Source organism: Mesoplodon mirus (genome assembly GCF_964341445.2).
Source record: "Mesoplodon mirus genome assembly, chromosome: 14".
Taxonomy (NCBI): domain Eukaryota; kingdom Metazoa; phylum Chordata; class Mammalia; order Artiodactyla; family Ziphiidae; genus Mesoplodon; species Mesoplodon mirus.
In genome coordinates this window covers 15321234-15424263 of record NC_138990.1, presented here as the reverse complement: position 1 = coordinate 15424263, position 103030 = coordinate 15321234, and the positions used below count along the sequence as shown (strand labels likewise).

Here is a 103030-nt window from a genome sequence, read left to right as displayed (position 1 = left end):
GCCCAAATCAATGCCAGGCATGAGGTCGGGGCTCAACGGGTATTTGTTGAGTGTGAGTCTGAGGGCCAAGACCCTCCAAAGAGCGTGCACACAGACACACGGACATTCACACACAGTCAGGGACAGATCCATTCGCAAAGCAAAACGTAGGCCTGTAGCGTCTCAACTTTAAAAAGAACTTAAGTGCTAGGACGACCAGGTCTGGAATCGAATCTTGACACCGCCCCCTTCTGTCCGTGTGCCTTTGGCAAGTGGCCCTTTCCCCCGGGGCCTTGGTGTCCTCATCTGTAAAATGGACACCATCGTGCCCAGATGAGGATTCAGCGATTTACTGAATTTACCAAGGCTCAGTGTGGGGAGGCAAACCGCTGCCGGCGGCAACTAGGGCAGGTGCGGGAGCGCGCCTGCGAGGCCGCCTGCAACCTCCCGGGGGCGCGCACGTGGTGCGCACGTGGAGGAGCTGCGCATGCGTCCCGGAGGCTGGGCGGGCAGGAAGCGGCGGTGCCGGAAGCTGTTTCTGGAGGTCAGTGGGCTGCTGAGGTCGACCTTGAGGCGCGGGGAGGACCCCGCAGTTCAGGAGGTAGGGACCCGCGCCTGTCCCCGGCTGGCCCGCCGGTCCCGCGTCCTCCACCCCCACCATCCTGGAGGCCTGTGCCCGTTCCCTTTCCCCGCTAGCCGGCCCTGTCCCCTGCCCCCCTCCCGGGCCTCCTGAGCCCTGCCCTGCCTGCCCTTCATGACGAGGGCTCCCTGTGCCAGCCTCCTCCCGCAACTCAGGGAGTAGGCTGCCCAGCTCCGTTTTACAGATGAGGAAACTGAGGCTGAAGATCCTCGAGAGGCGCATGGTGGCCACACAGTAACTTCCCCCTTAGGACTCTGGTCGGTCCCAAGCCCCGTGCTGGTCAGCTGTCCTCCCGTCTTGTACTTTCATGGATTTCTTTGTTCCACGTGTGCATTTGCGTTTGACTCTGATCTGAGCACAGGGATGGCCCCGATGAAGACAGGCCAGGCCCTCCTCTCCCCGGGTGGCACAGTCACCAAGGCATGGTTCGCTTTGTTGGAGTGGAGATTTCTTCAAGCTAGTTTGGAATTGGTTTGTGTTTGGTTTTTTTTTTTTTCGGTACGCGGGCGTCTCACTGTTGCGGCCTCTCCCGTTGCGGAGCACAGGCTCCGGCCGCACAGGCTCAGCGGCCATGGCTCACGGGCCCAGCCGCTCCGAGGCATGTGGGATCTTCCCAGACCGGGGCACGAACCTGTGTCCCCTGCATCGGCAGGCGGACTCTCAACCACTGCGCCACCAGGGAAGCCCCCTGGTTTGTGTTTTGATTGATTTGGTGGTTTGTTTTGTTGTTTGCGCGTTTGTGTTTCATGTTCCCCAGGGCACAAAGGGTCGCTGTCGTTTTTCTCTCCAGAGAGGCTGTCTGTTCCCGCCCCTGCCCAGTCTGATGGATGTGTGGCTTATGATACTGGAGACTGTTTGGCTTTTCTTTGTGGATAAAACTCATCTCGTTTCAAATTGTGAGCTGAGTCCTTGCTGACCAGAGCCTCTGCCCTCACTAACATTCCTGAGCTATTAAATATTTGTTTAAAGGGACAGACATAAAGCAGGGTGTTAGGAATAAGGCATCTTGAAGAAATGGTCTTCATAAAAGCACAATAGTTGTACTATTCTGAGTGAATCTTGGATCTTAATGTATCCAGGCTCAAAGCACTATGGAGTCCGTAATTATTTGGCCTGGTGGCCACACTTTAAGACAGATGGCTTTATTTTTCTTGTAGCCTGGAAAGTAGAAGAACAAAAAAGGGAGGTGATGTGTTGAAATCAGATGTGAGACCGTGATGAAGAATGGGAGAGGCTGGGGACGGAGGCTGAACATTAAAAGCTTTGGACTTGGGTTTGCAGGACTTGGGGTCCTGCAGTGGGGTACGTTTGACAGACGGAAACCCCAGTCCCTGGGCTGCACTGGGGAGGTGGGAACATGGCCGGACCAGGGAGCCGTGCTCTAAGATGGTCTCCTTAATGTGGAAAGAATTGAGTGAGATTGAGGAGGAACAGGCCTTGGATGCTTGGGTGTTGCGGGCTTGCGGGGGAGACAGCGGAAGGAGAAGTAACGTTTAGACAATAAGTGTGTCTCCCCATTTGACTGGAGCAGAGCCTTGACATCATCGCTTTTGTCCCCTCCTGTGTTCCCGTCTCGACACCTAGCACACAGCGCTCGGAGCCTGTCAGACTAACCAGAATTATCGTTTTTAATTGCTTCTAGGATGCATCTTTGCTCACATTTTTTTTTTTTTTTTACGGTACGCGGGCCTCTCACTGCTGTGGCTGGCCTCTCCTGTTGCGGAGCACAGGCTCCCGACGCACAGGCTCAGCGGCCATGGCTCACGGGCCCAGCCGCTCCGCGGCATGTGGGATCCTCCCGGACGGGGGCACGAACCCGCGTCCCCTGCATCGGCAGGCGGACTCTCAACCACTGCGCCACCAGGGAAGCCCTTTGCTCACACTTTAACAGCTCGGTGTTGGGCTGGGTCCCACAGTGGATGGTGTCTTCCTTCGTGCTGTCGTTTGTTCATTCGGCAGCTTTTTGTCTTTCTTAGTTGCACCGAAAGTCACAGTGCTCTTAAAATCTTAGCTCTGATGAATTGCAGGTTTCAGAGTTGGAGACTCAGGCAGAAAAGATGACCTGTTAGCAGCCTGTGTTCTTCTACTGTGGTTCATTTCTTCTTCTTTGAAAATGCTAATGTTTTCAAGGAACTCAAGGGAGGGGGGTTGGTAAAAGCCAAGAACAACAGGTACACGTAAGAAAAATGTATTACTTTGTGGGTTGGAGAGGGAAGAAACAGCTGGTGGATGTGTCTTCTTTGCAGGGAAAATTGGACTGCTGTATAACCACTAACAGAGCAGTACCTTTGAGGGGCACGTGCTTTACGGCAGCCGGCCTTAGCTGCCCGCTGAGCAGGCAGCCCTAGCCCATAAGCCTGCTCATGACCAGCCAATCTGAACACACCTTTTGGGACAGTGGAGCCCAGGCTCCATCATCCACTGCAGTCTTGGTGACCCCCGGTCTGCCTCTTGGTAGACACCTCCCACTGCTGCAAGTTCAAGGGCAGAGGCCCTATCTTCCCCTTCCTTGGTATCCCAAGGCTCAGCACAAGGCCTGACACATCAGAGATGCTAAATTGGGTTTTGCTGAGCAGAACTGTACTGGACAAGTTGGGGCAAGTTGTCTTGCTGGTGCCTAGGTCAGTCATCATCTCGTAGGAATCATGTTCTGGGTCAAGGTTCCGTTCACGGCCCTCAATCCTCCCTGCAACTGCTTCGTGAGTTACTGGTTTTGTGAGCTAACCTGGACACTGTCTTTCTCTCCAGCCCCCATCTCTCTTATTTCTAACTCTTGGCTTTCAGAATGAGCTTTTGGGACTTAGTCCTCTTAAAAATTAGAACCTGTTTCTATGTCAGCTCCCTTGGTGACATTGCTCCCAGGGACCCTGACTGGTTAAGCTGCAACATAGCAGGATCCCAGCTGGTGCAGCAGGTTGTCTGTGCTGGGTTTGGTGTTTAAACAGGTGAGCAGGTCTCAGCCTGGGGAGAGCTACAGAGGTGAGAATCTCCTAGAAACACAGTCTGAAGTTCGCCTTCTGCTTTGTCTCCAGAGAAGACATGAGCTGGACCCTGGGGACCTCAGGATCTGCCAGGCTTGAGGCCTGCTTCCCATCCCTGCCGTGGCTGACCTTATATGCTCCTTCTAGAATGAGATGCTTTGAGCATGCAAAATGTCTTTTCTCAGCCTGCATCAAGATAGTCTGCGGGTGGTTTGTACAGAATCGGAGACTTTTAGGAGAGTTATTCTCTCTCTTCTTTGCCTGAGAATGTAGCCACTGCCGGTGCCACCCCCGGTTTGCCAGTTTTATTCTTTTAATCTTTGAAGGTGACTCTGGGGATGTTTTTGTGGTAAAAGTCTAATGATCTTCGAGGCTTCCATTTGATTTGTGAGAAGTACTGGTTGTTACTGTAAGATTTTTGCAAAATTTGAAGTTATTAAAAACAAACAAAAACTAGTTTTCAACTATTCCCATAAAAATTGTTTCAGGCAAGAATCATCAATGGATGCTAAAACTAGGAAATGAAAGTATGATGAGAAACAGGATGTTTGCATAGTCGCAAAGCATCTTCCGATAAGATGTTAATTAGTTACAAAGGGAAAATTGTAATATTATGGTGGAGAAACCTGGCAGATACCACCTTCGCCAAGTGATGAAAGTTAGCAACGTCAGTAATGGGACAAATTGACAGCTGTGCCTTCGAATATGAGGCTCTGAGGACTCAGCATCACATCTGTGTGTTCCTGCCCAAAACATATAACCTGAACCCAGTTGTGAGGAAACATCACACAAACCCAAGTGTACAGAATCTACCAAGTAACTAGCCAATACTCTTCAACAGTGTCAAGATCACATATTTACACACACACACACACACACACGTGCACATACATATTAGAGAGAGGTAATGATAAAGCAAGTATAATGAAATGTTAACATTTGAGAAATTTGGATGAAGGGCATGTGGAATTCTTTGTGTTATTTTTGTAATGTTTTGTAAGTCTGAAATTATTTCAAAATAAAAAACAGAGAAGAGGGCTTCCCTGGTGACGCAGTGGTTGAGAGTCCGCTTGCCAGTGCAGGGCACACGGGTTTGTGCCCCGGTCCGGGAAGATCCCACATGCCGTGGAGCGGCTGGGCCCATGAGCCATGGCCGCTGAGCCTGCGCGTCCGGAGCCTGTGCTCCGCAAGGGGAGAGGCCACAACAGTGAGAGGCCCACGTACCACAAAAAAAAAAAAAACAAAAACAGAAAAACAGAGAAGACTGGTTTTCACAGTTCTTTCCAAAAAGAATTATAGATGTGGGAACTATAGATGTATCATAGATAAAATATGCTATATGTTTTTGGCAGGGAGAGCTTGACAAATCTAAATGTTTTTCATACTGTGGGAGCATCAAAGTTTTGTGTATCCTGGTAGATATCCGACATAAAAGTGTTTATGTCCTTCAAAAGCATGTACAAGAATATTCATAGCAACTTTATTATTCATAATACCTTGAAATAAGAAACAACCTAATCGTCTATCAAAAGGAGAGTGGGTAAAGAAGTTGTGATGGGGACTTCCCTGATGATCCAGTGGGTAAGACTCTGCACTCCCAATGCAGGGGGGCGCAGGTTTGATCCCTGGTTGGGGAACTAGATCCCGCATGCATGCCGCAACTAACAGTCTGCATGCCGCAACTAAGAAGCCCACATGCCACAACGAAGATCCCATGTGCTGCAGCTAAGACCCTGTGCAGCCAAGATAAATAATAAATAAATAAATAAATATTAAAAAGGAAGTTGTGATGTATTTATATGGAGTGCTATACAATAATGAAAATGAATGAACAGCTAGCTGCAACATGCAACAACATGGATGAATCTCAGTGTTAATGAACATTGATGTTGAGCGAAATATAATCAGACCCAGAAGAGTACAAAATGTATGATTCTGTGTATCTAAAGTTCCAAAACAGGCAAAATAGTTGATGGTGATAGAGGCAACGTATTGTTATCTTTGGGGTTATTGACTGAAGGAGGTATGAGAGATCCTTCTAGGGTGTGAGAAATGTTCAATATTTTGATCTGGGTGGTAGTTACCTATATGTATATAAGTTCATCAAGCTCGTTAAGATGTGTGCACCTTATCTAAGTTATACACCAATAACAATTTAAATGTATCTTGTGTGGATTATAGATCCACATATGAATTGTAAATAACAGAAATTCTAAAAGTTGACCTATGAGGCTATGTTTGTGACTTTGAGATAGAGGAAAATTTCTTAAGCAGGATGCAGAATGTGCTAATTATAGAAGACACTGTTGATAAATTAGTCTACATTAAACTTACAAAGTTCTTTTAAACACACCATTAAGAGAGTGAAAAGACGAGCCATCTAGTGGGAGAAAATATCTGCAGCACATAAAACCGACAGAGGGCTCGCCTTGAGAATATATGAAGAATGCCTCCAGATGAAGAAATTTTGAAAAGGACAACTCAATAGGGAAATGGACAAGAGGCACTTTATAAAAGAAGATATCCAGGAGGACAATGCAGTAGGAAGATTGGCTCCATCTCATTCTAATTGGGGAAGTACAAATTGAACGATGCCACGAGAAACTAGTACACACCCCCCAGGATGGTAAACATTGAAAAGACTGACGTCAAGGGTAGCATGAGGGGAACTGATAAATGGCTGACAGGAGGGTACAGTCATCCTACCACTTGGAAATCGTTTGGCCTCTGCCACCACAAATGGACATAACTATCTCGTGACGCACCTAGGTGCGTTCCCAACAGAAATGCATGTGACTGGGTGTGTGGGTGTGTGGCTGTGTGTGTACAAAAGGCAAGTATAACAATGTTCATGGAAGCATTATTCATAAGTCCAAAACTGGAAACAACAAAGATATCCATCAATAGTAGAAGCGTTGAGCCTGTATTCATACAACAGAACACTACAGAGCCATGTAAACGGACATGCACAAACATCACACTGAACAAAAGAAGCCAGACACAAAAGAATCCATACTGTGCGATTCATTTACGCATTATTCAAGAAACAGGCGAAACGAATCTATGGAAGTCCTACCTTTTGAGCAGAGGGTAGGGGTCCTGACTGGGAAGCAGTGTGAGGAGGACCCTGGGATGCTGGTATATGCTATTTTTTGGACTTAGGTCATGGTTGCCTGGGTGTGTTCACTTGGTGAAAATTCATCAAGCTGTATTCTTACCCTGGTTCCCTTTTCTGCATGTATATTGTCCTTTAAAGTTGATTAATCTGATTTGTACCTGTATAGTGATGTTTGGTATATTGCATGTCACAGTGGGCTGAACTGTGTCTCCCCCGCAGATTCTTGCATTGAAGCCCTTACCCTCAATGTGATGGTATTTGGAGATGGGGCCTTGGGAGGTAATTAGGGTTAGCTTAGGCCATGAGGGTGGGGCCCATGCTGGGATTAACATCCTTAGAAGAGGAAGAGACCAGAGGGCACACACAGGCTCGCTTTCTACCCGCTCCCATCCTGTGAGTGCACAAAAGAAAGATCGAGAGAGATGGCAGCCTCCCGTGAGGCACGAGAAAAGGCCTCAGAATATAACCTACCAGCCAGCACCTGGATCTGGGACTTCCAGCCTTCAGAGCTGTGAGAAATAAATCTGTGGTTTAAGCACCCCCCAGCCTATGGTATTTTGTTAAGGCAGCACAAGCCGACATATGAGTGTACAATAGCATCGACTAGTTTTCTGAGCTTCCTTCTGGGATGGGCCCTGGGCTAGGCGCTGGGGTATGGAGATAAGACTCCGTCAGTGCACTCAGGTGACGCAGGAAGAGCTGGGACTCCCCAGTGTGGTGATGAGGGTGCAGGGGAGGGGCTGAGAGACCGTGCTGCTTCCTCACTCAGCAAGGACAGCCACCCCTCTAGCCCGCCTCCCCATGCTCCCGCCCTGCGCCCTGCGCTCCATCTGAGCCCTGAACTGCTGAGCTGTCACGGACCAGAGCGTGCTGCTTGTCATGATCTTGAAATTGGAACAGCAAAAGCCATCGACTCTGGACTGGAACAAAGGCTGTGCTGTTTTTCCTAAACGTAGTGGGCTCCGCATTGTTAGGAAGACACAGAAAGCACTTGTGCTCAGAAAAGAAACCGATTTAAAAAGGAGAAAGAACATAGCCTCTCCTCCCACCCCCTCACCCCTCCCACCCCCGTTGCACGCAGCTTTTTCTGCATGGATTTGGTCTCATTATATCAGCGGTTTCTGATTCTTTTTATATTTTATCATCTCCGTGGACTTCTGCTCACCAAAGCATTTGCTTGGTTTAGGCAAATGTTCTAGACTCAGCTTTGCACTAAGAACCTCAAATAAAAGTGTTTTTAAAAAGAGTAGCTGTAATCGCCCCCAAAATTCCCAGAAGGCATTATCATTCACATAGAATATTTCTGGAAGATTTTAGTGATACTTTTTATTCTTTGGTTTTCTTTTCCTTCTTGCTTCTTGATCAGCATCTACGATGTGAACAGCTTTGACCATGTTTTCCAGCTTCCTGTTTCTGAAGTCCTCTGCCCTCAGAATCTTCAACTTCATCGACAGCGGTGACCTTTAGTTTTACTCTCCTTGTACTGACTTTCTTTTTAAAAAAAGTTTTATTGAGATAAAGTTCACATACCACACAACTCACCCATTTAAAGAGTATAGTCATAGAGCTGTGCAACCATCGCCAAAGTCAATCTTAGAAGTTTTCGTCACCCCAGAAGAAACCCAGCATCCCTGAGCTCTCACCCCAACTTCCCTCCTCTCTCTCAGCCTTAAGCAACTATGAATCTGCTTTGTGTCTCTATGACTTGCCTATTCTGGACACTTCATATAAATGGAACCCACAATATGTGCTCGTATGAGTCTGGCTTCTTTGCTTGGTATAATGTTTTTGAGGTTCATCCATGTCATAGCGTGTCTCTACTTCATTCCTTTTTATGGCTAACAATATCCATGATATGGATATTTTGTGTATCCACTCAATGACTGATGGGCACTTTGGTTGCTTCCACTTTTTGGCTGTTGTGAATAATGCTGCTGTGGACATTCGTGTGCGAGATGTTGTGTGGACAAATGGTTTCATTTCTCTCGTGTACATACCTAGGGATGCTTTTGTTGGGTCATATGGTACCTCTGCATTTAATCATTTGAGGAACTTGCAGGCTCTTTTCCAAAGCCCTTTTCCGTGTATTATCAGTAAGCAAAGGGAATATTTTATTGCTCTTTGACTTCTGCAGAATTCTGAAATTTTATTCCTGACCACCTTTGCAGTTTGTCTGTTAAAATGCTTCCATGAAAAAGCTGGAGGTGTCATCAGCATGCTTAGACCCTCGCCCCACATACGTCTCATCCTCTGCGAGCACTCCCGGGGGAATCTGGGTCTTAGTCCCCAGTTTTCTCAGGAATGGAGACATTTTCCACCAGATGCATTGTTATTTATGGACCAAAGAGCGTTTCAGATATTCTGGCTATAAGAGCAAAATTTTTTTTTTTTTTTTTGCTGGTGTTTACCTGTCCTCTCACATATTAAACCATTGAGAGTTCAGATAGAAGATTGCTCACAATTTTTGTTTGCCTGAGCACATGTCTGGGTTGCCTACTGTGATCATGCTGATGTCATGGCCATATTGGCAGTAAAATGATATCCAAATAAAGAACATGGGAAAGACCTGGGACTTTCAGTATCATCCTTTCTGATACACATAAAGAATTTTCAGCATTTTTAGAGGCCTCTACTACCAGCCTCCACCTTCCACAGAGCTCAAATGCACATAATAATGTGCTGCCAAATGCACATAATAATGGGCTAAATTGTGATCCCCTAAAATCCATATGTTGAAGTCCTAACCCCCAGCACCTCACAATGTGACTGTATTTGGAGATAAGGTCTTTAAAGAGGTCATTAAGGTTAAATGAGGTCATTGAGAGTGGGCCCTAATCCAACATGACTGGGGTCCTTAGAAGAAGAGGAGCTTAGGACACAGGCATACAGAGGAGAAACCATGTGGATGACACAGGGAGGAGAGAGCCATGTGCAAGCCAAGGAGACAGGTTCAGAAGAAACCAACCCTGCTGACACCTTGATCTTTGACATCTAGCCTCACAGAATTGTGAAATAAATGTCTGTTGTTTGAGCCCCCCAGGCTGTGCTACTTGTTACAGCAGCCCAAGCTGACTAATATATGCACCTTGATGCTCCTTCACCCTGACACCCTGCCTGCTCTCCTGTCCTGCAGTCCTGATGGACAACTGCTCTCCTATCTCCCAGACCGTATCCTCTGCTTGGCTCATCCTGAAGCCTCCATTCTGGCTCCCTTTCCACTGGGCCCCACCCTCGTCCTTCTTGTTTCCCCAGGGCCAAAGGGGCCTGCTAGGTAGAAGGCACACCATGGCCCAAGTATCACCCCACAGCAGGAGGAAGAAATGCCACCGGGGGCTCCTGTCAAGACTTGAACCCCCGCTGCTCCCACTTCTCCTTTACAAGGGGAAGTTCAGTGATTTCTTAGCACTTGCCAGGGTCCCCATTGAATTCAGAACTGGGAGGGCCAACAGTGGACACCTTATATACAGAGATGGCTTAGATTATCCCAGAAGCATTTTCATTTCATTTAACAGAAATTGTATGTTGTGTTTTCCTCCAGATGATTTCTAATGTGGAAATAATTTTATATGTTGAAAAGTCTCAATATTTGCTAAGTGGAAGCTGGTGTTATTTCTTAAGTTAGGTTTATGGAGGTATAACTTACATCCAGTAAAATTTACCCTTTCTAGATGTGCAGGTCCGTGAGCTTTGACAATGGTATGTAGTTTTTGAGGAACCACCACCACATTCAAGATAGAGAATATCTTCATCACCTTCTAAAGATGCCTCATGTGTGTACCTTTGCCCAGCAATGGCTTCTGAGCAGAGGAGGTTACACGATTGAGTTGATGCTTAGGAAGGTTGAATCAGAAGCAATTTTCAAGAAGGACTGGAAGGAAGAGTGATTATTTTTTAAGGCAGAAAAACTAGAAAAAAATCCCATTGGCAAGTGGGAGAATGGGCAGTCCTGGGCAACACCTCCTGAAGGCCCCAAGGAGGGCAGGATGTCAGAACCAGGACAGGATGATTTTTAGTGCCATCCTTATCTCACTGGTCCCCTAAAGGCTTCTGATGCTGCCCTCCAGTGCTTAGATGGGCACAAATTTAGAACATTTTATTATTTAAACAATTTTGCAAAAAATTACAACCATAACTCCTTCACTTCATATGGTTATTTCATATTTCTGTAATTTTTTTATAAGTTTATTTTCTTTTCATTTATGTTTAGCTGCGTTGGGTCTTCGTTGCTGCATGCTGGCTTTCTCTAGTTGCAGCAAGTGGGGTCTACTCTTCTTTGCGGTGTGCGGGCTTCTCATTGCAGTGGCTTCTCTTGTTGCAGAGCACGGGATCTAGGCTCACAGGCTTCAGTAGTTGTGGCACGTGGGCTCAGTAGTTGTGGTTCGTGGGCCCTAGAGTGCAGGCTCAGTAGTTGTGGCGCACGGACTTAGTTGCTCTGTGGCATGTGGGATCTTCCCGGACCAGGGCTTGAACCCATGTCCCCTGCATTGGCAGGGGGATTCTTAACCACGGTGCCACCAGAGAAGTTCTGTTTTTTTTCTTTTTAATTCATGATTTCTACCAAGTTGTGTTGACCTCTACTTACCTGACGTTATTTTGCATACACTTTTCCCCCGTGTATAATTTATATATTTATTTATCTTTTATTGTGGTAAAATATACATAAGACTTACCATTTTAACCATTTTAAAGTGTATAACACAGTGGCATTTGGTACATTCACGGTGTTGTGCGTTAGCGCTGTCTAGTTCTAGAGCATTTTCATTATCCAAAGAGGAAAGCTTACACAGTAAGCAGTCACTCCTCAGTCCTCCTCCCCTCCCCCCACCTCCCACAGCACCTGGCAACCACTAGTCTACTTTCTGTCTCTGTGGATTTGCCTACTCTGGGCATTTCATATATAGAGAATCATATATATGATTCTTTTGTGTCTGTCTTCTTTCACTTAGCATAACGTTTTTGAGGTTTATCCATTGTTATAGCATGTATCAGTGCTTCATTCCTTGTTGTGGCTCAATAATATTCCATTGTGTGGATATACCACCTTTTGTTCATCCATTCAGTAGTAGATAGGCATTTGCATTATTTCCACCTTTTGGCTATGTGAAGAGTGCTACTGGGAACATTCATGTGCAAGGATTTGTCTGAGAACCTATTTTCACTTCTTTTGGGTATATACTTAGGAGTGGAATTCCTGCGTCATTTGGTAATTCATATGGTAATTGTATTGTAACTAACTGAGGAACTGCCAACCTGTCTTCCACAGTGGCTGTACCATTTTATGTTCACAGCAGCAATGTATGAGGGTTCCAATTTCTCCAGTCCTCACCAACACTAGTTATTTTTTGTTTTTGTTTTTGACGATAGACATCCTGGTGGGTGTGAAGTAGCATTTCATTGTGGTTTTGATTCACACTTCCCTAATAAAGTGACTGTTAACATTGAGCATCTTCTCATGTGCTGGTTGGCCCTTTGTGTATCCTCTTTTGAAAATGCCTATTCAAGTCTTCTGCTTATTTTTTAATTGGATTTTTTTACCTTTTTGTTGCTAAGTTGTAAGAGTTCTTCATATATTCTGGATCCTAGACTCTAATCAAATAAATGATTTGCAAATATTTTGTCACATTCTGTAGGTTGTCCTTTTATTTTCTTGCAATATTCTTTGAAGTGCAAAATTAAAAATTTTTTTGTGTGTGTGTGGTACGCGGGCCTCTCACTGCTGTGGCCTCTCCTGTTGCGGAGCACAGGCTCCGGACGCGCAGGCTCAGCGGCCATGGCTCACGGGCCTAGCCGCTCTGCGGCATGTGGGACCTTCCCAGACCGGGGCAAGAACCCGTATCCCCTGCATCGGCAGGCTGACTCTCAACCACTGCGCCACCAGGGAAGCCCCAAATTTTTAATTTTTTTTTTTTTTCGGTACGCGGGCCTCTCACTGTTGTGGCCTCTCCCGTTGCGGAGCACAGCCTCCGTGGCCATGGCTCACGGGCCCAGCCGCTCCGCGGCATGTGGGATCTTCCCGGAGCGGGACATGAACCCGTGTTCCCTGCATCGGCAGGCAGACTCTCAACCACTGCGCCACCAGGGAAGCCCCAAAATTTTAGATTTTGATGAAATCCTATTTATGTATTTTTTCTTTTGTTGCCTGTGCTGTTGGTATCATATCTTAAGAAACCATTGCCAAATCTGAAGCCATGAAGCCTTACCCCTGTGTTTTCCTCTGAGTCATATGGCTTTAGTGCTTCTGTTTAGGTTTCTCATCTTTTTTTTTTTTTTTTTGCGGTACGCGGGCCTCTCACTGTTGTGGCCTCTCCCGTTGTGGAGCACAGGCTCCGGACGCGCAGGCTCAGCGGCCATGGCTCACGGGCCCAGCCGCTCCGCGGCATGTGGGATCTTCCTGGACCGGGGCACGAACCCGTGTCCCCTGCATCGGCAGGCGGACTCTCAACCACTGCGCCACCAGGGAAGCCCTCTCATCTATTTTGAATTAATTACTGTGTATAGTGTCTGGTGAGACAAGGGTCCAGTGTCATTCTTTTGCATGTGAATGTCCAGTTGCCTAGCACCATTTGTTGAAAAGACTCTTCTTTCTCCATTGAATGTTCTTGGCATCTTTATTGAAAATCAGTTGACCATAGATGTATGTGTTTATTTCCAGAACTCAGTTCTACTCCTTTGGTGTGTGTGTGTGTATATATATATATATATATATATGTATGTATAGTCGAAGAGTTTGTTTTACTTCTATGTATTTGTGAAATTTCTTCTGTCATTTATTTCTAGTTTCTATTGTGATAGGGAAAGATACTTTGTATGAATTCAGTATTTTAAAATTTATTGAGACTTGTTTTCTGGCCTAACAGATAAATTATCCTGAAGAAATTCTACGTGTATTTGCAAAGAATGCACATTGTGCTGTTGCAGGGTGAAGGGTTCTGTGTCTGTCTGGTTATGTTTAGTTGGTTTATAGTGTTGCTCAAGTCCTCTGTTTTCTTTTGATCTTCCATGTAATTTCATTGTTGAAAGTAGGATATGGAAGCCTTCAGCTATTATTTTATAATTATTTCTCCCTTCAGCTCTGTCATTTTGCAGCACATAGTTTGGAGCTCTGCTTTTAGGCGCATATATGTTTATAATTGTTATATATTCTTGATGACTGACCCTTATATCAATGTATAATGGCTTGCTTTGTCTCATAGTAATTTTTGACTTAACATCTATTTTTTCTGATGCTAATATAGCTACTCCAGGTCTCTTTGGGTTTCTATTTACATGGAGTTATCTTTTCCATCCTTTCACTTTCAATCTATTTGTATCTTTAGATGTAAAGTGAAACTCTTGTAGATGGCATATAGTTGGATCATGTTTTTTTAGTCCATTTTGCCAGTATCTGCCTTTTGATTTGAGAATTTACTCCACTTATGTTTAAACTAATTACTGATAAGGAAGAATTTCTGCCATTTTACTATTTGTTTCTTATATATCTTACATCTTTTTTTGTTTCTCAGTTCATCCATTACCGCCTTCTTTTGTGTTTAACTGATTTTTTTTTGTAGTGTGTGATTTTGGTTCCCTCCTCATTTCCTTTTCTATATATTTTGAAGTTATTTTGTTAGTAGTGACACTGGAGATTATAATTTATATCTTAAATTTATTACAGACTTGTTTGAATTAATACCAACCTAGCTTCATTCAATAGTATACAAAAACTGCTCCTATACAACTCCATCCTTCCTCTTTATGTTTTTATTGGCACAAATTACATCTTTAAACATTGTGTGTTCATTAACATATATGTATGACATTTCTTTTTCCTTTTTTTTTTTTTTTTTTTGCGGTACACGGGCCTCTCACTGTTGTGGCCTCTCCCGTTGTGGAGCACAGGCTCCGGACGCACAGGCTCAGCGGCCATGGCTCACGGGCCCAGCCGCTCCGCGGCACGTGGGATCCTCCCGGACCGGGGCATGAACCCGTGTCCCCTGCATCGGCAGGCGGACTCTCAACCACTGCGCCACCAGGGAAGCCCTCTTTTTTCTTTTTTAAATGTTTTTCTTTTTTTACAATTGTATTAAGATATAATTGACATATACCATTTTATAAGTCTAAAGTGTACAGCATAATGATTTGACTTAATATACATCATGAAATGATTACCACAATAGGTTTGTATAATATTGTTTTATGCAGTATTTCATACAGGTTTAAAAAATGTTGATGTCTTTACACTTGCCCATCATGTCCTTGAAATGAGAGGTCAGAACAAGCCTCCTTCACCTCAGCAACTTGATCTTTGTGGTACATGTGCTGAGTCCTTGGGGTGGAGCTGGAGGGGGAGTTCCTTCCTGGGCACCCAGGGGCCCAGGACCCCCTCTAGAGCACTTAGCTCTCTTCTGGAGGCTCGCCTCACCTGACAGGTGGTTCCTTCCAGGATAAAACGCCCAGTGGTGTGCCGATGGCCAGGCCCGAGAAGTCTGTGCTAGTCCATCCTTGGAGAGAAGGTAGGTGTCGCTCCCCTGGGCAGGTAGAGCCTTTCTGAGGTTTGGGGCCACAAAGGAGTGGAAAACGCACAGTTGAGGGACTCCCCTTGCATGCTGCCCACAGCAATCCCAAGCCACCCCTCTCCTCAGCCAGTGTGGCGCCGTGGTTGGCATGGTGGCGGGCAGGTGGGGACACTGCAGGACTCTGTCCCGTCCACAGGGGTTCAGGCAGCCGCTGCCAGACCCATCCTCTTGCCCAACCTGAAGGGCGGCGGCCTCGACCACCCCCTGGACCAGGGGCTCCTGCACCCCACGCAGCGCCTTTGCAGCCCCTCCTCTGCTCTAGCTCCCAAGTCGTCGAAGAAGCCCAAGATGCAGGCCGATGGAGACATGTTCCCCAGTGACTGGAGCCCGCCGGCCATGGAGTTCCTGAAGCGGAGGGCCCTGCTGGCTGACAGCAGGGCCCCAGCCCAGAGGCAGGCAGGCACGGCAGGGCCTCGGGGCCTGAGAAGACTGGCCCACCAGCTGCCCGAAGAGTCAGAGCAGGAGCCCCAGGACCCAGACCCCGTGGGGGGTCTGGCCTCACTGGAGGATCCGTTCTGGAGCACGGCAGGCACCAGCCCAAAGGCTGCAGCGCCATGGGTGGACGCCCGCACCTCGGTAAGCCAGGAACTGCCCCTTGGCCTCCTCTCCTTGCCGCCCCTCTTCATCCACCTCTCCTTAGTCACCCCCAAGCCACCCCTTTTTGGCCATCCTCCTCAGCCACACCCCAACTGCCCTCCGGCCACCTCGCCTTGACTGTCCCTCCTTGGCCACACACACCCCGCCACCTCTCCCCAGCCCCTGGGCCCTCGTGCCTGGGAGCTTGGGCCCCCAGGGCTGGGCTGCATCTCTCCCTTTATTTCTGCTCCTAACTCCTGCTAATGAAGATGCCTGGGGTGGTGCCGTATTTGATGATGCCCCTGAGTGGGTCCCATCAAGGCTTTTGCAGCTGTGCTTGGGATCATGGGTCTGGGCGAGGTCAGGCACAAAGCCTCAGGCTAACTGTGGTCCAGCGACCTGGGATTCCTAAGTGGAAACTTCAGTGATGAACTTTAAGCCGGGAATAAACTGTGGTTGCTGGGGAAGACTGTGGGGACATTTGAGTGTCCATAGATCCGGGAAATTTATTCTGAGAATAGGATTTATTTATTTGTAATAGCTCAAGATTGCCAATAACCAAAATGCCAATCACCAGGGAACTAATAAATTATGTTCTAATCATAAATCAGAATACCATGGAAGTGGTTTTTTTAAAAAAAAAAACCTCTCTCTTTAGTATTGATATGGAATGACCCTGAAGACACAGTGTTAACTGAAAATCAGTGAAGTGCAGAATAGGGGGTGTAGCGTGCTACCACCTGTGTTGAAGGAGAGAGTCTATGATGTGTTACTGTTTACTTGTCTGTGCGTAGGGTATCTCAGCACAGCCAGGAGTAAACACCTGTGGTCACCTGTGGGGAGGGACCTGGACGGCTGGGGATGGAAGTGAGCGAGTGAATGTATTGCCTGTTCAGAAAAGTAAACCAAATAAGTTAAAGGGCTTAACGTAGCTTCAGTTTTATTCGTTTTCCCTCTGTCTTTGTCTTTCTCTCTCTTGCCCATTCCCATGTGGCTTCTCCAGCTTGCCTCTGGGGGCTCCGGGTGCTACTTCAACAGCTTGGATTACTTACTGCAGGAGAAGAGGTGAGTGGGGAGGGTCCATCGTGGGGGGTCTTCATTTCTGTGGGGTTGGCCGTAATTTCATGGGTTTGTCCTCAGAGACTCAGAGCAAATTCCTCTCAGGATAAAGCAGCCTACCCCCGCCATCGGCATGCCTCCTGAGTGCCCTGTGTGCCCTGGTGAATAACGAGTGTGCAGAACAGTAGCGGGTCAAAGGGCAGCATCTCTGAGGCAGAGAGCCCCGGACCCTCACCACGCACAGAGCCCTCGTTCTGGTTCTGTCTCCACCTCGGTGCTGTTCTGCCCAGTTCATGCCAGTTTAGGGCTTGCTCAGCTTCCACTGAGCGAACCGGAAGAAGCACACTGCTTTGATACCGAGGCACACAGCCTGACCATCGACTCGACGGTGACGGAGGTGGAGTGGGAGGGGTGGGGGGTAAGGTGCCAGCTTTTCCTGCGCCCTGCCCCGCACCGCCACCTGAGCACGCTTTGCTCGTTATTCCACAGCACTTGGTCTAGTTCACCTGCCCTCCCCCCAGGATTACGGTGAGCATGTCTCACGTGGAAGTTGGTTTCTAAAGGCAAAAGTCACATCCCATCAGAACTGTAAATCCCTTAAGGAGGCGGAGGTGGGGATGGAAACCAACCCCGGTGCTCTTTCTTTACTGGAAAGCAGGTGCCATGGTTGGCTTGCACTGAGGGCCCATTTAGTGGTGAAGACACTAGAATCCTGCTCCTCCAGTGCCCGCGAGGACTGGGGCGGCTGGGATGCAGTGGACTTCACCCCTGGGCTTGCGCTTTGATGCATGGGAGCCCGTTGCCCACAGGCTTATTCTTCTGTGTTCTCATCCCTTCTCCAGTGTTTTTTTTGTTTTTGTTTTTGTTTTTGTTTTGTGGTACGCGGGCCTCTCACTGTCGTGGCCTCTCCCGTTACGGAGCACAGGCTCCGTACGCGCAGGCTCAGCGGCCATGGCTCACGGGCCCAGCCGCTCTGCGGCATGTGGGATCTTCCCGGACCAGGGCACGACCCGTGTCCCCTGCGTCGGCAGGCGGACTCTCAACCACTGCGCCACCAGGGAAGCTCTCCAGTGTTGTTTTTGCTCAGTGTGTGCGCACTCACTTTGCGGAAGTTAAGAGACGGTGCTGTGGTCTGATGCTTGGGTTCTTGTCGAAATGACATCTCACTGGTCTCTGTTTTTCCCAATTCCCAGCGCGTGTTCTTGCCTGCAAGAGGGGGTTAAAGACACGTGTGGGATGAATGATTGTTTTCTCTCCTGTGTCTATTCCTGACCCCACCCCAGAGTCATCTTCCTCCTCTGGGCTCTTAACAGCCCATGACTTCTGTTGTTTAACTCCTTTACCTGAGTATATTGTTTCCTAACCAGAGGGTAAGTTAGGGAAGGGGCCGTGTCTGTATGTTTGCACGGTATCCAGCTGTAAATATATTAGATACTCAGAAGTGTCAGCAGGAAAGTGAACACGCGTGGGGAACTACCCGCTCCTCAGTGCCTGGCATGGGAAGATTCCTGCTCTGCGCTGCGCCCTGTGCCAGGCACCGTATATACAGATGTGGTGGTGAGCCCCACTGACCTGGAATTGAACGCAATGATTCTAGTATTTCCCGTGCTGTAAAGCTGCTACGGAGGGGCCTGGAATAGTGGCATCTAACTTAGCCTGGGAGTCAGGACAGGCTCCCCAGGGGCATCCTTGTCCTTGGACCTTGGAGGATAAGAGGTGGGAGGGCAGCAGGAGTGACCACACATGTAAAGGCAGGAAAGACAGACCGTGCCTCTCCTGGCTGGCTAGGACTGGAGTTCTCGGTGCCAGAGTGCGGGGAGTAGACGGAGCAGGAGGTGCAGCCGAGATGGGAACGGAGCCTCGTGAACACAGGGTCGAGTCGCGGGTGAACTTTAAGCAGGTCCTGATGTGTTCTGCCACGTGTTTAAGAGAGGGCACTCAGGCTGCGTTACGGAGAATGGATGGGAAACGTGAGGGGGGAGTAGGGTGAATGGTGATGAGACGGCCTCGGGGAGCTCCCGTGGGACCTGCTGCCCTGGGTGGCCGGGGCCTGTGTAGGGAAGAGGAATTGAGAATTGGGTGCACAATGTCGGGAGGGCCGGCCACGTTTGGCTGCAAATCATCCATCTAGTGGCTGGCTCAAAGGATCTGAACCCAAGACAGGCTGGGCTGGAGGCGAAGCCTTTGAGAACCGAGGACCAGTGGGCAAAGCCAGGGTGAGCACCCGGAGGGCAGGGTGAGTGCCGGGGGGCTCCCAGGGGCTCCCTCAACAGCCGGAGGGAACAAGGACTCAGAAGGCCAAGCGGGGACTGGTGCCCCCTTGGGGTTTGCGTGTGGTCAGGGCAGGAGGTGAGGGAGCTGGGCTCCAGCAGGATGATGGTCGGCACACAGGGCCTCTGGTGGGGCCGATTGAAAAGGGAAGTGAGGCGCTCAGGCGTGGAGGGAGAAAACGGACTCGGGCTGGGCAGGTGCAGTAGGGAAGGAGCAGGCCCTGGGGGGCTGCCACTTGGGGCTAGAGAGGCAGGCCTGGGGGAGCCATGGGCACAGGGGCTGCTCCTGGTCAGTGTGGCTGGACCCGGGAGGAGCAGAAGGGCTAGGCCCTGTCCCTGGTGTGTTAAAAAGAGAGCAAATGCCAGAACAAAGTGCACAAATAAAGGTGCGTTTGAAGTTGTGTAGCGTAAATTGTCTTCTTTCAGGCAGCACAGCTGATGCAGTGCAGTCCCTCCCCCGCCCCAGGAATCTAAGTCTGAGAGCTGTGTGCAGGGAGACAGGGCTCCGGGCTCCCTGGTCCCCGTGCCTAGGCCTTGCTGTGCCCAGGGAGGCCCCTGCGGCCCAGTGACGGGGCCGGATGAGCAGGCACTGCACTGACCCTGTTGTCACCTCTCACCTTCTGGCAGGGAACAGGCCCTGGAGCAAGAGCGAGAGAGGCTGCTTCTGCAGGACTGTCTTGACCTCAACTCCTTGGATCCTGATGAAGATGAAGTGCCGCTCACACCAGAGCACAGGTGTGGGGAGTGGACACAGGTTTGGGGAGTGGGCACAGTTGGGAGGGGAGCCGTGTGCCCACTCAGGGCCAAGTCCCCGCACCCGCCTCTCCAGGCAGAGGGTTTAAGTGCTCACCTGCCCTTGGTTTTGGATGGTTTCAACCGCAATTTGTGTGCTGTTGATGAGTTCTCAAGCTGCGTCCTTCTCTTCATCCCACATCTGTTCATTGATTCGAGAAGCATTTATTCACCTACTGTGTGTCAGGGTCTAGTGTGGGCCTTTGAAGACACAGAGGTATGAAATACGGCCCGCTCTTCCCCTGTTGTCTGCCCAAACGTGTGGAACCAGGTCTCAAACTGCAGTCTGAATGAACACTGACTTTAAACGGGAAAATACAGCCACGTGACATTTTCTGTCTTCCCCTGTGTGGGGAAGGAAGGCGGCTTCTGTCAGAGCTGTCGTCTGGGCCGGAGTCTGCTGGCCCATTGGCTGGAGGGAGGGCTGGAGTCATCTGTACCATGGAGTCTCGGAGATACCTGAGGACCACAGTTGAATTCATCTTCAGGGTACCCTGTTATCCATTCATCCATTTGTCCATCCGTCTGTCCATCCGTCTGTCCACCCATCCGTTAAACATCTGTTACCTGCCAACTTTGTGCTAGGCTCTGTGCAGACTCTGGGGATACAGCAGGAAGAGAACCAGACAGAGGTCTCTGCCCCCGTGTTGCTCGCCGTCAGGGCGGGGAGACCACCAATGCACACGGTGAATGAAGGGAGCTGTGTGACAAGTGCTCATGAGAAAGGAGAGAGTGGGGAGGGGGCGTCAGCAGTGCCGGGAGGGCTGGAAGATTCGGAGGAGGGGTCAGGGAAGGCCTCTGTGAGTGGCTGGCTTTTCAGCAGAGCCCTGAAGATGGTGAGAGGCGGCCCTGGGAGGGCCTTGTGGCTGCCGCTCCTCTGAACTGGGTAGAGGGTAGACTCGGGGTGGGGGGGGTCGTGGCGCTGTGGTAGTAATCCCGGAGAAGTCAGGGCCGGATGGTGAGGAGGAGGCAAACTCGGGGTACGTTTTCAGGGTAGAACCGACAGGGTTTGCTGACGAGCTGGAGGGAGGCTCTGGGAGAAAGAGAGGAATCAGAGGGACCCCGGGGATTTTGGCCTGAGCAGCCAGAAGGTCGGAGTTGTCTTTATTTAATGGAGGAGGGCTGAGTGACGCACGCTGGGGGGCGGCAGGCATGGGCACAAGAGTTCACTTGGGGGACCCCCGGGGTGAGACCAAGACAAGGACCCCCTTGTCTAGAGAGGCCAGCTTGGGAATCACCATGTATAGGTGACATTTAGAGCTGCAAAACCAGATGAGATCAGCCGGGAGCCATAGAGAGAAGAGCAGGGGCCAGAGGGCACAACGTAGAGGTCACGGTGACGTTGACAGGAGCAGCCCTGGGGGGTGACGGGGGGCGAGCCTGCCTGGAATAGATTCAGAGAACGAGAGGAGACGGCAAAAGAGAAGACTGGGCAGCAGCCGAGGGGGAAAGTGGAGCCGGGACGGATCTGTCTGTCTGTCTGTCTGCCTGCCTTTCCTTTCTCCCCTCCCTCCCTCAGGCCCCACGTGCCCCTGTGTGACTGAGGGCAGGCTGGTCCACACGCCCTGGATTGCCTGCCTGTCCGGGCTTTGCTTTTTCTATGCGTCCGGGTGACGTTATTGAGGTCCCAGCCGTGACGGTCTGGTTTGGGTGCTCGTGCTGAGTCAGCATTCTGCATCCCCTCACTGAGGGGCGTGAGCGATGACACAGACACCTGGGGGCCCCCGCTCTCAGGACCCCCAAATGGTTCCCACCGTCACTGATGCCCAGAGAGGATCCCAAGCAACACCTTGGCTGCCCGTGTGCTTTTTTTCTCAAGTCTTTCTGCTGATTGTCTTTGGACTTTCTGTAAAGCCTGTGAATAGTAAATATTTCAGGCCTTGAGGACCATACTCTCGGCGGCTACGTGGCTCTGCTGTCGTGGCGGGAAAGCACCCGTCAACCATGTCAGCCATCCGTAACCGGTGAGCCTGCTTGTGTTGCACTGAGACCTCGTTTACAGAAGCAGGCGGGCGAGAGGAGGCCACAGCCTGTGTGCAGTTGCTGGCCCCTGGCCCGGATTAGGGGACGCCTGTCTCCTAACTGGTCCCCGTTTCCACACGCTGCCCGGGGGCAGGGAAAGGGTGCCTCGTGGTCTCACGATGGCTCCCTGCAGAGCATGAGGACTGAATGGAATCAGTGGGTTTGGGCCAAAGGCCTTGGTGGCATCATGAGTGATGAAGCAGTTTTCTATGTCGGGGGCCGTGGATTCGCTTTCCAGGTTCCCCGCTCACTGGATGGATAGCCTTGGAAGTAAACATTTTGAGACATCTCTGTAGCCAGAATAATCTTTCTAGCTCTTTGCCTTTCTCCTGAGTACATCCAGGATTCTGGAAGTCGTGGCCTGGATGTTTTGAAAATTCCCCACAGAAAGGGAGTTACCTGGGCATACGGTGTTCCAGGCTATGAAATTGCTGATAATTTTCTGGGCACGTGACATTTTCAAGTAGTACTTTGAGAAAGGCTTTTTTGACAGCAGCCACTGAGGTGGTTGTTTTGATGTGGGATCATTTTGATGGGACAGTTCAGTTCTCTGCTTCAAAGAAAATTACTCACTGATGTATAAAGCCAGCAGCCTCTTCCATCCCTGAATGGGGCCCGGGGGTGGGATGGGGGGTGCCAAGCAGGGGTGTGGGTCCGGAAGGGGTGAGGCCAAGGCTGGCGGCTGGCTACCATATGGCAGGCAGGTCGCCTGTGACCAGGAGTCACGTGACCACCACAATTACGCGTCACAGAAAGGCCCCCAATCATCCTGAGCAGATCATCCGCTCCTGCTCCAAGGATTGCTTGCGTCTTGAATAGACAGTGTCCTATATTCTCTGTTCCTTAAAGTTAAAAGACCTTATGTGTGTGCTGGGGCAGGGGAGGGGAGGATATTTATACCACAGCATCATCCTTTATCCTCGGTTCTGGGCTGCACAGGAAATCCTCAATTAGATGCAAGAGAGTCATCTCAGAGTTCTGAATAATTACACATACATTATATTTAATATCACAAAAGGCCCTTTGAACGATAGTTTGGGGGACAGGAGCTGAGACCTTTTTACAGATGAGCCGAGTTCTTACAAACTTCTAATAATTTGTACCTTTCTTCAAATTATAAAAACAACATAGGGAACCGTAGATAGCCAGAAACTCAAAGAGCAAAGAAATGAACAGAACAGAAAATTGTTTCACCATTTGTGTGGTGGTTTGCCAAGGCTACTTCCAAAGGCTGCGGGATCAGAATCTCCCCAGTTTTCCGACGTCATTCCCATTCATTGTGCCATTTCATCCTTAGAATGACCCTCCTTACCTTGGGTCACTTGGCCAGAGAGTGACAGGTTTCCTCTGGCCAGCTGATGGGCCACCAGCTCTGCACCTCCACTTCCAGTGCCGGCCACGTGGTCCCAGATCCTCACGGGAGTCCCTGGCAGTGTCCCCTCCCAGCTCAGTGCCTCAGGGCCTAGCTGAGAACCTGGGTATGGGCCTTCCTCTGGTGAGGGGAGGGGGTGCAGCGCCTGTGGCTCGTTTTATTTTGTTATTTTTATTGTTAAGTGTATGTTATGTTACTGCAAAATCAAGCCGAACACAGTTGCGTGAAATAAACGGGAAATGTCACTTCTTCCTTCCCCTCCCCCATCCTGTTCCCTAGGGACAACCCCAGACCTTGGTTGGGCGCATCAGATGTGTGGGGGGGTGTTGTCTGTGTCTAAGAACGTGCGTGTGCATGTCTGTGTGTTGACGTGCACGTGCGCACGCGTGCACACACGCACCTCCTATTCTGCAACTTGCTATTTTCACCCACTGCGTACTGTGCCCAGGGGATCATTCCATCCTGCGTGGTGCAGAGATCTGCCTCATTCTTAGGAATCCTCTTCACCGCCTCTCTTAGACGCGTGCCTATAGAGTCGGAATGTATCCCCTCTCTGGATGTGCGGCCCATCTCTGATCCACTAAATGAGACTCGCAGGGCAGCGTGGGCCTGGGTGTCTGCATTTAGCAGGTTCCCTGGAGAGTCCTCCTGCTCACAGGAGCTTGAGGATGCTGCTCAGAGGAAGAGTCCAAGCAGTCCAAGCAGGGGAGAGTCCTCCCCTCGAGGCACCGTGTGGCAGCTCTGAGGCTGGTCCCCTTGCTGGAAGGCATTGCCATGATCCCTTTACACTTTTCCTGGCCGTGCAAGGGCAACTCACGCCTGACTCATCCTTCAGCGCCTGGCACTCGCAGTCGTGGGCACTCAGTGAAAGTTTGAACGCAGCCCATGGGTGGGGCAGGATTTGGGACCAGGATTCTGGCTCCTGGACCAAGGCCCTGAGGGAGGGGTTGGGGTTTGACCCAGAGTGGGAGGGGGAAGGGCTCCTCAGTCTGCATCTCTCAGGCTCCCCCTCCGTCAGCAGGTGGCGCCGTGTCCCTGGGCTGGTCCCCACCAGGCGGGGGCTGCAGGGCGGGGCCAGCCATCTGGTCCTCCCTGGCCTCCCTCCAGGCTGCAGACCAGGTGTGCCTGCTGACGCCCGGCTCTCCTGCCCCTTGCTTTGCCAGGAAGCTGGTGGAGAGGTTCTCCGTGTCACTGCGGGTCATCCCAGCAGTACATCCAGGCGAGACTGTGTTTCTACCCCGGCATCACCCTCTGCCCTGCATCCTGGACTGTTCACACCTGAAGCCACGGAGCTGCCTGGAAGAGCTGTTCCTCAGGTAAACATCGGCGTGGCATTACTAGGCCCCTCTCTCAGGGAACCCAGTGGCAAGGACCACCCCAGATGAGGCAATCCAAAGCTGTGTTTTGCCAATTTGGATATGTCTGTCCGCTTTTAGGGAAACAGATGAAATAGCACACGTCAACTTATAATACTTCATTTACCAATTTAGATCCACACACTTGAAAAAATCTTACATTACAGCAGATATTAGGCATCTGTTCTGTAATTGTGTCGCCTCTTCCTCCCCCATGCCCCAGTTTCATGGAACAGCTCCGGTCACACCCATCATACATGCCTTTGGGGTTATGTCTCCATCAACACTGGAGCCACTTTCCCGGCCATCCAGCAGTTCTCCAGAGCCTGTCATGGCCACTTCCTCCTCCTCCTTGGGTCTGTGTGTGATGCTGACCCTGAAAAGTTTGTCCCCAGCCCCAGGTACACTCTGTATAATGTTAGGACAGCCACCCTGGTCCTCCTCTCATTAGAAGGTGTTCATGATCATTATCACATAACCCCTGACTATGTTGATTTTTTAGGGGGTTTTTGAAAACCTTACCACAATACCACGCAACGCTTGCAACTGTGAGTTCACATGTCTACGAATAAGAGAGAGAGAAAGCGCACAGGATACAGTGCAGCGGCCCTCCAGGGGGCTGGTGCCCTGTTGGGCCTTGGCGGCTGAGGGGATGGAGGAGAGGCCACCAGCCCCCACCAACCCCTGCCTCAGCCTGTAAGGCACGTGGAGGTTGGGGCCACATTAGCACTTGAATGCAGGAATCTTGTTCTCTTTTCCAGCTAGTCCATCTTATTTTATAATAGAAAGATAACAATGTTTTGATGTGTTTCCTATAAAACTCTTTATCATGGGAAGTTTCAAACATACATAAGAATAGAGTGTACCTCCATGTACCCACCACTCAACATCAGTTACCAACTCAAAGCCAATCTTGGTTCATCTGTACCCCTGCCCACTAACGTTGTCCCCTCGGGATTATTTTTAAGCAAATCCCAGACACATACAATTTAATTCTGTAAGTACTTCAGTCTGTGTCTCTAAAAGACTCTCTCTTTAGGCACAACTTCAATACATTATTACACCTAAAAAATATAGGAATTTCTTAATAGCATTAATATCAGTCAGCATTCAGATTTCCTTGATTGTCTTTTAAGTGTTCTTTAATATGTTGTTGAAATCAGAATCCAAGGCCCAAATGCTGCAGTGAGACAAAGAAATGTTAGTGGTGAAACTATATCCCATGGCATTGATGCCCCAACATGTTTAACCATTTTCCTCATTAGAAAAATGAGAAACAACATACAGGTTTTTCCAACTTTTCCCCCCACTGTAAACAATGTGGTAGAGAGTATCCTTATACAGAAATATTTTGTCTGCAGTTCTGGAATAGATCCCTGGATATGACGTGAGGTGATTGGGTCTGAGGGTGTGCATATTGCTCAAAGTTCCCATTGCCAAATCGAAAATATTTCTAATAAAGAGATGATGAAAAGGGGGGCGGAAAGGAATGGAGAGAAAGAAGAAAGATAGTGGAGCTGGAGGAAGGGGAGGGACAGAGCATGGCTGGGCCGGGGAGGAGACACGAGGGGAAAGGCAGGCGGCTTCCTGAGCTGCTTCTCCTCGGGCTTTGTGCCAACAGCAGATTTTCTGTCCCAGGCTGGATGGCCGGCAGGAAGTGTTTGACAGATGAGATGGCCCGTGGCGCGGTGGCCTGGGATCCGAGCGGCCATGCCAACTGGGGCCAGGTGGCCAGCCAGCTTCCCTGGAGCGGGGGATCCAGACCCTGCGCCCTCGGGTTTGCTCACGAAGCAGAGCAGAGATGGGGCTGCAGGCCTGGCTCGCGGGGCTTCCTGGAGGGGTGCCCGCGCCCTGCCCGCGGCCAGGTCAGGGGGCGCCTGCCATGCACTGGGGAAGGGCCACTTCCTGAAGGTCACCCTTTAGCCTGGGGAGGGGGGGGCGGTCATCCTTTATTTCCTGTTTGTGCCAAGGACTTCAAGCCCAGACACAAGAATGAGTGTTACTTGCTAGCCGTTCAATAATCATCCCGTTGTGTGCAGCCGGAAGCACGAAGATGGAGGAAGAAGAAAATGTTACTTGATCTCTCAGAGAACAGTATGGTTCAGTTTCTCACCGGAGAAAAAGTGAACACTTTGTGAGCTTGCAGGTGACTTGTATTCTCCTCATTAGACTCCTCTGTATTTTCCACACTTTCTGTGATAAACACGTATCGTTTTTATCATTAGAGGTTTGGGGGGAAAAGTGAAGGAGATTTAAAAACATCACTTCTTGAAGTAGATTTGCTTCTTCCTGCTGTTCGGTGAAGAGGGATATTGCCTTTCTTTCCACTGCACCAAGTGGGAAATCTTGGCACACGTTAAGCCAGCAGTTTGTCTCAGATTGCGGAGCGAGGGAGGGCGCCGGGCCTGGTCCTCCCGGCTCGGACCTACACAGGTTTACATGCAAGAAATCTCCTCCCAGAACCCACAGCTGTGGGACTGGAGGTGGCCCGGACCATCCTCTCTTCGTTTGTCACCCGGCTGGACGTGTGACCTCAGGTCGGTTCCCTCGGACCAAAGTCACATGCTGTGACAGACGCTGGTACCAGGGCCTGAACCTTTTCCTCCTCCTCTAATCACCCCCCGCAGCCCCGAGTGGAAAAGCTGTAGGACCTGCGCCCACAGGCAGCTCCAAGGCAGGAGCTGGTGCCATGGGGGTGGGGGGGGCCGTGAAGATTGCTCACTGAAGTACCCTGGGCGCCCCCTGGGCCCCCGCAGTGTGTGCGAGAGCGTCAGGACCCATGTCTGTCCTCTGGGTGCACCGGCCGCTCTCCCCGTGAGGTGTTTGCAGTGTGTTCTCGGGGTACCTGCTACGCCGGCGGGGACCTCCCTCCGCGATGGCTTCAGTGGGCAGGGAAGGGGGTGAGTCGGAGCTTCACGGTGTGAATGATGTACATGCACCGGATCTCGCCGAGGCCCAGGCCCCAGCTCCTGTTTTGCCAGGGGGAGGCCCGGGTGAAATAAATCCAGCAGTTACAGAGTGTGGACGGGGCTGAGCCGCCCAACTGGCTGCGCCTGCCCCCAAAATCCAGAGCCAGCAGAAGTGGCCAGCCGGGTTGTTGCTGGGATCCCTGGGCTGCTAACCAGCGTGGCGTTCACTGATGTTTAAACAAAGGAAGGAAAACGAAGAGGAGCAGGGATGAGCGCTTGGACCGCTATCTGTTGCTGTTCTTTTCCCTGGCATTTCACTTAAGCTAACATTTGAGTAGCCTGGCAAAGGCGCGGAAACTGATGCTGTATAAATAACGGCACTCGTTGTTTATCCCTCCGCTGTCACTTGGGATTCCCGAGGCATTTAGAGACTTCGCCCTCTGGGATGGCTGCCCATAAAATAGACGAGAGATGGGGGCTGGAGAGGTCCTGACGTGGGCCTTATCAGGAACCCACAGTCCAAGCAGAAGGTCGGAGCTCCGCCAGGAGCCCAACCTGCTGACCCAGGCTGGGGCCTTTGTTCTGTGTGATTCTCCTTTTGGGCCGATCCCCCTGCCCCCCGCAACCTTCCTTCCTTCTGCTCCCATGGCCCCGTGTCCTTGCCGCGGTGGCTGGGGATTAGCGCATTCTGACTGTGGCCGATCCTTGTCCGGGTGCCCCCCAGGATCCTCAAGGTTGGCAGCTGGGGCTTCGCGCTCAGCTGGGCCTGCCTGGCATCTGCTGCCCAGCAGGAGGCTCTGCCCCTCCCCTTCTTGCTCCACGGCATTCTGACATTCTCAAGATAACTTCTGACCTTGGCCTTGGCTTTGCCACAAGCACAGGCACCCACCTGGGCCCGGGGTCAGCATTCTTGGCTTGTGGACACGCCGTGGATTTGTGTAAATCTGACAACAGTTGATTCCGTAACCCACGGTGTTTGAGTTTGCAGCGCACACACCTGCCACCCGCTTCCCTTCTCTTCCGGGCCTCCCCACGTGCTGCTGTGCAGTCTCTCCTCCTGCCTCAGATCAGGGCAGTGTCTGCACGCCAGGCCCATCCCCACCCTTCCCCCAAGTGGGAGGTTACTTCTGCTGCCGGCCTAGTCTTCCACTGAGTGGTGACGGGACTCGTGGTGCAGCCGAGGCAAGGCAGCAGCACCTGCCCTCACGCCGAGCACGCACGGAGGAGATGGCTCGCATCTCATCTAGCTGTCGGCACAGAATTCCTTGAAAGCCACTCGCTTCGAGGCACAGCCGGACCGTGCCCTTTCAGCGTATCTCCAGCTCCTGGTCTTACAGCCTAAGCCTAGCTCAGCAGCAGTGAACTCTGAGGCAAACTGATCATTTCTCTGGCAGAAACTGCACTGCAGAGTGGTGTAGCAGAAGGGAGACATTGTCACCCAAGGGGTATCTCTCCCTGTTGAGCAGCAGTCGGCAATGTGTTTATCTGAGCCTACAGGGGCTTGTACAATCAATTCCCCTACTGAGAAGCTGGCGGGTGCCCCCCGAGCAGAATGCCAGAGCCAGAGTCTCCTAGAGTCCCTGGAGCGCCAGCCTCCTTACCACATGGCCCCTGGCCAGGTCCTGCCAATTTGTGAGGCCCTCCAGACACGGTGTGCTTGGGTATTGTCTGTGTTCGGGGTGCTGTGCTTGAACCACGCGTGCATCGCGGGGGTCAGTCCATGAAAGTATCCGTGTGACTGAGCACGGGGATCAGAGTGGTGTGTGCCAGCAGCCCTGGGGTGCACACGTGTTTGTATGTACAAATAAAGGACTGTTTTAGAATGGCCAGCTTCACAAGCACCGGAACAAAGCTGCTTTCTCCTCTGAACCTAAATGATTTGAAAAAAAAAGACATATACAATTTGTAAATTGCCTGGATATACTCAAGCAGACAGCAGCTTGGCTCCGAGGAGAATCTTTGTTTTGGAGCATTCTGTTCCTGGCAGATTAAAATATGATGTCCTTTTTAAAAAGGAGAGGAGGAGGTTGGGCCGACCAAGGAAATTTCTCTCTAGAGCCACGACTTTAAATGCTGTCTGAAATGTTCTTTGCCTGGATTTGGCCATTAAAAAAGAAGAACAAACATGAAGTTACTTTTTCATTTTCTGGAATCCTTATTAATTGCCTTTAGGACATTATCTAGAAAGAGAGCAAAGAGGCATTCACCAAACACGGGCGGAGTAGGAATCCTACCCCACACCCAGCCTCCACGGGACGCCCAGGCGTACAAGAGGGTGATGAAGTCCAGCCAGCACCTCTGAAACGAAGCACCTTCCACCAGAGGCCCTAAAACCACACAAAATCCATCAGCTCCTCGTTGTACAGGGACCTGGGATCCTGTGGGTCCAGAGGATCTATCGGGGCAACAGTGTACTCAAAGCAGGGCTCCTCTCCACGCCAGCAGCGCCTGGAGGGAGGGAAAGGCCCCATCGGATCCAGTCGGGAATGGAATCGCAGGTTAGGGCCCCAGGAGCATGGAGAGTCTGAGCGCCCTTCCCCCTTGGCCCTGGGACCGTCGCTGCTCACGTTGTTTCCAAAGAATCCCACGTGGCACCCTTGGTTGTTACTTCCTTCCCCAAACTTCCCTGTCTTGGGCCCCTTTCTGTTACTTTCCCATCTTCTCAGGTGTCCCCTTTGTTTCGGAAAAACACAAGACGGGGCAGACACGCTCTGTGTAACCAGACCCCGGATGCTGGCTCCACGTGGGCCCCACGGGTAATTCTGTCCGCCCGCTGCAGCCCGGAGCCCTCAGCTAAAAGGTGCGACTTCCAGGCCCTCTCCTCACTGCAACGCAGGTCCTTTTCGCAACCCTGGTAAATACCTCAGTTTCCTCCCACCCCCGTCAAATGGGAAGGACAAACTGTATTCCTCAGTCGTGTGTTTAAAACACTGTGAAGGAAGTGCCCTGGCAGTCCAGTGGTTGGGACTTAGTACTTTCACTGCCGTGGCCCGGGTTCGATCCCTGGTCGGGGAACTAAGATCCTGCATGCCGCACGGCGTGACCAAAGAAAAACCAAAACCAAACAAACAAAAAAACCCACTGTGACATGTATTCGTGGACAGCAGATGATTCTGATGGTGCCACGGGTTGTTTTACCTTCCAGCAGGTGCTTGCACCAGGGCTCCACCAGGAGTTTTGTCCAGAGCAGTGACTGACGCGCTTCCAGCATCCCGGTGAAGCGGAAATCTGAACCATCCCCCCGAACCCAGCCTCGCCGAGACAGGCGTGTTGAGAAGGCTCCCTCCCTGACCTCGCCCCTGTGTCCCTTCGCTCCCACAGCTCCCCGCCGGCCCAGCAGCTCTCCTTCCTGCGCAGCGGCCTCCTGAGCAGCCTCTACCTGGCCTCTGGCCACTGCCCCGTGCCCCTGCTCCGGTGGCTGTTCCAGGTGAGGACCGCGGCCTGCCGCCAGGTGGCGGGAGCGTGCCGGCACAACAGCCTGGGCAGGGCTGCTGACAGGAGGGGCTGGGCACCCACCCTCTTCTGGCCTTGGGTGCTGCTGGGTTTGTGTCAGCTGAGGCTGGAGGAGGGAGGGAGGCTTGTGATGACTGAGACAGGGAGGTGCAGGGACCGGCCGTTGTCTCACAGGGTGTTTCTTTGCCCCCAGAGGCCCTCTGTGTGATTCCGGCTGGGCCACTCAGCAGGTGCTCACACCTGCTTGCATTGTGTCCAGGCTCATCTCCAAGTCACAGGTCCTGGCCCTTGTCCCATGGGCAGCAGGAGCACAGCCCTGCAGCAGCCTTGCAGGTGTGAGGGCCCTGGTGAATTTTGAGCTGGGGTGCTCGGGTGTTTGCCTCCCGCTGTGGAGTTGTAGGTCGGCTGGAAAAGCCTAGAACAGCTGCTCTGTCTTCCCCTCCCTTCCGTTCTGGTTGCTGCCAGGGGGACATGCATTCTGCCCGGGGCTCAGAACCTTTGCACTGAGAAAGACGGTGAGAAGCCAGCAGGAAAGCCCGGGAACCAGCTGCTGGGATCTGAATGCAGGGCACGGGGATGCAGCCTTGGCCCCCACCCAGGACCTTCCCTTGCCCGGGGACCGGCAGGTCCCAAGTTCCAGCTGGTCCCGTTCCTGCCAGTTGGAGCCTGGACCCCAGCCGTAAATTAGAGCCACCATGCGGGGTGGATTGTTCTCAGAGCTCCTCGGCCTCGGCAGACTGGCTGCCTTCCAGAAAGAGCCCTCTGGCTATCTCTTCTTCCCTGCGGGCTCCTTCCCATCCGCCCTTCCCTGCCCCTCCCCCAGGCCCAGGCCACACCGGGAACAGAGCGGCCATTATTCTCTGTCCCCAGTCAGTGCAGGCTTCTCTCTCCTTGCACAGTTCACGACAGACGCAAAGTCGGGCATCGGAGGCACAAAGAGCCGGTCTGAGATGTCGCCCACAGAGGGTCCTTGTGTGACCCTGACACGGCGTGGAGGCGTGAGCGAGCCCCGCCTTGCCTCTCCCCCACCTCTGTCACCTTGTGGGGGGTGGTCCCCGAGAGCAGAGGACCGAGCCCTGCTCCTCCACATACTACTGTGTGACTTGGGGAGTTATTTAACATCAGCTCCGTGCCTCAGTTTCCACTCTGTAAACTGGGGCCGGTAGTCCTACGCGAAGGCTGAATGAGGACATCCTGTGACCTGCCTTGTCCTTACAGTCCCCCGAGGTTCTGCCCAGGGTCTGGGCATCATCTGGAAGCAATGAAGTTAGCACAGAGGTCAGGTTCTCTCCATCTTCAGCAAGGAGAAACAGAGCAGCTCCTGCCCACGGCCAAAGTCAGATCAGTGAAAGGGGTGCACTTGGCCTCGGGGGCCTCTTCCGGGGGAGACCCTGCCCGGCATCTTTGTCTCCGGAGGGGAAGGAGGACCAGGAGCAGCTGCTGTCTGCCACTCACGTGATCACACTGCAGGCTTTAGGATGGGCTCTGACGTTTCACTTGCGAGGTTTTGGTTTTCTTGTCACTTGGAACTTATTTTCCCACAGCAACAGTAGCATTGGTTCCTCTGCAGACCTTGGTTCAGGACAGGCTACCTGCTGAGCTCTAGGGACAGAAAGGTTCTGGAAATGGCGTCCCAGGTAGATGCGTAGAACGTGGCCATGGGGCTCCGCGTACTTCAGAGCCGCCCGCTGTTAGTGAGAGACACAAATCCACGGGGGCTGCCTGAAGCTGCTGGGGTGGGGGGGTGCTCCGATGAAGGTGCAGTGGCAGTTCGTGGGATCCAAGGGCAGGGATACAGCTGGGCCTCAGGACGAGCTGGACCCGGGTTGGACAAGGGTCGGGATCCTAGGACAGGCTTTCGGCTTCTCTCTGTACCCCAGGCTCCATGGTTAAGTAAATTCCCAGGAAAGAGAGTCTGATTGGCCTAAGAGGGTTCAGTGACCACCCCCAATCAAAGGCAGCTAGGGGAGCAGGCTCACAGGGCTGCTGGGGTCCCACGTGCATACCCGGGGTTGATTCTGAGAGCTAGGCGGTGGGGGAGTTGGGCAGACCGCTCCAACCCTGCTCTTCAACTGTCCCTTTGGAAAGGCCATCCTGTGTCCCCATGGGGACTAGTTCCTGCTGCCCGCCACCCTCCGTGAAGCCAGGGGCTTCAGTGGGGTGAACAGTGGGCGCTGGGTGAGTAGGCTTCAGCCTTAGTGCTCATGAACTGTGTGAGCTCGTCACGGGAGCCCTAGTGTATGCTTCCCAGGTGAGCCTTGTTGGGGAGGGTGGACAAAAGCAGGAAGCTTATGCTGTCAGTGAATTTATATTCCTGTTGGGGAACGATCACGTGTTCAACTATGAAAAAGTTAGGAAAGGAAGAGGGAGGCAGGGTTCTCGTGTCTTAGGTCAGATCCTTGGGAAGCAGGAAGCCGCCCCTGTGAGGGAGGGAGCGCAGCAGGGCCGGGGCGGAAGGAGAAGCTGAGTAGCAAAGCAAACGCGTGACAGGCCACGGCCAGTCCTGGGGGGCTCTGGAGCTGGGATTACCCTTTAGAGTTGTCCCATTTGAGGCAAGGGCTCCTGGCCTTTGGACCCGAGCATCGGCTAGTTATCAGACGAAGGCTGCACTTGGAGAGGGGGGTGTGACCTTGAGTGAGGGACTCCCTCTGTCCTAGGTCCATGCCCAGAGCAGCACTCAGCTCAGGGCCCTCAGCCAGCAGCAGTGCCCAGCCCATGGGGGTGGGAGCCTCGGTCCTGAACCGAGCGCCCACTGCAGCGGGCTCTTCTCAGCACTCTCCGGAGGGAGGATGGTGTGCTGCACGGCGTGGCCTGGCCTCGCCTGTGTGTCCCCAGACTGGATGGCGCTGGTGGGGAGGGTGCATGTCTCCATGTCACACTCTGTTCACATTCCAAATCCCCAGCTGTGGCCGCAGACTCAAGGAGTGTTCGAATAAGAATCCCAGTGAGTTTGAGTCAGGTGGGTGCCCTGCCCACCCTCCCCCCACCAGCTTGTTGAGGATCCGCACTCAGTACCAAGGACCTCCCAGAGCCAGCGGTCTCCCGAGGCTCAGATGTTCGGAGTTAAGGCACTGACCTGGAAGTGATGTGAGGGTCTAGAAGAGGGGCCGCACTTTACCTTGTACAGCTGACGGTAGTCAGTGCTTCTGAGCTCTTTCTCTTCCCTACACCGGTTCCTGCCCTGGAGGGGCGTGGCTGTGACCACAGGGAGTGAGGGGCAGAAGGACCAAGACTCCCACACACGGAGGTGGACACAGCAGGAGATTTCAAGTCACATAGACCTGGGATCGAATCCCGGCTTTCCTGCTTCGTTGCTCTGTGACCCTGGGGAAGTTGCTTGACCTCTCTGAGCTTGGTTTCCTCATCTGTCAAGTAGCAATAATGACAATGTCCTTCTGTGTGGATTTGTGAGGATTAAATGGGATTTATTTAATATGGCGTAATAAAGGTTTCTGCTGTTACTCCATAGGAATGACCCAGCTAACCTGTTGTTTTTTTCCTCCTAGCTGCTGACATGGCCTCCAGAAACTTCTTTGGGAGCCTTTGGTCTCCTGTGGGACCTCAGCATGGATGGGCTCTTCCGTCAGTCTGGTCAGTACCTCGGGTGCGGGGCGGCAGCTTGCATGCTGGGCACCCAAGCTCAAGAGCCTACATAGTATTCAGCCCCAGCCCAGTGTGTGGGAGAGGTGCTAGTGGGGACGTTGCATCACCGGGACACGGAGACATCAGGCCATCTTTGGCTCTGGCTCCTGCATTAGTAAAAAGCTGAGCCAACAGGCTCCCCAGCACCTTATCTGGCCTCAGATCCATGTCACCGGGGCCAAGTCCAGGCTGACTTCACAGACTTAGGATCCCGGAACAGTCTGGAAGGTGGGTTCTCTGGATTTACGAGGATAGCTTGCCTCCAGCTTCTTCCTGAGAGCCCCAGTTTGCTTGGGTGGGTTCCAGGAACATCTGCATCAAATCAGGGAAGCTCTTTGGGTTGGACTCACCAAGGGGGAGGGCCCTGAAGCTGTGCCCCTACCCGCAGCCCTCCTCAGCTCCTAGGGCATCAGTGGAGCCCCTAAGTTTGGACTGGGCTGGAGTGAGAGCCTTGAGTCTGTACCTTGGTCCTGACATATAAGGGATACACTTAAGTTATTTTTATTTGTTTTTTTAGTTTATTTATTCATTTTTGGCTGCATTGGGTCTTCGTTGCTGCGCACGGGCTTTCTCTAGTTGCGGTGAGCGGGGGCTACTCTTTGTCGTGGTGCGCGGGCTTCTCATTGCGGTGGCTTCTCTTGTTGCGGAGCACGGGCTCTAGGCGCGTGGGCTTCAGTAGTTGTGGCATGTGGGCTCAGTAGTTGTGGCTCTCGGGCTCTAGAGTGCAGGCTCAGTAGTTGTGGCGCACGGGCTTAGTTGCTCCACGGCATGTGGGATCTTCCCAGACCAGAGCTCGAACCCATGTCCCCTGCATTGGCAGGCGGATTCTTAACCACTGCACCACCAGGGAAGTACCTGAGTCACTTTTATCCTTTCAGATGTTCAGAGTTCCACAGAAGCAATTAGTTTCCCCTTTTGTGGCTGCACCCTTCCCGGGCTGTCATCATTTGGTACCTGAACCTAGACACTTTGGCACCAAAAAATATCATGTAACCAATTGAAAGCTGCTTAGGGCAGACAGTGAGAGGGATCCACAGGTTTCCAGACCGCGCCCTTGCCCCCCAGCTGCAGTCTGCCCACCTCCTGCTAAAACACTGAAGCACGTAGCTCTGAAGGCCAAGGTTATAGACCCATGATGCACCATGAACCCCACCACCACCACCGGCAACCAGCCCTTTAAATTTCTGCTTTTGTGCCTCCCCTCCTTCAGGCGTTGGCTGAGCTGGGGGCCATCTGTCACATTAGAGCATTCCAGACTCCTCCAGCTCCCCCCTCCCCCGCCCCTGCCCCTACGCCTGGGACCCTCTAACTGAGGTCCTCTGAATAGCACCAGTCTCGGCCTCCTCTCCCTTTGCATAACCTCTGCCCCTGCAGCCTGGGCTGCCCTTTCGCGCCCCTGTGGTCGCCTCTGCGACAGGCCTGCCCTTTGGGGAATAGAGGCCTCCCTTGTCCCACTCTTCTCCTGCGCGAGGTGGTCTGTGTCTCCTCCCGCAGAGGCAGAGGGGACGTCCCACTCTTCTTTGCTTCTTGCCCCATTGTCCCTGATTCGCCCTCCACTGGGAGGGGGTGGAGCCGGGAACGGGCCCTTGAGTTCAGCTCTGGTAGCTCATTCCACTGCAGAGCCGTTCTCCCGGCATTAAGGTTGGGGGCGGGGGAGGATGTCTCTTTCCCTCCCGTTGGAATAGAGACTGGGCCACAGAATGCCGTGCCCAAGGTCAGGATCTTGATTGGTTTGGGCAAAGGCAAAGGCCTGGTTCGCAAAAGAAGGGAAAGCAGGGACTATTTGTACCCCCGTGTTCACAGCAGCATTACTCACAACAGCCAAATGGCGGAAGGGACCCAAATCCCAATCGTCCACTGACGCCTGAATGGATAAGCAAAATATGGTCTATACATGCAGTGGAGTATTATTCAGCCTTAAAAAGAAAGGAAATTCTGGGACTTCCCTGGTAGTCCAGTGGTTAAGACTTCGCCTTCCAATGCAGGGGGTGTGGGTTCCATCCCTGGTCAGGGAGCCAGGATCCCACATGCTTGGCAGACAAAAAACCAAAACATAAAACAGAAGCAACATTGTAACAAAATCAATGAAACATTTAAAAATGGTCCACATCCAAAAAAGGAAGGAAATTCTGTCACAGGCTACATCGTGGATGGACCTTGAGGACATTATGCTAAGTGAAATAAGCCAGCCACAAAAGGACAAATACTGTAGGATTTCTCTTATATGAAGTACCTAGAGTAGTCAAATTCATAGAGGCAGAAAGTAGAATGGTGGTTGCCAGGGGCTAGGGGAGGGGGAATGGGAGGTTAGTTGTTCATGGGTACAGAGTTTCAGTTTGGGATGATGAAAAAGTTCTGGAAATGGGTAGTGGTGATGGTGAACAATGTGAATGTACTTAACACTGCTCAACTGTACACTTAAAAATGGTTAAGGGCTTCCCTGGTGGCGCAGTGGTTGGGAGTCTGCCTGCCGATGCAGGGGACACGGGTTCGTGCCCCGGTCCGGGAAGATCCCACATGCCATGGAGCGGCTGGGCCCATGAGCCATGGCCGCTGAGCCTGCGCGTCCGGAGCCTGTGCTCCGCAACGGGAGAGGCCACAGCAGTGAGAGGCCCGTGTACCGCAAAAAAAAAAAAAAACCCACAAAAATGGTTAAGATGAAAAAAAATGGTTAAGATGGCAACTTTTACGTTATGTGTTTTTTACATAATTTTTAAAAAGTAAAGGCCAAGTCCAGAGTCAAGAGCCAGGTGCCAGGAGAGAATCTACCAAAAGCTGGAACTGGAAATCAACTGCCAGTTCAGGGAGCATTTGTATGGTTAAATTAGATCCAGGATTGATGCAAAAGGAAGTCATGTTTCTCAGATCTGTCAACGCCTTGAGGTGCTCTGAGTGTCCTTGTCCTCTGTGGGGCACTGCCCTCTGGGGCAGAACTGTGGGGCTTTGGCTCTGTGACTGGTACGTGAGTTTTCAAGTTGCCTGGCCTTTCTCTTTTGTAAAATGGGGGAGACTTGCAGGTGTGTAAATTTCCACCTTTTTCTGGAATATGTAGCTGACCAGAAGTTCTTCCCAGATTATCCCGGGAAAGGTCTTACACAATCGCCTTCATCACAGCATGCTTCCTGAGTCAGGGGAGAACCCGGGTGGGTCCGGGTCTCTGGCAGGGCCTGGGATCCAGGCTTCCGAGTTGACCGTCATGGGTGTGCTCCGGGCGACTGGGGCTAAGGGCTGAGAGCCCAGCGATCGCTGGAGGATTGGAGTAAGGTGGGAATTGTTTTCCTGGTTTAAGAAGATGGTTCCTGCCCTCAGGGGGCTGATAGGTGGGAGGGGATTAAGTGTCCAATTACAATAGGAGATAGAGAGGAAGCAGAGGCAGAAGTGTGGGAAACTACTTCTAGTTAGATGGCGGAGGCAGGAATCAGGAAGTGCTTTGTAGAAGAGGGAGCGGTTGATTCATCTCTCAAAAGGCGTGTAGGGCAGGGATTGCAAACTCGGTTGCAGTGGGGACCTAGTGAGATCAGTGACTAGAGAGCTTCTGGCCTGTCTAAAGAGGCTGGCTGGTTCCGTGTTGCCAGATCTGTCCATTTTCAAGAGATGCTGTGTTTTAGTTGGGATGTACTTGGACTCTAAGTAACAGATGTCCAATTAAGAACAGTTTATCATCTCACATGATAGGAAATCCAGAAGCAGGTTGTTCCATGGTATGTTCAACAGATTTGCATCACCAGGGCTCTGGCTTAGCTTGTGTCTCCCTTCCCACTACTTCCCCTGAAGGCTGCAAAATGGCTTCTGTAGCTCCAAGCATCATTATGTTCTCACAAGACAGCAGTGTTCAAGGCAGAAAGGATAAGGGTGAGGGATAAGAGATCATTGCTTCTTATATTTTTTCTCTCTTTTTATGAGGACATTCTTTCCATTTTGTTTCATTAGACAGAACTGGATCACAGGCTCTAGAAGACCCCTTCTAACTGCCGGTACCCTTTGAACACCGTGGCTTTGTCTAAAGAATTTTCAGCCTCATGAATCCTATACCTCCAGGGTAGAATCCAGGAGACTCTTTTTTTCCAGCCTCCTTTCAAATACTTGAATTTTTAGTTTTGGAATTTCCATTTAGTCCTTTATTGTTTTTTTTATAGTTTCTGTTTCTCTATTGGGATTTCTTATTTGTTCATTCAATATGAGCATATTTTCATTTACCATCTTGAGCACAGTCATAATAGCTGCTTTAAATCTTTGTAATTCTAACATCTGGAGCATCTAATTCACTACATGGAAAATTAAGTATGAAAGGGAACATTTATTGAGAATGAGTCAAGAAATCATACCAAGTAAATACCAGGGCTCTTTGTCCTAGATCTCTTTAGGATATTTTCCAGAACCGTTCATGTAGAATTGCCTGCTGATTGCAGCCTGGCTTCCCTACCTAACCTAGAACACTCGCAGAGCCGTGCAAGTGAGGTGTCCTGGAGCTTAAGCTTCATGAGCTTTAAGGTCAATTGGTTTTTGACATATAATAAAACTGTTTTCTGCTCAAACAGCCAGAGCCTGTTTCTGTTGCTGTGGCTGTCCACCATGGGATGATGTGGTTCCTCCACTGGGGTGGACCCACTTGCCCTAAGCAGACACCAGGACGAAACCAGCGTTCCCTTCCTGGGGGAGTATGGCTCTTGGATAGGCAGCCAGCAGGATCTGTTGTAGCCAGAATACGGATGTTTATGTGAAATCTCCTGTTGGTAACTAATTCTGTTAAAAAACAAAACCCAAAAAAACCCCACTGTGAACCCATCTGCAGACTATTTGACTGTAGATAGAATACAGCTCTACTGGTTTGCAGCCCTGGGCATAGCCCTGGCTGTGGAGAGATTCGGGGGAAGCCAGGAGCAGCGAGAGTGGGACTTCCTTTAAGGGACCGAGTAGGAGATAAGACTGGACGTTTCGGGCCAGATCTTGGAGGACAGTGGGGGCCATTACAGGTGTAGTGAAGCTTCATTAATATTTGGCAAGACCAGGACAGATGGTTGTTGTCGTCGTTGTTATTTAGATATAATTCATGTACCATATAATTCACCCTTTTAAAGTGTATGATTCAGTATGATTCACAGAGCTGTTCAGCCATCACCACTATCTAATTCTGGAACATTTTCATCACCCCCCCCCAAAAGAAACCTCAGACCTCAGCAGTCACTGCCCACTCCCCACTCCTCCCAGCCCCCTGGTAATCTCTAATCTACCTTCTGTCTCAGTGGACTTGCTTATTCTGGACATTTCATGTAAATGACATGGGACAATATGTGACCTTTTGTGCCTGCTTCTTTTACTTAGCATAACGTTTTCAAGGTTCATGCATGTCGTAGCATTCCTTTTTACGGCCGAATAATATTGCATTTTATGGCTCTACCACATTATATCCATTCATCAGTTGATGGGCACTTGGGTCGTTTCCACTTTTTGGCCCTTGTGAGTAACACTGCTGTGAACATTCGCACACAAGTGCTCATGGGGACATATGTTTTTAGTTCTCACTGGTATATGCTTAGGAGTGGAATTGCTGGGTAATACGGTGGCTCTATGTTTAACCTTTTGAAGGACTGCCAGACTATTTCCTGAAGTGGCTGCGTCATGTTACATTCCCACCAGCCATGTCTGAGGGTTCCAATTTCTCCACATCCTTGCCAACATCTGTTATCGTCCATCTCTTGATAATAGTCACACTAGTGGGTGTGAAGTGATATCTCCTTGTGGGTTTGGGTTTGCATTTCTCTAATGACTAAGCATGTTGAGCACCTGTTCCTGTACTTGTTGGCCATTTGTATATCTTCTTTGAGGAAGTATCTATTCAAATGCTTTGCTCATTTTTTGATTGGATTGTTTGTATTTTTTTGCTGAGTTGCAGTTCTTTATATACTCTGGATATTAGACCCTTACCAGATGTGTGAGTTGCAAATGTTTTCTCCCATTTTGTGGGTTATCTTTCCATTCTTTTGACGGTGGCCTTTGATGCACAGAAGTTTTTAATTTTGATAAAGTCTAATTTAGCTGTTTTTTTCTATTGTTGCCTATACATTGATGTCAAGCAAGACACCACTGCCTAGTCCAAGGTCATGAAGATGTTCCCTTATGGGTTTTTTTTTTAGTTTATTTATTTATTTATTTTTGGCTGCGTTGGGCCTTTTTTGCTGCGCGTGGGCTTTCTCTAGTGGCGGCGAGCGGGGGCTCCTCTTCGTTGCAGTGCGCATGCTTCTCATTGCGGTGGCTTCTCTTGCTGCGGAACACGGGCTCTAGGCGTGCGGGCTTCAGTAGTTGTGGCTCACGGGCTCTAGGGTGCAGGCTCAGTAGTTGTGGCGCACGGGCTTAGTTGCTCCGTGGCATGTGGGGTCTTCCTGGACCAGGGCTTAAACCCATGTCCCCTGCATTGGCAGGTGGATTCTTAACCACTGCACCACCAGGGAAGTCCCTCCCTTACGTTTTATTCTGAGAATTCTATAGTTTTAACGTTTCCATTTAGGTCTTTGATCCATTTTGAGTTGATTTTTGTATATGGTGCGAGATAGGGGTACTGCTTCAGTCTTTTGCATGTGGATATCCACTTGTCCCAGGACCATTTGTTGAAAGACTGTTCTTTGCCGCAGTGAGTTATCTTGGCACCCTTGTTGAAAATCAGTTGACCATGGATGTACGAGTTTATTTCTGGACTCTCAGTTCTATTCCATTGATATATATGTGCGTGTGCGTGTGTGTGTGTGTGTGTGTGTATACACACACATATTTGTCCTTATGCCAGTACTGCAAATTCTTGATTATGGTAGCTTGTAGTAAGTTTTGAAATTGGGAAGTGTGAGTTCTCCAACTTCGCTCTTTTCAAAATTGTTTTGGCTATCCTGGGTCTCTTGTATTTCCATATTAATTTTAGGATTGGCTTATTAGTCTCTGCAGAAATGACAGCTGGGCTTTCGATAGTGATTGTGTTGAATCTGTAAGTGACTGAGTGTTACTGTCATCTTAATAATACTGAGTCTTCTTAATCCATGAGCAGGAGATATTTGTCCATTTATTTAGATCTTCTTTCATTTCTTTCAAGAATGTTTTGTAGTTTTCAGTGTACAAGTCTTACCCTTCTTTTGTTAAATTTATTCCTAATTATTTTATTCTTTTTGATACTATCGTAAGAGGAATTCTTTTCTTCGTTTTCTTTTCAGATCATTCCTTGCTAGTGTGTAGGCATACAACAGATTTTTGTGAATTGACCTTGTATCCTGCAACCTTGCTGAACTCGTTTATTAGCTCTAATAGTTTTTGTTTTGTTTTTTTTTTATGGCAGAGTTTGGTTCTGAAAGCAAACATATTCTTGTGCAACTAATTGCTTGCGAGAAATGACCTCATGTTTCTCTAACAAACATGTTTTGGCTGTGCTAGTGTTGGACTGGCCAGTAATCATACTGACTAGGCAGCTGTGCCTGGAGAAGAGCAGCTCTGTCAATGAGATCGAAACACTTTGGAAGAGAAGTAAAACAGGTGGAGCTCCTTTCCCGCTAGTTTCCAAGACAATGTTGTTCCTTCTGACCCACTCATTCCATGCCCTGCCAGCTTCTATGATAGTTGTGTGGGAAGGGGGGAATATAACGAAATAAGAGACCCTGGCCAGTACATTCTTTGGATGTTTTTTAAGTGGGCGAGAAATTTAGCTCTCAGAACAAATTCGTTTTGTTTTCATGAGCTGTGTCTTTGGACACTTTGTCCTTCCTCACTTGGTCACCATGCTTTTCCCTTTGTCCCCAGAGCCAGAGCTCCAGGGTCGTAGTTTCTCTTGGGCGAGCCCCGTTTTGCGGGTGGCTTTCCTTTCTGTCATTGCTTGCTTGCATCCTCTCTCCTCCCCCTTCTCAACCTTCCTTCCTTCCTCCTTCCCAGATAATATCTATAAGGTAGCTTCTTGTAAAAAGAATAACACAAACCAAAAGACGACCAATAAGCTCACTAGCCAATGGAACCCGGTTTTATTTTTTCAAAAGTGCCCTACGTAGCAAGTGCTGAAAATTCAAATACAAGAGAAAGGTGCAAAGTGAAAAGCGAACGCCTCCCTCCCTTCCCTCTCCCCAAGTGCTCAATAGTAACAGTTTCTCGTGATGATTTCCAGGAACAGAATTAATGCACAATCCACATAATATATGTTTTGATATTTACAGGTTGTATTTACACCACCTTTCTTCCGTCATTTCTGTATTCATCTGAAATTGCCTCCAGTGGAGAGTTTCTAAGAGTTTCCCAGCTCTCTCCCTGGGTGTCAGGAGAGGCCACAGCCCACATAGCACAAGTTGGACAGGGTTTTCTCCAGAGTCGGGGGTCCTGGAGGTAGATGAGCCCCCAGGGTGTGAAAAGAAAACATTAACATTTACATTTTAACTCATCTTTAAAAAAAAAACAGTTTTGTTGAGGCATAATCGACATACATTAACCTATACACATTTAACGTGTACAGCTTATACACAAAACACAGGTATATACCCATAAAACTGTCACCACAATCAAAAAATAATATCCGTTGTCCCCTGCCCTCCAAGTTTTCTTGTGCCTCTTTGTAATTAATTCATCTCTCTCCCCTTTTGTCTCTAAGAAACCACCGATCTACTTTTTGTCACTCTAGATTAGTTTGCATTTTCTGTAATTTTATATAAATGGAACCATGCAGTAGGTACTCTTTTTTGGGGGGGGGATCTGGCTTCTTTCAGTTACTTTGAAATTCACACGTGCTATTGTGTGTATCAATAGTTTATCCCTTTCAATAGCCGGGTGGTATTCTGTTGCGGGGCAGTACCACAGTTTGTTCATCCAGTCACCTCTTGGTGGACATTTCGGTTGTTTTCAGTTTGGGGGCTATTAAAATAAAGCTGCTATAAACATTGTTATGCAAGTCTTCGTGGGGAGGTCCCTTAGGGTAAACATCTACAAGTGGATAGGCTGGGTCATACGATAAATGCGTGTTTAAGTTGTTAAGACATTGCCAAACTATTTTTCTCTAAGTGGTCATACCATCTCCACCAGCAGTGAGGAGGAGTTCCATTTGCTCCACATCTTCCCTACCACTTGGTATAGTCAGTCTTTTTAAGAAGTATGTAGCGGTAGCTCATTGTGTTTTAATTTGCATTTCCCTAAAACCTGATGATCTTTGCATAGGCTTATTTGCCATCTGTATATCTTTATTTTTTATAAATTTATTGTATTTATTTATTTTTGGCTGCACTGGGTCTTTGTTGCTGCGCGTGGGCTTTAGTTGCAGCTAGTGGGGGCTACTTTTTGTTGCGGTGCATGGGCTTCTCATTGCAGTGGCTTCTCTTGCTGCGGAGCACGGGCTCTAGGCGCGTGGGCTTCAGTAGCTGTGGCTCGCAGGCTCTAGAGCGCAGGCTCAGCAGTTGTGGTGCACAGGCTCAGTTGCTCCGCGGCACGTGGGATCCTCCCGGACCAGGGCTCGAACCAGTGTCCCATGCATCAGCAGGTGGATTCTTAACCACTGCGCCAGCAGGGAAGCCCCATATAGTTTGTGCTTTTAACATCATATTTAAGAAATATTTGTGAAATGTGTGTTACTGAGATCTTTTCCTATCTTCTTCTAAAAGTTTTATAATTTGGTTTTATAATTTATAATTAAAATAAGTTTTATAACTTATAATTTGCCTTTCATTTAGGTCAGTGATCCATTTCCAGTTAATTATGTTTATGGTGTAATTTAAGGTTAATTTTTTTACATATGGCTATCCAATTGTTCCAACACCATTTGCTGAAAAGATTATCCTTTCTGAATTGAATTACCTTGGCACCTTTATCAGAAGTCAGTTGATAATGTGTGTGTGGGTCTGTTTCTGAACGCTATTCTGTTTCATTGATTTTTATGTCTTGATTACTGTAGCTTTATAAGTGTTGAAATCAGATCGTTTGAATTCTTCAACTTTGCTCTTTTTCGAAATTGTTTTGGTTCTTCTAGGTCCTTTGCATTCTCATATAAATTTTAGAATGAGCTTGTCATTTTCTATAAAACAAAACAAAACAAAATACCGCTGCAGTCTTTATTGGGATTGCACTGAATCTATTGACCAATTTGGGGGAAATTGACAGTATTAAGTCCTCCAATCCATGAACATGGGATATCCTCCCATTTATTTGAACCTTCTTTAGTTTCTTTCAACATTTCAGTATACAAGTCTTGCAATTCTTCTGCTAAATTTGTTCCTAAATATTGTATTTTTGATGCTATTGTAAATGGAATTGTTTTCTTAATTTCATTTTCAAATTATTCATTTCTAGTGTACTGATAGACACTTGATTTTTGCAGATTGGCCTTGTATCCTACAATCTTAATAAACTTGTACTTTGCTGATAATTTTTATCAGGAATGTATATTGGATTTTGAGATGATTATATGGTTTTTCTTCTTTAGTCTCTTAATATGGGGAATTACACTGACTGATTTTTGAATGTTTATTCCTTCATCCTTGCATTCTGGAATAAATCCTATTTGGTCATGATATATTAATTTTTTATGTATTGTTGGATTCAACTTGGTAAATTTTTGCTGAGAACTCTTACATTTATGTGCATGAAAGATATTTGTCTGTACTTTTCTCTTTCTGGTTCTGGTATCAGAGTAATGCTGGTTTCATAGAATATGTTAAGAAGTATTCCCTCCTCCTCAATTTTCTGGAAGAGTTTGTGTAGAACTGGTATTATTTCTTCCTTAAATGTTTGGTAAAATTAGCCAGTGAAGCCATCTGAGCTTTGTTTCATTGTGGGAAGATTTTAAACTACAAATCTGATTTTTAAAAATATATATATGGTTATTTATGATATCTGTTTCTTCTTAAGTAAGCTTTGTTTGTTTGTGTCCATTCATCTTAACTGTCAAATTTATTGATATAGACTTTTTCATAATATTCTCTTATTATCCTTTTTTAAAATGTATTTATTTATATTTTATTTTTGGCTGCATTAGGTGCGTGGGCTTCAGTAGTCGTGGCTTGTAGGGCTCTAGAGCACAGGCTCAGTAGTTGTGGCACGTGGGCTTAGTTGCTCCGAGACATGTGGGATCTTCCCCGACCAGGGCTTGAACCCATGTCCCCTGCACTGGCAGATGGATTCTTAACCACTGAGCCACCAGGGAAGTCCTTATTATCCTTTTAATGTCTGTTGAATCAATGATGGTCTCTTTCTCACTCTGATATTGGTAATTTGCGTTTCTCTCTACTTCCTGATCAGTCAGGTCACAGGTTTATCAACTTTATTGATCTTCTCAAAGAACTAGCTTTTGGTTTCATTTATTTTCCTTACAGTTTTTTGTTTCTGTTTCACTGATTTCTGCTCTTACCTTTATTTCCTTTCTTCTGCTTGTTTTGGGTTTGATTTGCTTCCCTCCCCACTGCCCCCCCCCCAGTTTCTTAAGGTGGAAACTTAGATCACTGTAGCTCATCTTAAGTTCTCTTTTTAATATGTTATATCACATACATAACATATTAGTATCACTGTGCAATTACATAGCTTATAAATGTGTATTTGTTGGAGGTATAACTTAAAAAATTTTAATGACAGATACGTACCATCAAAAAAGTTTGAAGACCAGCAGACCTAAATGAGAAGGAAATCCAAAAAAGAGGGGATATATGTATATATAGAGCTGAATCACTTTGCTGTACAGTATAAACTAACACAATATTGTAAAGCAACTATACTCCAGTTAAAAAAAAAAAAAAAGTTTGGAAACCAGCAAAAGCATTTTTTGATTGGAGCTCTGGGCAGACTCATTATTGGAAATTTTGAGCAGCGACATATCATGGGAACACAGGGATGCATGATTGGTGATGGCGTGTAGGATGGGGTGGATGGAGTGGAGTCAGGGTGTCCGACAGTCACTCCCTTGGCAAAACCCTGCAGCAGCGTTGGAGTGGCATCAGGACACAGGTGGAATTGGGCAGTCAGATGCCCAGTTCTCACCTGAGGAGCCAGCACTGAGCACCAACGGTTGTTTTCAGTTAGCAGCAATTATGTATGTGAAACACCTGGTGTACAGGGGATACTCAAAATGATAGCTGTTATCAAAACAAAAATGTACTTCTTTATAAATCGGAGATCATTAGAGAAACTGAAGGAACTAAGCAGCGCAAATGTTCTAAATACTGTCTGTACCTCTTCTTAATTTTTGTAGTTCTGTTTTGGCCATTTATCTCTCAGCCTTTTCTCAGCTGGTTGGTTTTTGTTTTTCTTTTTGTTTCCTCGCATGGTTTTCAAGCAGTCAAAACCCCCTTAGTTCTATAAGATCCGGTTGACGCTTTCTACTCTTCGCAGTCTTACGAGGAGTTGTCCTCCCTTCACCTGATCTGTCTCCCATGGAGGGCGGGGCAGTCTCCAGCTGGAGTGGCAGAAAGCAATCCATCCAGAGCCCCTGGAGCCTCCCGGACTGGAGGCCCAGCCTGTGGACAGTGGCCTCTCAGGGCTCCACATGGCCTTGTTATTCGTGGATCACACGTGGGCAAGGAGCACTTACGTGCCAGGCCCGGGGCCCACTCTGTGCCCATGTGTGGGTGCCCTTCACTTCTGAACTTCACAGGGCAGGTGCCTGTATCCCCAGGCCCCGAGAGTCAGGCCGGGATCCAGGTCTGCCACCCCAGCACCCTGGTGCTGCAAGAGTGTTGTGTAGACCCACATGGGCAGGAAGACACATTGAGGACCACCCGGGGGAGATCCCCACCCGGCACCAGCTCCCTCGGAACTGTGAACTATCGTTGGCTCAGCACGGCCCCTCCAGAGCCCTCAACTGGAACACGACAATAACAGTAATTCAGCTTCATAATTGATCCTCACTTTTGAAACATGTTATTGTCTGTGGTGATGATAAAAGTAGTTTCATTAAGAATAGTAGCTAACATTTCTAGAGGGCTCGTGCCAGGCACCCAGGGCTTTGCCAGTCTCATTGTCACCACAACCATCCAACAAGTAGATACTATTATTTTCCCATTTTACAGATAATTAGGGGGCTGGAAAGCCTGAGCTTCATACTCTCTGTATGGAGTGCACAGTTTCCTGTGTGGTCAGCCTGACCCCCCAGTCCAGCTCATTTTACCTTTTTCTCTGTCTTGCTCTCTGTGCTCCGGCCTCACTGACCTTCTTTTCCCCACCCCCGATCTGTCCTCCTGCTGCAGGACCTTTGCATGTGCCGGTTTCTCCACCCAGGATCTCCCTTCCCTCCTCCCAGCAGCTCCCTGGCTTTTGCCTTCTTCACTCCACCTCTTCCTTGGGCTCACACGGCCTCTCTAGCATTGCCTCCCGAGGCAGGTCTGCACTGCCCCCCTCTCCCACCCCCCATCCAGCCCCGCCTTCCTCTACTCCCACTATCCCTTTCCCACTCTTTGTGGCTCTGGTTATAGCTGATGTGTGGATTCTTTGATTCATATTGTCTCTCCCGATGGGCTGTGAGCCCCAGAGCTCAGGGACCATGTCTTTGCTGGTTTTTGTTTTAGCCTTCACTTGCGTTCCTGGCAGCTCCATGAGCCGAGTGTACACAGTAGGACGTGGACTATATCCGTTGAATGAGTGGCCACGTCTCCGGGACCGTGTGTGTTGCCCACAGCAGACGTCAGCATCTCTCCCCACCAGGCCCTCTGAAACCCCGCGGTCAGTCAGCTGGGGAGCTGCCTGTCTGCTCCTCCAAGGTCAGGACACGGGGTCCGCGGGCCCCGTGGGGACCAGCATGCGTGCTTTACCCCAGCTCAGCGGGCATCTCCCTGCTCCCTGGACCTTTGACTCTGACCCACCACCTGTACAGCCGGGTCACAGGGTGCCACTCCATGAGCTGCTGGGCTCAGGTAGCTTTGCTTTCCCAGAACACACGTAGAATAGTACTGGCACAGGATTTTTTTCAACTCCCAGGTGGTTGTGACGTGCGGCCAGGCTGAGAAAGGCTAGGAGCAAGGCTGGGAGCAAGGCGGGGAGCCCTGGGAGTGATGCGGAACTGGGGCTGCCTTCCTTTCATTCCTCCCTCTCCCCCGCCCGCATTATCAGCCAGAGCAAGTGAGGATGGGCCCCAGGGTTCCGCTCTGGTGTGAGGGCCACGGCTTTCCTTAGCTCAGTGGTTTCCGAACTTGGCTGGTATTAGAATCACTTGGGAATTCTTAAAAATTCCAGAACCCAAGCCACACCCACCCTAATTAAACCACAGTCACTGGGGGTGGGACACAGGTGGCAGCGATTTTTGAAGCTGCTCCCTAAGTGATTCCAAACTGTGCAGACAAGTCTGAGAACCACTGCATTAGGTTCTTAGCTGGGCCCCTGATCCAGAACATACAGCAGATACCACCTTCCCTTAGACTGTCTGCTGCCCAAGGTGCTGTGTGTGGAAGACTTTTCTTCTGTTGTTGTTTTTTGGATTTTTTTTTTTTTTGGCTGCATTGCGTCCTCATTGCTGTGCAAGGGCTTTCTCTAGTTGTGGTGAGCGGGGGCTACTGTTCGTTGTGGTGCGCGAGCTTCTCATTGCGGTGGCTTCTCTTGTTGCAGAGCACGGGCTCTAGGCGCGCGGGCTCAGCAGTTGTGGCACACGGGCTTCAGTAGTTGTGGCTCGCGGGCTCTAGAGTGCAGGCTCAGTAGTTGTGGCGCACGGGCTTAGTTGCTCCACGGCATGTGGGATCTTCCCGGACCAGGGCTCGAACCCGTGTCCCCTGCATTGGCAGGAGGATTCTTAACCACTGCGCCACCAGGGAAGTCCCTAGTGTCTTCTGTTTCATTTTATTCCGGAGGTCAGGACCATTCCCAAAACTGCAGGTTCAGAAATCCAAAGTGAGAGAGAACCGGTGGGCCATGCATTCAGGGACGTTACTGGGAGGTCTTTGGTTGAGTCTGAATCAGTCTCAAATTCTTGCTTTTGAAACTTGAGAGGGTAGTTTGCTGCTGCCTTCCTGAGTCACACTGAAGAGGCCTTGCATCCTTAAAAACAAATCAAGAATGTGTACTAAAGTAGCAAAGTGAGGAAGTAGCTGCCTGGAGGTGAGACATAATAACTGGGCCTCTAGCAGCTACCCTGGGCTGCCAGGTGGTCTTGAGAAGGAGAGGCACCTGCTGAGAACGGTGGAGCAGCAGCGTCACCCAGGGTCCCCCAGATCAGTCAGGTCCCCACTGTGTGGCGCCCACTCCAGGCTTCTTTTTCATCAGAGAGAAATAAAACTCTAGCTTATTAAGCCCAGGTGGGTTTTTTGTTTTGTTTTGGGGCTTTTTGTTATTTGCAGCTGAATCTAATTCTAGCAGATACCATAGGTTCAGTGGTTTGGCTCAGTGCAGGTCTGTCCTACACGCAGGGCCTGGAATGCTCAACGGTGTTAGGTGACACAGGGCAGTGGTGTGAGTTACAGAGGGCAGGGGAGAGGAGAGGTGGCCTGGGGACGGCATCACCTGCCCTGTACACACCCTCAGCTCGTGGATCAGCAGACCAGGGGCTGACAGAGCCTGTGTGTGTGTGTGTGTGAGTGTGTGTGTGAATGGGTGGTGTGTGCACGCGTCTGTGTAGTGGGGCGTGTCGGTACTTGTGTGGGGATGTGTGTGAGTAGCGTGGTGTGTGGTGAGGGAGGTGTGTGGAGGGGTGGGTGCCCGCTGCATTACATACAGCGAGGTAGGCAGGGAGGCTCTAGGGCCCCGTGGGGAGGGCCTGAGCTCCGGGGGAATGGCAAGAAAAGGGAAAACAAGGGGCCAGCAGGGCGGGTTGCCCAGCAGAGAAGGAACAAGAAGGAGATTAGGAAGAAAGCCGGCAGCGCAGGTCTGGAGGGGGGAGTCGGGGCGTGAGAGGCCAGAGCAGCAGCGAGTGGGTCTGGGTCAGGGCGCATCAGGGTCCCGCCGCCAGGGCGGTGCTCTGTGGGGAAGCCGTGAGGGGCTCTGTCCCGTGCTCACGCTGTAGTTGGGGCAGTGAAATGTGTGTGTTCTTGAAATGCGGGCTGGGTAGGATTTTGTGTTTCTACCCCACACTCGGATCATCCCTCTGATAACGTCTCCTAGCCCCGCAGAGGGGTGGGTCTGTGGGCTGGGCGCCGGGCCCCTCCCCTCCCAGGCCTCTCTGGCCCAGGCCCCGTCCCCTCCTGCCATCCCCCACCCCTGGGCCTGGCACCAGCTCCAACACGCCGGGCTCCTGGCTGGACCCAGGTCTCTGCAGGGCTCTTCCGCCTGCCCTTAGCATCGCCCTGCGTCACCCTGACCCCTTTCCCTACCCGCCACTTACACACCCGGGCACGGTATGTTTATTTTTCGTGAGCATTGTCTGTTTCCCCACGAAACCTTCAGCTCCATGACACCAGAACTTTAATCGCCTGCTGTTCACTTGCTGTTTGTTGACTGAATAACAATTTTAAATGACGGGGGCTAGAGCTGATTGACTAAAGCCCGTGATGTAGAACAAGTTTCAATTTAAACACAAGAGTGCCGAGGGGAGTTAAGTAATCAGAGTTGGGAGGATAAGAAACCATACGATTTTAAGCCTCCCCTAAATGTTATGAGCCCCACCCACACTCGGGTGTGTGATGGGTCGGTAGCTTGCGTTCCTTTGGGAACCAGCACCCCCGTTACAGCTGACGGGGACTCCGCCTGCTGTGGCGCTGAAGGGTCTCAGATGGTGTTAGAGAATCAGGACCCAGTCAGATGGCGCCTGCAACACCCAGAACGCTCCTTAGCAACTCGATTTGGGGGCGGGGAGGGGGAGGACAAGGACAGGTGTCTGAAGACTCCGCTCCCCTAAGGCCCAGGATGGGACCTGGTGGGTATGACAAAGGGGTGAGCAGGCCCAGGCAGGGGGGCTGGCACGGCCGGCGCTGAGGAGGGTTCTCAGGATGTGCGTGGTTTTCCCATTCAGTGGAAATGGTGCCAGGAGAGTGGGTTACGTGAAGTAAATCTGCTTGGGAGTCGCAGATGGAAAAGTCACTTTTATCTCAGACCTGATGCCTTTCTTCCCCTGACTTCCCCCGAAGCCTCAGTTCCATCCCAGGAGAGCTTTCAGACTCAGAGTTAATAAACAGAGCCCAGATGCGCGGGGCCGTTGGCGCTGGCATTGGACACGGCCCAGGGCCCTGGTGCTCCCCCGGGGGATCCCCTCAGATGACCGTGCTGTGGGCGTAAAGGAGCTGAGTTCGCGAGACTTTTCTTCTGTGTCAGCTCTCCAGAAAACCCTCCTTCGGGGCAAACCGTGCTCGGGAAAAGCTGAGCGCACGGCCTACTTACGGGCAGCGTTAATTACGGGCTCTCGGGTGCCTGTCCTCACTTAACCAACTTCCCGGGCTGTCTGTCGGATGGGGACTGATTGACCCCGAGGTGACCCAGGCCCCTTTCTGTGACCGCTCCTGACACCTCAGCCCGGGTGGAGCGGGCGTGTGGAGTAATCGCCGGGGAGGCGCGGGGAGAGGGGCCGAGGCCAGGCTGGGCCTCTGGCCGGCGGGGTCCGCACTGCTGCTGTCACGGGGCTTCAGGGGCACCTGCGGGGGCCGCCGCGGGGGGCCGGGTCCAAGGCTGCGGGCAGGATGTCGCCGCCCAGCTGGGCCTCTGGAGGCCTTGCCCTCCGGTGATTCTCTTACCACACCATCTTCCCCTCCTGGCAAGGTCACCGGCCACCCACACCGTCCCCCATGGCTCAGGCTCAGGGAGACTGTCCTCTCTCATTGTGTTTTGCAGCCTTCATTCTTCCCAGCTTGTTTGTGTAGCGGGCAAGGGGTAGCATTACCTTTCTCGGACTTGTTAAGCTGCCCAAGAGGAAAAAACTAAACAAACAAGAAGGTTTTTCCTCCTCCCAGAGTCTCATTACTACTTGGGTGAGCCTCGACCCGTATACGTTTCCAGAGGGAGACACTTGATGCCAACCGGCCCAAGGCTCGTCCCTGGACGGGACTCAGACCCTCCGCCGGCCGTTCCACTGTCTGCTGGCTCTGCAGCTGCACGGGACCGTTGCCGAGACATCTCAGCTCGTTTAGGACGCCCTGTTTCTTGCCTTGGGTCGCTGGATGTGCCATGCTCTTTCATGCTCTTTGTCATTTCTGTCCCTTTGCCGGGCGTGTGCTTCCCACCTGCCATTCCACCTCCCCCAGCCCCCAGTTAACTTCCTCTCCCCTGAGTAGGCTCCACACCTTTCACCGGCTTAGATTTTTGCAGGAACACACTCTCTTATATTTGTTTATCTGCCTGGCTCCTCTCCCTCCTAGACTTGAGCTCCCTGAGGTCAGGGGTTCTACTGGGTCACCTTTCTGTCTTTGGTGACATGGTGGGGTCCATCGAGAGGGGCCCATAGGTGGGAAGGTTCAAGCCTGAGCTGCTCACGCGCTCCTGGCCCAGCTTCCACACTCTTGATTCCCACAACTCACCTGCTGCCAGATCCCTCATCTGCGTTCTCAGCGCTGCCAGCTTGTGACTTTTTTTCCAGTTTCCCTCTTAGTCATGGACTGCTTGGTCAGGTTTGTGTAGGATGCTCTCTGTTCATGGGTTCATTCATTCATCATTCATTCATCACCCATCCATCCATCCATCCATCCATCCATCCACACACTGGCCACTCCTCTAGGCTCTGGGTGTGCAGGGATGAACAGCACAGACCTAGTCCCTGTCCTTGTGGAATTTACATTCTAATGGGGAAAGACAAACAAGAAGCAATCAAATCAGGACATAAGATGATGTAGAGCGGTGAGAGGGTGGAGATGTGGGCGCTGCGATGTGGACGCCGCAGTGCAGAAGAGCGTGTGGAGTGGGATGCAGAGGTGCAGCCGTCTCTGGGAAATACGCTCCACCGCATTGCCTGTTATTTCTCTATTCTCCCGGTTCAGAAAATATCTTTAAATAGCCTGACAGGAGAAAAGGCCCTCAGTCTGTAAGGTTTTTCTCCTTTGTTGATGTGGTCAGATTATCGTTCATGTCTTGTTAAGAGAGAATGTCCTCGAAGCTCGAGCTTGCTGAGAAGATGCGTTCCCGGGCTGCAAGGAGGGCCCCTGGCAGGGACGGTGGACCTGGGAGTGCCCAGACTTTGCCACCAAGGCGCTGCTGAGTCCGCAGTAGGTGCAGAGCTGGCCTCAGCCCTTGGTGGCAGAGAGCCCAGGGCCCCGGAGCCTGGTGTCTCCAGAGTCTTGCTGTCTCCAGGCCTCTGGTTCAGGACTTGGCATCTGGCTCAGCTCGGGGCAGCTCAGTGCCCCAACGGCTGCCTGGTGGAGATGGTCAGTGTGCCGTCCTCCCCGGTCCCTTGCATGTCAAGGTGGCCATAGCTTGAAGACGGGAGAATGAATGTCCAGGTTCCCAAAGTGCCAGCAAGTATCTGAAACCACTGGTGGCTTTACCGCTCCGGATAACACCCGTGCTGCCCGAGGATGGGGCTACCAGCCCCGCTTGTGGGCACAGTGCGGCCTGTCCTGCTGTGCCCGCCCTAACCCCCCGCCCTTCCTTGGCCTGACAGATGCGGACACGAGCTTGTGGTGCCCCTCGCTGCAAGAGGTCACGGCCGCGTTCCACAGCCTGGGTACCCACAGCCCTGCTTTGCAGCCCCCGGGGCCCCTCCAGCACGATGGGAGGTGAGTACCTCCCCCACCTCGGGGTCCTTCCTCATGCGGTCCACAGCCACTGAACGCAGTTCAAACCCATCTAATCGTGTACATTAAATATGTGTAGTGCCAATTACACCTCAGGAAAAATGTAAAAAGCAAAACAAAACAAAATATTACCCCACAAATAGACTCTTATAAACATATGTCCATGCTAGGAAACACTAAAGTATTTCCTTTTCTGTAAATGTAATACGCCTGGCCGTTCATTGTACAAAGCTCCATTTTCATTATTGTTGGTGGTATCCAGCCTTGGCTCAATAAGCATTTTACAAGTTAGAGAAAGGAAAGATTTCCTCTGGTGATTATTTTAAATTATGTACTTTCTTTTTTCTTTTTTTTTTTTTTTGGCCATGCTGTGCAGCTTGTGGGATCTCAGTTCCCCGACCAGGGATTGAACCCGGGCCACAGCAGTGAAAGCCCGGAATCCTAACCACTAGGCCACCAGGGAACTCCCAAATTATGTGCTTTTTTTTTTTTTTTTTTTTTTTTGCGGTATGCAGGCCTCTCACTGTTGTGGCCTCTCCCATTGTGGAGCACAGGCTCCGGACGCGCAGGCCCAGCGGCCATGGCTCACGGGCCCAGCCGCTCCGCGGCATGTGGGATCCTCCCAGACCGGGGCACGAACCTGTGTCCCCTGAATCGGCAGGCAGACTCTCAACCACTGCACCACCAGGGAAGCCCCTATGTGCATTTTTTGAGGTTAAAAAAAAGAAGTTACCAAGCTCAGGCTCTAGCCCCAATGGTGAAGCACAGAGTCTGAGGGAATCACAGCACACAGGTACCCCTGAGTATAGTTTCGCACCACGAATGAACGGCGTGTGACACAGCCTCGAGGCGACGGGAAGACCCAGGCACGGCTGAGTCTTGCTGCCCTGACTGGCATTTGTTCCCGCCCCTTCCTGACTCAGCGCTCGCCGCCCCTCCTCTCCTGAGACGTGTCCCAGTCTCTCTGGTCTGTCTCCAAGCCCCTCCTGGCACATAACCTACTACCAGCTCATGGCCAGCAAGGCACAATTTTACATGTCATTTCCACAGTGCTCCACTTTGTGTCGTGGGTGCCCCCTTTGTGCCCTGGGCAGCGATGCTAATTTGTCCCCACCCTCTAGGGACAGAGCCGTACGATACATAGACGACTCGTGTTGGGTGGATGGGTTGTACAGGTGTCAGTTTTGGCACATCCAAACTCTCTGTTGAGAGTTCTTTGAGCAGCTGGTTTGAGAACCCCAGACAGGCTGCGCCGTGGGAGCCCCCTCCCTCCTGCCGACAAGCCCTCAGGGCACCGTGGTGGGCGGATGTTTCTTTAGGGGAACACCAAAGCTTTCTTAAGAACCTGTTCCACCACTGTGTTTGGTAATTGTCTGCCAAACCAAACCAGACCAAACCACACTTGCTGGGCTGTAAATACTCTGCCCATGTGCCAGCCTGCCGTGGGCGACGGGGAGCGAGAGATGAAGCTTCGCCCGCTGGCCTGCTGCTCACCCCCTGCTGTGCGGCCCGGTTCCTAACAGGTCTCGGACCTCTACCAGCCCGGGGGTTGGGGACCCCTGCTCTAGGCTATTCAGGGAACACCAAGAACATTCTGGTATCTCTTCCACCAAGGGTGTGGCGTCCTTCCCGATTCCATGGGCCACAGGAGAATCTTCAGGGCAGGCAGTCTTCTCTCTATCATCCTCCTCGGAGGCTCATCCCGTGTCAGTCGGTTCCACGTCGGGTGCTTCTCTGTTGACGTCTAGGGATGTCACCATCTAAGGCTCCGCTGGCCGAACAGATGCCCTGGGGCTCCTCGGGGGTACCCACAAGCCTTGCAGTGGCCAAGACTGGAAATGAGGGCACACGTGGGCGCACGGCTTGGCTTGGCTGCCTGGCTCGTTGTCGTGAGAAAGACAGGTCTTTCACCAATCGTTCCTAATCTCAGATTTCCTTAAAACTCATCACCGTCTCATTGAACACTTCAAGATTTCCTTCCAGAAGGAAACAGCCCTGCTGCTGCTGGACCATGCACATCGTCTGATGTCTGCCTTGTTGCAAAGAGAGTAGCCCTCTGCCCAGTGATAAGGCTGGGGAGGGAGAAGTCAGGAGGATATTTGGGAAAGAAAGGCCAACAGAGGAGGGACCAGAACGTGAACACCGGATAGGAAGCAGGCCAGAGCCTCGGCATCCTCAGAGGGGGCTCGTGCCACTCGGCTGTTCAGACACTCTTCGTCAGGTACCCCCGGTCTCACTTGGGAAGAGAGGGGGCAGTGGCTGGTCTTCCAAGGCTGCTCCCTGATTACAAAGCCCAGGTGAAGAGCCCTGGTCAGACCACAAGGCTGGCCGCTAAAGACCAGCAGCCTGCTGCTGTTGCCTGGTGCCAGAAGCCTTCATCCATTTGGTTTTCCAAGAGGGCAGCCTGATGCAGAGGCCAAAGGGGTAAATAAATGACAGCTAATCCACTGAAAGGGGGCGTTTGGTAATGGGCTGCCTCGGGGCAGAGTAATTCGATCCAGGTAAAGTTTGCCCCTCCCTCCCTTTCCATTAGCTCAGCATCTGTTCCTCTTCATTGCGTTGACCTCCGTCACGCAGAGCCCAGATGACGGGTCTGGTCTGGTTTGGCGGTGCAGGCCTGAGGCGAGCACCCTGCCTGCAGCCCCCGTGGCGGGCTCTCGGTTATGGTGGCGGCCGTGCTTGTAGCTTCCCTTACAGTCTTCCCTCAGAGCAGGTGCAGAGAGTCACTTTATTATGCTTTTCCAACAGCACTAGGGGAAAACAAATAGAGAAGCTGGCGTACCTCTCTTAAGAGTGTGGAACAATGTCATTGCAGCCCAAACTCCAGCTCCTGGCTGCTGGCCAAGGGCCGAGAGCCCTAACTCCGCCAAGCCTGTGTTGAGGCTGGGAGGCAGGGGTGGGGTGAAGCTGCTTTGCAGGTGGAGTCTGGTGGTGGGACCCTCAACGTGCCCTTCACCTGCTGAGTCCTCTGGGAGAGGAGTGGGCTTATTAGGCTATGAATTCCTCTTCTCCGAGCTGGAGGCCTGGGGATGAGCTGATGCCACGTCCCAGGACAGCAGTCACGATGCCGACGTCCCAGTCGAGCCTCAGAAAGGCAGGCCGGGCACAAGGACCCCGATTTGTTTCCTGCTGTTCCCAGCAGAGGCGGCACAGGGGAGGCTGTTCCCCTGTCCACTTGGGAAGGCTGACCTTCCTCCCCAGCGAGGAGAGGCCTCGCGTCATAGCCACACTTCCCCTGCCCAGCTCGGAGAAGACGCGTCCCCAGCGCACGTTTTCTACACTCCTCCTCCCGCTAGCAGCCCCAAGCTGTCTGAAAGCCCACTCCTCTTGGGCAGAGTCACAGAGTCGGCTCTGAGGCTGCCCCCACCCTTCGGGAGATCTGAAAACATTCCCACCCACGCTTGCATGGCCCCGTGCGTGCTCACGGGCTCGTACAAGGCAGAACTCCCCTGCACACGCTGACGCAGGCCCAGCGTGTGCCCAGATGCGTGAGCGCCAGCCTCACCCGTTCGTACTCTGGCCCTAATAAATGCTAAAACCTGGAAGAATGTCTGATCCCAGTCCTGTCCCGCACCCCCTCCTGACTTTGGTTTGTTGACACCAATTTCCCGGGTGCCTAGAGATGGGTTTCTTTTTTTCCCCTCTGAGAAGCAGCACCAAGAAGTAAAGAAGAGCGGAGCCTTGGGGAACTGTGGCCGGGGCGGCTCCACAGGAGGCTATTTTTGACAGTGTTGTCTTCATCATCGGTGTCGTCACTTATAGAGAGTCCGCTGTTATCAGGAACTCCAAGCCAGTTAGTGAGAGTGGAGGAGTGGAAGAGACAGCAAAGGGAGCCTTGTCATAAAGTCACCTTACTTACTTGAAACCAACAACATACACTTGCCCAAAGAAAGAGCGTCATTTAGTGAGGGTGCCCCTGATCAGTGTCTCCTCCAGGGAGCATGTGCCTGGGAGGCTTGTGCAGAGGGTGGTGTGGCTCTGCTGTCGGCTAGTGCCTCTCTCCCTCTGGGACTCTCGCCACCCTGAGTGTGACTCTGGTCTTTAAAGAGGGTGTTTTCAATACGACCCTGGCCTCTAACTTCATCCAGGCTGTTTCCTCTCTAGGGGAAAACTGGCCATGCCGGGCTTGTCCGTGGACAGCATGGTAGTGGGACATCTTTGGAGGGGTTCTCGAGGACCACTTATACTCTAATTTCACCTTACTTGCAGGTGCTTTGGAGTCTAACCTGATGTAAACTACAAAATAGTGTCCTTTTCGGTGCATGAGCAGACTCACCATAACTGTGTGGACAAAGAGTGCTTTTAAGGAAGACTTTTGGGGGGCAGTGGAGAATGATTTTCTGGTTTCCAAGTCCCAGAAAACTAAAGCTGGAGGCCTTCCTGGAGCGGCAGCGTTGGGGAGCCAACCCCCAAGAAGCCCCAGTGACCGCCCCCCACCTCCTGGCATTCATCCCCTTGTGCAGCTCTCTGTCACCCCAAGTCAGGCTGGCCCGTGTGGCCTGGAGAAATCAGCAGAAGTGATGTCACCTCCAAGGTTAGGTTATGAAAGGCTGCAACCTCCGTCTCAGGCAGGTATCTCCTCTCACGTCACTCGCTTCAGGGGAAGCTGAGGCAAGTTGCAGAGCCCTGTGGAGAGGCCTGCACGGCGAGGACTGAGGCCAGTGACCCCTGAGTGAGCTGGGAAGCAGCTCCTCCCGCCCAGTCAAGCCTAAGCTGACAGCAGTGCCCCCACCAACGTCTTGGAGGCAGCCTCCCAAGAGAGCCAGAGCCAGACACGCCCCCCCCTTCCCCGCCCCTCCACGCTGCTCCTGGATTCTTGACCCTCAGAAACTGCACAGAATGATACATATCTGCTGTTTTTTAAGCCTCTACATTTGGGGGTCATTTGTTAACGCAGCAGTGGGTGGCCAGCACACACGGGGCATCAGGGTCCCAGGCTGAATGGATCATCCACAGGCTCTCTGTTCTTCTCCAGCAAGTGCGGCCTCCCTCTCTGCCTCACTTCTCCCCTTGCGCCCATCTCCTCCTGTTTCCTTTCCTTTGTTTTTGTCTTACCTTAGCGAGCTTAAAAGTGAGGCTAGCCTGAGCCAGAGTGAGCAGCAGGACACCCCCCAGGACACGGCCTTGGACAGCAGCCTGAGCTACATCTGTAAGGTGAGCCCCACCCATCCCTCTGCTCGCAGTCCAGACCTATTCAGCACCTAGTTCAGTGAATACCGCTGAGCATCACCGCAGGCACTGTGCCGACGGCCAGGAGGGATGCCACAGGAGCCCGTGCTCTCCACGCCTGCGCCCTCCACACCTGCGCCTGCCCCTGACGACCCCAGGGGCCTCGACTCCAGACCTCCCCATTTTTCTCAGTTCCTTCCCAGCGGGGCCCTGGGCTCACAGTGCCAGGGAGGCGCCCCTGCCCTAGTGCTCCCTCTGCTCTCCAGTTCCTGACGCTGTGCGTGCAGGCCCAGCCAGGGGCCTACGCCGATGGGAGCCTCTTGGGCCTGATTGAGCTGCTGTGCCGAGCCGGCTTGGACGTGGGGCTTCGCCTGCTGCCCAAGACTGACCTCCAGCAGCTCCTGCTTCTGCTGCTGGACAGCATCCAGGAGTGGCCGGGGAAGGTACGGCAGACCCCTGGGCCCAAGCCCGAGCCCCCAGCCTCACCGCGAATGCTCCCTTCACGGCCCCTAGAGTGCCCCTGGTGGGGACAGCGCTGCTCCCTCCCTTACCTGGCCTCCACGACCCACCCTCGTACTCTCCAGACTTCCCCCCCCACAGTGGGCTGGTAGGGAGGTCAGGGTGGAAGGCGGGCCACGTCCCCCCAGCCCACCTTGATGCCTGCTGTCCCCACAGCTCCGGCAGCTGTGCTGTGCCCTGAGCCGGGCATCTGATCACCACCACAACCTGCTGGCGCTTGTGCAGCTCTTCCTGGACGTGACGCCCCGGAGCAGGTGGGTGCTTCTCCACCTCTGTCTCCCCCCACCTGAGGCTTATCCCCGCACCTGTGCTCACCCACTGTGGGCGATCCACAGTCCACCCCATCCGTCCCCACAAACCTCCCCCTCCCGCCCAAAGTCAAAAACCCAGGAGAAAGAACTAAGAATACAGCTCACTAATGAGTTCATTACAAAGGGAAAAAAACCTCATTTTCTTAACACGGTCTTCTTAGCAAAACCGTCGCCTTGTACAATTCGCCTCAGACCTGCAGCATCCCCACCCACCCTTCTTTGCGGCTCCCTCCCCGGTCCTCAGTGGAGGGAGGGTTCCTTCTGTCATTCAGAGCTCAGCTGTGTGTTGTCTCTTGATCACTCCCCGCTCCCACCCCCCTCTCAAACTCTCCATTCATCATTCTGTTTTATTTTATGGACAGTATTTTTTTTTTTTCTTTTTTTTTTTTTTTTTTTTTTTTTTTTTTTGCGGTATGCGGGCCTCTCACTGTTGTGGCCTCTCCCGTTGCGGAGCACAGGCTCCGGACGCGCAGGCCCAGCGGCCATGGCTCACGGGCCCAGCCGCTCCACGGCATATGGGATCCTCCCAGACCGGGGCACGAACCCGTATCCCCTGCATCGGCAGGCGGACTCTCAACCACTGCGCCACCAGGGAAGCCCTATGGACAGTATTGATCTCTGCCAGAAATTTTCTTACTGTTTGTTCCTTGTTCATGGCTGCCTCTCCTCCTTGTCACTTCCAGGAGAGCAGGTCCCTTATTGGGGTCACTGCCATATCACCGCACGTCCAGAACAGTGCCTGGCATTGCTGTTGGCACTTTGTAAATTCTTTTCAAATGAACAAACGAGGTGAACAAACAAACTCAGCCCACAGGGAGATAAGACCCATTCGCTGGACCTGCCCCAGTCTCTCCCCTCTCCCCTCCTTCCTTCTCCCACTTGAGGCCACAGCCGCAAGGAGTCCTTTGCCCTTCCCTGTGCAGACCACTCCCCAGGTCCCCTCCTCTCCTCTCCAGCCCTCCATCTGCAGCTCGTCCCACCTAGAATGACACCCCTTCCCACCCTTCCAACCAGGCCTGTCCTGGCCCCCTCCAGGAAGACCCTTCACAGGTACCCACACAGTCACTCTCCACCGGGGCCACCCCCCTGCAACTCCCTCCCCAGGGGAAGCTTCTGGGAGCAGGCTTAGAGTTCTGCTCAGACTCCTGTCCTCAGCAAACATGCTGAGCTCAACTTCAAGCCTAAGATGGGAAGCTTGATCTCTTTCCTGTGAATCTGGCTGGAAGAGAGGAGGCCTTTCCACAGTCCTGAAAGGAAAGCTTTTGCTGTGTATTTGAAAGAACTGGGCTTCTCGAAGCTCTGTCTAAGACCTTTAAGTGATGCATGCGTCAGAAATGGCAGTCCTGGAGGGCTTTCCCGTCCCCACCTCATTATCCCTGTTCATCCCGAAATCCTGTCCATTCTGCCTTCCACATCCTAAATCCTTGCTTCTAGTTGCCTCTCTCTGTCAGCTCCACAAAAGCAGGGACCTCGTCTGGGTCACTTTAAATCAGCTACCTCCTTCCCGCCCCCTTCTGCTTTCATCTCACCATCTCTCACCTGGATGATGGCAGTGACATTCTGTCCCTGGCTCCTCCTTCAAAGGCTGTTTGCTCTGCAGGTACATGGGATTATCGTGTCTCTGCCTTGCTGTCGCCTGCACGGCCAAGTGCAAACACCTTAGCTTGGTCTCCAAGGCCCCATGTGGTCCAGCCCCAGTTTCCCATTTGCTCCAACCAGGCCATGTGATTTGTATTTGTTCTGCGTCCTTTTATATGTATATATATTCACATGTATGTAAATGTTTATAAATACAGGCAGACCGCATTTCACTGTGCTTCTTCACTTTATTGCACTTCACAAATATTGTGTGTTTTTGTAGAAATGAAGCGTTGTGGCAGTCCTGCATCGAGCAAGTCTGTCAGTGCCATTTTTCCAGCAGCATTTGCTTACCTCGTGTCTCTGTGTCGCATTTTGGTAGTTCTCAGAATATTGCGAACTTTTTCGTTATTAGGTTTGTGATGGTGGTCTGTGATCAGTGATCTTTGACGTTACTATTGTGAAAAGATTAGGACTCACTGAAGGCTCAGATGATGGTCAGCATTTTTTAACGAGGTGTTTTTTAATTAAGGTATATACACTGTTATTTCAGACATAATGCTACTGCGTACTTAATAGACTACCGTATAGTGTAAACATAACTTTAAAAAAAAAGTTTATTGAAGTATAGTTTATTTACAATGTTGTGGTTAATTTCTGCTGTACAGCAAAGTGATTCAGTTATACACATATATTTTCTTTTTCATAATCTTTTCTATTATGGATATTGAATATAGTTCCCTGTGTCGTAGTACCTTGTTGTTTATCCATTCTATATACAATAGTTTGCATCTGCTAATCCCAAACTCCCAATCCTTCCCTTTCCTACCCCTCCCCTTTGTCAGCCACAAGTCTGTTCTCTGTGAGTCAGGTTTTTTTGTAGATATGTTTATTTTGTAGATATGTTTTGCGTATATGTATTTTAGATGTAAGTGATATCATATGGTATTTGTTTTTCTCTTTCTGACCTACTTCACTTAGTATGATAATCTTTAGGCCCATCCATGTTGCTGCAAATGGCATTATTTTACTATTTTTTAATGGCTGAGTAATATTCCATTGTATATATGTACCATATCTTCTTTACCGATTCATCTGTCGGTGGACATTTATATTGCTTCCATGTCTTGGCTATTGTAAATAGTGCTACTGTGAACATAGGGGTGCATGTATCTTTTCGAATTATAGTTTTGTCTGGCATATGCCCAGGAGTGGGATTGCTGGATCATATGGCAATTCTATTTTTAATTTTTTGAGGAGCCTCCATACTCTTTTCCATAGTGGCTGGACCAGCTTACATTCCCACCAACAGTGTAGGAGGGTTCCCTTTTCTCCACACCCTCTCCAGCATTTATTATTTGTAGACTTTTTAACGATGGCCATTCTGACCAGTGTGAGGTGGTACCTCATTGTAGTTCTGATTTGCATTTCTCTAGTAATTAGCGATGATGGGCATCTTTGCATGTGCCTATTGGCCATCTGTATGTCTTCTTTGGAAAAATCTCTATTTAGGTCTTCTGCCCATTTTTTGATTGGGTTGTTTGTTTTTTTTGTTACTGCTAAACAGTAGGAGCTGTTTGTATAATTTGGAAATTAGGTCCTGTCAGTCACATCGCTTGCAAATATTTTCTCCCAGTCTGTAGGTTTAAACACAACTTTTACATGCACTGGGAAATCAAAAAATTCACGTGACTTGCTTTATTGTAATACTTGCTTTGTTGTGGTGGTCTGGAACCAAGCTTGTAATAGCTCCGAGGCGTGCCTGCACATATGTGTGTGTGTGTGAGATGAGCCTCATTCTTTTCCATAGCTGCATAGTATTCCCTAGTGTGCATGCAACCAGTCCCCTGTTCTGGATATTTGTCCAATATACAAGCTTTGTGCATCTATCCAAATATTTCTATAAGATTAGTTCTTTGAAATTGCAGTCCTAAAGTATGTATATATAAAATTTGGCCTCCACAAAAGAAGCTGTACTAATCAATAACAGACATGAAAGTGCCTGTTTCTCCACATTCTCATTAACACCGTGTAGTCTCAGTTTTGTTTTTAAGTTTTAATTAATCTGGTAAGTGAAAAATCTCTTCCTGTGGTTCTAATTTTCATTTCCCTGATTGCCAGTGAAATTGAGAATCTTTTCCTATGTTTATTGGCCTTTTGTGTTTCTCTTGGTGTAAATTACCTCTTGATATCTCGCCCATTTTTCTATCAGGTAATTTTTCTTCTTCTTAATTATATTGATTTATAAGCAACTTATTACATTTTGGACACCGTGTTTTCTCCTAAGTCTGTAAATTGTCCTTTTTAAACCTTTGTGTATATCCTTCCGTGAACTGATTTTTTTTCCCTTTTTTAATAAACTTTTTTTTTTTTAATTTATTTTTGGCTGTGTTGGGTCTTCGTTGCTGCATGCAGGCTTTCTCTAGTTGCGGCGAGCGCGGGCCACTCTTCATTGCAGTGCGCGGGCTTCACATCACGGTGACTTCTCTTGTTGTGGAGCACAGGCTCCAGGCACGTGGGCTTCAGTAGTTGTGGCACGTGGGCTCAGTAGTTGTGGCTTGCGGGCTCTAGAGCGCAGGCTCAGTAGTTGTGGCGCACGAGCTCAGTTGCTCTGAGGCATGTGGGATCTTCCCGGACCAGGGCTCGAACCCGTGTCCCCTGCATTGGCAGGAGGATTCTTAACCACTGAGCCACCAGGGAAGTCCCTTCAATAAACGTTTAATTTCAGAATAGATTTAGATTCACAGAAAAGGTACATGGATAGTACAGAGAGTTGATTGTAACTGAATCTTTCTATCTTGAAAAGGAAGGCCTTCCCCACCCCCAAGAGCATAAAAATATTGTGTTCTATTTTCTTTCAGTACTTATATAACTTTGTTTCTCTTGGCTCTTAATCCCATCTGGAATCTATTTTTTGTAGGTATGAGACAGAGATCTAACTTGATTTTTCCCACCCCCAAAGAGCCAGTGACCCAACACCAATTTTCTTCTGTCTTAGTAATCCACCATTTCCCAACAGATTTGAAACTACCTGTGTCATATCCTCAATTTATGACATCGTTCATCTGTTAGCCAAACTGTGATATCGGGAATCAGTGTCTTTCTGAGGGTATCTTTTTTATAGCTGGAGGGCCCTCGGTAGATGCTCCTTAAATGCTCATAGTGAATATAATGGAATGGCCTCACCTGCTTTCAAACAGACACGAACTAGGGTAAAACCTCCTGCCGAGACCCGTTGCTGGGAAAGAGGCTCATCATAGGGACGGGTGGTATGTATTCATTTACTTAGAAATGTTATTTCTTTTTCTATGTAGATAAAGCACTCAGAACAAAATTCAAAAGGCACCAAGGAGTACCTCTAGAACACCTGCCCCTCCCCCTCCCCCGTGCCTGTACCACCTAGCCTTGTCCCCATTTCTCATCTGTGCTTATGGCTTGTCCTCCCCGCCCTCCTGTCCACTTCAGCGTAGGTTTTGGCCGCTGTTCCATACTGGATCGGAAAGAGCTTCTAATGCTTTTGCACAGCTGCCCTGTATTCACTGTGCTCTTTAGTGAGCCGCCCCCTCCGCAGCGTCCCCGTGGTGGTGGCCTTGTTCTCCCCTCGCTGGTGGCTGCCCCACTGGGCTCAGTGCCCAGACTGACCCCAGGAAGGAGGGCGTGTTGTTGTACGATGGGCTGCCACTTTCTTCGTCTGCCTGCCTGCCGACTGGTTAAGCACAGAGCGAGAACCCCCGCCAACACGGGTGTGACCCCCACCCCCCTCCCCACCTGGTTGACCAAGACTTCAAGGGATGCACTGTGAGGCGAAGTTGAGCGTAACCGTGAAAAATGAAAGTACAGACTAGAGCAAAGCACCTGAAATGGGGCCAATGGGAAGAGGAGGCTCTTGGAGGAAAGTCTGTCTTGGGACTCTGCCCCTCTGGGGTGGCTCCAGGAGCTGCTGGGGAGAGCGCATGTCCGCACAAGCCTCTGCGGCAGCTCCCACGGGCCCTGTCGGGAGGGAGCTGCCCCTGAAAGCTGAGGTTCCCAGGCTCGGGACCCTCCTTCACCACCTGAGAAAGTTTATTAAATGTCCCACGGGGGCTGCCTCACCCTGGCCCTGGAAGTAGAGGGGAAGTGACACCAGCTTAAGCGGATTCCTGGTCACGAGGGAGAAGAAGGCAGCTCTGGGAGAAAGCAGCCTTCAAAGTCACCAGCTGTTTGCCCCAGGGATGAGAGTAGTGACAGGTGCGGGCGCACCAGAGCTCCCCGGAGCCCTCCTTGCTTCCCTCTGGGTTCCACGCTGCCGCCCCGGGTGGGCAGAGGGTCCTTGCAAGGCCCCGGACCGCTTCATCTTCTCCCAGCCCATCAGCCTCTCCCGGCTTCGCTTCCTGGGTCCCTCGCTCCACTGTTAACTCCCTTTCTTGCGCGTTCTTCAGATCTGCCCACCCTGAAAACTGCATGGCCACGTGGCGTGGTGCTACCACATTCCCTGGTTCCCCCCATCGGCCCCTGACCCCTTCAGGCCGCCCAGGAGCCGCCCTGAGTTGCCAGCCAGCCTCCTGGGGGCCCTCAGCAGATTCCAGGCTCCACCAGGCTTCCTGCTGGAGACACCTCTGCCCTCCCAGCAAACCGCGGGGCCCCTTCTCTCTCCACAGGATGACTGCTGCCCCCGCACACACGCCCCGTGGACCCACAGCTCTCACCCCCGTGTTTCCTCCTGGTCCCTCCTCCACATTCAGGATCTCAGCCGTCCTGCCTTTTCCGGAACCTTCCTTCTTTATCATCCTTGCTCGTCCTTATACCTTCAGCTTTTTATTCTCTACTGGCTCTTTCTGTCAGCAAAGAAATATGCTCTGTGTGTCTCCTGCCTTCGAACGCCAGGCAGGTCCGTCTCCACCCACCCCTCCCTGCAGCTGCTGCTGCTGTCCACGCTCTCCACCCCGAGCTCTCTCCTTCTCCTTGTCCGAACCCTGCCCACCCGGGACACGGGGGTTCTTCAGAGCTCAGAGTGTCTCAGAGGGAGTTCTCACCTGAGAAAAGAGACAGTCGGGCCTCTGGAGGCGGACAAGTCGAGAACATTCTAGAAGGAGTCCACCAAGGCCCCAGACCCTCAAGATTTCATAAGGGTTCAAAATCTGGAGGAACAAGAGGCAAGAGGAAAGTCATGTCCAGGGGTCAAGGGACCATGGCTGGAGCTGGGAGGACAGCCGAGGGTCCCCATGAAGCCAGGAACATGTGGGCTGGTGGCTGAGCAGGAGCTCGCTCCGCTTTAGGAGTGGCTGTTTGTGGGGGGGGGGGGCAGTGGGAGTCGAGGCGCCAGCCCAGTCCTCCTAAAGCGCTTTGTCCCCAGTGACCTAATGGCCTGTCCTCGTGTGCAAGCTTCCCATCTTCGCCTTGGCTGGCTGCACGGTGTGGTTTTCCTGGTACCCTCCCCTCCTCAGGCTCCTCCCCCTCAAGTGCCATCCTCGGTGGCCCCTCCGCTGCTCCCCGAGCCTTGGTTGGCCTCAGAGTCCTGCCCCAGCCCCTCCTCTCTGGTCCCTTGGCACAGCCTCGGGGGGGCTTTGTGGGCGGGGCTCTGTCCACACTGCCCCCTTGCAGGGCTCGGGTGCCTCTCCCCAGCTGCTGGGAGGGTCGAGCTGCCTCTGCGGGGGGTTGGCTGGGCCCCTTCCTTGGGAGCAGCCCGGGGCCGGGGGTGCAACGGGCTGCCGCTGCCTCAACCCTGCATGTCTCTGAGAGGCGGGGACCCTGCCGGCTCCAGAGCCCCTTGCGGGGTCGGCTGAGGTCTTTGCGGTGACTGCACCGCAGCCTGGCTTGCCCCCTGGCCCAGACCTGCTTCCTCCACTCCCTGATAGGAGTGATGCCAAGAGCACCCTTATACCCCACTCCTGCCATAAATTCCATGCACACTTATCTCCGTTTCAGAGTCCAGCTCCTTGGGACTCCACCCAGGACCCCATCTCAGCCACTTCCATGGCTTCAACCCCAACTTCGCGCCAGGGGCTCCCGAGTCAATACCTCTGGCCAGACTTTTCTGCTCAGCACCAGATCCGAGTGGGAAGTATTTCAAATTCAGCACATGTGAAACAGAAGTCACCGTCTTCCAAGGGGGACCACCTCCTCCTGTCTTCCATGGCCCTGTGATGGCATCCGCCCATGGCCTGAAGCCTGGGTGGGGGGGTCTGTGGGCACTTTCTGTCCCTTCAGGCATCCCCATCTCCCATGACAGTTACCTCTCCACATCACCCTCCGGTGCCACGGTGGCTCAGGCTCTCAGGACAGCACCCCTGGACGTCTGCCAGGGAGCCGGAGCTGGCTCCTTCCAGGCTCTCTCCCATGTGAGCCATCCCCACTCTGTCCAGCGGTGGCCTCTTCCTTCTAATGCACATCTGGCCCTGTCACTCCTCTGCTTAAAATCCTTCAGGCTTCTATGCTCAGGATGTAATTCAAACAGCACAGCCTGGTGTACGAGGGCTTTCGTGCCTACTTTCCCAAGCCTGCCTTCTCCCCGCCACGTCCCCTCACAGGCTTCCACGCTCCAGCCATATCCTGAAACTGTGCGGCTACCCAGACCCATGATGAGCATTTGTCTTGAACTTTTCAACCTCTGTTCCCTCTTCCTAGAGAAGCCTCTTTCCCTATCTTCCTCTTCCTCTTCGCCTGGTTGACATTTCCTCACCCCCAAGACTAGGCTCAGATGAGGCATCTCCTCTTTGGAGAAACCTCCGGATGCAGAGCCCTGGTTGTTGTTGCCCCTTGCTGACCCCTTGGGCTGTGAGCGTCGTGAGGACAAGAGCCGTGACTTTGCTTGCTGGGTCCTTGGACCCTGGCACGGAGGAGGGGCTCGGGGAGCCTGCTTGTGGAGTGCTTGCTTCTGGAGGGCAGATTTCAGAAAGAGTAGAGAGAGTGAGAGCTTTTTAGTAGCAGATTCCAAAAAGAAAATGGTTCAGGGGGGCTAGAGACATCCTGCAATAAAACTTTGAACATGGTTTGCAAATGGACCCAATGAGGAAAAATGCAGGAAGTATCTCGAGGTGCAGGGGCTGCACTCAGAGCTCATGCATGACCTCTGATCTTGAAAGATATGGAAGAGGGAAAGAAAGGGACATGAGCAAGGCAAATGGAGAAATAGCACAGACCAGTGACAGTATTGGTGGGAAAAGCTAAGGCCCGTAGAAGGGGCTTCTGTGTAATTTTTGCTTTTTTTTTTTTTTCTTTTGGCCACAGCACGAGGCATATGGGATCCTAGTTCCCCGACCAGGGGTGGAACCGATGCTCCCTGCAGTGGAAGCGCGGAGTCCAAACCACTGGACTGCCAGGGAAGTCCCCTGTGTAGTTATTTTTGAAGTGAGGAGTGCTGTTCTGGGCTGATGGGGAAACGTTAACACTGATGAAGAGAGAACACCACGTAATTCCTATTTCGCTTCTGTCTTCCTTGTCCAGGAGCAAAATTTTTCATCTGGACTCAGATATTGATCAAAGGGGATTGCAGCCTAAGATATGGGGGGCAGATGGTAGGACAGCATCCAGCTGTGTGACATGAGTTGAGGTCCCCTCCAGCAAAAGGATGTCTCAAGTCTGTCCCGGGCGACGTGCAGGTGGAGTGCCCTCACTCTGCAGAGACCCCCGGGCGTTGCGGGAGCTCCCGGGGGGAAGGGGAGGGAGGGTGCATTCTTCACTCAGTGCTGCGGGCTTGATGTGTCCCTCAACAGAACTCCCCAGGGGATAGCTTGTGAGCACATACATAGAAAAGGAAGCACTGCTTTCTAGGATTCCTAAGAATAAATCATACCAGACTAGCCTCATTTCGTTTTTGACAGACTAACCAGAAGGGTACTCTGGAGAGGGCTGTCTGGGTTTTGTAGGGCCTTTGATGGAAACGATCGTCGTATCTTGTGACACCATAAAGAAACGTGGGCTGAGCGATGTCAAATTAGATGGGCTCGTCATCCAAAAGTGCTGCTAGCCATCAGAATTGGCCTGGAGGGCAGGCCCAGGCGGCCACTCGGAGTTCCGTCTTCACTGACAGGTTGGCCAGCGCAGACCCTGGGTCTTGGACGAGGCCATTAATAGAACAGTGGTCAAGTTCACACATAACATGAGTGTAACTGACAGCAAATTGAAGATCCCGGAACATCTCAGCAGACCACAATGATGGGCTGAGTGGGAAAGAGAGGCCCAGCTGCACAATTAAGAACAGGATCTGGGAAATGGGATTTGACAGCCAGACGTGTGAACTAACTTTGGGCCCAGTCTGTCAACGGCATAGCATCTCGAGGCTGCCCCTAAAATGAGTGTCAGCCTCAGCTCTGAGCACCTCAGTTGATGGGAGTGTCAGCAACCCTGAGGAACTTCATAAGAACCAACGCAGAATGGCAAAAAGATTCCAAAGGGTAGAAAAGAGTAGCTGTTGCACCGGGGAAGGGGTAGCCATGGGAAGTTTGGTGACTTCCTTCAAGTACACAAAGGCCCTAGTTAAATGGACGGATATGTGGCTACCAGGACATGAGGCAGGGTGACTTTTAAGGTATTTTAAGCGTAGTGGTCTGTGGTCATAATACCAGAGAGAGAGAGAGAGAGGGAGGGAGATAGGAGGATGGAAGTTGGGTTGTGATTGTCCACGTGAACTTTATTTACTAAGCAGTAGTAACCTTTTTATTTGGTTATACTATGCATGCAAGAGAGGACACATCAGAGGTGGACACTGTACACTTTGCCAGGCGTCTGTGCAACCACCACTGCGTCACAGGCCAGAATATCACCTGCTCCCCAGAAGGACCCTGGGCCCCTCCCAGGCATTCCCTGTGCAAAGAAAACCGCTTCCCCAACTTCCTTCCATAGGTGTGTTGTGCCGGGTTTTGAACATGGGTACCGGTGCGACCGGTAGGTGGCTCCTTCACGTTGCCTGGTGGGACCCCGCCGTGTGGATCTGAGGCTGTCTGAACCCCACCGTCTCTTCCTGTTTGCACTGGGTGTGCCCACACTTGTGAGTGTCCCACACTTGTGAGTGTCCCAGCGGGTGTGGGGATGACTGGGCAGACGGCCAAAGAGTTTACCCCGACCTCTGAGCCCAGGTCCTGTTCTTCCTGCCCAGGTGGCACATGCTCACGTGCAAGACAGGAGACTCCAGGGAAGGACTGAGGGGCGGGTGGCCTGAGAGGCGGTCGTGATGCCTGAGAGGCGGCGTGGACAGCGCGGGAGGCGAGCCGGGCAGACGCCCTGGGGCAGGGTGTTGGGTGGCGTTTCCACCGTGGAACAGGCTGCTGCGGTTGCTTCCTGAGCTGCCCTAGAGACATGGAAAAGGCCGTTCACGCCTTTGGCCAGATGCCTGGTGGCCTCTTAGCGTAGTTCAACCTCAGCAGAGCCCAGTTCCCCTCCAGAGGGGCTGCGGTGACCTGTGTGGTTGTCCTGGCACCCTAATGGCCCGAGCTGGCAGGCTCCTTTGTGTGGTCCTCAGAGCACCCACAGGCTGCCCCTTGCAGGAGCTGGAGGCTGGAAGCTGGGGAGTAGAACGCCTGCGCTCCACTTCCCGGCTCTGCTGTTGGTTTGGAAAAGTCATTTCCCAATTTCCCAGCGCCTTAGGCCCTCTGAGTGCTGATCCGGTGTCCTGGTCTTACAGCGGCCCGTCAGGGTGGCGGGGCAGGACTGAGGCAGAGGCCTGGCCTGGTGTGATTTCAGAGGGCTGGAGCCTGTTGCCTTATATGACACTGGCTGGCATGGCTCCAGTGGCTTCTGCATCCTCCTGTGTTTGCCTGGTTTGAATTCCGGGGAGGCCTCGCCGGGTGGGGTTGGGCAGCTTCTGGGGGAGGACGGCCCGGGGCCAACGTCAGCCAGGCCACGGGCCCCCCTGCTTGCCCCCTGCACGGTGTGGGTGGTGTTTGGGGTGAGTCTTTGCTCTTTCCCCTCTGTCGAGTAAGTTTTCAGTGTGGAATTTAAAAGTGGTCCTGTTCCCTCCCCCTGTGTCCCAGTGGGAACTGAGAGGGCAGGGGACTGTGTGTAGAAGGCAGGGAGGGCCGTCAGGATGAAAGGCAGTGGGCAGGTGGGGAGCGCACCGCCCTCAGATGTGGTTTCGTTTCATCCAGTCACCCCCTCGGCCCTCTTTCTGATGCTTGTGTTCTATTTCTTTCTGGACAGCAGCTTTGTCCTGACCCACCCGGCCCACCTCTTCCCTTCTGGAACCACCCCTGGCTCTGCTTTGCGGGCCTGCCAGCACCCCACCCCCGGGTCGGCCGCTCCCCACCCGCTGTGGGTAACAGTGCTCCCCAAGGCCTGGGTTTCGATTAATGACGCCCAGATGCCGGGCTGGGGACTCGGGCTGCAAGTTCTCGCGTTGGAGCAGCAGCTCGGCTTGGAGGGGCCGTCTACCTCCCCCCCGCCCCACCCCCCTTGCTCCTGGCCCAGCTGCTGCTGGGGCTCCCAGGGAACAGCTGGAGAGCAGGTTCTGGCGGCGGGAGCCCAGGGAGATGCGCGGGTGGGGCTCCGGGTGAGGGGTCTGGTGCAGGGGGCGGGGGGTGCCGGATGAGGGCTCCCGTGTTCTGTCCCGTGACGCAGTCCCGATGGGGCTGCCTCTCCCCAGGACTCGGAGGGTGGGTGGGAAAGCTGGGGCGTTCTGCAGAAAGGGAACCGGGGTCACCGGTCCAGAATAGAAGGGGATGGCCGGCCCCTCCCAGGGTGACCAGATAAAATACAAAGATCACATGGGAGAAACTCAGGCTAAAAAAAATTGTCCTTTATCTATAGGAAGTTCAAATTTAACTGGCATCCTGTATTTTTATTGGCTAAGTCAGGCAATCCTTACCACCCCCCAGCTGAACTTCTTCAAGTAATAGTTTTATTGGACTGCACCATACAAACAGAACACAGACCGTAAGTGTGTGCTCAGTGGGTTTCTACAAGTCGAACACATGTAAAACCAGCACCCAGATCAAGAAATGAGGGAAATCTCTGGCGGTCCAATGGTTAGGACGTGGCGCTTTCACTGCCAGGGCCCAGGTTCAGTCCCTGGTTGGGGAACTAAGGCTCCTGCAAGCCACATGGTGCGGCCAAATGAAAAGGAAAAAAAGAAGAAGAAATGAGACGTGAGCAGAGCCTGCCCGCCACCCCACCCCTGCCACGTATCCCCGTTTTTGTACTTAATGGAAGTGAAGTCATACAGTTGTGTTCTGTTGGAACTGGCTTCTTTCACACAGCCCTGTGAGGCTCACCCGTGCTGCCGGCTGGAGTCGTGGCTCATCCGTAATCGTTCCGCGTGGGCTTGAGATGCATGGGTGGAACCCAGTCCCCCTGTCCATGCTAGTGGCGGATCGGTGCTGCTCGTCCCCTCTCTTTTCTTGTACGTCGTACATGTGTGCCCGGGAGTAGGACTGCCGGGCCGTGGGGCGGGCACACGAACATCTTTATCTTTAGCAGGTCTACCAGGCAGTTGGCTGAGGTAGGTGTATGCATTCACGTCCCTGCCAGCTGTGTGGGAGCGTCTCCCCTCTTTCCCATGTTTGCACTTCTAGTATGTGATGCTACTGCCTGATGCTGCTTTTTTCCCTTTTTTCTAAAATCAATAGCTTCTTGCCTTGTTGATTCCTCTGATTTTCTTGAATAAGAAGATCAACAAGGCCCCTGCTTCAGGTACCACCTACCCTCCTGGCTTGGAGGAGGCCATTCCCACCTCCGTTCCCCACCAACCGGGAGCCCCCCGTGCACCCATGTGAGGCCACGGCAGCCGCAGGCCCTGGGGAAGTTGCAGGGGCGCCTTCAGCACCGCTGAGGCGGGGCTCAGTCCTGCTTCCCCCAGGTACTTCCTTAGGGAAACATCATTTCCGAGGGCTGCCTGTCCCCGATGTCCTGTCTTTCGTTTCCCCGTGGGGTCATCCCAAGGATGGGGGTAGGGGCGCCTGTGGGGACCCTCCAGCAGTGTTGTTAACAGAGGGCATTTCTCCTCTACGGAGCTTCCAGCCCACGTGTTTTCCTTCGTGTTCCTTCAGTTTCCGCCGGCTTCAGGACCTCTCCTTTGCTTCCCCTGGTGGTGGCTTTCCGTGGGAATCAGGGACTGTGGGCCACATCAGAGTCCATGCCAGGGGCTGCCTTCTGCTGTCCATGGGGGCAACAAGTGTGTGAAGCCTCGAGGAAGATGTAACCCTTCACCCCTCCTCCCATCGCCCCTCTCCAGCCTCTCCTGGCCACTGCCGCCCCTAGCCCTGTCCTCTAGTCTCTACTTCCCCCCTCTCTTCTTTTTACTCACTCCAGCCCTCAAGGACGCATGAAAATCAGAGCCCCAAACATTAGCGTCTGAAATCCCCATTAGAGGTCTTCACTCCTGAAGAGGGGAGACACCAGCTCCATCCTGGGCGACTCAGTTAGGACTGTTTGGTGCTAGACTTAGGAGCCCAGCTCAGACTGACGGAAGAAGCCAAAGGGACTTTATCGGCTGAGCCGACCAACCCGCTGACCGCAAGGGTCCGGGGTCCGGAGGCTTCAGGCAGGGCGGGCTCTGGGTGTTGTCAGGGCTCTATCTCTGCTTGCTTCATCCTCCAGGCTGCCCCACAAAGAGGCAGGATGGCCACCAGCGACAGTGGGGTCACCTCCTACCTGATCAGTGGTCCTGCTGGAAAGGCACACGCTCTACTGGTAGCTCCAGCCAAGACCCCGAGGCCACCTCTCAGTGGCTCAAACACAGGGACTGATGGGCCAGGCCTGGCTCACGTGCCCACCCTGGGAGCCAGGATTTGGGCCGGGTGTGGTGGGTGAGGGTTTCTCCAAAAGAAAGTCACTGAATACTGGCTGAAAAAGAACGAGGGCTTCCCTGGTGGCGCAGTGGTTGAGAGTCCGCCTGCTGATGCGGGGGACACGGGTTCGTGCCCCGGTCCGGGAAGATCCCACATGCCGCGGAGCGGCTGGGCCTGTGAGCCATGGCCGCTGAGGCTGCACGTCCGGAGCCTGTGCTCTGCAACGGGAGAGGCCACAACAGTGAGAGGCCCGCGTACTGCAAAAAAAAAAAAAAACCTAAAAAACAAAAAAAAACCCCAAAACTTGGCCTCACCAAGCCCCGGTCACCCACCTTCCACCACCCTACATGGGCTGAAAGCTCATAATGCTGCAAAGGAAAGAAAAGGCAACGGTCTGTGCAAAAGAGGTTGAACAGTCCGTACCTCTGTGTAGCACAAATATATAGAGGAAAAAACTAAGACGATAAATACTACTATGCTAGCCTCTGAAGTGACCACTTATTTTAAAAAATAATTTTTTTCTTTTTGCTTATTTTTAAACTTTCCCATCTTGCATGTTTTATTACTTCTAAAATAAATAATGAACGCTATAAACGAAAGGAGAAAGCCAGAGTTCCCCACGTGGCTCACCCCTGTTCACGTCTCGGTGTGTGTCCTGCCCCTCCCTGCGCCCACCCGGGGACTTCAATCCCTCCACCACCCGCCCAGGGTGGTACACCCCCTCAGTCTCTCTCTCCCCTTCTCTCACAGGCAGCTTCGACGCCAGCTCAGCCTCGTGATCATTGCCCGGCTGCTGGGCCAGCAAGAGACGCTCCCTCTCTGGCAAGAGAAGGCCCAGGTGAGTCCCTGCCTCAGCAACAGCTGGGGAAGCCCGGCCGGCTCCTCCCGCTGCTTTTCCCAAAGGTTGGGAGCCTCAGGCCGGCGGAGTCCAGGTGAGTCTGAATTTTCTGCTCACATCCTTGCATTCGACAGTTACTTTTTGCACACCTACTATGTGCTCGGCCCTGAGGATAGAGCAGTCAGCTGGGAGCAGGGATTACTTTTTCAAAGAATTGTGGTTAAATATTTTACCATCTTCACAATTCTAAGGGCAGAGTTCTAACCGCTGCCACTGTCCACCTCCAGAACTTCTTCATCCTCCCAGACAGAAAGCCTGAGCCCGCTGAACACTGACTCCCATTCCCTCCTCCCCAGCCCCTGCTTATATAACTTTTTATAGGTGGAAAAACAACAAAGGTGAACACGAACACCACTAAGTTAACCCTGCTCGCTCGCAGTGACCCTGCTGCCCCGTGTCAGGCGTGCCTGGGGCAGCCGGGGAGGACGTGCCTTCTTTCCCCCCCGCCCCCTGCTCTCCAAAAAGCTCCGACTGCAGCCTCCTAGCAGCTCAGAGAGCAGTAGTTCCGGGGCCCGGGGGGCAGCATGGGTCACAGCCAGCCCAAGGGCGGGTGGCGGGGGGGTTGAGAATGCTCTCACCAGCCTCCCACCCCCCACACACAAGGGTCTCCCTCGAACCCCAGAAGAGCTGCCAGGTGCAGCTGAGCCGTCTAGGCAAGGCAGTCCCAGCGAAAGGCTGCGTCTCTAGTCCCTGGAGGTACACCGGGCAAGCCCATGGCCAGAGTGCTGAGAGGATGTTCCGGACCCTCCTGGGGCGGGTGGACCATATGGCTGAGTCTAAGAGGCCACGATCGCAGGGCGGGAGCTCAGAAAGGTGACCGCTTGGGTTGGCTCATCCAAGCAGGCCCGGCCTGGCTTTGCCCCGGCTGCCCCCTCTGCCTTCCATGCTTTCCCCAAGGCTTAGGACGGCGTGAGCGTCTTCTCACCCCAGTTCCATGTCACCTTCTGCAGGAGGCCTTTGCTGACCACCCAATCCAAAAAGTGCCCTGGCACCATCACACTCTTTGAAAGTATTCATGGTGCTCACCTCCTGATATTTTTTTATTTGTTCAGGGTCTGTGTACACACACACGCACAGAGCATCAGCAGCTCCTTGAGTGCAGGGACCGGATGGTTTCTGCTCACTACTGCCCGTCAGCTCCTAGCACAGTACCTGACACACACAGGACCTCAGCGCACACGTGTGGGCTGAAGGAACCCGAGGTTGAGTTCCCGGGTGTGCAAAGGAAGGTTCCCCAGGCAGAGACCTCGGGAGGGCAGGAGGGGAGGGTGGCCTGCTCAGGGGTCACTTCACAAAGGTGAGAGCCTGATGACAGAACATCTCTGCGAGAAAGAGAACAGGGGGGCCAAACAGGGGCGGGGCAGGCAGAGATGCAGCAGCAGGACAAGACAGAGTGATCCCAGGAGGCTCCCGGGCTGGGGGCAGCCTGGTAGAGAGGCTTGAGTGTTGACCCGAGTGCGGCCACCGAGCTCCTCGGAGAACCAAACACGTGTCAGCAGAGCGGAGGTGAGAGGCCAGAGTGTCGAGATCAGGAAAGGCAGGACTGGCTGCACGTGGTGGGTGGGAGTAGCCACCGTCCGTCCGGCAGCGCTTGGCAGCGATCAGGAAAACACAGGCTGGCTCGAGCATGAGGGTCAGTTCAAGGCTTGGGGTTTTGTTTTGATTTGTTTTTTATTAGCCAGAGCCTATGCAGCGGAGAGTGCGGGGAGCGTGATGAGGGCCGGAGAGTGGCGAGGGGAGTGGTGCGGGGGAGAGCTGGGTGGTCTGGCCTGGCGGGGACCTGGGCGGGAGGTGAGTGAGCAGGGCTGGTGTGGGGGAGGGGCGGGAGGATGCCTCCCCCCGGGAGAGCTGGCCGGGGAGCTCCCAGCCTGTCTGGGGAGGAGTCCGGCCCTGCCCTTGTGGGTCCCAGCTCCAGGGCTGTCCCACCCCACCTGTCACCCACCTGCCCGCGTGCCCGCCGTGCGTTCGTGAGACCCCAGCCAATCGCCTCCTGTGTGCCAGACTCTGCACCAGGAGACGACCTCGGAGGAGAGGGTGTGAGCGTGAGCAAGGCAGGCCGAGGGCCCCGTGACTAACTCTGCCCGAGGGCAGCGAAATGGCCTCCAGAGCCATCCGGAGCCAGGTCTCGAAGGGTGCGTCAGGGCTCGTGCCGCAGGAAGGAGAGAGGCGGCGGGCAGGCCAGGCAAAGCTGCGCCAGACCCGCGGCGGCTCGAGGGGCAGACGGGCGGCTCGAGCCTGCCCGCTGTCCTCCTGATGTGCTTCCCCGTCCCCACTGCAAGCCCGCGGCCACTGCACGGCCTCCTGCCAGGTCTCGGGGCCGCAGGCGCTCCCCTTTCCAGTCAGACCTGCCAGGCGGCTCCTTATGAGACACGCCTTCAGAGTGCCACCTTGGCCCTGCAGCCGCCCACGTCAAGCCCCCACGCCCCGCTTTCCCCACTCCTCCTCGACCACGTGGCTGCCAGGGCTGCCTGGGCCCTCCTCGTAGGCCAGCCCAGCCACCCTCTGCACATGGCTTTGGTGCCTGGGGCACTTCTTCCTTTCCACCCGTTACATCCCAACCGAAGTGGTGGCTCTAACGTGCTGCAGAGCATGGCTGAGCCCCGGTGCGGGACAGATGGGGAAACAGAGGCAGGCACGGTTAGGAGACTTCTCAGGGTCACGCAGTGGGAAAGCCGTGGAGCCAGCATTCAAACCCAGGTGCCCTGACTCCAGAGTCCGTGCCTGGGATCCCTGCAATGTGCCGTCTCTGCTTCTCCAGCCCCTTCCTTGGATCCTGTTGTGGTGACAGCCTGGACCACACCTGCTGCTTCAGCTGAGGTGCCCGGCTGGTCCCTTGAGCTTTGGTCCTGGCTGGCAAATAGGAGGACAAGGACTGGCCCTTCCTTCATCCATGCATAAGTGCTTGATAAACCTTAGCAATTGATTTACCATGAAGGGGACTTCAGTGGTTGAGAATTGGCTCGTAGAAGGAGAGGATCTGGGGTGAGTGCCCAGGCAGGGGGTTCTCAGGGCATTGCTGGGCAGGAGGAGTCCCCGATGCCTGGATTGCTTGGTTCTCCATCTCAGGCTGCAGCCGGAGGCCCCAGGATCAGGAGCAGGTGCTGAAGAAGTGAATTTGAGGGACAGGACTTCTGTAGGTGGTTGGGATGCAGCAGCCCCAAGGCTTGCATCTTCCAGGAGAGCCTCAGGCTCAAACTGCTTCCTTCGTGTTGTTCCTGCGGATCATGGGGATATCCCAGAAACAGCAGGGTTTTGGCCCCAGGCACCAGTGTGCTCCAGACACGGCTCAGGGCACTGAAGATACAGCCCTGAACAGCGTTCAGTCTCCTTCCCTCATGAAACTCAGTGGAGACAGACACAGGCACCAAGAGAGAAGTAAATCTTTGGCATTCCAAATGGTGATAAGTGCTGTGGAGAAAAATAATGCCAGGTAAAGAGGAGGGGGAGTGTTGGGGGATGCTGTTTTATAGGGGTGAACAGAGAAGGGGACATTTGAGCACCAACCTAAAGGAGTCACGCAGGTTTCTTGGGGAAAAGCATTCCGGGCAGAGGGAACAGCCGGTGCAAGGGCACTGGGGCAGGCAAAGGCCTCTCAGGTTGGAGGCAAAAGGAGAGGCCGGTGTGGCTGGAGCAGAGGGCTGAGGGTGGAGTAGGAGGAGCTGAGGTCAGAGGTAAGTGGGGACTCAGGTGGGGGCTTGACTTCCATGCCAAAGTGGAGAGCCACTGAAAGGTTTTGATAAGAGGAGGGACATAATCTGATTGATAAACTTTTTTACAATTACACTGGCTGCTGTGTTGAGACTAGACTGTTGCGGGTGGAAGGAGGCAATTGCAGTAATCCTGGCAACAGCTGACGGTGGTTTGGCCTGGGGTGATGGCGGCGCACGCAGGTGGCGAGCAGTGGTGAGATTCTAGGTGTATTTCCCAAGTACAGCCAGCGGGATGTGGAATGGGAGGGAAAGGCGAGGAGACCTCCAAGACCCATGCAGCTGGCAGGATGGAGAAGCCCTTTACCAAGACGGGCAAGACACAGGTGGAACAGGTTTGGAGAGAAATCAGGTTTCTTATCCCAGGCCACCTCTTAACGACACAGCAAGCCTGCTTTGTCAAGCCACGCCTTCCAGTTTGGAGTTTGGAAAACACGGGCCTCGAATGGCCAAAATCAAGGGAGTCAGAGTTTTGCATCTACTATGGAAAGGCCAGCTGCAGACCTGACCTGCTATTCGTTCATTTGTTCATTTAACAAATGCTTATTAAGCATATACAGTAGTTCCTGCTATCCGCGGGGGATACAGTCCAAGATGTCTAGTGGGTGCCTGAAATGGTGGATAGTACTGAAACCTATATATGCTATGCTTTCTTCCTATACATACCTACCAGTGATAAAGTTTAATTTATAAATTAGGCACAGTAAGAGATTAATAACAATAATAATGAAATAGAACAATTATAACAATATACTGCAATAAAAGCTATGTGAGTGTGGTCTCTCCCCATCACAATATCTTATTGTATAAATTTGATGCCTTTTTCATCATAACTAAGCCCTTATCATGCACTGTGGCCATAACTTTTACATTTTGAGATGCAGTAGCAAAACCAGCATGGGTTTCTTTTTCCTTCTTCACAATTTCACGGATCAGAGATGTGTTCTTACTGTAGATCTTAGCAACCTCAGCATATGATTTTTTTCCCTTCCTTCTAAAGTCAAGAACTTTCACCTTGTCACTTAAAGGAAGCACTTTAAGGCCTCTCTTTTTTTTTTTTTTTGCGATACGCGGGCCTCTCACTGTTGTGGCCTCTCCCGTTGCGGAGCACAGGCTCCAGACGTGCAGGCTCAGCGGTCATGGCTCACAGGCCCAGCTGCTCCGCGGCATGTGGGATCTTCCCAGACCGGGGCACGAACCCGTGTCCCCTGCATCAGCAGGCGGACTCCCAACCACTGCGCCACCAGGGAAGCCCTAAGGCCTCTCTGTGACATATCTGAATTGCCGGCATCACTGCTCTTGTGCGTTGGGACCATTATTTAGTAAAATAAGGGTTACCTGAGCACAGGAACACAAGCGCTGCAACACTGCGACAGTCACTCTGATAACTGAGACGACCACCAAGTGACTAACGGGGTAGGATCCACTGGGCACAGGGACATCCACATCCAGGGAGGAATGGAGCAGGACTGCGCGAGACTTCATCATGCTACTCAGAAGCGTGCGCGCGTGATTGAAAACTTACAAGCTGTTTATTTCTGGAATTTTCCATTTCATATGTTTGGATCTCGGTTGACCACGGGTATCTGAAACCGTGGAAAGTGAAACTTCGGATAAGGGGGCACAACTGTGCCACGTGCCAGGTGCTGTGCAAGGCTCTGGGGACACTGCAGTGACCCAAAACTGCCCTCACGGAGCTTACGTTCTAGTGAGGGTCAGGGGACAAGTAATAATAAACATAACAGACAAGAAAATTACATAGCATGTCAGAAGGGGTGCTTGCTGCTGGGTAGATGGGCGGGCAGGTGGCGGGGGGTGCCTCACTGGGAAGGTGGGCCTGGAGGAAGGCTGGAAGGCAGAGGGGGCAGCCGTGCAGTGTCCGGTCAGAAGGCCCAGGCAGGGCACAGGCTCCAGGGAACAACAGGGACCACCCAGGGCCTCGCAGACATTTAAGATGCTGGCCTTCTCCACTGGGCCAATAGAAGCAGCTGCCGGAGTCTGAGCACAGGAGGGACCGCTGTGTGGACAGTTGCCTCGCTGGAACTGTGTGCCGCCTCTTGCCGGACAAACCGACAAGGCCAGCGGAGGCCTGCCTTTTTGGGTGATCATTTGCTTCTTGCCCGGGGATGTCTGTCCTAACAGGCTGAGTGTTTGCAGAGACGGCTCCCAGCGGTGGGGGTAAAGTGGGGAGGGTGCTGGTCAGAGCCTGGCCCTGCTGGAACCCACGCAGCCCAAATAAGTCCTGACCGCGCGCGGAGAAGGGTGTGTCTCCCGGGGAGGGGATGACTGCAGCTGCCAGAGCTGGGAACAAAAGAGAATAAGCAATCAGAAGGCAGCAGCTTGCTGTGCTGAGCAGAGTGAAGCTGTTTTCACGGAGTGAGAGGAAAACCGTGGGAGCAGCCAGCCGCTGCTGTGTGCTCCCCAGCCCAGCCCGGCCCGCCCAGGGCTCCTAGCAGGGAGGGTCCCAGCTGGGGCGGGGCTGCCTGCCGAAGGGCTGCTTCTGGGGGCGTGGGCTGCAGAGCCCGCTCCTGTGCTTGCACAGCTGTGAGCCCGGAGCAGGCAGGGCTGTTTTGGAAACTATCGCCAGACTTGGAAGGCCTGAGCAAGGCAGCACAGCTCTGGTTTCGGTGAAGTTCCAGATGGCGCCTCTCTTTGCCCAGAACCTTCCCCCACTCTCTCTCTCCCTGCCCCCTGCCCTCCCTCTCTGAAGGGATCAGACGCTAGGCCAAGAAGCCCTGGCCCCCTTCCAGGAGCCGAGGCCCCGGGCCTGACTCCTAGCCCTCACTCAGCCCAGCTGCTCTTGTGGGCTTTCTAAGCCCGTGGCTGGCCGAGGTGCTGAGCAGGTGTCTGCGGGTGAGTCAGAGGGAAGGAGCCAGGTGTGCCAGGCAGGGCTGGGCTTGGGCAGGGAGCTGGCCCAGAGGCTTAGCCCTCGCCCTTCGGGCCAGCCTGCACCTGCTATATCTAAAGACGTGGCGCCTCTGTGAACTCCCCGGGCCCAGCTCTTTCCTTCTTCATCCTCCCTCCCCAGGGCTACAGGTGCCCTCAGAGGGGCCCAGGGCTCGGAGACTGCCTGCCTCCTGAAGCCCCGGCCCTGAGTTAGCTCTGGGGCAGCTGGTGGTCCTTGCCGGGGCTCAGCCGAGGCTGCCCAAACCAGGTGCAGGGCCTGGGTGGGAAGGAGTGGCTGGATGCAGACACCTGGACTTATGCAGGCCACGTGCTCCCATTTGTTCAGAGATGGGGTGTAGGGCAGCTAGCAGATTGGGTGATATAATACATTAACCAAAGGGCAGTGTGTGCACCTCGCGGGGAATCCCATTCCAACCAAGCAACTGCCTAAGGACATTTTTGAGACAATCAGAGAAAACTGAACACAGGTGTTTGATCGTGTAAGGAATTCTTGGTAACTTGGTTGGGCAAGAGAATGATGTGATTATGTTGGGGAAGAAAATCCTTATCCTTTTCTGTTTGAAGCTCTTTGTGGGTAAAATGATACGGTGTTCGGATTTGCTTTGAAATTCTCTGGAAGGAAAAAGGCGGAGGGGGGCTGGGGGTGATGAGTGCAGGCATCATTCACGTTCACAGAGATGGGCATGGAGGTAGTTCTCAACCTCTCTTTTTTCAGGAGTGTTGAAAACGCCCGTGGTAACAAGTTAAATGACAAGAGAGGGCCAGCGGGCCTGAGCAGCAGCTCAGGGTGGGAAGGTCTTGTCCTGTGGCAGAGGAGACCCTCTTCTGGTCTTGGTTCTTCTAAGCCCCGAGTGTCTGCTCAGTCCCGGGATGTGGGTTAAGTCCTCCTCGTTCACTTGTCTAAAGGATGCACGCCCTGCGAGCGTGAGAGCCTCTTCTCCCGGGAAGAGGGGGTGTGCTTGTCTCCATTTCACAGATGGGGACAGGCTCCGAGAGGCCACAGGGCTCCCAAGGGAAAAGATGCCCCCAGGTCGTGGAGCCAATGGTCTGGCTCCAGAGCCTAGGCTCCGACCCATGCCTGCCAGCCGGCGTGTCCCGGCCACGCGTCCCCACAGTGCCCCAAGCCCTCGTGAGTTAGAGCCCCGCTTCTCTCCCCAGCTGTCCTCGCTCAGCCGTCTCCTGAGCCTCATGAGGCCATCAAACCTGGAGCAGTACCTGGGCCCTGAGACCATGCCGCCCGGCCAGGAGCAGCAGCCAAAGGCCAGTGCCCAGCTGGACCACAAGGTGAGCACCCAGCCCCTGCCCACCTCCGCCAAGGCAGCACCCCAGGGTAGCAGGGAAGGCTGGGCTGTCCACAAGGCACAGCCTGGGGGCCTTAAGGCTGCCAGTCCCGAAAGACCGGGGCCTCGGGGCAGGGCCCAGCCAGCTACTCCCGCCCATCTCCACAGAGCCTGTGCCCCTCATGGAGGCACAGTGGGCACAGGCGTGCAGGCTTGTGAGTTTCGCTGTGGCCTTTGCGGCCTGGCTTGCCTTTGTCAGCCGCGTTAGAGAGGACGCAGGAGCTGAAGTGCTGGCGAGGGGAGTGGGGTGGGAAGGGAGTGCCCTCAAGGAGAAGCACAGGGAATGTTCAGTTGCAAGAGGCCCCATGTTGCCTGAGAGTGGGGCTGGGACCAGCTGCCTGTTCCTATTTCCTGTTTCCTGTGGCCCTCACTGAGGCTGAGTCCTTGGCCTTCCCCCAGTTCTTCCTAATTGACTTTCCAGACATCGCCCAGCTTTCCCAAAAGCCATGCTTTGGCGAGAGTCAGGGGCAACAAGGTACCCCAGAACCTGCGGGTTGTGGGGCTTGGAATGGTCAGGCCTGTGGCCCCTGGGGTGAATGTCAAGCAGGGGTGGCGGCGTAGGGGCTTCAGCCTGGGAGTCCCAAGCCTGGCTCCCTGGGGAGTTGGGGGATAGAGCTCAGTGAGCTCCCCCATCCCTGGGGACTCAGGGATGAAGGATGCAGATAGGCATCTTGCTAATTTAGGAAGGCGGTAGTTCCAAAAAGCTCACCCAGGGGTTGGGTGTTGACATCCAGAAGGCCAGCCTTTGGGCATCATTCTGCAAATCAGATAAGTGAATTAATTACTGAATGAATACAAATGAACTGTTAAGAAGATATGATAACCCCCAGGTGTACGTTGTCCCCGGGCCCTGTTCCCCTTTGCCAGCTATTTCTCGTGAAACTGGAGCTCCTTATGGAGGCTAAGTCTGGGTTTTCTGGGGACTCTGGAACAGAGGTGGGGTCAGCCCCTGGGGGTGGTCTGTCTGAGCAGGACACAGGTGGGCAGGCCCCAGGTCTGGGCTGGGGGAAGGGAAAAAGAAGAAGAAGGGGAGGGGCGAGAGAGAAAAGAGGAGGCCTGTGTCTGGTCTGGCCAAGGAAGAGCTGCCCTCCAGGCGCCTGGGGCCACCTCTGGACCTCGCCTCACAGTCTGGTAGCAGATGTGCCTTCAACAGCCTGGGAGGAGAGGGGAGTAAGCGGGCGGAGGGTATCCTTGTATATTTGAGGACTGTTCTCATGCATGTAAAGGAGGCTGTGAAGTGTCAACTCCGGTCGGCTGCATGTTGGCAATGACCCATTTGGCCTGGGAACACGAGGGGCCGGCGTGTCTTGGCCGGGTGCTGGTCCAGGGCAGCAAAAGAGGCAAGTGAGGCCCAGACAGCTCTTAGATGCCTTTGCTGCAGCTCGAGCCCACTGGGATTGATCCTGGTCTGAGGTAGCCAAGAGCAGAGAAGAGACGTGGAGGGGTGGGGCTGGTGCTGGCGCACGGGCAGCGACGTGGAGCATCCTATCCCCCTGGGCCGGGTACTCTCCAGACCGGGAGGGGCCGGGTGGGGCAGACGACTGGACTCCCGCAGCCCAGCCCCACTCCCCGCTGAGCCCACTGACTCCTCATTAGGGCCCAGGCGTGTTTCATCTTCAGAGATGATCGGGCTACTCACCAGCCAAAAAGAGCAGCGGCATCATCTACCCTGTTTTACAGGGAGTGGTGGTCTGGGCTGGCCGAGCCTTTTATCCCTAGAGCTCGAAGTCTTTGCCTTCTTTCTGCTTGGGGTTCCCTAGAGCTCGAAGTCTTTGCCTTCTTTCTGCTTGAGGTGCAGCGGGGAAATTAAGGCCGGAGTGAGGTTGGCCTGAGGCGACCCAGCCTGCAGGAAATGGGGACAGGCCCTTCCCAGCGTTTGGAGCAGCCCTGCTGGGCCCGGCCCCCGGGCCCCTCACTCCTGTCTGGGAGATTTCCTGCCAGGACTGCTGGGTCGCAGCCCTCCTCCAGCTCTGCAGATAAACACTTCTGCCAGCCTCCGCTCCCCACCCCCACTCCTGTCTCGGCCTGGGGCCTTGGCCCAGGCTCCTCCTTCCCCCGGGAAGCTCCCAGCCTTCTTCTCCTGGTCCTGCCTTCCCCGGAGGCTGGGTGCTCCCTGCCCAGGGTGTGACTCTCTCCTTACTGATCCCATGGCTTTGCAGTTGTCCATTGACTTGTCTGTCTCCCCAGCTAGACTGTGGGCACAGCTGGTGTCTCAGCATCGCGTGCCGTGTTGGGCGCTAGATGGTTGAATGAGGGCACGAATGAATGAATGCAGTTGTAATTCTCCCGCTCTGAACTCTCTCCTTCCACCCCATTCTGGCCCTCCCACCCCTCTGCTGGAAAGCACCCTCCCTCTGCACGCCCCCCATGCTCAGACCAACCTCTGTGTAAAGGCCCCCTTGTCTCTTAATGTCCTTGTTTCATTAAGGCTACAAGGGTTGATGGCCTGGGCTTCTCCTGTTGGAGGCCCTTGACTTCAGACCTGTCACCTGCTTACGAGAGAACCAATCACAGCCGTTGTTTGTAATTCTAAGCTAGTGAGATTCCTGCCTGAGAAAGCTAACAATCAAGTTCAACAAAAGAAGCAACTTGCTCCTTCTGCAACACTGCAGGGGGTGGGGGTGGGATGGGAGGCGGGAGGGGGCTGGGGCGGGCGGGTTCTGTCCTAGCTCAAGAGTCACTGGGCCTCCCTGGTGGCGCAGTGGTTGAGAGTCCGCCTGCCGATGCAGGGGATACGGGTTCGTGCCCCGGTCTGGGAGGATCCCATATGCCGCGGAGCGGCTGGGCCCGTGAGCCATGGCCGCTGAGCCTGTGCGTCCGGAGCCTGTGCTCCGCAACGGGAGAGGCCACAACAGTGAGAGGCCCGCGTACAGCAAAAAAAAAAAAAAAAAAAGAGTCACAAAGTGTCCCAGCAAATCAGGGCAGAGCTTGTGTGGAAAATAGGAATCCTGCTTCTGAACGGGATGATGAGAGTACTTTGAGCATTTTAAGGTGCTTTTGGCTAAAGAAGTTGCTCAGCCCCTGGGTGAGTTATGGCAGCCCTGTGCTTGCCTGGTTTGAGAGGGGTTCTCCCAGAGGAGAAGGAGCATCGAGATGAGAGTGACGCCTGGGGGTCCGGGGCTGCCCTGCGAGGAGCTTGCGCCCCGCGTGTTTGAGAGAGGTGGGAGAGGATGTCTTTTTTTTTTTTTTTTTTCCCGTACGCGGGCCTCTCACTGCCGTGGCCTCTCCCGTTGCGGAGCACAGGCTCCGGACGCGCAGGCCCAGCGGCCATGGCTCACGGGCCCAGCCGCTCCGCGGCATATGGGATCCTCCCAGACCGGGGCACGAACCCGTATCCCCTGCATCGGCAGGCGGACTCTCAACCACTGCGCCACCAGGGAGGCCCGAGAGGATGTCTTAATGCAGGCTTGTACTCTGAGAGTTGGCCTCCAGGTGCTTCCCTCTGGCCCATGGGTACCAGTTCTGCAAGAGGCCAGCTCCTTCCCAGGCCTCCGTGTGTGTGTGTGTGTGTGTGAGGCCGTCCTTTCCGCCTCCGTGCAAACATCTTGTAACTGGACTCTGTTTTCCACTGTCTCCTCAAAGCGACGAGCTCAGCCGTGCAGCCCAGAACCAGGGGTTTCCTGGGGGCTTTCTGTTGTCTTTTAGCTGACTTGCCTAAACCGTATTTGTCCAGACTTAACTCATTTTTATCGCGATGACTGACGCTGTGGTCTTGTTAAACCTCCGCCGCATGTGACGTTCCTGTTGACCACACTTCCCTGACCTTCCTGACTTCTCCCTGGCCTGCCTTCTGCCACGTGGATGCTACAGTGAAGGAATTTTGGGATCTGTATTTCCCCTAGGGATTTTGGAAGGTCTGTCGAACCAGGATCTTTATGGTAGGGTGGAACTTTTCCCCCAGTTTGGTTAAATTTGGGAACTTTGAGGAAGTTAACCATCTCTCATTGTGTGGAAAGAAAACTAAGGCCACGGAGGGGGTTGTCCCAGCATTGGGGCTGCACTGAGGCACCAGCCGGTTCTGTCTCCTCCTCTGCCCCTTGGGCACACCCTCCTCAGAGCCCCACAGTGCCCTCACGGGACAGACAGCCTGGGACCCATGTTCTGGGTTCTACATCTGTGATGGGCCCTGTCCCCCCAGGGCCCAACCGTAAGAGGCCACCCCACCCAGACTGAGCCTGGCAGCTGCAAGGGGCTCCCATCAGCTTCCTCACCACGTGCACGCCTCCCCACGCACATGGCCTGTGCTCCCGTCTCTGTGCTCGTGAGGCTTGTTTATAGGAGAAGTGCGTGTGTGAACAGGGAAGGGGCGGGGTGTGCTCTGGGCTTGGCTGATGCTGGGGTGAACCCCACCCCGCCTCACAGATTCCTCTGAACTCACGCCTGGCGCCTCTGCACATCTTCTGCAGAGGGCACGGGACTGCCACGCATGAGTGTGTGTGCACGTGTCTTGTGCGTGCGTGTTGTATGCATCTCCTGTATATCTTTATGGTGTGCCCATGTGTTAACAGAGTTGACAAGTTTTACTGCTTTTACTCCTGCGCTGGCCTGTCCCTGTGTCGGGTGACCCTGCCAAGAGCCGCCTTACGTGACTGGGTGGAGTTCGTTGGGGAGTTTGGGGCTGCCCTCTGGCTCTCTGCACCCGCCTCTGCACCCTGCACTCTCCCGCTGGCACTCGACACCAACGGGGACGTGGACTCCCTCAGGCTTGGCTGGGGCACAGGCTCCTGGCCCTCGTGTCACCTAGAAGGACAGGTGGAGCAGGAAGCCCTCCCTCTCCCTCCACTCTCTGCCTTCTCCCCTGAACTGCCGGCCCCTTGCCCTGCACCCTAGGGAGAGCCACACCCACAGGGCTGGGGACCTTGGTCAGGCCAAGATTAGGAGGACTGGTTTTGAAGAATGGACAGTGGCTATTCAGGACCCCTGAGTTCCTCCTCTGGCTGCTCTGTGTTGGGTCCCTCCTCTCTTCCTCCAAAATGAGGAACAGCTGACATCTTTGGAAATAAACTTCGAAGAGGTGACCTCTGGGGAGGTGACCTCTGGGTAGCTGACCCTAAAGGGAGATCCGTGCCCCAGATACACATCACAGCCACCTGAGTGGCCACTGAGCCCCTTCACAGTGGGTACCTCTGAGCGTCTGAAGGCACATGAGGCGGGGGGCCCAGGCCAGCTTTGATTGACTCCCGGGAATTCTGGCTTCTTTGCAGGTGTACGAGCAGGGCTTAAAGTGACTTTGTCGAGCTGGGGAGGAGAGGCTTAGACTCTGCAGGCAGCTGTTGTTGAAGCCCAGCCAGCCCGAGTCCTCGGCAGCTCTGGCCTGCTCTCTGCCCTGCGCCACCCCAGGCTCAGTCCTCCTAAGGACCCTTCAAGGGTCCCTCCCGTAGGCACCGTCCTTACCCCGTGCGGGTGACTCCACTGCTTCTGCCCTAGCACCCCCCTGCCTCTGTCTCTCCATCCTTCAGGTCCTCCTGGACAACTCTGCGATCGTCTTTCTCCCGTTCTTTCGTAGGAATGAGCGAACCTGAGTGCCTGTCACATCATATTCAAACCCCCGCATCCAAGGCCTGTGTCAGCTGGCCTACTTCATCCATGCGGTTTTTCTCCTGTGCATCAAACCACTCCATTTGATTCCAAGCAGTGGGTGTCTTTGCCAGAAACCCTCCATTCTCAGGCCCGTGTCTTTGCCCTGCTGGTCCTCCTTCCTGGCGATGCCTGGCCTGTCTCTCCTATCCTTGGATTCCGGTGGTCATTACAGTCTGTTCACTCAGCCAGTGGCTTGTCCTCACATTGCTTCACACACCTGAACAGAGTCGCCTTTGAGGGTTGGGTCCAGGGTCTATCTCAACCACATGCTTCCATTAAAATGCCTACCCTGAGCAAGTACAGTCTGGTGAGGGACCTTCTCCTGCCCCCCTGCACCCAGCCCCGCCCACCAGCCTCGGGAGTGTGGGCGGGGGAGCAGTGCCCGCTTGCGGGGTCTTAGTTTCCGCACCAGGGATCGAACCCAGGCGCCAGCAGTAAGAGGGCCGAGTCCCAACCACTGGACCACCAGGGAGTTCAGCAGTGCCTTCTAAGAGCCCGGTGCAAGCAGCTTGGGCTCAGCTCCCACTGTCACGCACCTGAGCGGGGAGCGGGAAGGGTGTGTGAGGCCCCTCCCTAGCTGTCCTCAGCCTGGAGGAGCAGTTGCCAGGCAGCCCACGGCCCCCTCGACTGCTCTTCTGCTCACCGCCTGTCCTGCCCCTTCTCACCCCGTCTTTGCCAGGACCCTGTAGTGACAGAAACACCAACACACGTCCCAGGAGGTCCTGGGACAGCTCATCAGGCTCAGCTGGACCAGGGCTGAGCAGTGTCGTGAAACGTCAGTGTTGCTCTCTGCATCTCTAGGCTCTGCCTTTTGGTGCGTTCCCAGGCAGCTTTCCCGCTGCTTCTGAGACACCCCGGGCTTATTTCCTTCCCTCTGCAACCCTAGCCAGGGGGAAAGAAGGAGCTTCTGTCCTGGATCCTAACAGAGTCCCAAAGTTGAGTCTCATTGGCCTGGCTTGGGTCATGTGCTCACCTCTAAGCTAATCACATAGCCAGGCATGAAGTGAGTGGCCAGCCCAGGTCACACATCTTTGCCTGGAGTCCGGGCTGAAGTCCCCACTGTGTGGCACCTTGGCCTGGGTGTAGGGGACGGGAGGCTGGGACTCGACAAAGGAGGGAGCAGGATCCTGGGCACCAGGAAGCCTTAGTGTCTATGGCATCCCTCTGGTCTTCAGCCGTGGGCCGAGGCCTTGTTCTCTAACACCCATGGGACGTATTAGGAGGGCAGTGCTTCCCAGGCGCTGGCCATGCCAACACGCCAGGAGACAATACAGAGAGTGAGAAAGATAAGAAAGAGAAGGGAGGAAGCCACTGCTTTTGAGGAAGCCACCACTCCGTGGGGCCCTTCCAGCCCCTGCCAACACCCTGGCTGGTTTCAGGGGCTCCCTCCAGAGCTGGAATCCACGTACTGATGTACACGTGCACACCCAGGCGTAGATTCTCAAACACAGGCACCGAGAATGTCGTCCCTCTCTGGGCAGCAGGCAGAGCTGGGTTTCCGTTCCAGATCCCCCTGGGGTCAGGGTCTCTAGTCCCAGCTGGAGGAGCAGGATGGGCCAGCCAATCCCCGCCTGTCAAATCCCCCCCCCGTCCCCCCCCCCCGCCATGGCCAGCAGGAAGCCAGAAAGGAAGGGTGGGCTGGGTGGGAGCACTCCAGCAGGGGTTTGCCTGTAGCCCCTGGTTCCTCCCACCCGCAGACATAGGAGGGGGGCAGATGCGCTGAGATAACCCCCTGCAGCAGGTCCACAGGAACAAAAAGCCCTCAGCCTTCCTGCTTTTGTCTCAAGTGCATCTCTTCCCCACCTGGCCCTGCTGTGCCACGGCCTCCTAGTTCCCTCCCCATCCTCACTGCCAAGAGCAGGGGCCAGGGCTGCTCAAGGTCCAACTCCAAGTTCAGGATAGAGCTTAAAAAAAGAATACCTCGGTCCCTTTCAAGTGAGTTCAGGGTCTCAGGTCTCTGAACCCACCTCCTCTGGGCAGCTAGAAGAGCAGGTGAGGGGCTCATCTTCTGAGATACCTGTGGAGGGGGACCCATGCGGGGCCCCGAGGTCCTCTAGCAGCCTCAGCAGAGACATCCCATCTCTCCGCCCCGCTGGGGCCTTGAGACAAACTTTCTAGGCAGTGGCCATTCCCAGCTGTTGAGCCGGAAGTCCTGGTCCTGTCCAGATGCTGCCATCCTGTCTCCCGTCAGCCTGCTCCATGTCTAGGGCTCCACCCACCCCCACGCCTAAACAGGCACTCTCATTTACAGAACTGAGTGTCTGTCCTTGCAAGCCCCCGGGGTGAGTCTGGCGAGTCCTGCCTGTGACGTCTGTTCTCTGGCCTCTGTGCCCTGCGCTTCCAGGGACCTGGGCTAGGAAGAGGTGCCGTGTCACCATGTCATTTCCTAGTGATGGGTCATGCGTCCTTGTCATTTCCTTCTCTCTAGGACTTATGATGGATGACCTGTCCTGGTCAGAGTCACTTCCATACTCAGCTTTCCTGTGGGCACAGCCCTCTGCTTGCTGCTTTGGTGCTTGCCCAAGCCAAGGTCAGAGAGTGTAACCTTGGAGCAGGAACAGCCAGGGCAAGGGGAATAAATCTTGCACTTGTGGGGCAGAGGAAGTTAGGAAGAAATAGCACCCTAGAGATGGTGGCAGGTGTCACACTCCAGGACAGGTCCAGACGGGGTTCCCCTAGAAAAACGCATCCCCTCTCATCCTGAGCCCCGGTGGACACACTAGCCAGATGAGCTTCAGTCTGTCACCAGTCTGAGGCTCTTGGCCTGGGGCCTACGAGTAGCCCTACCTCAGGATTACTCACGACTGACTATTTTTGTTGTTGTTTGCCCAGCCGGTGTGTGATGGAGTACCTAGACCATGCCTGCTGCCCCGACTCTCCTCCCCAGGGGGGAGCCTCAGCCTCTCCCTGTCCTGCCTCTAGCAGGCCCTTGGGCCCTGGCTGTGCAGTGCAGAAGGGCCTTGATCTCTCTCCAGGGTTAAATCCCCTTTAGGGAGCACGAGCGCACGCGCACACACACACACAGCTTGTTCGGCTTAAGGGAGCACGTACAGACATTTGCATCAGGCCTAACACTTCGTGGAGATGGCCATATGCAGTCGGGGGACCTCTCCAGGCTCAGCTTCCACATCTACTGAAAGTGAAGGTCAGCAGGACCTCTGTGGGAACCCGCTGGGTCAGGGCACTGTGCAGTAATGCTATAGGGTTCAATTTGATAGAAGGAGAAAGGAAGGAAGGGAGGGAGGGAGGGAGGGAGGAAGGAAGGAAGGAAGGAAAAGAATTCATCAGGGCCTAGCTCTAGCCTTGGGTTTGAAATGGCCCAAGGCAGACCAGCACGGCTTCACTCTTTCCCAGACTTCATTGGTTCTAGAACTGACCTTCAGCACGTGTGTTTGCAGCGAAGTGTCTCTGAGGGAACAGAACCCCTGAGAAGACCCACACATGGCAATGACAGGACCTATGGCAGAATTCTCCTCCTGGACCTCCAGGCCTTCCAAACGCGGCTGAGAGCAGCCCAGCCAGGCTGTGGCTGAATGCAGGTCCCCCAGGACAGCACCCCTCCCAACCCCAGAGCCTGTGAGCCTGGAGAGGTGAGACCAAGGGAGGCTGCTCTGGGGTGCTGGCATCCCGGGCAAGGAACCGGACAGCAGTTGGCCTTGAGGGCCAGCTTGCTGGCGGGAGCCAGCGACATCTGCTGTGTGAGCCCCTGGGCCCCAGCAGCCTGGCTGGAAGGCTGTGTCCTTTGAGTCAGTGTGTCCTCCCCAGCAGGTGTTCCTCGGTCAGCCTTAGTTCTCCCCCCATCACCCCCCATGCCCCACAGCAGCTGCCCCAGAGCCTGGCTGGACCTGCTCCCCCAGGACCCTCCAGCCAAGAGCAAGGTCTGCCATCCCCCGCCTTCCTTGCACCCCTTCTGCTCCCCACCGGGCTGGCAGCCTCCAGGGAGGGGGCTGGGTTCGAAGGGTTGCCTCGGGTGAGCCTGCACTCTTGGTCAGACCCGAGGTGGGAGAAACTATTATGTTCCGGCCAGAGCGAGTAGCTTCCTGGGAGATCCTCTCCCTCCCCCTCTCTGCCCTTTCTTAGCGTAAATAACCCACAGCCAGCTCCCTTGGCATTAGCTAGAGGGGAATTTTTCTAAAGGATGAAGTTCCTGGGAACCGTCCACCCTTTTTCCCTTTCGTCTCATGACGAAAGCTCTGTACACCAAGACTTGGCTGGCGGTTCCCGGGTCAGAACTAGCTGGACCAGAAAAGGAGACACTGGCCTTCCCCTCCCCCGGCCCCTTCGCGGGTGACAAGCCCAGTGGGCTGTCCGTTATCTCTCTGCCTTGTCATCCTTCCCCAGGGAGAGGACGGGGCCCGTCTCCAGGCTCTAGAGCCAGGAGGGAGGCATCCTGCACAGAACTTCTCAGAAAAGTCTGCCTGCCAGACTCCAGGGAGAGACCCGGAAGATGGAGCTGCAGGCCCCGCTGGCAGCAGCGGGAGGGGACCGTCCTTTCCTGTCGGCACTGGGTTCGGGCACGTCCCGTGCCTCAGACTCTGCCTCTCCCCAGGTCGTTGACTGAGGTTTCCTGGCCCCGATTCCCTTGGGGGCTTCCCAGCCTCCACTCACGCCCCAGTCGGGAGGTGCTGGGTGGCCTGAGCTGGGGAACACCCGTTCTACAGACAAGATGCCCAAGCTTGGATGGATATAGCCCCCACTCAAGGTGTGCCCCTGCACTGCTCAGTAACCCTGAAGCCACCCGGCACCCTCCCCTACACCCATACATACCCCCGCCCGCCCGTAGGGACTTGGAAGGGGCCTCAGACAGGAGGAAGGGCCACCTTGCACTGGCCCCGCTGATGCCTGGCCTCTGCCCAGCCTCCCTTTCCAGTATCTTGAAAGAGAAGACAGAGCCCCACGTTTCTGTGGTGCCAGCAGGACAGGAACGGGCTTGCTGAGTTCAGGAACTGGTCACAGCACAACTGGAGCAGGAAACACAGCTCTCGCACCTGGCTGTTGGCTGAGCAGCCTACCCTGTCTCCTGCCCGGCCCTGCCGGGCTCCTTGGGCTAGCCCCCGCCCTCCCCACCGGAGGAAGTTTCCAGAGGACGGAGACCCAGGTTCAGCCTCCCCCAGCCTGCTAGGCCCCAGTTTCTGCTCATGGTTTGCTTCTCTGACCTTCACAGAAACAGGGCCTGGGAGAGGAGGGCTGAGGTGCAGGAGAAGCCTGGCGTGTCCCCGGCGCCACGGTCTGTCCCTTTGTCTGGACAAGAGCAGAAGGACCCTCTCTCACCTCTCCTCATCCTCTCAGGGCAGAGACCGCGGGGAGGAATGGTCTGGGTGACTCTGCTGATAACGAAGCCCTTTGCCCCAAAGCGGGGAGAATGCTCCCAGCCCTCCTTCCAGGTAGTGGGCACGGTTCCCCCATACCCGCACCCGCCCTTTGGACGATCGGCTTATACAATGTGGTTAACAGGGCTCTTCTTCAGAACTACCTCTTCCTTCTTGCTATTCTCGTGTCACCCCCCCGCAGCCCCCGCAAAAAACAAACAAACAAACAAACCCGTATTCAGACTAGTTTTCCTGGGATTTTCCCTCCCGATTCAATTATGGGAATCGGCGTTAAGACTGAAGTTGTGAAACCTGTACAGACGTAGCCGCTGTTTTCTCTCAGTAAATCCCCACTGCACAGGCGTTCCTCCAGGGCACTCCTCAGATCCCAGGCCCACCGTCACCACGCCCCCCTCCCAGGAAGATACATTCTGCAGGGGAGGGGGGATCAGGGGGCTGGGGGCCTGGCCAGGGCCTCCACCTGAGCCCGCGGCCCAGCGCCTCAGCGCCCCCTTGGGTTGGGGGAATGTTTACAGGTGAAAGGTCCTTCTCTCCCCTATGCCACAGCCCTCCCGGGCTTTCACACCCACCCCGCAGACAGGCCCGCCTCCCGGCCGCCAACCAACGGCTCCGTCGCCCTTGGATATTTTCTTCGGCTTCTGCCACCTCTCACCATCAGCGTGCTCAATGCGCCTCTCGAAGAGGGTGTTCCCAAGGTCACGTCCCTCTCCCCTGCCCCGCACCTACCCCAGACCCACCTGGGCTCAGTCGTTTACCATTGGCATTGTCTGGTTTAAAATTAATTTTTTTTCATTATATTCTGATTATATGAGTAAAGCACACACATTGTAAAGAAATAATCTTAAAGAGAGAAAAAAAAAGATGAAGGAGGAAGTGTAATCCTGAGAGCCGCGTTTTCACTTCGGTGGATTCCTTCCCAGCGGATTCTATCCCCTGCTTCCCCCAAGTGCCCCCCGTCTGTCCTCCACAACCCAGGCTCCCTGCTTCAGAGCAGCGTTGAGTGGCCTCCACTGTCCGCTGTCTGGTCTCTCTGCTGCCAGCCCAGTCCCCAGGGTGCCCCTCCCCCCCGCTCCAGCCCAGCTCGTGCCCCAGCGGCGGTCAGTCCCCCAGCGCGCCCTGCCTCTGCTGCGTGCATCAGCCCGGGATCTGTCTGGTGCTGTAATCCTGGCTGTGCCCCACCTGCACAGGGCCACCTTCACCTCAAATCCTACGGCACCTTTGAGACCTGGTTTAGTCACTTCCTCCCTGAAGCCCTCTCAGCTGCACACCACCACCGCTCCCCACCTCCCCAGAAAAGCCAGAAGGACCCTTTGTCCTCCTGGTCCACGGGAAAGCTGAGGTTCAGTATTCAGTGTCAGTAACCAAATGACTGCCTTCCTGAAGCATCTTTTCCCCTCTGACGTCTGAGTGTGTGTGGCTGTGTCTTAGTCAAGGTACGCTGTCTAGCGCACAGGCTTGAGCCTGCTTTAGGGGGTTGGGATGGCGGGAAAGAGCCGTTTGCCATGACCGCAGAGTTCAGGAGTTCCAAATGCCGTGTCCTCCTGAGGGCAAGGCCAGGCTGGGGAAGGGGGACCCAGCAGGTGGACCCTGCTCACGGAGGCTGGATCTTCCCCAGCCCCGGGGCAGCGCCGCCTGGAGGCACACCCAGTGGGCCCCCTGCTTTTCCCCACTGCCAGGTGCCATGCCACCCAACCCGGCCAGCCTGCCACCTGCGGGCCTCAGCTGCTGTGCTGAAGAACAGGCTGGGTCCTGGGCAGGGCAGGTGCCGCTGGAGGAGGGGGGCCGGTGACCTGTGGCCTCAGGAGTTTGCATGTGGTGTTTGAGCTGGAGAAGACTACACTCCAGAGTGTCTGATGCTCTCAAAAACCGTTCCAGCGTCTGCCCTAAGGAGGCTGCTGGGTCTGTGCAAAGAGGCTGTGACCGTTTCTGGGGCACCACCAGGTGCTCTCAAGGGGGAGGATGATAAGAGCAGGGGAAGTGGGGGGACAGGGGAGCCTTGGTTGGCTCTGAGCTCCAACCCCATTATCACCAAGCTGGAGCCCTGCTGGCCATCTCTAGAGCCTGCCTCTCCCCTCCCAGCTCAGCCCCAGGGCTGGTTATCTGCCACAGGCGTGATGGTGGGGTGCTTCCTGCCACCCTTCCTATCTTAGGAGGAGTCTGAAGGGGGCAGAGTAGCAGGCACCTCTGAGTGGGAGAGGGGTGTGCCCCCTGAGTGCCAGGAGCAGGCCGTCTGCACAGCAGGAGCCTCGCCTGCCTTTGGGCTGGGTGCTCCCCGTACTTCGTTTCTGTGCACAGCAGGTGAATGTCTCATAAATGAATGGGCACCCACAGAGTCCAAGGGGGCCCCGGAATCTAACTTAGCCTCTGATCACATAGAATCGGCCTTCGTCCTGTTTGCACCCCTTGGTGTCCAGGGGGCAAGAGCGAGGGTGTGCGTCGGTGGGTAAGGTGTGCAAATGCTCGACCAGACCTCCTGCCCTTTGCCCCCCTCCCTCGCCAGCCTCCTCCTGTCAGCACGGTGGGAGTGTCTGGACTGAGCTGCACATCTCTCTTTGCAGGGGTGTCCCCCCGGGCTGAGCTGGGCACCCATGGGGGACCCGTGTACGCGTATAGTGGACAGTGGCTTCTGGTCACAGTGCGCACAGGCGTGGGTGCCACAGACAGCAGGCAGAGCTCAGAGGGGACAGGCCCCTCTCGCCCACGGGCTTTCTCCTCTGGAGCCCCAGGACGGGGCTGGGTGACAGTGTGGATTCTGGATGGCAGAGATTTCTTCTTTTTCTGAGGGGGGCGAGCGCGGTCATTCCTCAGGGGCAGAGCTCTGAGTGAGCGGGGCCCTCCTTGAGGACACCTCCCCACTCACTGTCTCGGGAAGCCCAGGGCTGGGCCGGAGCTGCGCTCAGGGAAGCCCGTCTCTCCCCAGATCTGCTACCTGTGCCACAGCCTCCTGACGCTGGCTGGGCTGGTGGTCAGCTGCCAGGACCTTACTCCAGACCAATGGGTGAGTCTCCCAAGAGGCTGGGCTGGGGCCACTGGGGGAGGAGCCCAGCCCGCTGCCAGGAACTGGAAAGAGCGGGAGGCTGAGAAAGAAGCAGGCCTGGGGGAGCCGGCCTCGTCCTCCTCCCGGCGTCCCAGCAGGCCTTCCCAAGGGATACTGACCCGCACCCCCGGTTACCCCGTGCCTCCGCCGCCTTTCCTGCCTGACTTCTGAGCAGCCACTCAGACCCGTCCTCCTCCTCCTCCGATTTTGTGCTCCCCTCCCCGACTGCGGCTGCCGGGCCTGTGCCTCCCCCACCCAAGCCCGCCCCACGGCCTCTGCAGGGAGAGCTGCAGCTGCTGTGCATGCAGTTGGACCGCCACGTCAGCACCCACATCCGGGAGAACCCCCAGGCCATGCACCGGACCAAACTCAAGGACCTGGCTACCCAGACCTACATCCGCTGGCAGGAGCTGCTGGCCCACTGCCAGCCCCAGGTGGTGCCCACACCAGCCCCCCGGGCTTGGGAGGGGAGGGAAGTGGTCAGGCGGCTGACCGGAGCCCTCAGTGTGTCCGCCCCCTCTGCAGCTGCCGCGTTCCTGGCTGGAAGATGGGGGCAGAGGGCAGCGCGGGGAGACGTGTCCTCGGTGGGCCATCGCCATTCTTACCAAGAGTCAGAGGCCCCGTGTGGGAGGGCGGTGAGGGAGGCACAGCGCAGGCGACTCCTGGGTGAAGAAGGCAAAGAAAAATTGCACCCCGGAAAGGGAAGAGCCTGGGCCACAGGGCCAGTCTGTCGTGAGCTGTGCCAGGAAGGGGCAGCAGAGGCACCAGCTGTCCACCCTCTGCCCAGTTGTCCTGTGGGCCTGAGGCTGGCCTCCCACTCTGCTGGGGCGAACGCGCCCCGGCTGCCTTGGTCCCTCCAGGTTTCGTAGCAGCAGCGCTCGCGCTCCTGACTCCCTCAGACCCCCTGGGTAATAAGTATTCATAGCTAATGTTTATCGAATAAAGACCCTCTTCTACATGAATCCACGTAACCTCCATGGGGCAGGTATTGTTACGATCCCAGTTTACAGATGAGCGAGGTAGCCAGAGTCACTGAGAGGTTAAATAGCTTGCCCCATCATGCAGGCCGGGGCGTGCAGATACCAGAACCAGGGCACAGAACCAGCCTGACTCGCCAGCCTGCACCCTTACGCACGGTCCAACCCCTGCTCTGGCAGTCTCCCTTCTGGCCTCTGTCCGTTCCTCCAACAAGCAGCCCTCCCACCCCTCCGCCCCCAGCCCTGGATGCAGATGAGCTGGGTCTCGTAAAAACTCTTTCTCCAACCCCCCTCCCAATGCTCCCGGGCTCCCAACTTGCCTTTCCTCTGACTCCCCTCTGCTTGTCCTTCCCCCGTAACCTCTGACTTGGGGCTGACACATCAGCCACAGGCTGTGGCTTGGGTCTCAGATTTCACAAGTCTCTGAGAAAGCTGGAGAGCAGATCTCACCCTCAACCCTAAGGAACTAGATCACACTGGTCTCTGGTGAGAAGCAGTGTGTTTGTCATGAAAAGAAGGAAAAGTGATTCGTGGCCTGGCCGAGCCAGAGGGCAGGTCCCACCTTCCTCTCACAGCGCCCTGGGCCTGTGAACAGGGAGTAGAGAGAACCAAGGCAGAGCTGTGGTTGAGTGGCCCGTTGACCTGCCATGTCCTCACCTGGACTGGCAGCCCCAGGAGCCTTGTGGCTCAGCACGTGGCACGGAGGAGGCCTTAGTGGAAATTCAAGGGATGCTGGAGCGCCAGGGAGCATCCCATTGGTGGGCCCTACCTGGGCCCAGACCGTCACACCCTGCTTTTCTCTTTGCCACAGAGCCAGTACTTCAGGCCCTGGGAAGACATCTAATGGAGCAGGGCAGGGGTGGCCCAGCGCTCCTGGCTCTGGCAGGAAGTGAACATGGCCCAGCTAACTGGAGGCGTGAAGAACGGAGGCCAGAGGAGGACCAGCCAGCTGAAGCAAGCACCTGCCTCCCCCGCTGCCCTGCGCCCGCTCCGGGCAAGGGTCCTGCCTCTCGCTGCCTGACTCACCTCTCAGCTCTCCTTCCCTTCCCCACCGTCTCCTCTCCCCAAGACCTTTGTCTCCAAAGCTCTGGATTTCCTGGGCCTCCTGGGTCCTCCGGCCACCATCCTCCCCACCCTCCTTCCCATCTCTGTGTGTCCCTAATGTGAGGGTTCCTTGTGCACGCTAAAGTCTCATTTCAGCATCACTGGTTACAAGAGTTCCTTCAGTCCCTTACTGAGGGCCCGTGCTCAGCGTCCAGTTTCCTGACTTCTGGCTTATACTTTGCAGAATTCTCACCCCAGGCAGTCATGTGCCCCGCCCCACCCCCTGCAGCTGAGGGCTGTTTGTAAACCTACAGAAAGGAGCAGTCCTGGCTGTGGCCTGAGAGCTGTCAGACACCCAGGCAGCAGGGATGGGGAACGTTTGTTTGGACCGGTCTGGGACCACTCCCCACTCCCCGCTGCCACTGGGGAAGATCCACGGAGTGAGATGGTAGCTCAGGGCTGTAACTACACTTAATTCAGTTTATTGTTGAGCTCTGAAATCAACTCCCAGACTTAGGAGTTGGGCGTGGGGGGCGGTGCCCAAAGATAGTTCCCGAGACTTTTTGTTTTCCCTCTGCCTCACCCAAGATCCGTTCTGTGGGCCCTGCTCCCTGAAAAGGTGCTGGACGTCTTTGACCTGCTCCCCTTGAGAAGTGAGCGAGCCTTCGGTACCCCCAGGAGATCCTTGGGTATCACTTTCTGTCTCTGCCCACACGTCCAACCCTGAGAATCCACTGCCAGTCCCTGACCCCTCCTGACTCCTTTCTGGGTTGGGATGGGGTTTTGCAGGGGCCACAGGAGGTAGATAAGAGGTAGCAGAGGATGAGCCCTGCCCACTGGGCCTGTGCCCACTCCTCAGCTCAACCCTAGCATCTGCCAGTGGAACTCCACCATGGCTGGTGCTTGTGACTTTCTCTGTTTATTTGTCCCTCTCCTTTGTTCTTTCACACCACGGGGGGTCAGGGTAAGGCAGGTTAAGTAGGAAACTCCCCCAAAATAAAGGACCTTCAGGCCAAGTGCCTCAATCTGCAACCCCAAAATGTAGCCCATCGCTTCCTGGGCCTGTTTTGGAGGCTCTCGCTGGGTCCCCAGGGTGCTGGGAGCCGAGGCAGATGTATAATTCAGAGGGCACGAGCACACGGCAGAGGGCCGGGTACCACGTCTCCCTGCCTCTCTGCCTTCGCCAGGTGAGAGGTGGAAGAAGCTCTCTGCCAGGGAGGCTTGGAGGCCCAGGCGGCTTGCCTGAGAGTTCTGGTTTCTGTTCCTGGCCACATCACAGGCCCCCTCGGCCAGGGCACCCCTGAGGCCCCAGCGGCATCAGGTAGGCCTGAGATCCTCCGATAGCAGAGTGGAGGCTGTGCCGAGCCACTGCCTTCACCCTCCCTCAGGGCCGCCCCTGCTCCTGCTCCTCGGCTATTCAGTTTGCTCCGGAAACCTGGAAATCACCTTTGAAATTTCCTTTCTTCGTTCTCGAGGCCAAGGGCAGAGAGGGAGTAGGGAGGCCTGAGAGTCTGAAGCGGGCAGTTTCCGATTCTCGAAGCTGCTGGGCTCTGAGCAAGGGTTCGAGCTGTCCAGTGTTGCAGGCTCTGGAGCCCTCCTGCCCAGGCCCGGTTCTCGTGCACTGCCCCCTCCGCCCCAGCTCCCAGAGACACTCACCCCCAGGAGAGAAATAGATGCCAAGGAGAGAGGAGGTGTTGGTGACAGCTCAGGCTCTCCAGAGGCCTCCCTGTAACCTGAGCAGAGGTGTGCACTTTGAGGTCACCCAAGGGCGTACGGCGTCCCCCGGGACGTGTAATGGGCCCTCTCTGGAACTGGCTGGGAGCTGACCAGATCTTCTAAAACCAGTCCGGGACCAGTTAGCCAGCCTCCTCGAGGCCAGGAATTCCACAGTGACGCTGGCAACTTCACCACATTCTCTTTCCAGATCCCTAAGCCCCTGGGAAAAGGCTGAGGGATATCCTGGTGGAAGCCACTGGAAAAGCAGCATCCGGGGCTGTGATGACGGATGTTTTCCTGCTTCCTTTGGCGATGGTGGTAGGGAGGGGCTGGAAGGGAAAGGCTTCCCAGGTGGACAGCTTTGATAACTCTCCTTTAGGAGGAAGTGGAGAGAGGAAGTCCTTTTCCTATGTCCCCACTCCCCTCGGTCCCCAGGCCCTCAGAAAGGCCCCTGAAGAGTGGCTGACCCAGGCTTTTTCATTTCCCCCCTGTGGGTTGACAGCAGCTCCTGACTCCCCTGGAAGTTGGCCAGGCAGTGTTGACTACAGAACCCCACTGTGACCCCTCAGCCCCGCCCTCACCCCCCCCTCAGAAAGCAGCCTCAGGAGAGCTGGAGTTCACAGGAGGGGCACCGTGGCGCATGACCAAGGTGTGGGAGTGAGGGGGGCCTTGCTTTCCAGAGAAGACTCTTGGGTCCATCTCCAGGGGCCGGACTGAGCTGCCGGTGGGTCCTCAGAGAAACTCGGGGGGCATTTAGCACATCTGCCTTTTCTTGGCCACAAGCGGTTGAACAAATGGGGAAAGTAAGAGGGTCTGTCAAGGCCTAAGGCCTGAAAAGTGGATACCTTCCATAGAATATGATAGGCCCTGAGGAGGCTTGATAGACCATACACAAGCCTTTTAGTTTTTTCCCGGTATTAGTAACTTTTTTTCTTCTTAATTTAAGATCCAGGAATTCTCATTTTTGACCAGTTGTGCTTTTATTTTAAAGTATGAATCATGAGCAAGTAGTCATGCAGGAAACTTTATCCCCTGCCCACCCACCCACAGAAAAGTTCAGCGCCGGAAGGGAACAGAATGCAGCAGAAAATGAGCGAAGGTGGAAAAGGGGAGCAGGCAAGCTGCAGCCTTATCTTTGAGGAGCGTTTGGGAGGGAAGGGCTCCGGAGTCTGTTAGCAGGAACGGAGAAGCCGGCCTTGAGGCACAGAAGATGGTCACGGCCAGTGAAACCAAACCACCTGCTGAGACTTTCCACTAGGGCTGTCTTGCAGGTGGGGCTAGGAGCTCAGGTCTCAGCCTGGTAACCGTCACACCTAGAGGTGGGTGGGAGGTGAAGGCGAGGCTTGAAGGTGAGGAAAAACAGCAGGAGATGGAGTGTGTGTGGCCTAAAAGTTATCAGGATACCCTGTGACTTAGTGGAAAGACAGGATCAGGAGTCCTAAGGCCTGATTGAACATTCTGACCTTGCTCATGATCTATGTGAGTTTGGGCAGGATGCGTAACCTTTCTGAGACTCATTTTATCTATGGAATGGGAGAAACAATACCTACTTTGGAAAGGGTGGTCATGAGGGCAGAGTGAAGGCAAGTTGCAGAGTGTGAAGCACGGAACAAATGTGAGGGGTACCTGCCTCTTGATTTACAGCCACATAAATAGACTCAGGGTCTAACAGGAAGAGGGGGGTCACACACCTTCCTCCCTGTCAGCTGAAGCAAAGCCTTCCCTGCTCACCTCATGCTAATTAACTGGCTTGCCCCCTATCTCCAGCATCTCCAAGGCCACAGCTTTTTTTTTTTTTTTTTTTTTTTTTTTTTTGTCCTGGTGGAAAGGAGCTGGGAAATGTGGCTTTGGCCAGCGCAGGAGAAGGGGCCTTTATGTATACCAGCAAAGACCCAATTGTTACTGAATCCAAACTGGGCTGCTTTTCCCAA

The 103030-nt window shown here is 53.5% G+C and overlaps 1 protein-coding gene across 1 annotated transcript; it reads left to right on the top strand.

Moving 5' to 3' along the window:
* Window positions 1-312: 312 nt before the first annotated feature.
* On the top strand, window positions 313-99601 carry FAM178B (family with sequence similarity 178 member B; the record flags this gene model as incomplete). Its single annotated transcript, XM_082643011.1, has 16 exons — window positions 313-580; window positions 15410-15831; window positions 16853-16914; window positions 19806-19913; window positions 24528-24680; window positions 30950-31055; window positions 34588-34672; window positions 54156-54270; window positions 59349-59442; window positions 59724-59900; window positions 60133-60230; window positions 75314-75401; window positions 83234-83359; window positions 97246-97323; window positions 97644-97796; window positions 99151-99601. 16 exons carry the CDS (start codon window positions 313-315, stop codon window positions 99181-99183), a joined length of 2166 nt encoding a protein of 721 aa, XP_082499137.1. The 3' UTR covers window positions 99184-99601.
* Between the last annotated feature and the right edge of the window lie 3429 nt (window positions 99602-103030).